The sequence below is a fragment of the Hydra vulgaris genome, chromosome 02 (assembly GCF_038396675.1).
Source record: "Hydra vulgaris chromosome 02, alternate assembly HydraT2T_AEP".
Taxonomy (NCBI): Eukaryota; Metazoa; Cnidaria; class Hydrozoa; order Anthoathecata; family Hydridae; genus Hydra; species Hydra vulgaris.
In genome coordinates, this window is record NC_088921.1 from 61,188,621 (window position 1) to 61,319,777 (window position 131,157).

General features: G+C 27.2%; 5 protein-coding genes across 5 annotated transcripts; 2 read left to right on the forward strand and 3 right to left on the reverse strand.

Annotated features, from left to right (window-relative positions):
* Window positions 1-5,358: 5,358 nt before the first annotated feature.
* LOC100204253 (serine/threonine-protein kinase 38-like) lies at window positions 5,359-67,580 on the reverse strand. Its single transcript, XM_065791604.1, has 14 exons — window positions 67,241-67,580; window positions 55,476-55,527; window positions 55,073-55,195; window positions 44,833-44,916; window positions 40,447-40,570; window positions 40,246-40,363; window positions 24,588-24,624; window positions 24,308-24,410; window positions 18,329-18,387; window positions 18,112-18,262; window positions 9,799-9,889; window positions 8,193-8,291; window positions 6,106-6,194; window positions 5,359-6,013 (listed from the first exon to the last, which is right to left on the reverse strand). Exons 1-14 carry the CDS (start codon window positions 67,354-67,356, stop codon window positions 5,901-5,903), a joined length of 1,359 nt encoding a protein of 452 aa, XP_065647676.1. The 5' UTR covers window positions 67,357-67,580; the 3' UTR covers window positions 5,359-5,900.
* On the reverse strand, window positions 20,147-24,288 carry LOC136077082 (uncharacterized). Its single transcript, XM_065791603.1, has 2 exons — window positions 22,415-24,288; window positions 20,147-22,050 (listed from the first exon to the last, which is right to left on the reverse strand). The coding sequence occupies exons 1-2, from the start codon at window positions 22,649-22,651 to the stop codon at window positions 20,737-20,739; spliced, it is 1,551 nt and encodes a 516-aa protein (XP_065647675.1). The 5' UTR covers window positions 22,652-24,288; the 3' UTR covers window positions 20,147-20,736.
* On the reverse strand, window positions 33,705-36,517 carry LOC136077081 (uncharacterized). The gene is made up of 3 exons (XM_065791602.1): window positions 36,370-36,517; window positions 35,801-36,288; window positions 33,705-35,694 (listed from the first exon to the last, which is right to left on the reverse strand). Exons 1-3 carry the CDS (start codon window positions 36,467-36,469, stop codon window positions 33,820-33,822), a joined length of 2,463 nt encoding a protein of 820 aa, XP_065647674.1. The 5' UTR covers window positions 36,470-36,517; the 3' UTR covers window positions 33,705-33,819.
* Window positions 67,581-76,163: 8,583 nt separating the features above from the next.
* LOC100207836 (uncharacterized) lies at window positions 76,164-97,883 on the forward strand. Its single transcript, XM_065791605.1, has 6 exons — window positions 76,164-76,312; window positions 87,112-87,285; window positions 89,224-89,470; window positions 89,548-89,755; window positions 92,539-92,733; window positions 95,616-97,883. The coding sequence occupies exons 1-6, from the start codon at window positions 76,252-76,254 to the stop codon at window positions 97,731-97,733; spliced, it is 3,003 nt and encodes a 1,000-aa protein (XP_065647677.1). The 5' UTR covers window positions 76,164-76,251; the 3' UTR covers window positions 97,734-97,883.
* A 3,820-nt stretch (window positions 97,884-101,703) lies between these two features.
* LOC136076211 (piggyBac transposable element-derived protein 3-like) lies at window positions 101,704-103,366 on the forward strand. Its single transcript, XM_065789685.1, has 4 exons — window positions 101,704-101,988; window positions 102,277-102,514; window positions 102,613-102,773; window positions 102,874-103,366. The coding sequence occupies exons 1-4, from the start codon at window positions 101,945-101,947 to the stop codon at window positions 103,364-103,366; spliced, it is 936 nt and encodes a 311-aa protein (XP_065645757.1). The 5' UTR covers window positions 101,704-101,944.
* The last annotated feature ends 27,791 nt before the right edge of the window (window positions 103,367-131,157 follow it).

A 131,157-nucleotide genomic window follows, 5' to 3' on the forward strand; every position in this document is an offset into this window, starting at 1 on the left:
ATTATCTCCTAATGAAGGTACAGCTCAAAAACTCAGTTTTATGGTTCAGAGGCCAGCTGATATTTAGGTCTCCCATATTGCGCATAGATGGTGTCTCTGTTTGTACTTTTGGTGTGCATTGTCAAGGCCACATTTGGAGCCCTTTTGTTACGGCTTAGGGTTTATTAATAGTAATGAGGCAATGGTTTGGGCTATTAAACAGTTTACTGAGTACTATTTATGCTTTTAGTCAAGTTCTTTAACAAATTTAAAAATGAATAAAGTACCAAAAACCTTAAAACACAAAAAGTCATCGTTATCACCAAGTTCTCTGAACCTATAACTCACTAATATTTGTAGTCTTCAAAGTAACTTTTCTTCTGTTGAGTCTTAGCTCTTGCAAAGTTCACCAGACCTACTTGCCTCTTTGTGAGACTAATTTTAGTTCAGCTGTGTTATCATGAAATCTTAGTGTTGATTGTTATACTTTAACTCGTAAAGACTCTAATAGTCACATGCTTGGCCTGGGCATTTATATTCGAAAAAATTCAACCATTTGTCGAGAAACTAGGTTTGAATCCACAGACTATTTTTTTATGTGCTTTCGTTTAGCACATCTTCACATTATTACCTTTCTCATTGTTCTATATAGCTCCTTTTCATCTCAAGACTGCACTCTTTTTGATGTTATTTCTGATCAAATTGACCAAACCCTTTCTCTTTATCTATCAGCCATTATCGTTGTTGTTGCTGACTATAATGCTCATTGCACTAAATGTCATTTAACTATTTGAAATAGGAATTGAGAAAGCCAATGACTTTTGGCTTTCTCAATTCCTAACTCAAATAGTCAACTTTCCAACTCGCTTTCCAGACAACCCGAATCATTTACCTTCTCTACTCGACTTATGTCTTGTTTCTTATCTTATTCAGTGCTCAGTTTCTCCACATTCACCATTAGGTGTTTCTGATTACAGTTTGATCTCTCTAAAACTGTTATCTTATTCTTCTTCATCATCTGAATCCCCCTATTATAACACCTCTGACAACTATCTTAAAGCTGACTGGGACTCTTTCCTTGATTTTTTTTGTGAAGGCCCTTGGGTAGAAATCTTTCGTCTTCCTGTTGACAAATGTGCTTCTTACATAACTTCGTGGATTCAGGCTGGCATCGAATCTTTTATTTTCTCTCGATAATTTCAGGTCAAGCCTCTCTCTTCTCCATGGTTTTCTCACATTGTGCTGCTTCAATTTCCATTCGAAACCGTTACTTCCATATCTATCACCAAAACAATTTTCCAGAAAAAAAATCTATTTATTATTAGAAACTACTGTAAAAAAGTTTTTTTTAAAGTGAAAGCCCGCTCTTCTTAGTTCATGAAATCTCGTATTTTATCACAAAAATTAGGCTGTCGTGACTTCTAGAGAATCTGTAATAGTATCAATAATAAGGACAAACATGTTATTCAACTTCTCTAGTATGGTTCAGACTTTGTCACCTCACCTAAAGACAAAGCTGAATGTCTGATACTATTACAGATTCTGGAGAATCTGTAATAATATCAATAATAAGGAAAAATCTGTTATTCCACCTCTCTTGTATGGTTGAGACTTTGTCACCTCACCTAAAGACAAAGCTGAATGATTGATACTATTACAGATTCTGGAGAATCTGTAATAGTATCAATAATAAGGACAAATCTGTTATTCCACCTCTCTTGCATGGTTGAGACTTTGTCATCTCTTGATTCCACTAGTTGCGTTCTACCTGAGTAAGTCGTCAAAAATGTTGATCAACAGCTTGACATTCGTGTCACTGCAGCTTCTGTATCTTAAGTAATTTCCTGCTTAGACTTTTCTACAGATTGTGGCCCGGACAACACACTTGTTATTGTCTTTCAGAAGTGTTCTTCGGAGCTGTCGTCTATACTCTCAAAACTATTCAATAAGTGCTTATCAAAATCTTGTTTTCCAGGGAATGTGGCATCTGTTTTCCCTATTTTCAAAAATTCTGGAGAGTGATCTGATTCATCTAACTAACGTCCCATTAGTCTTCTTCCTATCATAAGCAAGGTTTTTGACTCTTTAATTAAAAAATACTTAATCTCTCATCTTGAATCTAATAACTTACTTTCTGATCATCAATATGGATTTCAATCTTCTCGTTCTACAGCTGATTTGCTAACACTAATAACCGATAGGTTTATCGTGCATTAGATAAAGGTGGAGAGGTAAAGGCCATCGCTCCTAACATTTCTAAAGTCTTAGATAAAATTTGGCATGCTGGTCTTCTCCTTAAGCTTTCTTCTTACGGTGGGTCTGGTAAAATCTTTAAGGTTATTGAATCCTTCTTCTCTAATCGTAGTATAAAATTTGTTCTCGATGGACAGCACTCTTCTTCTTAACTTCAAGAGTTTCTCAAGTTTCACTCCTTGGCCCTATGCACTTTTTTATTTACATTAATGATCTTCAAGATATTCTCACATTTAAGTTGGCATTGTTCGCTGATGATGCTACCCTTTATTCTTGTCAAGATAAGAAATCAACACTCTCTGATTGCTTAGAGGGGGCATTTGAGTTTGAAAAGGATCTCACTTCTGCTACAGCATGGGGCTCACAGTGGCTGGTGAACTTTAATTCAGATAAAAATCAATTTTTTTCAGTCAATCTTTATTGTAATAATTTATATCTCTCTATATTAATGAACGGTAATGTACTCGATGAGTCATCTACCCTTCATCTACTAAGATTAACTCTTACTTCCAATCTTTCTTGGAAACCATATATCAAATCTGTTGCAAAATTAGCATGTGCTAAGGTTGCATCTCTTTATCGAACTTGACGCTCTTTTACTTTGGATTCTATTATCTATCTCTACAAATCTTAAAACCGGTCTTCTATGGATTGTATTTGCCTTATCTGGGGCATATTTTCCAGTGATGCCCTCCCTCTTTTAGACAGGAAGCAAAAACGCATTGTAAACATAGTTAGACCCGCTCTTGCAACCAACCTCCAATCATTATCACATCGTCGCAATGTTGCTTCTCTTTCTCTTTTCTACAAATTCTATAATGGACACTGCTCAAAAGAGGTCGTGTTATTCGTCATTTAATTAAGCCTCATCCTTATTCTGTGACTGTTTCTCGGTGCTCCAAAAACTCCTCAAGCATCAGTTCTTTGGAATTTGCTTCCTTAATCTTGCTTACCTGATTCATATAATTTGTTATCTTTTAAGTCGTCTGTCAATCGTTATCTTGCTCCACAATCTTCATATTTTCTCAGTAACTTCTAACTCTTATTTGTGGTTGCTTGCAACCAGTGCCGGTTTTAGCGCTACCAGCGCCCTGGGCAAGATTTCTACGGCGCCCCTAGCTCAATTTAACCCCATTCAAAAAAAAGGCAAAGGGTAAAATAACCAATTAGTTTCGCCCCTTTATATTCGGGGCCCTGGGCCATCGCCCAACCAGGCCCTACCCTAACGCCGCCACTGCTTGCAACGTTGTTGGAAGCGAAGATGTTAAAGAAAGGAAAAAAAAAGTGTCCGGGGCTACCCGACTTTTACCCGACTTTTGGTTTTAGAATAAATTGAGATTAATCCCATTATACATGCGTTTTCTTATTACTTTTATTGGTATTATTGTTTTGTTCGGGTTTTTATTATTAAGTTTTAACAATAGAAAAAAATGATCTGATGTATCAGTTTTTATGATAATTATGTATATTCAATAATAATATACAACCATTTTGTATATCATTATTGAAAATATCAGTAATTATACTATATATCTATTAATGTTGATATGTTAAATGTTACTCTAGTGGTCAATTAATTAAAGTGACTGACCGTGTTTTAAAAATTGTATCATAATAGTTCTTAATTTTACGGTCGTCATTATAGAGAAAGCAGTTTATATTTAAGTCTACGGCTATTTAGTTTTCTTTGTATCATTGGTTCTTTTTTTAATGATTTGTTGAAAAAACATGCTCAGGTTTTTGCTTACGCCATCAGGTAACCGATAACAACAGCTTAGTTAGCTTAGTTTTTAGCTTGATTGTTTGTGATAGTATTTCAATAGTATAACTTGTTTGCTTGTAATAGTATTTCAAAAGTGTAACTATCGAAATTACAAATATTTTTTAACACTTTTAGAAGTGCTCAAATTTTCTTAACCTTTTAGCTCCGCTCAATTTTGTAGGTTTGACTACTCAGCGCGCATAATTTTTATATATATAATATATATATATATATATAGCTATATTTTAATTTATAAATTTGACATATAATATGATATTTGAAAAAAAGAGTTTAAGGAAAAAGTTAAATCGCAACTTTAAATTTAAATCTTACTCTTAAAATATAAAAAAAATCATTCTTTTAACATCCCAAGACAAAAAAAATAAACTAAAATATATATACCATCAGTGGAAATCAACAAATCGTCTTCACAATCATCATTATCACTGTTATCCAGCTCATCTATAAAGTTCTGAATTTTTACCGGACTATTGTGGACCATTTGTTCATAATTTGAATTCAGAAATGCAATGCAACCTCCAGTTTTTTTTGTAAAATATCAAGGTATATCTAAAAACGCCTAAAGGCGTACTTCGGACTTAGCGAGAACGCCAAAAAGCGTACTTCGCAGCGAAAAGGTTAAAGAAATACTCAAAATTTTCGTGAACATAAATTAATACTTAAATTAACTTATGCAAATTATGTTTAGCATTAAACAAAGCTTGCTACGACGATGAGCATCAATATGCTTAGCAAATAACAGGATAAAACAGTTTTAGAAGATTTTGATTACAAACTATCATAGGTGCAACATTTTTTACCATAACAATCGCCTAAATTAGATATAAAATTTTACCCATTAGTTATAAAATAACTAATCTTTTTTCGAAAATTTTCAGCAAATTTTCCCTAGTTGAAAATTTTCGGGAAAATTTCATCCTAAGAAATTTGAATAAACCTGAAAAACCTTTTATTTGCAGTTAAAACTTTAATTTCCAAAAGTTGATTATTAAATAAATATTACAAAACAAGCAAAAATTCTCAGTTATCACATGTGCTACAATAATCACGTGCTACAAAATCGATTGGATACATACTGGAACGATTTTAACATTATAAATCTTCTGAAAAATTACCATTTGATATGCAAATTTATAAAATGAACAAAAGTCGCTATTTTATATTATTCGAAAAGTGTATGTTATCAAAATTTTCAATTAATGCTACTCTAAACTTTCTTTACTTTTTATTCAAATTTTTATTGAAATGTAAAAAATCGATGAGAAAAAGTAATATTTTAGCTTTAAACACTTTAAAGTATATGAAAGGGAAATACCAAACCAGAGCAAGAACAACAACAAAAGTTATTCAAATCTGTATCCTCATTATAAATTAACCAATCGAAAAGTGAATAAAAATGTAAAAAATCGGAAAACTTTACAAATCTCTAATACTTTAATATATACACAAAAACAAGCGTGTCATATATCGCAATGCATCCTAATTTTTCTAGAGAGTTCAAAGCTTGTATTGAACAACTAAAGCTTCGACCAGCGAAGTTTTAAATGAAATTCTAACAAATACCTATTCACATCAGAATACAAAAAAAAAAAGAAAAAAGAAATCTGAGCTTTAAGTTGAACTAAAAGTTTTGTTCAAATACAAAATACGTCGAAGGACATAGAATGCATACTTAAATATAGAACACGTCATGAGACATAAATTGTATACTTAAATATAGAACACGTCATGAGACATAAATTGTATACTTAAATAGCTTAGTAGTCAACAGTCATTATAAAAGTTTGAAACTTCTGAAAAAATGACGTAACAAAAATTAAAACATAAATATTTTACAAAAATAAACAAAAAAGAAATTTTATATATTATGTGTACTAATTCTCATTTATATGGGGAGATTTCGCAATCCTCTTTGAGTTAAACCTTCGAATCTTTTAAATGTATAGTTTAAAAATACCCAGTCTTTGTTTGATAATTCGTTGTTATCTGGAAGTGGGTCTAATAAAAAAAAAGATATGCAAAATCATTTAGTTTTTTCAATTCCTAAAAACCTAAATGATGCAATGACGCTATAGTAAAAAAAAACTTACTCCACGATAGATCAACATCAGGAAAATCGTCAAAATTTGAAGTGTCATCTATACTTTTTACTTCTACTGGAATAGCAGCAGGTCGATCTCTGTGTATTGAAAAGAAACACGCATTAAAGATTACTAATAAATACCTCTATTAGAAGAATAAATACCTCTAATAGAAGAATAAGTACCTCTAATAGAAGAATAAATACGTCTAATAAAAGAATAAATATCTCTAATAGAAGATTAAGTACTTCTAATAAAAGAATAAATACTTCTAATAGAAAAATAAATACTTCTAGTAAAAGAATAAATACCTCTGATAGAAGATTAAATACCTCTATAAACCTCTGGTGATTAAAAATTTGGCACAATCTTTGATCGATTAAAACTTTTTGAACTTGTAATTACACAGCCTCACTTTCTTTTTTATTTTGCTTATAAAGTGTTTTCTTATACTGAAAACTTTGTTTACTTAGATTAGTTAATAGAAAAAGTTATTGCAAAATGTTGCCGACTACTTTATTTGAATGGTTTGGAACCTCAACAAGAAAAATTGCGAAGAAATGCAAATGTGATCATTCTTACATTGTAAAAATATTACAAACATTTGAAAAAAAACAAAAAACATTTGTTATTTTAGGAAAAAACAAAACCCTGATTGCACTGATAAACAGTTAGAGCAGTTGCAACTGAAGCGTAAAGGAACTTGTCATAAATTCTGAAAATTCAGAGTGGTGTTTTACATTTAAACATACAAATAAAAATTCTAATGCTGGATTTTATTCAGATAATCCAAAAAATACACCAAAAAATGTAAAATATAAGTGCAAAAGGAAACTTGAAAAAAATTTCTGGTGTGGATTTCCATACCCCTCATGAATCTCTCAACCTTTTATTAATCATGTGGGACTGGCAACCGAAGAGTGCATAAAAATGATTGCATCATCGAAAGATTCCTTTTATTAACAATCACAGTGATGATAATTATGTATTTTGGATCTGCAGCATATGCACATGCACCTGATCTGCAGCATTCACATCTCTTCGTTAAGCTTAACAGAGCTTTTTTCTGAAACTTTATTGAAATAATTCTAAGTAGAGAAATGACGAAAACTTTATTTAAACTTTAATGTGGTTAAAAAGAAATTTTTGACTAACGCTCCATTAAGCTTAATGGAGAGATGAGAATACGGATCCTGGCCTCTTCGCACTATGCCAAAAGTGTATTTAATTACCTGGATGAAAAAAAAATCTTTTATATTAAAAAAGTTGATAACCCAGCCTGTGTCCTAGAATTACGACCTATTAAGAATTTCCATTCAATTCTTAAATGCTGTTTGTATAAAAACAATTGGGAAGCAGAAACTGAAGATCAACTGCAAAAAAAATCTGTTTTTGTTTAAGTAAGGTTAATAAAAATCCTGTATAACATATGTGCAAACAAGTATACAGAAAAGTTGATGCAGTAATGGCAAGAAGTTATTATTTAAATCCTGTAGAAAATTAAAAAAAGGAGAAAACGGATATATTGCTTAATATTCTGTGTTAATTTTTTGTTCATTAAATTGTTCTTTGTACTATTACTACTTGAGTTAATTATGTGCCAAATTTTTGTCACCAGGGGTTAGAACAATAAATACCTTAGATAGGATAATAGAAATAAATTTTTCTTTGTTTTTGTAAAGGTGTTGGGAACACGAATGACATGAACAAGATTTTATAAGATTATACTAATGTAGAAACATTTAAATGAGGGGGGGGGGGGGGCAGTAAATTATACATAACTATAGCTTTGAAATACTTTTTTAAAATTTTTTTAAATCTGTGTTTGAATTTCTATCAAATTTAAGTTTAACAAATTTGCTATCAAAAGACATGATAATAAATGTGCTTAGCGTTCTCAGTTTTAAATTTATTCATGGTTTTAAAAAAGACTTCAGTCAATACAATTTTTGCAAAAATGCAAAAATGATTCATACTATGATAAACTAAGAATGCAAAACATTCTAATTTTATCTTAGTATGATTTTTTTTTGGTTTTCAGCAATTCCTTCAAGTTACCTCAACCACCAAAACACTTACATACTCAACAGATATACCTTATATGTTCCCAGTCCACCCCTTTAAAGAATGGATGAGATTGAATTTCTAGTATGCCATCATTTTTCCCAAGTCGATGGTCCGCATCAGTACAAAAGCTATGAGAAAATATACATATATAAAAAATGTAACAATAAATCTCAAAAAAACAAACAACAAACAAGCATTTTTTTATTTTAATTAAAACATTCGTGTTTTGAGTAAAATACGTTAAAATAAAATAACACTTTTTTAATATTTAAGCTCGCTATTATATAAATATATATATATATATATATATATATATATATATATATATATATATATATATATATATATATATATATATATATGTATATATATATATACATATACATATAAAATTTGATTTTAAGCAAATGTATTGCATTAAAAATTACAGAAAAAAGGAGCATGCTAAATTGTTAAAATAAGAAAGTAAGAAAATAAATAATTAAAAAAATGGACAATATAATAAGTTCTAGGGTATTTAAAAAATATTACCCTTTGCTTGCCAAACATCTCATTGAGTTTATCAACTCAAGTTTAGTCAGGGAAGAATAACAAAACAATGTTTACTAATTTACTTATCATTTCTCTAAAAATAACTCTTGTAAAATGCAGGTAGAAACAAAGTAAAGGGAATTCTTCTGAAATAATACTTTTTTATGTTTTTAAGAAATCTTTGTATGATTCTCTTAAGTAATTTCTTTACATGACATTTTACTTTGTTCATAGATGTGATTCGTACTCAGTAATCAAAGAGTCTCTCCAACACATCTCTCCAACACATCTCTCTAACACATCTCTCCAATACATCTTTTCAACACATCTCACTAACGCATAAGCCATAAAAATATCTACAATTTTTATTTCAATGTTATTAACTGTTGTTTGAACATAACGACTCAGGCATCATAGAACTCATGAATACTTTAAATAGCAATTGGTTGTATATTTCCCTTGGAGCTTTTATTTAAAATAGGGCCGAACAGGAAGTCAAAAGTACAAACTCTTTTGACACCAATATCTAATCTTTTCATAATTGGGATCCGGTTATTAAACAACATCTTTTTTTTTTACTTAAAAAAACTCTTACATGTATTGGCTTCTTTTGTTTTTTTATTTCTGATTATGCTCCATTTTAGAAAATACTTAGAAGGTTGTTTCTGCTCTTGGCTTTACTACACATTTGTCTCATTTTAAATTTAAAGAACCTTTTAAAAAAGAGTTTTAAAAAATTGTTGAGCACAACTTAAGTATAAAATAAAACTGTTATCAATCTGGTTAAAAACTAATAAAGAAAAGTATTAATACATTGTCAGTCAAACAGTAAACAGTAGCATAAAACACAATGACATGTGTTTTAATGGAATAAAAACAACAAATGCAAACTCAAAATAACCTCTGTTTAACAAAACAAATACCAAATTTTATAGGTTGATATGTTTTATTCTAATTTTTTTATTATAGTTTTGTTTTAATCACAATCTAAATTTTTGAATCATTTTTATAAATATAAGACTTTTATAAATCTTATTTTTTGTTAAAAAAAAGGCTATACATAAAAAAAAATCAACATTTATATTAAATAAGCAACTAAAATACTTAAGTATAAGATTCTTTGCAGTATTTGTAATTGGCATCTCTATAGGAAATACAAGTGTTTCACGCCAGTTAAGTACTTTACGATAAGTTTCTAAAAGATATTGATTGTTTTAATAAACTTTACTGTAATAACATATTTCAAAAACTTAAATAATAATACTACAAAAATTTAAAAATGCATTTACCTCTAAAATTAGAACCGTAAAAAAGTTTACTAACAATATATATATATATATATATATATATATATATATATATATATATATATATATATATATATATATATATATATATATATATGTACATATATATTTTATTTTTTAATGTTGTTACAAAACTTTTTGAATACTAAAACTTTTAAATAAAATATGATTTAAATGAAAATAAAACATACAAATTAAACACTATGACTTTAAAATAGTTTTAATTGTTTAAAAAATATGAGTTTATCAATGAACATCATTAAATAAATGAAATGATAATTTTCTAAGGATTGGACAATAATTTCAGCAAAACTATAAACATTACAAAATTGTTGTTGTAATTTGCATAAAGTTTTGAAAACATGATGCAATTAACTGTAAATTTTTGGTATCAAGGAAGTATTCCTTGATACAAAAATTTATAGTCAACTGCAAGTATGTTTTGTTTTTAATTAAGCAATGTTTCATTTCAAAGTCTTAAGGTTAAGAGAATTTTGTAACAACAATGAAAAAAAATATATAATGGGTGTCCCCTCAAAAATGGAACGACAATAAAACATTAAAAAAAGTATAAGTATGCTTTTTTGAAAAACAAAACAAATTAAGATTATTTTGTTAGACTAATGTACATTTAATATTGTTAATCAATTTATTTCATATAATCCTGAAAAAAAATAAATAAAAAAATAAATTTATTACTATTTTAAATAAATAAAACACTATGCTTTATACTACTTTACTACTATTATTATTATAAATAAATAAAGCACTATGCGCTAAAGCAAATAAAAATCAAAATAAGTCTGTAAAATAAATCTGTAACTCTTTCTGTGAATCAAAATAAATCTGTATCTTTTTCTGTCGATATAAATGTCTAATGATTTTATCACTTATGAAAATGATTTTATTGATTTTCATAAGTGACAAAACTGATGATTTTATCACTTTTATGAAAATGAATTATTTTGAAAATGAGTTTCCAATTTATGACTGGAAATACCTGTGAGACCGTATTTTGAAGCTTGATTTCAAGATAATTTGTAAAACAATTTAAGTTATACATGGTGGCAAGCAAGCAGGGTTGATATTTGACTAGGGCCGGGTTTGATAAATTATAGATGGGCTTGTGACCTAAAGTATATAAATCCTAAAGTATATTTTTTTAACTCAAAATTCATCTTATATTTTGAATATATATGCATATATAAACATCATTATGATCAACATGATCATCATAATCACCATTACCATCATCATCATCATCATCATCATCATCATCATCATCATCATCATCATCATCATCATCATCATCATCATCATCATCATCATCATCATCATCATCATCATCATCATCATCATCATCATCATCATCATCATCATCATCATCATCATCATCATCATTATCATCATCATCATCATCGTCATCAAGTATATCCTCATCATCATAAAGTAAGTCTAACATTTAATCTCTAATTCATGAGTCTGATCTTTTTACTTCTCCCCAGAATAAGCCAGAGTTATTTGCAAAGAAATCTTACTCTAATTTGACTCTTAAATATAAAGGCCATACTCTTCTGCCAGTTAAACAGAACAACCCATTGTTAAACATCCAAACCACTCAGGTTCCAATACTAAAGACAAGAATTCCCTCATAGTCTTGAAAAGGTGTTCTCCAGAACTCTCTTCAATTTTTGCTAAATTTCAAAAAGTGCTAAATAAGTGGTTTAAAAAAACACTTTGACCACTCAAACAATCCTACGATTAGTCTTCACTCTGTTATTAAATTCTTTATAAAAAGGTTTTGAGATAATTAAATTAATTCTTTTTAACTGTAGTACTAGAGTTATTCTTGAAGGCCTACACTAGGACTTGACTATTTAAAAAAAAAAAAAAAATTTCCTGTCTCATCAATCGATGAACTTTTGTTAGGAAACATTAAAAACATGTTCAATTCCTCTAGGTTGTAAAAAAAGGTCACCCCGCAATTAAAATTATGAATCGTCATTTATCTTGTTACTGCTACTACTAATACATGTGGCTTTGCTGAAAATCATTAAAAACTTGAATAGATTAGAAGTGTTTAGAACTTTAGAACATTTTGGAAAATTCCAGAATATATTAGACAACTTTAGAACATTCTGGAACAATTTAGAAAATTCTGGAACAATTAAGAATATTCTAGAACAATTTAGACTATGTATAAATAGCTGCTTATCTAATTTCATAGTTATTACAGAAGCAACCTGGCAACATACAAGCCTAGCAATAGTAGCATTTAGAAGAACAAGGATGTCTGGACCAATAATCTGATAAAATTTGAAGACTCTCATAAAAGAAGAATGGTCCCTTTGGAAGAATATTCACTAGAGGAAAAGTGCAGAATGCCTCTCCAAAAGCAAATTATTGGGCGCTACCATTTCCTCGGACCAAAAATCAAAGGAAGAAAGGAGTGAATAGCAGAAATTTCCAAAGAAGTCACTAAACTGTGGAAGAATCAACTGAGTATTCCTCATGTACATCCTCATCTACAGACCAAGCGGGCAGTAAAGAAACAATCTATCTCTCTAAAAAGCAAAAACTTTCTAATAGGTCATCATCCAACTCATCATCTTACTATCCTGGTTTTAGTGATTCTGACTCTAAGGCTGATGACAGTGAATATAAAAACGATGAAGAGGAAGATGAGACTACTCCTACACCAAGCAGAAAACATCATAAAAGCAAAATTGCAGTCAGCTTAGTGACCTACACAAGAGTATCAACAAACAAAGCTGCTATCATATGCAAGCAATTGGCTTGTGAAGACATTGACATCCTAACTCCATGTCAATCAGCTATTTAAAAGTCAAAAACAAAAAGGCAATCAAACTAAAAAAAGAAATGATTGAAAAGTTGCATATGGAAAGTTGGTCCTTACACTGTGATGGCAAGCACATCAACGGAATCAATTATCAAGTGATCATCCTTAAAAATGAAAGAAGAGATATCAAATTGGATGTCCTGGGCTTGGTAGATGGCAGGGGAAAAACTATTGCTCAAGGAATTTCTAAAGTCCTCAATGAATTTCACCTATGGAATTCAATACAGATAATTATTGCAGATACCATCAGCTTTAAAACTGGAAAAAAGAATGGTGTTATTGTAATATTGCAATGAATGTTCACAGAGAAACGCATCATCAAACCTCAGTTTATCATTTGTCAACACCATGCATTAGATAGAATCCTCCATTTGATGATGGATGAAGAACTTGGAAGTAAAGCACAATTATTGAACATCAAGTATCCATTTGTATCTTAACTGTTGAAGGAGTACGAACAACTGAAAACACAGTTTGATAACGGAATAGAAGTAATTCTCAAAACATCAGACTGGAGAGGTGATATGAAATTTTAATTTTATCTCACTTGAGTGTTCCAATTTTTTCATGAGATTTTCCATTGATCAGGTTTCAGAAATTACCCAACATCAGCAAAGCCAGGTGGAATTCCATGCTATACTAGCGATCCTGGCCTTCATTTTAAATCCTTCAACAAGGACAGTTCTGCAAAGAGTATGTCGATTTATATCGTATGACTGGGCAGACCATTGGTTTACAGACCAACTGTACAACGAAAACAACTTAAATAACTTGGCTGAAGTACTGAATCCATACAAAAAGGCTTTAAGCTCTTTAAAAAATCACTGGAAGTAAGAGCCATCCATACTACAGATCCCAGAAATAATCAATGCGCAGAGCGTGCAATCAAAGAAATGAAGGAAATATATTCGTCATGCAAAAATAAAGACAAATTGCACCTTGTATTCCTTTTATGCAACAAGCAAGAGCAAGAGCAAGGTCAACGGTCTGAGTCATTGTTGGATTGAAAATTTAATGTATTACATGACTATGACAATGGCGGGGTGAACTTTTTTCAAAAGATATGCAAATAATAGTTCATTTCATGCTTTTTAGGTAAAATTATCTAACTACAGTACAGGAGCATGGGTTGAAAAAAAGTCATAACCCTACCCTACACTCTTCTTTATTTCAAATAACTTTAAAGTTCTATCCTTGCTTCTGTATCATTTCTTATCTACAATATCGATCTTCGAATAATAACCCTCTTACACTCAAACAAAGTCTAAAAGCACATTGCAAATGTAATTAGACCTGCTTTATCTGTTAAGCTTGAGCCACTATCCCATTGTTGTAGTTGCATTTCTTTCTTTTTTCTACAAATACATTCATTGTCAATACTCAAACGAGCTATCATCTCTATTACGATAAACCAAAACTCATTCTTGCTTGGCTTCTTATTCAAAAAGTTGCATCCTTTTACTGTCCCTTCATGTTATCAAAACTTTTATTAATCCAGTTTATTCCTTGCACATCAAAAAAACCTTATAACTCTTAGCCATCTTCATGTTTTTCTTTCCTACAACTTTTTAAGTTTTCAGTTAACGATTTCCTAGTATTTTTACATATTCTCTATTTTAAAGTAACTCATTACTTAATAGTGTTTGCTTGCAACCTTGTTGAAAGTAAGTTAAAGTTTGAAAATATATAAATATATGCCAGTATTTAAAGGGATCGCAAAGTGCCGAGACAAGCTGTGTTTACTTTAAAGAGAATGATAAAAAAAAAATGTTTGGGCAGAATTTTTATAAGTAAAACAAAATAACAAATGAATACCAACAAAAACAAACTTTGTTGTTTTACTCGAAGCTTGCTGTCTCGGCAGTAGCAATTCCTTGGAGTCTTTAAAATATATGCCGCAATCTACAGACTTTATAATTTATTAAAGCGCATTTAATTCCAAAGAGTTTTGGTAAATGACGTCATTGTAGAATTTTGTTTTTGAATCAATATTACTTGTTATTGTTTTATTTGTTTTTTAAAATAGCGTTTATTATCAATCATATGACTTTCCTATAAATTTTATAGAAAGCAAAACATTAGAGTATTTTTTTATAGAGCGCGAGAACCAAATAAAATTAGGATTTTTATATTACACTCTTAAATAAAATAAATATATAAAAAAGTCGTTGATCACACTATTATATATTCTGATTTTTTTTTTCTTTATATGTAAATAATGATAATTTTGATAAATGATATCATTTATTAGAGATAATAGCCGAATTCTTTAATTTATAGTTAGAAAATATTATTAAGTATGCCAATTTAGTGGAAATTAATAAATTTTGATGATTTGCATATAATTATTAAGGTAATTTTGTATTTTGCAATTTGATAACTAAACGATTAAAATGTCGGCAACTCCATACCGATTAGAACCTCTTAATAAAAAAACAAAACAACCTGTATGGATAAAAAAAATTAAGTAGTTGAAAATCGATCAGCTATGAAAATTTGAATTTTGATATTGCTAAAACGCCAAAGTTAAGCTGTATAAGTGTTGGCGCTGAACAATAGTGTAAATATGGATATTGTAAAACTATGCCACTTGAAAAAGAATGTCTTTGTTGCGTTGAAATAAAGGAAATAAATATTGCCTCAGGTATTACAAATTAAGTAACATTCTCTAAAATATAAACTAATGTGCGCTGTATTAATAATAGTAATAATAACAAACATAAACTTTTTTGTACATAATGGCCATGTAAAGTAAAAAAAAAGTTTTTTTTTTTAAAGATCATCAATGCATAACAGAGCATTTTATTAATTAAAGCAATGAATAATGTTTTATGGCAATAATTCAAGACAGATGGTGATTAAAATTGTTATTGTGTTGAAGCAAGCGTTAAAAAACATAAAATTTAATATTTCCTAATTTATATGCCGTAACGGGTGATGCGGAAGTTATCGGAAAAAATAAAAAAGTCAATAACTTATTTATAAATAAAAAAACAAACTACTATCACATTTTTTTTAAATAAAGCATTTATCTTTTAATAAAAATATATTATTTTTTATATGAAAAAACACCACCATCTGCAATTGATCTCAATTTTGCTCTGACGCCTTTCATATGCGACTGTAAAAAGTTTAAATCAATTTCTTGTAGTTTTAGTTTAATGCGATCAATCAAAACTTGCTCTGTTGAAGCTTGCGTTTCTCCCTTGTAAACCTTCTGTGCCAAATGTCCCCAAAAATTTTCGATTGGTCGTGCTTGAGGCACATTTGGGGGATTGGATTCTTTATCAACGTGATATACATATTGGTCCATCGAATTAAGAGAATCTTTAGAATAATGAGAACTTGCTAAATCTGGCCAAAATAAATAGTTAAAGTCTCCATGATACTTGTGAATAAATGGAAGAAGTCGTTTTTCTAAACATTCATTAACATAGATTGATGAATTGATCGCTACAGCCTTAGAAGTGCGAAACAATGGCTCGGACAACCACGGTTAGATATGGCTATCCACATTAATAATTTTTTTGGAAATTTCTCTTTTCCTATAAAACAAACACTTTCTGGGCATGTCTTTTTGTTGTTTGTGTAGTATCCAGAATTTCCAGGCATGATGTCCCCTGCAAAACAAAAGTATTTTTCGTCATCGATGACTAGAAGCGATTTTGTGTTATAGAGTTGGTTAACTAGTTTCCGGCTTCTTTTCTTTGCCTTTATTTGTTGTTCTATAGTGTATTTTGGAGTCTTTTCACATTTTCTATATTTAATATTCATTTTTTTTAACTGACGACCAATTGTCGATTGATTTACACAAAATTTAATACTTATTTTTCTCTGACTGACCCCTTTTCGATTTTTGACAAGTCTCGTTAATTCGGCTTTCTTTTCTCTAGTCCAGAAAGTCGGACGACCAGGGTGCTTTCTATCAGAAAACGATTGAACAGTTTTAAGTCTTTTTAGGTTATCATATATTGTACTTCGAGCAAATCCTTCCTTTTCAAAATGATTTACGATTTTTTTTTTTAATATTAGGTTTATTTACAAAAAACATTTTTAGCCGCTTTCGAAAAGATTCTCGTTCAGCTGCATTTAACCTCATTTTAAATAATTGTGTTTCAAATAATAAAGTTTATATTTTATAGAACGTTTATGCCTACGCATAAAACCACAAAAACTAATTATTATGCTCAAATAATGAAATTAGGATTTGTCCGATAACTTCCGCATCACCCCTTATTTGGCAAGTATTTTACAATTCTCTTATTAAAAAACTAGCATAATTGACAATGAAAGGCTTTTTGTTAAACGATTTCAATTTCAAAATTGATTCAATAATACTACACTTTTTTTGCAACCTTTAACAGTAATTATTTAACTTTAAAAATAAAATGAAATGAGCAATAAATGTTTTATAGAATAAATTTTATTAATTATATCTCGCTTGATTAAAAGGTATTTTGAGAATATATGTAACTCGATGAATAGTTAAGCAAATAAGAGGGTCGTCAATAATGAGACCCCGTCTCCCCCACCCAATCGTATGTACTTTATGAACAATCCTTGAATGCTGTTAATTAAACTTTTATATGGTTAAAAAATACAAAATAATTCTTTTAACAGCAATTTACAGCAATAAACAAGCTTAAAATATCTGAAATATTTTATTATTATTATTAATGTGAACTTCATAAAAATAACAAAAAAATAATAATTTGAAATAACTAAAAATATACTATAGTAATTTAAGATTTAAAAAAAAAAAAATTTATATAATGATAAGTAACTAAACAAATTCTTCAATAATCTATAATGGAAAAAAAAAATCTATAACTTGCTAACAAAAAATTTTTGTAGGATTTCTCATTGAAATTCTACAATAACGTCATTTACTAAAACTCTTTTGAATTAAATGCGCTTGAATAAATTATAAAGTCTGTAGATTGCTACTTTGGGATCCCTTTAATAAATAATAAATGTAAGCATAATACTACAATATATAAAGTATTATAAATTTTTTTCTAGCCCCGGCTATCAACTCCTCCTGCTAAATCTTATAGTTTTGCTGGGGTTGAGTTTGAAAAAAGTCTTATTTTGTAACTAGGGAAGGGCCCCATTCACTTACTAATACATGGTAAACTTAATAACCCTTTGAGTAAATTCCATAAACAGTAAAATAAAATTGACAAATAGTTTAAAAGATGATAATTTATCAAGGTTGTTATTAAACTTTTTTTTTTACAGAATATTTACCTTGAGGTGTTTCAGAGCAAAATGGGGGGTAACCAATAAGCATTTCAAACATAATTACGCCCAGTGACCACCAATCACAAGATTTTTCATAACCACCTTGTGTAAAAACCTCAGGAGCTATATAGTCAGGTGTACCAACAGTTGAATATGCCTATTTAAAAACAATTTATATTGAGTATATTTATCAAATCAGACAAAACTAATAAAAAAAACCTACCATTTGGCGTCGATTGCGCTTCCAAGTCATTGCTTTTTCCTTAGTTACAACGCTACTACCTAGATAAAACAAGTATGGTTTAAAATATGGTCTGGTATGTACTGGTCTTATAGCTTTATTTCAATAATATATAAAAACTGGTTTAAAACTTAATATTTGTTCAAATAGTATTCTCAGAAGTTTAAAGAATGTTGGAGTGTTAGGGTGGCATCATAATAACAAATTCCAAAAGTTTGATTTAAAACCTTTGAATATATTTTAAAAAAGTAAACAAATTTGCATTGATAACCATGTATTTTTTAATCTCCAGAACATATAAAACTCCTTTGTGTGTCAAAAAATTAAATTACATTACAACTAATCAGCATACATTATGATATAGTATATGCTGATTTTGTTCTAGTGTAATTTAATTTGAATAATATTTTATGAATTCTTGAAAGAAAATACTTTATAACCAATCGAAATTGGCAAATGTTTCACCTGCATTAGAAGCTTGAAAAGCTGTTACAACAAACTTGACACTTTAGCACTTTTTAAAAATTAACTATTAGTAATTATAAATCTGAAACCCAACAAGTTTTACATTTATTTTTGTTATTGACAATAAATTTTACAAAGTAATTTTATGTTGTTTACAATAACTTTTACAAAGTAATTTTTTGTATTTTACAATGAATTTTGAAACTTGGTTTGAAAAAAAATATTTTTTCTGTTTCATACTTTTAGTGCTTTTATAAGCATTTAGAATTTTTTTAACATTTAAACTTAAACACAGCTTTGAATTTAACAACAACAAAAGTTTGTTTATTGATATATTAAATGAAAATGTTCTTAGTGTTTACTTGGTCAATCCCTTCCACCTAACAAAAATCCTCACTAAAAAAGCCCCTAGTTACGGTAAAAGATTCAAAATTTTATAGTAGCTAAAGAAATATAACCTTATAAAACAACCCAACTCAAGCAAACTCAACACCAGAAGAAGCCTTCAATCAAATATATTATATCTAATGGTTATATTTTTTTTCACAAGATATTTAATTTCAACTAATTTTTTTCATTTTTATAGTACTACAGCTAATTTCATAAAAGACACCAAGATTTAAAAACCAATGAAACAAACAAAAAAGAGGCTGTCATGTACTTGCATGACACCATCATGTACTGGCATACTTGCATTACACAGTGGTCCAAATGGTGGTTAAAATGAAAAAATCTATATTTCTGGACTAAAATTTTTTTATGATTTTTTGAAACTACAATAAAATTTGACTTAAATGGAAAAGACTAGAGGTGATTATCATGCCTGGTTAAGAAATGACAACCTTTCAAAGTTTTAAAAAACATGTAAAAAAAACGTTCACACCGCAGAGTTAGATTTTTCACATACATTTTCTAATTTTAATTATATGCAGCAGATTTATAAACAAAAATTAAAAAAAATATTTCATTTCTCACGAAATTGAATGAACAAAATAAAAGTATTAACTCCTTTTTTTTTTTTTAACGTTATTAATAAAAAAATTTCATTTCTTTTAAAAAAATTTAATGCAAAAGTCAGTTTCTGCAAAAAAAAATCTCTTAAATTTTGTATACTTCCTCAAATATCTCAAAAACCGGAAATTTGGTAATACTAAACCATATATTATTTAGAAACTTCATACTGTTGCCATTGTTTTGGTATGCCACATATATTTACCAAACACCCGGTTTTTAAGTTATTTGTGGTTATAAAAACTATGTTTAATTGTTTCTTTAAGCATAATGCACTAGTTATTTTATCTAAACTTTTAAAAAGACTAAAAAAATAGCAAACGCTCAAGTTTAATTTTTTTATTTTACATAAACAAAGTATTAACAATGTCATTTTCATGTACTTTGAAACATGTTTTTTTACTATGCCCTATCTCACTACACAATTTGCATTGTAATCGACCTTTGTTCCTTTGCTCGGTAACTAAAGGGTCAGAGCCCACCCAGAGTCTTTTAAAACAATCTTCCAAGTTCTGCAGCTGATTTGTTTTTCTTGATAGTTTTTCTCTAAATATTCTAAGTTGTTTGTTGTTGGCCTCCATGCCTTCCTCGCTCCATGATTTAAGTCCTGTATCATTATTTAACTCAATAAGCTCCCAAGTATGTCCTAATAACTTATGAATAGTCGGTGTCAAACTAACCCAGGGCATTTCTTGTCGAAGAAGAATGTTTGTCTCCTTACATATATCTCTATATTTTCTTATGTTAATTTTCTGACTAGATGACATAGCACGAATAATATTAGACAACAAGAAACCGTACCGCTATGCTAACATTCTGGCATGTTTATTTGAAATGTAGTCAGTAATCAGTTTTCTATTTTTCTCATTATAAAGAAGATTTCTAGCAACGTTGCCAGTTGTAGTACTACCCCCTTAACCTGATGAATCTGCAAAATCCCACTTGATACCTGTTTTTTTTCCAATTAACTCCTGTATATTTTTTTTCTCTATTTCAAGGAAGTGCGTAGTACTGGCTGTCTTAGACTCTGTCCATGCGTGAACTCCTGCAGATAAATGAACCACAACTTTCATAAAGTGGTCAAATCCATGGAGTAATGCATGGAGTACTTGTACAGACCTTACGTTAGATCCAGCTATTGGACTTGCTGTTTGTCCATGGCGAACATCATAATCCTTTGACTTTTTAGTTAAAGAGCCGTCTTCTTGAACTAAATCCAAAAATATCTGCTCCATGGTTTCGATGTCTCTATTTATAACGAATCCCTGTTCAATTGTACATATATCTTCACATTGTTCCTTAGATAAATCACAAAGATCACAGTAAGCACCTCCAAGGCCCTGAAATATATTTGATGCTTTTCTGTCAAAACTGTCTGCAACAATGTTTACTTTAATATTCAAATATTGTCCGTTGAAGATAATAATAAAACCTTCCTCCTTCATTGTTTTTATATCCGCATTAAAAACGGTTAAAGATTGTGCATTCTCACGTGATTCTTTTCCCATTTGAAGCATAAGAGGCCTCTGTGAAAAATCTGAGTTTGGAGATATTTGTTCCCATATTAAGTTGTTTCCATCTGCATTAGAGTTTAAAAGTTTCAGAGGGCAAAACATTGCCATGATTATATTATTGGTATTTACATTGTGTAGCTGATTATACATTTTATGTCCTCCACTGCCATCATATCCAAATTTAATTTCAAGAACTAAATTTGTTAGTTCATTTGTTTTATGAACATTTTCAAGCATAAGAATTTGGGCTACTGTGATTTTGACAGATTCTGTAAAGTTAGAGTAAACTCCAATATATGGTTCAGGTAGGGGAACGGTTTTCAGAGGAGTAATAGAATTTTTGAAGTCTTGAACCTTTTTCCAGCTTGGGTAAACATCGATACTGTTAGCTCTTAGCATTTTCCTCAGTTTTCTGTATGCTGATCGACCCAGCAGTGAATCACAGCAGATTGCAACAGCTGTCACAGTTGTTATTTGAGAAGTTTTGACACAGCTAGAGGATGAACATCTAGATAATAGGAAATCACAAACCTCTTTCAGATCAATATTCTCGATTTCAGCAAGTTTGTTTACATTTTTCCAGAGTTCTTCTGTTCTTCGAATTTTTGACTTTCGAGAAATACTATCCCATTTTTTTCTATTTCTTTGCGTATCTTCTTCTGAATTGTAGTCATCTTCTTGGTTTATCATATCTTCATTAAATGACAGCAAAACCTATATATGAAATATATGTAATATATATATATATATATATATATATATATATATATATATATATATATATATATATATATATATATATATATATATATATATATATATATATATATATATATATATATATATATATATATATATAATTGTAATAATACTATATATGTAACACTAAAAATTCTAATTATTATTATTAGTAATATCAAACTTTATGATTTATAATCACAAAAGTAATAATAATGATTTTTGTCAAAATTAAGTTTTGTTTATAAATGCAGTAATACCTGCACTAATTAAAAAATATTCTATAATAATTATGTCATTTTTTGTTTAATTTACATATATATTTGAAGGTTTTAATTACCTCCACTTTTCCCAGCTTTACTATAGCTTCTTTGTCAATCTTGATACGTTTTGCAATAAACATTGATTTTTTTAGGTTGCTGAACTGCCTAAATGTATTTGTTAAAACTAACTCTGAATGTTCGTCAATGTCGTTAATATTCTCTAACATTTTAAACACTGTAATTAATGCTTGTGCTGAATTAACATTGTTATCTAATATTATTTTGAAAACTTCTTGCTCTGTATAGAGAACCATATTGAACGGAGAAATTACCAGAAACAAAGTAATATACTTTTACTAAATTGTTTTAATCGTGTTCAGTGTTTAATGTTTGTTCTTATTCTGAATTGAATAATTTTATTTTAAAAAGCTTTAACCCATTTGGCGACGATTATGTGGTTAAACAGTTTTTATTGTTAATTGTTATATATGGCTTTTAATGTTAATTTTTGAGGGTTTTAATTCAATATAAACTATTGCTAGAATTCGTAAATAGGAAGTTTTAATTCAGTGATGAATGTCATTACCTAATTCCTGTGTTTAATGCAAGCTATAGCTTGCATGAATAATTGTAGTTATAACTACGCAACATAAATAAAATACTATACAATATTTTTATTTTGTAAATACAAATCATTATTTATGGTTTACAAAATTACAAAATTAAAAGGTTTGATTCGGCGTAAAAATTTAGGCTGCATACACAGTAATCGCAGGGGTTGGAAAATGGTTTTCGCCGCTCCTTTATGGAAAATACAAGCAAGTAAAGGAAGGAGGTAGTGCTGTTAGGAAATTTAAAAACTAGAAAGAAGAATTTTTTTTTTTTTAACACCCATAAAAAAGTGACGCCCTGGGCGGATCAGCACCCCATTTTTTGCACGATTGCTACCCTGATGTTAACACATAGGCCGCAACTTTATAATATAAATCTGAGGCAATTTTGACCTGCCTTCAAATAGTTATATAAATTTGTCCGCAAAACAGCCCAAACGGACCACTGTGCATTACTTGCATAAATATTGTATTATGTTTTATGGTCGGTTTGCTATAAATAACTTTTGACTTTTTTTATTTTTTACATAATTATTTCCATGATGCCAAGGAACCTAGGAACATGTTGTGCATGTTGCATACAACTTGTTGTAGATGTTAGATACAAAAATAATCTTTTTTGAATTAGATGCAAAAAAAAAAAAAAAAAAAACTTTTTTATGGATGATATAACTCATTTTGAAGCATTCCCTAGTGAGAATTAAGTTTAGGTCTTTAAAGTCTCCAAATATGTTTATATAAAAGGGGGCCAGCTAAAATCAAGACTATATATTATTTAAGTGATTTGAATTTAATAAACAAAATTTGACATTATTGTATAGAATATTTTTTGGGATGTAAAGAACACTGCTGCATTTCTCTCATTGTTGTAAAGTTGCATCTCTTTCTCTTTTCTTCAAATACAATTGTGGTCAGTGCTCAAAGGAGCTATCGTCTCTAGTTCCATCAACTAAAACTAATTCTCCCTTGACTTGCCATTCAGCAAAGTCACATTCTTTTACTGTATCTGACCCTGCATACTCTAAAAACTTTTATTCGTCTAGTTTTTTTACACACATTTTTTCGGAACTCTCTTCAATCTTCATTTTTTCCTGACTCCTGACAACCAACAACTTTCTAAGTCCTCCATTAAACCGTTTCCTTGTTCTTTAATGATAATCATTTTTTTTTTAGTAACTTCCAACTTAATAGTGATTGCTTTCAGCTTTGTTGGGAGTGAATCATAACAATAAAAATCTACTTATAGTTAGGAATCAAGCATCATATAATTCTCAATTGATCAAACACCGCAATATTAATTAAAAATTTAATAACTTAATCAAATATTTTCAAAATTTCAAAATTAAACGCTTTACTTACATAAATCACCAACTGCAGCAGGTGTTATTCCTCTATAAAAATCAGTACGATGAGCTTTTTTCAACCCAGTACACAAGCCAAAATCTGAAAGTTTGATATGACCCTGCACAAAATATATTTAAAACTTAATGTAATAAAAGTAAGCAACCTATTACAATTCTTAAAAATGAAGAAACCTTACACAAAAATTGAAAAGTAGTGAAGTAAAACTTTCTAAAGTATAAATTGATAACTATTTAAACAAAATAGAAAAAACAAAGTAATAAAAACTAAGCAATACCCTTGCATCTAACAACAAGTTGTCTGGCTTTATGTCCCTAATGATAAAAATTAATTAAAATATGAAGTCCAATAAAATATTAGTTTTTAACCAATTACAAAACTACAAAACATAAATAATAAAGGTAACATTAGTTTTTAATAATTAAAAAACCAATAATACTTTAGAGATTTTATAATTTATCAATGAGGATTTTGGTTTAGACAGGTAATCATTAAAAAAAAAAATTCTTTCGTAAGTTTTTCAATCTGATTTATTATTATACTCTTACAAAAATTGGTTCTTAATTGGTTATCTAGAAAATCGATCAGTTTCACAGAAAACCCAAAGGTTTTACGGCATATCCAAAAAATGATTTGGTTTTTCGCAAGAGAAACGAAAATAAATTGATTTTTCAACAATTCAAATTTGAAAAATTATTAGTTTTTAAAAAAATTAACGCATAAATTTTTTTTGTTTTGGTTTTCTAGAATTTCATCTTTCATCTTTAATTTTAATTGGTTGTTGGTTTATAGCTTCCATATTTGTTTTAAACCGGCGCGCAACTTCATTTCTGTCATTTCTTTGTTAGTTATAGTATTGCTGAAGAGTGCTGTATTCTATATTCAATTTTACTCCAAGACAACTTGTTCAATTATTTTATTAAACTAATGGCATCAAATATCTTTTTACTAATTATTTAAATTAATTATTGTGTAGCAATCAGGGATGTGGAGTCCCAAAAAGGACTAAGGATTTGAAAGTCACAAAAAGATTACTTTATCCTAGTTTTTGGTATCCAGGAGCTCTAAAAAAATAAATAAGTTTATGGACAACTAATAGGAAAAAAATTAAGACTTTTAGGTTAGAGGAACAATCATTTTTTGAGCAGATAATAAGTCAACAAGCATGTTTAGAGCTTCTGGACATTACAGACTTGGAAAAAGTAGAGATATAAAGCCGGACTCCGCATCCCTGGTAGCAATATATCATAATATCCTTTTGACATTTCAAAAAAAAAAAAATCTGAAAGAAATTAAACTATGTTTGTAAACTGTTTGATGATATAGCCAACATATATATATATATATATATATATATATATATATATATATATATATATATATATATATATATATATATATATATATATATATATATATATATATATGTATATATATATATATATATATATATTTATATATATATACATATATATATATATATATATATACATATATATATATATATATATATATATATATATATATATATATATATATATATATATATATATATATATATTATATATATATATTATATATATATATATATATATATATATATATATATATATATATATATATATATATATATATACATATATATATATTATATATATATATATATATATGTGAATAAATATATATATATATATATATATATATATATGTATATATATTTATAACATAAATATATATATATTAGGGGGTTGATTTTTTTACAACTATACATGGGTATAGTGCCAAAATCTGACATTCTACATGAGATTACCAATTGCAAAAGTTTTACTGACTAAAGTTTCAAAAATGTCCCCCGTAAATAAAAAAATATAACGTAAAAATCGACAAATTAACAGAAAAATAGCAATTTATTTTTACAAAACTTTCTGTTCATTAATATACAAAGATCAATTGTTTGTGCAATTTAAAAGTTGTTGTGCAGAATAAATCTGAAGTTCATCTTGTCAATATCTTTTGCATAAATTTCTTGCATAGTTTTTATGGCTCTTTCCGCACAGATATTAGATCTCGAATTCCTTGTATGCGACTGGGCTCTGGGACCAAAATGTTTTCAAGGTTTTCATGGCTGTAGTTGAAGTTATTGCTTGCTCTAAATTGTTAAAACTATGTTCTGAGTATTGCATGTCAGAAAACCATATATCAGACCAGGCTGATGTAATGAAGTCACAAACCATGCGAAGTTGATTATTATTCGACTCATTTAAAATATATGCCAGAAGAGCATAGATTGCTTTTGAATTCCATCTGGCATTGTTCAATGATGGCAGACTTTTGAATTTTATGGCCGGATAGCTACCATTCACCTTCATGTATCAGTAACTTTGTACCAACTCAAACAAAAAGTCCATATCATCTCTCCATTTATTAGTCTTTACTTTACAAATTTTTTCACCTTGCCTAAAGTTTGATTTTAAATTTTCATAGTTTTTTTGCAGGTTTACAATAAATTTGTAATGTATTTCTGGTGATGAGCTTTTTCCTTCATCTAAAATTTCATTCATGGAATGCTTCAAAATTGTGTCTAACACATGATGCTGACAACCAATAAATTGAACTGGTTCAAGATTTTTTCTTTTAAATTCTCTTTGAAGTTGGCTTACAACTCCATTTTTACTTCCAGTATTAACACTTGTGGTATCAGATATTATAACTTTAATACTACTCCATAGTTGAAATTTATCTAGCACTTCAGCTATTCCACTGTAAATACCATCACCCATTTACCATCACCCAGTTTCAAAATGGCTAACTTGACCTCCTTTTCTGCATTTTTTAAAATCAAGACTTGATACTCAATCCCGGAAATTCTTTTACCATCAAAATGCAACACCCAATCATCATTTTTTAAATGATTAATCATATGCTTTTCCATTTTTTGAGCTTCTGACATTGTAGCTCTATAAACCCCAGATTTGGATGGTGCTTGCACATTAACACCACATTCAGATAAATTTTTGCAAACTTCTGCTGATCACTTAATACTTAGTTTTGACTTCTTAACTAAGTTAACAGCAACAGTGGTGTTCTCATATTTTCTCTTTATTTTTTTGCCTGGCGGATTATAATCAGAATCTTGCTCATCATCTTGTTCATTGTCTCCTTTATTGTCATCAATGACCTCTACTGTACCTGTTTCAGCTATGATAGTTCTCTTCTTGCCAACTTTAGATGGATGTACTTTAACAATTTTTGATGTGCAATAACCAGCTTGACCATCAGTTTTCACCTGTAATATATAAAATTCTTTATCTTCATTGCTAAGCCAGTTACCATTCACTTTGGTTATATCAAATAAATAATCCCACTTTTCTTCAAAACATTGTTTGGATTTTTGAACAGAATGATATTTCTTAATAAGAATTTCTACTTTTTTTGTTATAGACCTTTCATTAATTTTTGGTAAACTCAGTTTAAGCCATAAATCAGATAATTCTGCGCCAACCATTTTACATCTGGAATACACTGACTTCTCTAAATTTGATAAGTAATTATACCGACCAATAACAGAATAAGCTTTTGGCATTTTATTCATAATGCCAAGTGGCTGCAAAACTTTGTGTATGTGAGATCTTGTTGATTTTGATTTCTCAAAGTGGACTAGATTTTTTGTCCAGGCTTTGATATTTTCAGGTTTTTCAGCTATCTCGGAGCTTATTCTGGACATTCTGAAATATAAAGTAAATTGAAATAATTTTAAGTTATATGCAAAATTAAAATGAAATCTAGTAAACACAAAAAATCACCTTGATTGGAACACGTTTATCTTGACTGCTAATGACAATAATTCAATCTTGTGCTTGCAGAAATTGATAACATCGGATGCATTCAAACAATGTATACTCAAACTTATATACTTATATGATTGTTTATTTGTATCACGCTACACCAATGATATTGTAATTATTATAATTACAATATCTTTGTGCTACACATTAAAAATTGTTAAAAAACATTTACAATTTTTTATTTTCATATTACAATTTCATATTTACGGGTGACATTTTTGCAATCAAATGTCTTAAGGTATACATTTTTATAAATAAATATAAAAATGTCAGCTTTTAAAAATATACCCATTGATTTTTAAAACAAAAAGTTGAAAAATCAACCCCCTAATATATATATATATATATATATATATATATATATATATATATATATATATATATATATATATATATATATATATATATATATATATATATATATATCAGGGATGCGGAGTCCCAAAAGAACTCTGGCTTTATATCTCTACTTTTTCCGAGTCTGTAGTGTCCAGAAGCTCTAAACATGATTGTTGACTTATGATCTGCTATAGGAAAAAAGTTCATGAGATATAATGACCTGAAACTTATTGTTTTTAAGCCCGGAGTCCTGGAGTCCTTGCCGCCATTATACCTAAGGACTCCGGGTTCAAAAAACAATTGTTTCTCTAACCTAAAAGTCTTAATTTTTTTTTCTATTATAGTCCAAAAACTTATTTATATTTTTAGAGCTCCTGGATACCAAAACCTAGCATAAAGTAATCTGTTTGTGACTTTTAAATCCGGAGTCCTTTTTGGGACTCCGCATCCCTGATATATATGTATATATATATATATATTTATAACATATATATATATATATATATTTATAACATATATATATATATATATATATATATATATATATATATATATATATATATATATATATATATATATATATATATATATATATATATTTATATATATATATATATATTTATATATATATCGTTTTTAAGAAAGAATTAGAATCAAAGAACGTTATATGTGTAAGATCTTCATCACCTACATTAAACTCTTGTAATGTAAGTTTTACAATGTCACATGTTTGTGATGAGGCACCAGCCATTTATGAACATTAGTAAGTTATGTTTTGTTTATTTGTAAACATTTATAACTTTGTTTATTTTTCCTTAAATGTTATCTCATCTAAAGTGTTATATTATTAAACGAAAAAATAATTAAATTGATACAATGTATTTAGCCAAGATTTTGTGTGTGCACACATACTTTTACACTATTAGGGCTCTATAACATAAAAAGTTAGTGCATAATTGAAGACTTTAGTGCTAAAAGTACTTAAGTCACACAAAAAAAGTTAAGAGAAAACATTGTAATCTTTTTTTTGGATAGTCTTCTTGTTTTTGAAATTTAAATTTATGAATAAAAGCAATAAATAAAAATCAGTAAATATAATATTTAAACAACTAATGAATTATAATTTAATTAAATTTTTATCAATTTTCAAAAGAAAAAAGAACATATAACAATATTGATTGAAATATATTTTCTTTCAACTCTTTTTGTGTGACTTATTTTGTGTGACTTCTTTCAACTTTTTTTGTGTGACTTTTAGCACTAAGGTCTTCAATTTAATGTCCTGAACATTATTTTTAGTATTCTGTCAGATAAACTGACATTGCCCCCTCTTCTCCTTGCTGCTGTGGAAAGAAAAGAAATTAACTTTAGTCTTCCAAAAAGATAAAAACTAAAGGAGTACATTATGGATTTTCTTTTTGATATCATGAAGAAACAGTATGGGTTGTAATTATTTTAATTACTGTTTAAATTATATGTTAAAGTAGTATTATTTTCAAATTTTGAAAATAAGCATTATTTATCATCAGTATTAAAGTTGGCAAAATGTTGCTATTTTATATTTCTTAACATATAACTATCTCTTCAATAATAATAAAAATTTTATATTTCTTAACATATAACTATCTCTTCAATAATAATAAAAATTTTATATTTCTTAACATATAACTATCTCTTCAATAATAATAAAAATTTTATATTTCTTAACATATAACTATCTCTTCAATAATAATAAAAATTGAAATGAAATATTTTATTGCTTTTCACCAAAGTGAATGCTTTATAGATTTCCATGTATAAGTAACTTCTACGAAATAGCAAATAAGCTTTTCCTAAGGTATCCTTCTCTAAAACCTCATCACTGCAATGGCTCTGTGAGTATTTAACTGTATAATTAAAACTAATAATATCAATGATGTTACAAAATTATATAGCTAAAGAAGTTTTCTTTTATTCTATTGTCAGGAACTTCTTGTGCATTTGTTGAAGGCAAAATTTAAATGAGCTAGACACCCTTTTCTAAATGATGAGCAAGATGCACAGTTTAAGATAAAGTACTCTAGAATTAATTCTGATTGTAAGCGTAACGCTGATTTGCTGAATGAATCTACTAATCTGTACTCAGCAAAACGTCACTGCCATCACTCAAGTGATAAGGTAAGCATGATTTCGCTGCATATATAATACATGTTTATATGAAAAAATTACCATATTTTAATTATTATATTATAGAACGTGGATGATGGTATAACTCAAGATGTTATAAAAAGCATGGTTGATGAGTGTCAAAAACTGTGACCTGATAAAGAATTTTTGGCTCACCAGATTGTCTTGTCAATTAAGGCATTAAAATATACATGTCAATATGAAAGAACTTTGGATGTCCTAAATAAATTCCCAGCACTTTACCATGAAAAAGTTGTAAGTGGTTTATTATTTATTTTATATTTATATTGCTCTGTTAATGTTGAATTGCAACATTCATGATATGAGCAATAATTATCTTATTTAACACAAATCCTGAAATTTCATTTGTTATATTGCTTTTATAAAGAAATATTCTTTAAATAAATATAAATTATATATAAAATACATAACAAAATTAAAATTATAAACTAAATAAGACTATTAGTTGGATTTTTTTCTTCTTCGTTGGCGTGGGAAAATCAAGATTAAAATTTCTGTATTAATTCAATTTTTTATTAGTCTGTGTTTTTATTCATGCTGCTCTGGGGTATCGCTTCCCAAAGACTACTAGAATTGCCCTGCAATGTTAGGGTGGGAGTAAATTTTGCTTTCTTTATTTAGCGGCTTTGTGATATTGTTTTCTTTGTTTTATTTTTAGCTTTTTACAGCAGCAAGAGCTATTACAAATAAAGAGATTAATAATAACTGCTTGTTATTATTGGGTAGAATGAAGTAGGGAAAAAAGAAGTTGATAGATTTAAAAAAACCTCTGTTAGCTAGATGGAAAACATTGTGCAATGAGGTACTGGATGAGATTAGTGATGGTAATAATTGTTAATTTAACATTAAAATTATTTAATTCTTACTCAAATTTTGTATTTTATTTTTCTATTTTTAGCAACAATGAAAAAACTTATATTTAAACTTATATTTTTTTATTCTAATTATTTGCATATATATATATTATTATTATTATTATTATTATTATTATTAAATAAAGTTAACTAATGCAATTTTCAATATTTGTTAATATTATGCTTCTCTTTATTAGGATCCAATCTATCCTACCCCAGCTCTGAAAATTGAGGGTGATGCTATAAATCCAACACAAATAAGTCTTGTAGTTGACGGGGTGACAGTAAGCAATTCTGTTCCTGATATAACTTGTGGCTTGAGTCTTGTCATCTGTTCATATTATATTTTTGATATCGCATATCCAAAGAAACTCCAAAAAACCTTGTCTTTTCTAGAGCATTACGTTTTGGAACGAAATAGTAAACTTCCTGGCAACATTCAAAACATTGCTAGTTGTATGAACTTGTAATATAAATTATAAAACTCAATAATATACTAATGTTATTAATTTGATTCAAAACCTTTTTTTAAACCAAGTTTATTTTTTGAACTTGCTTACAAACTTTTAGTTGTTTTTATAGAGAATTTTTTTCTTTTTCAAATGATATAGTTGTATATTAATATGTTCCATAGCACATAAAATTTCTATATAGAATACGATTTATATATAACACCATTTATTTATATAATGTATATAAATATGTATGAAAAATATATATAAATATGTTAATAAATTATTAAACTTATTTTTTGTATTAAATTGAAATCTCTGGCCAAACATTCCTATTCTGCAAAACAAAACTCATGAAGTTAAGTTTTGTAAAGTAATCATAAATGCATTGAAAATTACATTTCGTGTTAAGCATTTTGACATAAAATATTACTTATATCAATATTGCCTAAAAACCAATTTTTGGTTTTACGGCTTGCCCCAATAAACAAACCAATTTTGATTATCCAGAAAACCAAATAGTGTCAGTTTTCTAGAAAACCAACTTAGTTTGATTATCTGGATATTCAAATTGGTTTTTCAGAAAACCAAAATAATTTGGTTTTCTGTAAAACCAGAATAAATTGGTTTTCTAGATATTCAAATTTGGTTTTTTGAAAAACCGATTTTTGTAAGAGTGTAGCGATTGATTTAAAAGAATTGCTTATGGTTAAATCTTTTTGAAGACCATGCAAAGGTTTAATGATATATATATATATATATATATATATATATATATATATATATATATATATATATATATATATATATATATTATCATTAATATAATACATATATATAAATATATATATATATATAAAAATATATATATATATATATATATATATATATATATATATATATATATATATATATATATATATATATATATATATATATATATACAAAGACTTGTGATCACACACCATTATATGACCATGCAAATAATATTTGTATATATATATATATATATATTTGTGTATATATATATATATATTTGTGTATATATATATATATTTGTGTATATATATATATATATATATATTTGTGTATATATATATATATATATTTGTGTATATATATATATATATATATTTGTGTATATATATATATATATTTGTGTATATATATATATATATATATATAAATATATATATATATATATATATATATATATATATATATATATATATATATATATATATATATATATATATATATATATATATATATATATATATATATATATATATATATATATATATATATATATATATATTAGGGGTAGTCATTTTGAGGGAATTTTTGAAAACGAAGTACATACCCAGCTAAAGTTGGAGCAAATATGCTAAAACTTAGTCAAAAATTTTTTTAGGTCAATCGGGTGACATTTAAGTCCCCCTCAAGACTAAAGTTGTTAAGAAATTGTTCTTCAAAAAAGGAAAAATAGGGTGTGTTTAGGGTGTTTGAGGGGGATTTAAATGAAAAAATTATTTCCATTTTTTTTTGTTTGTTTGTTATTTGTTATCTATATTTTCATTTTAAAAGGGTATGTCATCATTTTTTTTTACATATTCTTGGTTAAAACGATATTTAAGAAATCAAAAAATGAAAAGTTTAAGTTACGTAAGTGGTTATGAAATCATCAAATTATGTTATCAACCAAAAAAACAAACTATTTTGAACTAAACAAGTAATTTACCATTTAATAAAAATCTTTACAAATACTATCAAGACAAAAATTATGCATTAATTGAAATAAGTATTTTAAAATGAACAACAATTTCCTAAGTCTACAATTTCCTCTTTTTTAGTTTAGAGAGTGACATCAGGCTTTCTGATAGTTTTTTTTTTGTAATATTACTTTTTCCCACACCAAAAACTTTGAAAGTTGACCTTACTTTGTCGACGGTTAAAAGTCTGTTCTGCTTGTCATCTTCATTTTCGTATCTTTGCACAAACTGCTGCATCATTCCGATTGCTCGTTCAGAATGATCATTGACAACAATTAACATTTTGGCAAAGTTTTCAAAATTCTTAAACGAAGACTGGGTGTGCCAATATTGGGGTGGAAGTGACAACCAGTCTCTCACTCTCTGATTATCCAACCCTATCATTGAAAAAATTAAATATGAAAACTCATTAACCAAAAGAGAGAGAGTTGGTACCTTCATATTATTTATGATATTAATCTCGTCTATTCGTTCTTTGCTTCTATGTTTAAAAAAGTCTGGATCCGGCATTTGAAAGGAAAGCAAAGCATCTGCAATGGCTGTTTTTTTATCCATAGAAATATTTTTATCCAAAAGAGCCAAGGGAATTATTGTTGAATCAAGATACCATGTATGCTTATAAAGAGATGCTAACACAGCGTCTACTGCCTCCGGATTGGAGCAAACTTTCTTATACTCATTCATCTGAAAGATTGCATCAAGATCAGACGCAGGAGATTGAACCGCTTTATGTGCTTGAAGGTACCACCTTGTGTAAAAACATACTATGAACTCGCAGATGAGTTTTAAATCTTCGCGTAGATTATCATTTTCTTGCACAAATGTCAGTTGCTTGCACAAAAGCTGAAGTTTAAGATAGTATAAACTCTTGCCTAAAAACCTAGCATGATGAACAGCTCCAGTTTTCTTTAACTTGAAATGTGCAGAAGGGGATAAATACTGCATGGTTAGTTCAGCCAACTCTCTTCGGTCATTCCTCATATTGTGTTTTTTAGTAATATAGGTCTCACAGTAATCTAAAGTTTTCTTTGCAGCTTCATTCAAAACTGTTCCTTCAACGGTTTTCCAATCAAAAGAGGTCAGGTTATTTTTGTCGTATTTGAATTTAGGGTTCTCAAACATATGTTTGAACTTTACGAATAAGGGATTTTCAGGCCCTACGCTACTCTCTTTTATCACTGCTTCACAGAAATGAACCATTCTAAGCTCAATGATATGATGCCTACATGCTAGTAGAAGAAGGTATTTGTCTACCTCTTTTGCAATCCTAATAAGTGATCCTTTCTTAGAACCAGTATTACTTGAAGTTGTATCAAAGCATACTCCGCATACTTTTGAAATGAGGTCATATTCTTCTAGTATTTTCATGATTCCTATATACATATCTTCACCTGAAGAAGACGGCAAGGCAGGTACTCCAAGAAGATGCGACACCCCCTCAATATTAACGAGCACAGCTAATCTTTCATTCTTCAGTCTTTTTCCCTGATTCATTTCAAACAAAGTCTTTCCGTCAAAATGAATTATACAGGGATAACGGCTTTTTTCCACGGCCTTCTTTATATCTAATTTAGCAATTTCTGCAGTATCCTTAGCAGTTTTTTTCATCTTCCTTAATGCAGTTGAAGCACTGGCTTTGCATTTTGCGATATCAACTCCACAATCTTGAAGAATTGCTCCAGTTACTTTTTGTAAGACATTCGGGGAGATATCATTTGCTGTAGCTATGATAGATACATTTCCATCAAAAATATTCATAGGGACTTTGGCAGTAATGTTACAATCATCTGCTCTTCTATGATGCCAAACTTCGGGTTCGAATTCTGAATCAGAATCAGCGCTAGTGTCAGTGAAACTCAAGTCTAATTCTGAGGTAGCGTCAATCTTAGGAGATTCGTCTTCTAGCCTTGTCCTCTTCCTCACACCTTCAGAAACCTAAAATTTACTTTAACATGGTATATGTGTATTAACAAATAATGTATGTTAAATTAGCAAATTTTAATAAAAAGGTCAAATTAACCCACTAAAAACAACATAAAACCTTTTTGCTAAATTTTCTATCTTCTGATCCCAAACTAAAATGTCTCGGTCCTTCCTGGTCTTTTAAAAAAGTTAAATCATCGTGCTTATCTTTATCTGAGCGTTTTTTATCCTTCCTAATTTGGTTCTTTAAATCTGTAGAACCAATCCAAAACAGCTTTTTCAAAAATGAAATAAACTCCCCTTGATTAACCTTGTCTCTAGCTGATCCTCTGTATTTATTTCTACTCAAATCTGAATACTTCTTGTCCATCTTCATTAGGTTCTTGATAATATTTTTATCTGACATTACTTGAAATCCCGCTTTAAGCCATGGTCTTTTAATTAATCCTAAAATGCATTCACAATCATCTACTTCACATCTCTTGTAACCCTGAATCTTGTTAGGAGGGCATGATAAAATTGTTGACTTCTTAACATTATGAGGAAGTAGTGATCTTCTGTAGGCAATGTGTTGAAGAATATCCATTCCAGTAGGGAGTTGAAGACCTTAAGAAAAAAAAAATCAATATTCTAATTTTTAACAAAAAGTTTAAAATTCAAAACAATTTTTTTAAATTAGATATGTACATGTAATAGCTGGTTTAGCCTCATTTATGATAAAAAGTTTGCTTTTGCTTGATCTGAGAAACCTTCTCTTCCCAATATCTTTTACAATTTTTTTTTCCATTTTTGTATTCAATCTAAATAGATTTAATGATTTGTAATTAGTTAAAAACTTCAATTCAATTTTACTTTATATTGTAATTCGATTAATAACAATCAAGTAAATACGAAAGTTATTTACAAAAATAAAATAATGTAACACAATTTCACGTACAATTTGTTTATAAAAACGCTTAGTGACTTAAAACATACAGTGCAGGATCTTCAGCACATTTTCTTCTGCATTATTTTATTAGAATTTTTTTATTGTTGCCGATTTTCATAACCGTGCGTAACATAAAATTTTCATTTTTTCCTTTCGTATATATCGTTTTAACCAAGAATATGTAAAAAACATGATGACATACCCTTTTAAAATGAAAATATAGATAGCAAGTAACAAAAAAAAAAAAAAAAATGGAGATAATTTTTTCATTTAAGTCCCCCTCAAACACCCTAAACACACCCTATTTTTCCTTTTTTGAAGAACAATTTCTTAACAACTTTAGTCTTGAGGGGGACTTAAAAGTCACCCGATTGACCTAAAAAAATTTTTGACTAAGTTTTAGCATATTTGCTCCAACTTTAGCTGGGTATGTACTTCGTTTTCAAAAATTCCCTCAAAATGACTACCTCTAATATATATATATATATATATATATATATATATATATATATATATATATATATATATATATATATATATATATATATATATATATATATATATATATATATATATATATATATATATATATATATACAAAGACTTGTGATCACACACCATTATATGACCATGCAAATAATACTTTGTTTTGACAATTTGACTACAGCTTTTAACACGTTTTTAAAATTTAAAAATGTGCATAGAAACTTACCTAGACTTTACTAAAAAAAAACTTCAAATCAAACATATTGGTTCAATTAATTTAAATGATACTTGATATTCTTGAATGACTTTTAAAAAGATTAGATCTCATCATTTCAAAGATCCTCAAATAAAATGAGCATCTTAAGAAGTCAATCAACTGGTTTGAACCTTTACACGTGCATTAAATTGTTAAATGCAAATGAGTCAGCAAAAACTATTTATTTGCTTTATAACTACTTACTTTATTTGTTTGATTTATTATTGCTGTGATGCAATTTTTAAGGCTAATGTAACACCAAACACTAATTGCACACTAAAAGTATTCTTATTTTAATAACTTTAGAAATTAACTTTCCAAATTTGGTTGTTTATAAATTTTTGCATAAAAAAAAAAATTTAACTAAGAGTCATAACTTATCGTTTTAGTGAATGCTGATTTTTTTTGTTTTTTTGTTTCTTTGTTTGTTAATTCACCTCCTTAGGGATATCAACCACTTTCTTGCTTTTTAAGTCTGCTATCAACCACTTTCTTGCTTTTTAAGTCTGCTATCAACCACTTTCTTGTTTTTAAAATTTTTTTTTTTGGTTTCTATTAACTTCCAACTTAATTAGTGGTTGCTTGCAGCCTTGTTGGAGGAGAATTTGTTTAAACTATAAATAGCCGGTCTAAAATGGACCGGCAAGCTGTGCAGACCATTCGCCTCAATGGTCCTGGATATGGCTTTTTCAAGAAACAAAAATTATGATATTTGGATGGTTTTTGATATTTTTGATAAATTTTGATATTTCCAATCAACTTTTATTTTGTTCCTTCTTCATTCCAGGGATAGTAAAAAGAATCTTTTTTTTTTGGCATTCTACATTATTATAAAAGTTCATTCATTTCTCGCCTTTGTGAATAAAAATATCATCGAATATATAAAATTTGTTCAAAATTTTCTTTAATTTTATTCATCATCTTAAATTGTTTTAACCATTGGTACTATATTAATCAAATATATCTTTTTTAACTTTATTTCTGAATTTTTGGAAAAAATAAAAATAATCAGAAACATTCCGTATATATGTTTGGCTTTAGACAAAAACTACAAACTAATTTTGACTATAAGTAGTATATACCTTGATATGTTGTAGTATATGTCTTGATATATTGCAATCATTATGTTTATAATACAATTTATTGTTGATAATTTAATGTACAATAAAAACAAAGATGATAATCTATTGTGGCTAAACTGCGTATATATTTAAAAAGGCAAAAATTGTTAAAAAAAACTTAATATAGACAAAATAATATTTAAATAATTTATGTTTCGTATTTTGTTAAAGCTTCTATTCAAGCAATATCACCATTGTAAATTCATAACATTGTAAATAAATAACACAATAATTAGAACATTATGAGAAATAAACCGAGGCTGCAGTCACTAAGGAAAATTACTCAGGAAAATTACTCAGAATATGGCATTTAAATGAAAGAGTTGTTGTTAATAGCTTTGTTAATAAATGTTTAAGAAAACTTTTGAATTTTTAAAAATAATTTGTAATATGTCTAAACAATCGAAAAGAGAAGACCTTCTGTCAAGACAGGAGTATAAATGTGATTAATCAGCAATTAGAGCCACTTTAGATGTAAGACTGTGAGAAGGATCATTAATGTAGACAAGAAACAAAACAGGACCAAAGATAGAACCTTGAGGTACCCTAGAAGGTAATGGAAATAAAGAAGAGTGTCAACCTTGAATAGGATGACTTTAATAAGGGTTTGAAAGAAACAATTTGATAATTTCAAATAGTTCTTCCTAGAAACACCATCAAGCAAGGTTATGGAGACCAGCATGCTAAAATCGAAAAACCTTGCTAATAAGAGATAGAAGACTAAAGGGATAATAGTTGATAGGGTCAGAATTTTCTCTAGAGTTTTTAAAAATTGGATGCACAGATGCTATTTACCAGAAGGCAGGAAAACAAGATTCAGTCAAATACTTACTAAGTTGTTTAGAGAGAATTGAAGAGAGTTCTGGAGAACACTTTTGCAAGATTATGACAGAAATATGGTCTGGACCACAAACCATAGAAGAGCTCACATGAGATATGACTTTAGCAATGGAAGCTGGAGTGATTCGAATGTCTAACAACGGGTTAACCTGTTTAACTGGAATAGAAGGAAGAGTGTAGCCAATAGACTCAAGAGTCAAATTAGAAGAAAAGTTTTTTGCAAATAATTTAGCCTTATACTTGGGAGAGGTAATAATGATCTTATTAACTTATAAATAAAAATGAAATGTTAGACCTGCCCTTGTTAATGACGCTGTTGAAGACTTTCCAAAAGTCTCTAGACCCTAATTTCTGAGATAAGATTCAAAATTTACTAAATTGAGAATATTTAATATGGGCTTTTGCGGTTAGTGGTGTTAGAGCCACTCAGTGTAATGAGCATAAAAGTCACCATTAACAACAATATTGGCAGAGGGGAAACAAGAAAGGGCATTTAAAACAGTGCAGAATGGTAAAGAACAAAGAGAAAGGTAATAGAGTGAAGAGGTGCTAAGCTGAAGCACATAAAAGAATGGCCAGAGAATTTAAGTCTGATTTCTTGACAAATAGTTGAATTGACACGTAAGTATACCCATGAGCCAAGGGTAGATAGTACTATTCAATACTGAGATCTGAAGAAGGAACAGATGAATTTAAATTAGTCTCACAAAGAGCAAGAAAGTTGTTACTTTGAAGACAACAAATATTTATGAAAAATATATTGAAACGGTTAGGTGGTAGGGATGGTTTTTTTATGTTTTATAACATTAACTGAATATAAATCCGATGGATGGTTTTTATGTTTAATAAATTTACCTGTGTATAAACCCTAGCAAATGTATTAAAAAAAAAGATTTTACTTGTGTAAAAATATTAAAAAAAAAAGAATTTACCTGTGTATAAATCCTAGTGAATGTATAAAATTAATAGCTAATATTGATTCAGTCATATAAAACTGCGTTTGCGACTCAGTGAATGTGTCTTTGCGTATAAGTAATGTCATCAGATCACCTGTTAACATAAAAGAATATTTGAAAATAAAATTGATTCAAAATTAGTTTTATTGATAACAAAAACAAATATAAATGTTAAACCTCCAGGGAGAAACTCCATAACTAAATACAAACAGCTCACATCTTGAAATGAATAATACATTTTAACTACCCAAGAGTTATCTGATTCAGCAAGAATATCTCTTTCAGCTCTAACATGTGCAACCTATTTTAAAAGATAAACTTAAAAACTTGATTTTGATTTGGTAAAATAAGTCATAAAAATAAATACATAAAGGGAGACTTGGGTAAAAAAAAACTTTTAATAAAACTTACATTAGACATTATTCAAAAATTTTTTTAATAATAAAAATGGAACTTCATTAAAATGCTACTAAAAAAATACTTAAGTTATTAAAAAATTTAATCAAAAGATATTCTTTTTAAAGTTGTAATTTTTATAATCTTTTTCTTATTTATAATTTTTATAACCTTTTTTTTAAAAAAACTTTTTTAAATTGGCATATTTTTGTCTTATTTTTTTATAAAAAGGTTAATCTTCCAAGCAAGACATTTTTTGAAAACCCCTCATTTTTAAAATTCTATAATAGCAGGACAAAGCACTCTATTGCCACATTCTTTAAAATATGAAATATATCCCTAGTTTACAAAATAAATGATAATTTATAAAAAAAAATTCAGAAAAACTTTAAACTTCTTTCTTTCAATTCAACATAATAGTTATTGAGTTTATCAAAAATTGTACCAAAATTTTTTTTTTTTTAATTATTACTTTTCCCTGTTAGTTAGTCATACTTAAGTCATTTTTCCATTAAAAGCAACACTGACCCTCCCAGCAAGACATTAATTTTAAATTCCCATAAATTCATTACCAAAACTTATCTCCATATTTTTGAAATAAAAAAAAAAAAGTGAATCCTTTACTTTAATTATACTTTTTATTTCTTTGTAACTTTTAACTTGAAAGTTACAAAGAATTAAAAAAACAAAAAAAATATGTCAAAAAAATATAAAATTAATTGAAGATGTTTGATGAAAAAAAAAAAATAATAATAATAATACATTTTTTGAGCATTAAGAAACAGATACAGATAAAAGATGCAAGGATTCCTGAATGAAAGGAAAGGTTAGATTGTGTTTTGGTTGGTGGAACAAGAATTAATACTTTATGTTAGCAACCATGGTAGTATTTCTAGAAGTTAAAAAGAGGTGCAAACTTACGAAAATTGATTAGAGGCTCAAGCTATGCAGTTACAGCACGCCTAACTCCATTTTACATTCTATTACATCTATTTTTAGGCCTTTTTTAAATGAAAAAAAAACATTATTAAAAGATCCAGCTTAAATATACCAACATTATTCCATACAAAGGTCAATACAAAATAAAAAGGTCAATACAAAATAGAGGTATAGAATAAAATCAAAATAAGAAAATGAAATTTTTTTACTTTGACTTTATTCTACCCCTCTAAACAGCTTTTTACGAAAACTTTAGGTTATTTGCGCAAGCTATATGCTTATTCATTCAACAAATTGCTCATTAGATAAAATATTTGATTTTTTATTCGTTACAAACATAATTTTAATGTTACAAACATAATAAGCATTGTCGTGAAAACTTATAAATTTGTTATTGAAAATTCTTTAGACAAGCATTTTCTTTTGGTACTAGCTTTTATTCATTCATTAACAACTTTAAGTACTTAATAGAAAATTTGATAAATAAAGACAACAATTAACATTCTTAATGTAACAACAATTAACATTCTTAATGTAACAACAATTAACATTCTTAATGTAACAACAATTAACATTCTTAATGTAACAGCAATTAACAATTACAACAATTAAAGATTCCATAATAAAAGTGTTTATATAATTATAATGGTTTTTAGCAAAACATTAAATTGTGAATGACATTTTTTTATTTTGCTCAAATTGAGACAAACTTATAATTTATTATAAGTATTATACAAAATATATAACTCATTACATAATATAAAATTTTTATGAAATAACTTATAATTTCAGTGCATTATAATTTTTATTAATAATAAACAAGTATAAAATAAATTTGAGCAAAAAAAAAAAAAGCTCTTCATTCAAAATATTCAAAAAGAATGTTTTACTTTTTTAAATATATTTCAAAATGTTTAATATTACATACTGAGTTTTAAATAATAGCTTAAATATAAATACATAACATTGACTAAGAAAAATGTTTATGACATTATCAATTTATTTTTTTATAATGACATTTTTATAAAAAACTAATTTTTTATTTAAGAAACTAATCAGTTAGTACAATATAATTAAAAACATTTTAATTGTATCTTTTTTAATTATATAGTTTTTTTTTCCCCAAAATAACCATGGCTTTTAAGAAGCATTGCAGTACTATGCAAATGTTGATTTATTTTGAAAAAGAATTTTGCATTTTTTATCTTAGATAAAACATTTATGCATTTTATTTTAAACAACTTTGCAAACTTATGTCATTAATGTTATAATGATTTTTACACTGTATTTTACATTGAGGATTTTAAGAAAATCTCTCTACACTGGATTTATGTGTTTAAAATGAAAAAAAAAGTTCTTTTTTTTTACTCATTATATTACAACTTTATATAATAATTATGCAATATTTATATTTGCATTTGTAATAATAAAATTCTATTTACTAAAACTACTCAATAATTCTGTTTGCTAAAAATTATTTTATAGAATAAATTATATTACAAAGTCGACAAGTTGTTAGCCATTTGTATAGTTAAAATATAATCTCAAGCACTACAAAAAAATTAGTAACTGTAGAAAAAATCTGAAACTCAAACATTGTCTTTTTTATATGATGTAGTTTACATCAGAATTTTAAATTTTTCTTGTAAATATTTAAAAGTAGAAAAGAAAGTAGTTTTTTTTCATGACAAAACTATATTTTTAAGAGAGCCATAAATTGCTATTGTAAATCACTTTGGGGGAGTGTGGGCAAGAGCAAAAGCTCTCACTTCCCACCAAAATCTGAAAGTATATCCAAGAAGACCTTAAGTAAAAAATTTATCCAAAAGACCTCAAAAAGAAAACCCATCCAAAAAGACCTTAGAAAAGAATTCATCATCATTATCACTACCACCATCACCATTATCATCATCATCATCATCATCATCATCATCATCATCATCATCATCATCATCATCATCATCATCATCATCATCATCATCGTCATCATCATCATCGTCGTCGTCGTCATCATCATCATCATCATCATCATCATCATCATCATCATCATCATCATCATCATCATCATCATCATCATCATCATCATCATCATCACCACCACCATCATCATCATTATTGCAAATTTATCTTTTCCTTTTATATTTTTTTTTACAGTTAAGGATCTTTTTAAATTGTTTAAAATTGTAAAATGGTGAGGATTAAACTCAAAACTCAAAAGTGTTCTCCCATTATTGCATCATGCCTGTTTTTTTCAGAAACTAGACATCATTAAACTATATTTCTTTAGACACATTTTTTTTTTCCTTTTAAAATTTTATTATTTAGTACTTTATGAATTAATATTTATTGATGCAAACCAGTTGTTAGAAATGAAGATAGTTCTCTCAACTTGGACTTTAAAATAGCAAAACTAATGAACAAACTCTACATTTTCACCATTATTTATTTGAATCTCATTCTTGATTTTTCTGCATCCAATAAAAATACATTTTTTAAAACAGAACACCAAAAATATTCGGAGCATTGTTTACAAACTGTGCAAAAAATAGAGCTTGCTTTAACAGCACCTCTCTTGCACACAGTTCATGCTAATTCTTGACTTAAAAATAAATATCTATTGTTTCTCTTAGTCCTTTATGTTAATTTTAAGCCCTTTTTTTTTTCATTCCATTAATGTAACACTGAAACTGTAGCATTACCTTTACTTCTGTTTCTGCAATTAAACATAATCATCTGGATAGAACAACACGCATCATAAACCAAACAAAATTTAATGCAAAAAAAAGTACCCTTACTAGAAATAATAACAGCTAAAATAAAAAAACACTTCTTAGTAATCCACAAGTACAATAAAGTCGAGTGCTATGAAAATTTAATCAGTAATTTAAATTTTCATAGCACTTTACTACTGTGTCTTTTTTAATTGATCAACCTAAAAATTACTTAAAATATCAGGATTGAATTTTGAATCACTAAACTTCAATTATTAAAAGTTAAAATTTTTGTACACTGATTCATTATCAATTTATGTCGATAATTATTTTGGTGAATTATTATCCAATAAAAAAAAAAAAACTACTATTCTAATTTTTTTAATTGTTGAAAAAAAAAAAGAAAATGGAAAATTAAAGCTTTTTATTACTTAATTATAATTTAAAATTTTTATTGCTTATAATTTATTCATTAATATATAAATTATTTATAATTTAAAATAATTTAAAACCTTACTTGTTCTTTTTCTAGCATGTCTTTTTTATGCAATATTTTCATAGCATAAACATGACCAGTGTCAACTTTTTGAACTAAGCGCACCTAATAAAGAAAGATAAATCATCATAACAATGGGTGAAATAAAACAAAGCAACTAACAGCTTTTTAAACGGTTGATTGCAAGTTTTAACATAGACAGTATTTAAAAACTGTTTTATATAAAGATAGCAAAGGATTTGTAAAATAAAAAACTGATTTTTCTAATTTTTTCTTTTTCTTTTAAATTTTAAATAGTTTACACCTAGTTTAACTGATTTGATTTAAATTAACAACAAAAAGTGAAAAAATGTAAATAAAAAAAAATAAAAAGTTCTAAATTTTTCAAGTATAATTAATGTAAAAATAATTGCTAGGTAAATATATATATAAAATAAAAAAAAACATGATAGATATACAATATTATGTCCATTATTATGTCATATCTAATGACATAACAATGGATTCAAAAATGCATTTATCAAAACAATATTTTTTTTATAGATAAATTTTATGAGTACTATAATATTAATTGAAATAGTTAGATAATATCTATATGCTTTATTTATGGTAATATTTGAATAATTATTTTGCAACAGGCATCAGCAAAAAATCTTAAAATGGCATTCAATCTACCAGATCTGGATGAAGTTGATTCCCCAAGTGAAGATGAAGTGAGTCGATATCGAAAAGAACCCTGCGCCAAAATGGATTCATATCCTCTTCAGTGGTGGAAGCTACATCAAGGTTCATATCCTCGATTAGCAACAATTGCGAAGAAATATTTGGCAGTTCAAGCGACTACAGTTCCATACGAAAGACTGTTTTCAACCGCTGGATTCATTGCAGACAAGCTCAGATCATCTCTGCTGCCAGATTCATTGAACATGTTATTATGTTTAAAAGACTGGCTTTAAGAAATTCTTTATTTCAAGTTTTTCAAATATTTTATTTTTATTGGTTGTATTATTTTTATTGCTTGTAATTAATATAAACTATAACAAGAACTTTTTTATGATGTTTTATCATTTGCATGTAAATAGATCAAATGATTTAAAAAACTTTTCCAGTTTGCTTCTTTTATTTATTTAAATTATAGTGCTCGATTAATTGCGCGATTAATCGAACACTATAATTTAAATAAATAAAAGAAGCAAACAGGAAAAGTTTTTTAAATCATTTGATCTATTTACATGCAAATGATAGAAGATAGATATACCTAAGATCTGGTTTACACAGCAACATATTTCAACTTTTAAATTGAGTGAAAAACAAGATTTTAAATCTTAAACATTTTATTACAAATTAAAAAAAAATCATTACAAACAAAACATTTTAGTACAAATTTATAAAATTTCATAACTTTGTAGTAAATAATATTAAGAAACCAGAAGACATGAGAAGATGTGTAAAGATTTGATACAAACTTTTATTGTTGATGTTTTAAATAATCATCAGTAAACTCATACTTTTTGAGAATTCCCAACAGAGATAGTGTAAAAGTATTTGTGGTTTGATCTGATAATTCAATCAAATCCATAAATAATTTGATTTATTGGATTCTCATTTTAAAAATATTAACAAAGTTGATTGTTCGTTAAATGTTGTCATCAATTATTAATGATCAAGTTTTGCCTACTTTTATAACTTATTTTAAAATTATTTATGTCTATTATGTTTATAATTTTTACAAATTATATTATATTTGTTGCGCTATTTTTTGATGGCATTTTGTGTGCAATATTTGTTTCATTCAGTTTTCGAAGATGTAACAAATCAAAATGGTCAGAGTAGGCTATATTGTGTTTTACAATATAATAGACTGTAAGAAATTTTTTTGCAGTGTTATTCATTTCAGACTCTATCTATTTTGCAGTGTTATTCATTTCAGACTCTATCAATAAAATATTTTTTCATCATTTCCAGTTTCAACAATTTTATCTGCTTCAATATGGATAGTACTTTATAAATGCCGTAATATTTTTTCGGACAAAGACGTTAATTATGCAACTCTATGTTTTTTATAAAATGAAATACTTATTGAAATTTAATTCTTTGAAATATTAACATCTTGAATTTTAGACCTTAGCTTTCCAGCTGAACATGTAATCCAAGGATTTGCAATTTTTTCTGATATATATCTATATACAATATATACACACACACATATATATACATATATATATATATATATATATATATACATATATATATATATATATATATACATATATATATATATATATATATATATATATATATATATATATATATATATATATATATATATATATATATATATATATATATATATATATATATATATATACACACATATATATATACATATATATATACATATATATATACATATATATATACATATATATATATATATATGCATATATATATACATATACAGGGCTTGTGATGAAGCGAGCGCGATCGCGCTCCGCTCGTAAAACGCGCCCGTACACGGTATTTTTAAATGTTCTAGGCACGATAAACAACGCTCGTTCAGCTTATAACGAGCGTATAAAATAACGCTTGTCCAATAGCTCAAGATTATTTTTTTAATTTCATAAAATATTTAAAAAAGATTTTTTATTAAATATATTCTGTTATCAAACAACTGATATAAAATATAAAAAGCACAACGTCGTTCTCTTTTGCACTAAAGTAATGAATGAGCAGTTTAAAGTCGTTAATCGTCACTAATTTCAATAATGGAATGTGCATGTGGAAACACAATGTGAATACAAAAATGCGCAAATAAGATAAGAATAGAAAATTAGAAAACCATTATAAGAAAATTAAAACCGTGGAGTATTTTTAATCTTGTGAAAATATCAAGTAAAATTTATTTGATTTATTGTTTGTAATATTCCACACATCGTTTATAATAAAAATAAATATTAATAATAGAGTAATTTTTAAAATTAGTTTTTGTCCATAGTATAGATTTTTTATTAACTATTATTCTTTTTAACTCAAATTTAAAATGATTCTGTTGTTTAGAATGTTCGCAATTAAGAACATTCGAAAAGAAAACTAAGTAATGATGTCAATATTTATTAAATGAAAAGTTATTATTCTTATTTATTATTATTTCAAATTATTCTTGTGTTATACTTTTAAGATAAAACAACGTAATTTAAAAAAGAAACTTTAGAAAAAAATTAAATAATTAATTTGAATAAAAAATATCAAGAAATATAAAAACCATCAACCGTTAATTAAGTTTACAGAGTAACATTTTAAAATACATATATCAAAACAACGAAGCAAAACTAAGTCACTAAATTATACTTCAATACTAAATCAATAAGAAGTTGCGTTTTTGTTTGATATTTTTTTTTTATAACATAAATAGTTAAAAATAAAATCGCGATCTGACAATATACAAGAAGTTTGGAAGTATAAAAATCTCTTTCGTTGAAGTAGTTTCATAAGTGTGATACTAATTCAAACATTTTTTGACGAAAGAATTATGTAATAAATAAAAAGATATAAAAAAGAAAAAGCTTATTATGAGTATTGCCTTTAGCAATTTTCATGATCGCGCTCGCTGACATTATCTCGAGCGCACATAATCACGCCCGTTGAAAACATATTCTAATTTTATGAGCGCGATACAACAGGCTTGACGATTTTCTTCATCACAAGCCCCGCATATACACACATATTTATATACATATATATATATATATATATATATATATATATATATATATATATATATATATATATATATATATATATATTTATATATACATATATATATATATAAATAAATATATATAAATATATATATATATATATACATATATATATATATACATATATATATATATATATATATGAATATATATACATATATATATATATATGAATATATATATATATATATATATATATATATATATATATATATATATATATATATATATATATATATATATATATATATATATATATATATATATATATATATATATATATATATATATATATATATATATATATATATATATATATATATATATAGCTTTCCCGCTGAACATGTAATCCAAGTATATGCAATTTTTTCTGATATATATCTATATACAATATATACACACACACACACACACACATATATATATATATTTATATATATATATATATATATATATATATATATATATATATATATATATATTTATTATATATATATATATATATATATATATATATATATATATATATATATATATATATATATATATATATATATATATATATATATATATATATATATATATATATATATATATATATATATATATATATATATATATGCCTTGGCAGGAACGGAGAGGATGTCCACCTCTACACCAGTGTTAGTCAGTATCTTTTTAAACGCCAAAATTTGAAACTTTTTTATTAAATTTAATAATGATTTTATGTAAACAAAACATAAACAAAATACATAAACATAAACATCACACATTATATTTTAGCAAAAATTTTCCATGATGATGATAAAGATAATGATGATCATGTTGATCATGTTTATACATGCATATATATACAAAATATAACATAAAATTTTGAATTAAAAAAAATACTTTAGGATGTATAAATGTTTTTGCAGCCCAGTTACAAAGCCGGCCCCAGCCCTGGTCAAATTTCAACCCCGCACCATGCATTGCTTAGCGGAAATATGATTTTGTACATATTTTTTAGTGATTTTTTATATTTAAACTTTTAATGTTTTTTTTTTGCATTCAGTTTTTAATTCTCTATAAAAAAAAATTATTTTTAGTTTTTTGAAACTTTTGATATTTTAAGGGTTTTTTCAAGGTTTTATAAATCTCTTTTGTTAAAATCTTTTCAAAGTATATGATAAGTGTTAAATTTCTATATTATTTTTATGCAAAATTAAAATAATCATATATTTAATTGAATGTAAAACTAGAAATAGAAAAAAAAGGTTTTTGCATGGCATTTTTTTGCTGAATTTTTGATTTTTAATTATTGATTGATTTGAGCATGTGGTCACAGAGGTCGCCTCATTTTTATTAAATAAAATATAATTACTGTGAATTGACTTTACTGCCAAGCAAAAATATTCAGGCAACATCTGTGACCTCATGCTTTAAAATCATTTTTACTACTGTGAGTTTTATTCGAAAACCTCCTGTGAAGTAAATGAAAATTCTGTAATTCAATAACGTACAGTTTTACCTTACAATGGTTTTTATAAATTATCAACATGGCTACATTCACTCTTCATCAACTTTTTACACACGCATTTCCTCCAAGGCATATATTCTTAAGAAAAAATTTCAAAGCCTGTGCCAAATTTTTGCAGTCTAAGTTAATTGCACTAAATAATATTGGCTGTATGGTTAGTTTTAAAATATTTTGAAGACTGGCTTTTGAGTTTATAAAAAACTTTAACAAATGTGGAAAAAAAAAGCAGTTTGTTCTTCACTAAATACAAAGATTTTCTGGATAAAAAAATAGTATACAAATCATATGTCTCGTAAGTTTTTTAATACTTTTAAAGTAAAGTGTTATATATATATATATATATATATATATATATATATATATATATATATATATATATATATATATATATATATATATATATATAGCATAGAAACAGACCCTGAGAAACAGATGAGGAAATATGAGGAGGGACAGCTTATTTTAAAAGAGGGTGAAAAGCTGATTCAGCAGGGTAACCAGCTCATTAAGCAGGTTGAACAAAAAAGGAAGAAGGGACAATTAATACTTGAAGCTCTTGGACTGAAATTAAACAGGTACATATAATGTGTATGTATATATATATATATATATATATATATATATATATATATATATATATATATATATATATATATATATCAGGCCTTGTTAAGAAGCGTTACGCAGCTTGCATTTTGCTTGCAAAAAGGCGATTTGCCTACGCGTTCAGCAGTTTTGCGTTACGCAAAAACTTATATCTTTTAGAATATTTTTAATTATCTTATGATATCGTTTATGTGACGTTTATTCTGAAGAAATAAAGTCGTAAGTAAAAGCATTTAACCGCAATTGTAAACTAATAGATTTTTTGTTAAAGAAATAGTTTGCTTAATAATTTTTTTTATTGTTGATAAAAATTAGTTAAAAAAAATAAAGTGTTTTAAGTTTTATCTTAAGGAATTAAATATATAAATTCCTTTTAAATATAAAAATTATTTTTAGTCATCATAATTTAAAAAATGCACGATTTATTTTGATGTAAATATTTTATTAATAAGATATTTTGTTTATTGTTAATTCAATAACGTAAAGTTTTAATGACGTTCTTTTAATTTATGAAAATAAATTATGATCACGAATATGTTATCGGTAACTGATAAATAACAAAAAAAAAACTCTTTATTGCTTAAAAACATTATTAAAAAGAGTTCACAAATTAAATAAGAACAAATTTATTAACAGTTAATAAAATAACCAAAAACCAACTGTAAAATCATAAGAAAATAAACAAACATTATTTTACGTTTCATGAAAAGAATATTTTTTCAAAATAAAATTTAGTTCATATTTGAAAAAAATATTAAAATTATTTATTAAATAAGAACTTAGATTTTATTTGTAACTTTTGTTCTAGTGAGAAAAAAACTGTTTGTATGATTTTTAACGTGTTAATACAATAACTTTAATTAAAATGCGGTACTTGAAAAGACGCGAGTGACGCAATATAACTTCTAACGATGCAAAATATATTTGCTGAGTTGAGTTACTTAGAAATGCGTTACGCGTTTTCGCTACGCAGCGAAATCTCGTAACAAGGCCTGTATATATATATAGTAGTCTCTTCAATATGATCAAACATTCAGTTTCTAGAGTGTTTGAGTATCTTTTGGAGGATGAAGATAATTCTAATAAAGTTTTAGCACAGGAGGAACGTGATAACATATACATTATTTGCTAAGTGGGAGGTGATGGTCAGAGTGACCAATCTGAGTTTTAGAATGCTGCAACTATGAAGAGAGGTGTGGATGATTCCACTGTGTATAGTATAGTGTTTGTACTGTTGGAGATTCAAAGTGGAAAAAAGATAATATGGAAAAATTGTAATCCAAATAGTCCAGATGCAACCCGTCATCTTATGTTTTGTTTTGCCAAAGAGACTGCTAGTCTTATTCAAGAGAAATTTGAACATTTACAAAATGAAATTTTGTCTTTAGTGAATATTAAGTTTACACTTCATGAAAATACTTGTGTTATAAATTCAAGTTTGTCAACTATTTATACCACAATGAATGATAGTAAAACACTTAATGGTGTGGTATCAAAAATGCTTTAAAAAAATATAGCATCTCAGTGTTGTCATGTATGTCAAGCAAGTCCTATAGAGTTCAATTTGGAAACTATTTGGAATAAAGATAAAATTATAGACGAGAATATATTGAAACTTGGAATTTGCAGTCTTCATTTGAGGATATTCAGCGTGGAGTGGGTCTTCTATACTGCTTGCAAACTTCCAGCAGTGAAACCCAATACTGCCAATGTTGCACGAAAATTCTTTAATAATCCATCTGTGACTGGAAGAAATTTAAATTTGAATACCAATATGATCAAACTATTTAGGGACCTGCTCATTGATATGAACAGTACAACCACAAGATCAGATGTAAAAATTTTTAAGCAGAAATCTAAACATTTGTTTGATCTCATTTAATTAATTAATTGCTCGAAAGCAATATGTTTAAACCTTCATAAACGGTTTGGATGACAGCAAAGTTTCAATTTGGATAGATAAAACAAGCTATAATCAATTCAATGCACAATCCAAAGGTCAATCCAAGCACAATACCCGTGCAGTGACATCTTGTAATGCAACCCGAAAAGGAAAAATTATTCATGTCATTGGTGGAATGAGTGCGCATGGCTTTTTTTACAACAAACATCTACGTAGAGTATACAAGAATCAAACTGCAAATGATTGGCTTCATTAAATATTGTGCTCAGCAGCTAATTGTTTTGGAAATTTGCATCAAATAGGTGTCATTTATGGCATGTCCATTCACCATGTCATTCTCAAGTTGAGGAAGTATTTTTGGAGCCTGATTTTTAAAAGCGCAAGGTTTAATTTTCATGTGCCAAATTAAAATTAAAATTGGCTAAAATAAAAATTGACAAACTAAAATTAAAAAATACCAAACTAAAGTGAAAAGTGACAAACTTATTACATCAAAAATCATACAATGATTCATTACTTCAAAAATCATACATATTCATTAATTCAAAAATCATACAATTTAATGGTAGCACTTCTAGCAATAAAAAATTAAATACTGCTCAGTAAAAGTTAAGTAAGCACTTAAAAGTTAAGTAAACACTCGAAAACAAATTCCAAGCATTATGGCTCTATTAAAAAATAAATTGTTAATTATAATAAAAGAGCAATTTCATTACTTTTTATTTTTAATATATTTACTTATTTATTATATTCAATATTAGGGATCTACTATATTCAAATAGGCATTATATTCATTATATTTTACCAACTAATTAAGTTATTTTATATTTTATTTCATTTTATTTTGAATTACTTTACATTTTTTTCATTACTAAATTGCATTGTGTTTTATTTTAATTATTATTAAATTTCATTGTGCACTTGTCCAAATGTGCCTCAAAAAATTATTCCTCATAAAGATTATATATTGTTTTTTAATATGTGGAATATTGCATTTTACACTAATATGGCTGAAAAACTAAAAAAAAATCCAGAACTTTACTAGAAATGTAATTCAGATAAACTTTAAAATCGGGTAAATAATTCTTACAATTTACTTTGACAAAAGAATTAAAAATTACATAAAAATACAAATAAGTTTTGTTAAAAATCTAACAATTTAAGTTACTGTGAACCTTTAAAACACTAGAACTTGTTAATATAAACGATATTATTTGTTTAACTTTAATCATTACTGAACTTTTAAAGAATATTCTAATATATCTGTCTAACATTAGTCAATGTTAGGACATTCTTTTAACATTAGTCAATTTTAAAAGAATATCCTAAAATATCGACCTAGCATGAGTTAATGCACTGATAATAAATTATCAGTGCATTTTTTGGTAAAAGATTAGTACATCTGTCCAACAACATCTGTGGAATACAACAAGATTATCTGTACATTTTTGTCCAAGATCATCTGTATTTTTCTTGTAACTACATTTGGTAATTTATAATGCATAATTAGTTAATATATTTTTCCAGATGTAATTATATCTGAAAAAAATTCTGTATGTAACTACGTCTGGTTAAAGTAATGCACTATTATTTAATTCATCTTAAAAATAACTTCATAGTAAAATCTACAGACCTTGTTGCACAGGTGTTATTACACTTTGATAATTTAAAAGATGTAACTACATCTGTAGAACACACAGATGAAGTTGCACAGATGTTATTACACTTTAATAATTTAAAAGACCATAGATGTAGCGACATCAGTAAAATCCAAAGATGTAGTTGCACGGATGTTATTAGATTTTTTTAACTTAACGGATTCAATTACATCTGTAATTCAATATTTGCACAGATGTTAACAGACATCAATGAAATTTCAGATGCTGTTGGACAGATGTTATTATACCTTGTTATATTTACAGATGTTGTTGGACAGATGTTATTAGACATGGCAAAAACTGATGTTGGTGCCCTGACCCCATTTTTTTAATGACTTACTGATATTGACTTAGTAGAATCAAGTGAATTATCAGTGCTTTTATTTCCCCTTTTTGTAAAATTAAACATTAAAAAAAATATTATTTACTTTTTAAGCAGATAAAAGTAAAAAAAAGGATACTTGAACACAATCATCAAAAAAAAGGGCTGATTTTAGAAACTGCCCTGGTCAGATCCTAATAATTTCATTTAAAGTTTGAATAAATAATTTAAAAGATGTAACTACATCAGTAAAATCCAAAGATGTAGTTGCACAGATCTTATTACATTTTGTTAACTTAAAGGATGTAATTACATCTGTAATATTCATTTAATTTTTGCACAGATGTTAATAGACATCAATGAAATTACAGATGTTGTTGGACAGATGTTATTATACCTCGTTATACTTACAGATGTTGTAATAAATAAGAATTGTAAAAATTGAAACAAAACTTGAATAATTATACGGTTTTAACTTTATATTTTAAATAATACCTCTCCAAATGCACCTCTTCCAATAACTTTTAGTGATTCAAAATCCTCACGTCCAATCCTAGTTCGTTTTAATCTTAAAAACTCAGTCTCACGCAATGCATAAACTGTTCTTCGTGATTCTTTCTAAAATTAAATACAGACAACATGTTAAAATAGATTAAGTGTATATAATCCTAAAAACAAAACTTTTAAATTGTTTTCTTTTTTTTTCAAAAATTCATCTTCATTTTGTTGGTATTATTTTTTGAGCATTTTAATTTAATAAATTATAAGTTAATACTTTTCTCAGGATTACTTTTTCTGTTGCTCTTAATTGTACAACTGATAGCATCTACTGGTCTTTTTCCAGGTGAAGCAGCAAAAAAAAATTTAACAAAATAAAAAGTTTGAAACATTATCAAACCTCTTTTTCTGTAAGTCCTTCTTTATCCATACATTCCTCTAACTGTTTCACTCTAAATAAATTGAAATAATTATAGTTGGGATTCAAAGGACTTTGAAGTTAATAGTATCAACCTGTATAAAACAATCACATATATATCAATCATAATTATAAAATATAAACTCCATTAAACCTTCTACAAAGTATAAAGTTTTCATTTTTGAACAAAACTCAAAAATAAATGTAAATGAGAAATTTTTTATGTTAATGAGCATAAATTTAGCTTTTTTTTTCCATCATTATTAAAAGTAAAGAATGTTTTTGTCCAAGGTTTTTATTAAGAGTCATAAAGTATCTTAAGCTAAATTTATCTTTTGAATAGAAGATTTTCATTCAACATATAATGCTATTGAATTTTAATTACTTTGAATCTTTGCGGGGAAGTGAATAATATCCGGCTTCTATTTCTAAATGATATTTATTGTGATTACTTAATTGATAAAGTACATCTCAGTAAATTTCTGTATAAAAGTTAAGTTACTAAACTATTGAATATACTTAACATGCTCAAAGACATTTATTTGCAAAAGTTAGCCATACAACTGTTTCTTTTTATATCTTATATGTTTTACTAAATATTTTTTTTTTCAAATTTTAAATAGAATATAACAAACACAATACCATTTTTTTTTTTACATTTTTATTTTATTTGTAGCAACATCCAGTTTAAAAATTCACTATATATACCCAAATAGTTTTACTATATATACCCAAATAGTTTTACTATATATACCCAAATAGTTTTTCGGAATACATTTTAAAAAGAAATCTATTTGAGTAAGAGAATTTTAATCTTCTAAAATTCTCTTATTCGAATATTCGTTTTTGAAAATTTTATAAAAGTTTTGATATTTGCTTAAATATTTAAATAAATATAATTTATTATAAATTTAATTTAATGGAGACTGAAGAAATCTCCATAATACCCAGTGGCGTAGCGAGTATCATTCTTGAAAATCAAACATAGATCTAGCTGCAGTGACAATATTTAGCAGATAGCCCAAGTGAGGAAGAAAAATTTATTTAAAACATAAATATTTTTAATAGTCATTATAATAAAATGTCATTACTTTTTTGTTTTTGTAAAATAGTTTAAAAAGTAGAAATATATTGCAAACATTAAACGAGTGATGAACATTAAATTACGAAAAATTTAAAATTAAAAATAATAAATTTTTCTACTTTAGTTTAAAATAATTTTTTTCCTAAAAAAAATTTAAGCATATATTGAAACTTATGGATTTATAATTTGACTTATTAAACCAAAATTTTTTTGGTTATTAATTTGATTGCAAAACAATTTCTCTTATGCCATCTACTAATATTCATTCTTGTGTTACTCGTCATTCAATTAAGCCTCATCCTTTTTGTGTGATTGTTTCTAAGTGCTCCAAAAACTCTTATGCCTCTAGTTTTTTGCCTCAAACATCAGTCCTTTGGAATTTGCTTCCTCCATCTTGCTTTCCTGATTCTTATAATTTGCAATCTTTCAAGTCGTCTGTTAATCGTTATTTTGCTCTACAATTTTCATCTTTTCTGTTCCAGCAACTTCCAACTCTAATTAATGGTTGCTTGCAGCCTTGTTGGAAGCAAAGATGTTAAAAAAAAAATTTTAATGAAAAAATTGAACGAAAACATCAACTTAAAACTCTTTGAATGAAAAAATTAATTATACTTATTTTTTAATAGATTGATCAAATAACAACTTAAAAAGCAATTAAAAAAAGGTTTTTAGTATTTTTTTTAAGTTTACATGTTGGTTGATTTGATCTTACTTGTTTGGTCTATAGATAGAGTTTTAGCACAAATAATAAGTTTAAAGTTTTATGCAAATTTTTAATTAATTAATTAAAATAATTCTATTTATTTAGTTTGCTTTATTTTAATTAATTTTATAAAAACATCATTAAAAAGTTATATGTTAACAATATTATAAACTGTATAAAAAAGTAATATAACAACTGAAGGAAGTTGTTTTATATTAAAGCATGCGATCATAAATTCTGAGTGATGAAAAATTCAAAAAAAAAAATTATAAAATAACTACACTAATGCAAAAACTTCAAAGGAACTTAAAGATTATAAAAGTGCTTTCTATTTTAATATTTTTCATTATTTCAAATAAATAAGCAAACATTTATACTAATCGACAACATCAACTTCTGCACAGTGTCTTAGGCAATTTATTTTCCTACTAATGCTAACTCTCTAATCAAATCTTTATTCTTACACAAATATAATTTGTCAATTCCCCAAAATTACTCAATGGGACGGAACTGCGGCCAGTTTGGTAGATTCAAGCTTTATGATATGAATTTGACTTGTTTGTTGATGATTTTAATTAATATTATCATTACTTAATGTAACTACGCACAAAAAAAAAAAAAAAAAAAAAAAAAAATTTAAATGTGTCAGCGACTTGAAATGAAATTTGTCATTACCAATTTAACAATCCCATGTTTTAACACAAGCTCTTTATAATGACAAAACAACTTTGTAGTATTGTTTTGTTGTTTTATATAGCTTTTTACAATAACAATTTATTTGAAAACTTTGGCATATAAATTTGCTATATGGTCACACACGAGCAGTGAATGTCTGAGAAAAAAATGAAGTACATTAGAATAGAGGAGAACTATTTTTCGAACTAAGCAAACAAAATATTGACTACAAAATAAAAAGTATGTGAGGCTTTAGAATGAAAAAAAAAATTAATGCTAATGTGTAAACATAACTTGTGTAGTGGTTATTTAAATAACATCTCAGAGTCACTTCTATAATTAGTGGTATTTTGATAAGGATCACCATTAATAACTAGTTTATCCTGTCAGATAGATATCATTGCCACTTATGCCATGACTTTATGCATTGACTTTTTGTAATTGTGGATTTAAAAGCTTTCTATACATAAGAAATTAAACTTTGACATCATTTTAAAAAAATCTTTAAATGTATTATTGCTTGAAATGCTTTGAAAAACTACTCTCTCCAATTAAAGAGCAAAAAAGTTCAACAATCATGAAAAGATCTGGTGGTGATCCATTATTCCAAAAAAAATAATGTAGCGGTATAAAAAAATCATGTCATCCAAAAAAATATTGTTCCAAAGAATGCTAATCCACCAAACTGTCTTAGTAGCAAGCAATTAAATCTTACTTTAGAATGTTAAACAAAATAAGCAAGTGTTGTGAACTGAAAAAAAATATCATAAATTAAAGAAAAAAAATCCAAATAATGCTAAGTAATTGCATGATTCATGTAAGATTTTTTCTTTTTTTTTAACATCTTCGCTTCCAACAATGCTGCAAGCAACCACTATTAGAGTTGGAAGTTACTGGAAGAAAAAAAATGAAGTTTAAAGAGCAAGATAACAATTCAAAGACGACTTAAAAGATTGCAAATTATATGAATCAGGAAAGCAAGATGAAGGAACCAAATCCAAAGAACTGATGTTGGAGGAAAAAAACTAGACGAACGAAAGTTTTTGGAGCACTTAGGAATAGTCACAGAAAAAGGTTGAGACTTAATTGAATGACAAGTAACACGAGAATGAATTTTAGTATATGGCACTAGAGTGCCTGTTTCTCTTGTGCTTGTTATAGTATTTGTAAAAAAAGAGAAAAAGAAGCAATATTACAACGATGTGATAATGGTTGAAGTAGGTCCAACTATATTTACAATGCGTTTTTGCACCTTGTCTAAAAGAGAAAGGGCATCATTAGAAGATCCATCCCAGATATGGCAACAGTATTCCATACAAGGATGGATTTGAGACTTATAGAGATAAAGAATAGAATCCGGAGTAAGAAAGTGTCAAGCACGATAAAGAGATGCAACCTTAGCAGTTGTTAATTTTGCAATAGATTTGATATATGGTTTACAAAATAGATTGGAAGTAAGAGTTAATCCTAAAAGATGAAGGTTAGATGACACATCAAGTATGTTACCATTCAAAAATATAAGAAGATCTAAATTATTACGGTAACGATTGGCTAAAAAATATTGAGATTTATCTGAATTAAAGTTCACCTGTCACTGTGAGCCCCATGTTGTACCAGAAGTGAGATCCTTTTCAAGCTCAGATGCCCCCTCCAAACAATTAGAGAGTCTTGGCTACTTATCGAGTATAGGGCAAAGGATTGAACCTTGAGGAACCCCTGAAGTTAGAGGATATGAAGAACCTGATACACCGTAGAAGAAAGCTTATGGAGAAGACCAGCATGCCAAACTTTATCAAAGGCTTAAGAAATGTCGAGAGTGATAAACTTCTCAATCATCTATCTAATGCACAATAAAACCTATCAGTTATTACCGTTAATAAATCAGCATTAGAACAGATCCATATTCATGATCATAAAGTAAGTTATTAGATTCAAGATAAGAGATTAATTGTTTATTAATTAAAGACTCAAAAACCTTGCTTATGATAGTAAGAAGAGTAATGGGACGGTAGTTAGACAAGCCAGATTGCTCTCCAGATTTTTTGAAAATAGGGATAACAGATGCCGCTTTCAAGCAGGATGGAAAACTAGACTCTGATAAGCACTTGTTAAATAGTTTTGAAAGTATAGATGACAGCTCCAGAGAACAATTTATAACAGGTGTGTTGCCCAGACCACAAGCTGAAGAAGAGTCTAAGCAGGAAATTACTTTGGACACAAAATTTGGAGTCATATGAAAGTCAGGCAATGGACTAACCTGTTTGTCGGCTATATCCGATAGAACGCAAATTTATTATTAAAATATATTATTAGAGTTTTTAAACATAATTTTAGAAGATTTTATTAAGTTTATTATTTATTACGTCTTTTATTACATTGCAATCAACTCATTGCAAATTTTTCCAATTGTAAAAGAAGTTAAAAAAATAGTTGCATTGTTTCTTTTAAAAATGTACTGACCACATTTGATGCTAGTCTGAAAAAGTTTTATCAATATTGCCTCATTGTTCAAGGTAAATACAAACTACTAGAGATACTTAACATAAGGATTGGTTGTCTCAAAAACTCCTTAATTTGCCATGCTTGAAACACAATTGATGGGTTGAACTTTTTTATCAAAATAATTGACATGTCGATCTATCAAATTTTGTGAATTTTAAGAGTTATATAAACTTGCTAAATCTACCCAAAATAAATTGTAAAAGTTGATACGATACTTGTAAATTAATTTAAAAAGTTGTGTTTCTAAACATTCATCAACACAGACTGATGTATTAATTGCCAGAGCTTTGGAAGTATGAAACAATGGCTTAAACATACAACAGTTAGAAAGGGCAATCCACATTAATAGTTCAATTATGTCATACGGTCTACACATTTTTCACATAGCCTTAATTGTTTCATATTACCTTTCCATTCCTGTACTTTTTTTATCCACAATCTTTTAGTGCTTTGTTATTTTGGATACCTGTTGCTTTTTAACATTCGGCTCAGTGCGCTTAGTTATACCTGCCCTGCCCCTTTAGGTCTACTATGTTATTGGTGAAATATATGTATACAATTAATATTAATAAATCTTTGTTTCAATTTTGTGCTTTTATACTAGACAACAGTTCAACACCTTTTAATAGCTTTTAGCTAATTCTTACTGTAATAATCTTTTCTGTATAATCTATTCTCTTTCTTCCCTGAGGCTTCTACAGCTGTATATGTTCCACTAAAGTCCCTGGTTTTCAGAGTTGCGAATGCTAAATGTTAATGTAACAAGTATCGTCAGATGGTGTAATATGGCCAGTAAGATGGTGTAATATGGCCGTAAGATGGTGTAATACGGCCAAATATCATCAGATGGGGTAATATGGCCACCATTTACGCTAAAAACTGCTGAAGTTTTAAAGATGGAGTGTCCCACTCTACATACTTTTTATAGCCCAATGTTAACCTGAGATTTTAATGTCTGTAACAAAAAAATTAAAATAATAATACTCTTGCTGTTGAATGTTTTTCGTATGTCATTTTTTTATGTCTTTTCAGATTTTAAAAACGCTAACTATTGCCATGTAAATACTTAATGAGCAATTTTTACCAGACCTCTATGAGCTACTTAAGTAAGTGCTTTCTTAAGCTCAAAGCATTTACCTTAAAGTAAGTGGGGAAAATGGGCCATTTTAGAAACTGGGGTAATATGGCCACTTATTGATTTTGTTTATAAATTATTCAATTTTTTTCCTTTTTCTCAGTTACAAAATGCCACAGACATACAAACAAAAGGAAGGTTACGCACACAGTACTACCTCATAGAGCAAGTAGACGAGGCTATGAAGACCATAGCTGCTGGTACATCTGTTGAAAGGGCCTTTGAGACCTACAAAGTTCCCAGATCAACACTTAGAAATTATCTATGTGGTAAGACCAAAAATATGCGGAAACCTTGTTGAACTGCCATTTCTGTGGATGAAGAGCTTGTCATTGCTTAAAATGTAGTAACACTTGCCGATTTTAAATTTGCTTGGGATCTGGCTGAGTTAAGACATTGTATGAAGCCATGCCGCTGTAAGTGAAGAACAGCTTTTTGTTTTTTTCAAAAACCTGCACACCTTAATTAAGGACATTCCTTCTTCTAACGTAGTGAAAAATGATGAAACTACTCTCAGCAATGACCCTGGCTCCAAAAGAATGACTTAAAGAAAAGCGACAAGGCATCTAGATAACATAATAAACATGACATACACTTCAATCTCAATTATGTTTGCAGAAAGCGCAAGTGGAGTGGTCTAACCCCCCTTCCCCCTACACTGTTTATAAAGCCGAAAACATGATGAGCACCTGGATTAAGAATGGACCACCCATTGCTAATTACAATAGAACCAAACCTGGCTGGTTTGATAGGTTTTACTTTGAAGTTTTTGTAAAGTGATTTTACCTTGGTGTCACAGTTTGCCAAAAGATCAATGGAAGATGATGATTGGAGACAATTTGGCTTCTCATGCAAGTCCTTCTATTCTTAAAACATGCTGGAAAGAAAAGATTTACATGATGTTTCTGCCTCCTAACTCAACCTCTATATTGCAGCCACTGGATGTTACAGTATTGGATGTTACAGTATTGCACTGGATGTTACAGTATTACACTGGATGTTACAGTATTGCAGCCACTGGATGTTACAGTATATGGCTCTATGAAAAGTTATTGGCGTGCAATACTGACTAAACAGAAACTAAAAAAGGGGAAGTTTGTCAAGAGACTGCCTAACTGGACTTTTCCCAAGTTGTTGGCTGCACTTATGATAAAAATGGACAATTTCCCTGACCTCTTGAGAGCTGGCTTTAGAGCCTGTGGCTTCATTCCACCTAACAGTAAAAGTGTCATTACAAAAATGGGGAAATATCTTTCTCAAAGAGATACATTGCGCGAGTATATCAGCCAAGAATTAATAGAACTTTTGAGATAACAGAGGCAGAGTGGAGTAGGACTTAAAAAAGTACAGGCAATAGGATTACAGTTGCGCCAGAAGCCACTGTAAGCTTCCTGTCAGTTGAAGCTGCTGATAATGAAGAAAGGCCTGGAAGAAGATGTTGAAGTTGCTGGTTGCTTTGATGTCAATATACCAAATGAGTATGTACACAAGAGTACCAGTGTTGAAAGTATTAGAGATGAACAGTTACCTGGAGAAATTAGAAACCAAAGTAGGCCTAGTTTGGTAGACATAAAAATTGCAAACTTGGCACATATGTTCTGGGCAACTTTGAGATAAATGGTGTAGGTTCAATACAATTCATTTTGCAGGTAAAATTATTGAGAAGACCTCTGAAACCATGTTTAAGCTAGATTATTACAGAGTAAAATATACTAATAAGGCGGTAAAAGGCATGCATCACAAACCAAAAAATGATGCTTGTGACACAGATTTCAACAACATTTATTTAATTCTTCAAGCTTACCATGTGAAGGCAGGCAAAATTTGCATTAAAGCAGACTTAAATTCCTTTGCAACTTGTTAAATATATTTGCATTTTACTCTCTTTATATTTGTTTTCTGAATTTTATTTTATTAATCTTCTTTTGCAATTTGAAGCATATTTCCTTTAATTTGATAAAAATGTATTGAAATGTTTTGTTGTTTAAATTAAATTTTTTTTGTTAAGTGGCCATATTAAACTATTTTTGGATTTTCAAAAATAAATTTTATTATTAAACTTTGGTTAGAGTTTTAAAGCTACATTGCTGATTTTTACTTTTAATGTGCATCTTTTATGAGTAATTCTTGAATAAAATCTACTAATTTATAGCTCTTGTTTTTTGTTTATTTTAATAATCTAGTTTTGCAATTTGCAAATTCCTTTCATTTCATAAACATGCTTTGCCAGGCTTGAACAGGAATGGCGTGTGATCAAATGCTATTGCTGACCATGTAAATAATTATTTTTTTTTGACAACTTGACCACAACTGGTTAGATGTTTTGATGATTTAAACATTTTAAAAATGCACTGAAAAAATAATTTACTGCAAAAAAGAATTTACTGCTTTTTTCAGTGCAAGAAATGCACTAAGAAAAGAAAAATAATAAGAAACAGTTTAGCTTAACGTTTAAAATTATTCACGATTTAAAGTGTTTTGAAAAAATTAATATTATAAAAGAGCTTTAGAAAGACATGGAAAAATAGTTTTAAATGTTTAAATTTATCAAAAAAATACATGCTTACTAAAAAAAATTTACATATTTAATTTACATAAAATGTGTTTATTTTAAACGAACATTATAACTAATTTTTTATTTTATTTAAAGCCTTTGCGTAAAATAAAAAGGTTAGAAAAGATCAACAATGGGTTAATTGTTGTTCATAACGTAATGATATTTTTATTACATTTAAATTGTTAAAACAGCCATGGTCAAATTGTAAAGAAAAAACATTATTAGCGTGGTCAGTTACAGAGTGCGATCGCACGCCATTCCTGTCCAAGCCTGAGTGCAATTTTTTGTTGTTTAAATAATTTTTTTTTGTTAAAAGGCCAAATCATCACATTTTTAGACTTTTAAAAAATGATTTTCATTAATAAGTTGTGGTTATAATTTTAAAGCTTCATTGCTGATTTTCACATATAATGTAAATCTTGTATAAGTAATTCTTGAACAAAATCTATAGCTCTTGTATGTAGCAAGTTAATAAAAAATATATATATCTTACTTTATATGCATTGCAAAAAAAAAAATCTTTTGAAATACTAAATTTATTAACAACTACTCTAAATAAACAAAAATAAAATCAGTATGCAAATTATTTAAACTAACTTTTTTCTAAATGTAAATATATATATGTAAATATAAGTTTATTACTCTGGACCAATTACTTTGACGAATATCTAATGATTTTATAAAACATGTAATGCAGTGAATTAAAAAAATCAAAATGAGCTAAGTTGCCACTTCATATGATTCAGCATCAAAGTCAGAAAGTTTTTAGTTATTTAAAAATTGTATGGCAGTTAAAAATTGTTTTGGCTATGAGCAAGATGAGTTTTAAAGTTATGTTAAAGATGATTTAACAAACTTGTTAAACTTTTGGATAGTAACAAATTACAACAATGCATCACTCAAAGTGTCACACATGTATCATGGCAACTGCCTGTAAGTTATTTTTCATGCTTGTTTAATTTTATCCAACACTTCAACGTGTTGGATAAATTTATAATTATTTAGTATATAAAAATTATAAATAATTATATAATTATAGATAAAAATTAAAGTTTCAACTGATTTGCATAATTTTTTTAGAAATGCTCTAATCTCAAATATTTTACAATCAGTAATAAATTGGTGCTTGATTGATAAGCTGATTATAAAAATGATTTGTGTTTGTCTTATTTCAGTAAAAGATATTTCGAATTGTAACTCTAAGAGTTATTTCTCCATTACTATTACAGAAGAAGTGACAGCAAAAGCACAACTTCACCATATAAATAGTAAATTGATACGCTTAGCAATGCCAAAGAGAGGTCACCTAATGCAACACTTTGTCATATATCTACCAAAATAAGAATCAAGATAGAATTATTATTTACATTTATGTAAAATTTTTATAATTCATTAGTTTAAAATAGTCAAATGATTTGGATAGGTTAACCAAAAATTTTTAAATTAGATACAAATTTCAAACTATATACTGTTTTTCATTTTCAAATTTTTTTTTTTTTTTGTTTGGAGGGAAAAGTCTAACTCACATAAAAATGTAAATTGGATTTTTTTAAGTCTAGAGCTCAATGGTATAATAACGCAAACAAGATGAGCAGAATGCTTATGGGTATGCAGAAAATGGTTATAAACAGATATAAATAGTTAATAGATATAAATGTGTTTGAAAGATTTTTCCCTTGTGCGGGGCATTCCTTAAATTTGGTTGACAAAGCAGGAGTAAAATTTTGCATTGAATTGGTCAACTTTTTCGGATTTTATCAAGTAATATACACATTTTTTGTTGCTTCTACTAAATGATGGCAGGTGATTAAAGAACATTATGCCAAGACTGTGATGTCATTATCTAAAACACTGCATGATGCGCATAAAAGGTCACTTACCACAATAAAAAACCACAATCATGACATATATGATGCATGAAATTCAATATGTGAGAATCATTCAATTGAAACTGACTCTTAAGTATCTCAGTCCTTGCAGAACACAAAATTGATGCTAAAAACTTGTTCAAACTTATGTGCATCATTGAATGAGTTTATTTTAAAGTTTATAAGCGGAAGCCAAAAAATTGTTGCCAGATTGCGAATGCAAAATAAAACAACAGCGAATCCGAAAGTTACTTTTTATTAAAACAATTTGCAGCACATTATTGCCTTATATCTTTGAGAAAAATTCATGACTAATGTTGTAAGGATCATTTTGGAAAATATGAACAAAAATTTGCAAAAATAATCTGAAGCCTATGCAGATATATATATATATATATATATATATATATATATATATATATATATATATATATATATATATATATATATATATATATATATTTTGGATTTGGAACATGGAAACTTGAAAAAAAAGTTAAATATTTTGTAAAAGCTTATCTAGATGATATAGATGCAAATTTATTTGATGAATTGATTCATTTTTGATCTTATCTGAAAGTAACTATAGGCTAAAATGCAGACATACTTACTTTTGAAATTGAGACAAAAATGTATAAAATTATTATAGTTATATAGTTTTGCAAATTTTTTAATGCTTAGCTTATTGCTCTGATAAACGCTCTTTTTCTAAGTTGAAGGTAATTAAAACATATTTGGGCAATCCTATGGCCAAGTTATCTTAAATAAATTTGCAATTTATCAATGTAATTTGTGATATCTTGATTTAAAATTAATAAATTTCTCTAAAAAAATACTTTTTATAAAATAAAAAGACCGCTAAATTATATTATAGTCTACAGTACATATATATATATATATACATATATATATATATATATATATATATATATATATATATATATATATATATATATATATAAATATATATATATAAATATATATATATATATATATATATATATATATATATATATATATATATATATATATATATATAAAACCAATAAAACTGTTATCATAGTTATTGTTAGATATTAATAAAGAGAGACATATTCAAACATACATTTGTGAGTAGAAATTAACGAAAAGATCTTCAAATAAAAAAAAAATGAATTCTAATCTAAATATAAATTGATTAGCATTTTAAAAAACATTTATATGCAAGCAAATTATTTTAAAACCTCTCTTTTCGTTCTTTAGTATGAGTTATTAAAGTTGTATAGTAGAGTTCAATGGTAGCCTTTGTTTTAGCTGCTTTGTCCATCGCCTTACTACTAAAAAGATTATTAGCTGCCATTGTTCCATATAAGTTTTTACAAAATCATTAATGCAACTTTTTGTGTAACAATATTTTAGTACAACAACATTATGGTAAGTTGCTTTAAAAGTTTTTAAATGGTTCGATGTATCTTCTATACCGAAAACGGTCAAAACATAATAATAACAAAAATCTTGTTTTCATAGTTATATTGCGATAATTAAGTCGTGTAGTTGTCGTTAATGAGTTATCGATAACAGCAGTTTAAGTTAATTATTACCAATTTGTTACTAATCCGGTTTTTATCCGGAGACTACGGATTTTACGAAGGTTCCCGGTGACTAAATTTATTATTTTTTTTTTTTTTTTTTTTTTTTTTTTTTTTTTGTCAAGCAACTTTTTAAAATTAAAGATGATTTCCGACATATAAAATATTTAAAAATATGAAATACAAAATACACTTTATCATATATAGTAGTTTCAAAACTGGAGAACCTGAAGAAGATAAAATCTTATCATCAGTAACCTTTGATGATAAAAAAAGACTTTGATAGTAAAAGTTTATTGTTAGAAAAAATCAAGTAAGGAATCTTGATTGACAATTAGTTCAATTATGTTCTTTTTGAATTTTTGAGAGGTATTGGCTTCTCTTAGTTTACAACTCATGCTTGTAAAATGGTTCCATAGCATTGGGCGGCGATAGGAAATGGCAAAGCTCGTAAGTTTTGATATAGGGAAAGGTTTTTTATAATTTCTGGTTGATCGAGTGTTGTATCGGTTTGATATTTTAGGAAAAATATTTTCGAAAACCTTCACAGTTTTTTTAAACTGATGTTGGAACATAAATTGTGTGATTTTGAATACATTTATTTCATAAATACCAAATACCCTCATACTTCTTAGAAGAGGTTTAGCGTTTGTGAAGCGATTTTGAAAATAAATAATGCGTGCTGCATGATTTTGTTGTTTGAGGAGACATTTGAGTTTAGATAGATTTGTACTATCCAAACAATATTGCCATCGATAAATAACTATGTACGAAAGCAAAATATAGCTGGGTTAGGGTAGATTTGTCTAAGATTTGACGGGTTTTATATAAAATACCAATATTTCTTGAGATTTTATTGCTAATATATTTAATATGATCTCTCTAGGATAAGTTTTCATCTATTAAGACACCAAGTAACTTATTTGTGAAAGAGCGCTCAATTCCCATGTTATTTATATATAGCATTGGTAAGGATTTAGGAATATATTGAAACTTTTGTTTAGAATGGAATAAGGAAAACTTAGTTTTAACAGTGTTTAAATATAGGCTGTTCGCGTTAAGCCAGATTGATATTTGTTCTAGTTCATTGTTTGCAACTTGAAATAGAGAAATAATGTTATTGTGAGAATGAAATAAAGATGTGTCATCTGCAAACATGATGGTAGACATAGTATTTGATGCTTTATATAGATCGTTGACGTATATTAGAAATAGTAGAGGACCTAAGATGGAGCCCTGTGGAACCCCACATAATATTTTAAGTTTGTTTGTCTGAAAACCGTCATTTAGAGATATAAACTGTTTTCTACCAGTTAAGTAACTGTTAAACCATTTATGGCATGTTAGGCATATTCCATAATATTTTATTTTATCTAGTAAAACTTGATGGTTAACGGTATCGAACGCTTTTGACAAATCTAGAAATTTATAAATTATTTTGTTGGTTTTTTTTTATTTATCTTTTATTTTACGTAAAAAAAGTCTAATTGACGTATTTTTCTTTTCAAAGCATTTGCTCAATTTTTATAATTTTTATTAATTTTCAAAACAAAAATTCTAAACTTTGTAAAATTGTTTTTAAATTTAGAATATTTGTTTTATTTTTTTTTAATATTTATTTATAAAAAAATGCTCGGAAGTAATATTCGAGAAAAATGTTACACATTGATTATGAATAATAAAAGTAACATCAAACTAATAAATGCATTAGTTATATTTACTGGTCATACTTAGGGCCGGTGTCAGATCTTTTAGCAACTGTTAGACTAGCCAGTCACATTGCACCCCGCACACGTCAACTAGTTATTTAACTGATTTTTCACAAAAGAATGCAAAGGTTATGCTATGCTGTCATCTGTTATAATTTGTAATAATTTACTGTAATTGAATATAAATTATTACATCTGTAATAATTTACATTCAATAAAGTTTATACATGTTGAATAGTATGCAATCGTGTATTTGTTGAATAGTATGCAATCGTATATTTCGAAATAAAGTTTGGTACATTGTATGGCAAATGAACAAATTGTAACATGTCTCAAAATGAGTTTCAATTTACTGATTAGATCAATTGCATTATTTTTAGAGTCTCCATGTTCCTTGGTCTGATCAAATTTTAAGCAATATTCCATAATTTCCTTGCGCGTTAAAAGTAAAAGAAAACGCTGAACTATTTACTTACAGTATTACAGAGTAAAAATTACTTTAATCGATAATGTTACCTTCATAAGGAAAGTATAGTTTATTTCATAATTGTCTTTTGGATTTTAAATAGGTTTTTCATCTCCATTTTATGGTATTTGTTTAAACCTGAATCATATGAACGAATCAAATGATTAAGGTTGGTTTGGGTTTAAAAAGTGCTAATATCTCTGAGTTGACGGCAGTTTTAGCTGCATCTAAAACCAACCAGTTTTTTATTTTATCTCCATGTTATTTCTACAGTTTACAAAGACTTTTTAGTTTTGTCCAAATGATTTAAGGTGCCATGTGTTTTAATTTTACTTATAAGTTATGTTGACCTTAGACCACACGTCACACCTTACAACCAGAGAAACGGTAATTTAAAACTGAAAATGGTTTTTGTAATAACTTGTGTATATGTCCTTGTGGATCTGATGCATTACCACATGCTACTTGTATCTTCTGCAATCTCTGTCAAGACACTATAAATATCACCTTTTAAACTGAAATGAAATAATTGACAAGAAAATCTGCAGCTTGATGAATCTGAAACTCTTTAACTCTTTAAACTTTTATTGGTACTGCAAAAAAAAGCCGCTCGAGGCGGCTGCGTTATCTTTACCAGACCTTAACCAGACCTTACAATATCTCTGATACTACGCGAACTTATATTAATAAAGGTTATACAATTATTTTGAAATTAAAATCATATATATACATATATATATATATATACATATATATATATATATATATATATATATATATATATATATATATATATTTATATATATATATATATATATATATATATATATTTATATATATATATATATATATATATATATATATATAATATATATATATATATATATATATATATATATATATATATATATGTGATAAATTTATAAAGACTCTAAATTTTTTAAGGTAGTTATAGGGTCAACAAAATATTTTTTGATTGCTAATTTTGCAACATACCAAAATTAGCTTAAAAAAAAAATACCGTTTAATGAAACTAAAAATGCTGCGATAAAAATTATAAAACAAATTTTTGTCGATAGTTTAGCATTAAATGCAAAAAAATAAATAATAGTTGTTATTTATATTTATGATATTTTAAAATGTCATTTTCTCAACTTTTTTATGACATAATAAATTATCCTTATGGCATAATAACTTATAATAGGGTAGGGTGGGGTAATCTGAGCCTATTTTTACCTATTTCTGACTTTGAGTTAAAATAAAACAATGTTTAGGTATTGACTTTCTGACAAAAGATGTCTTAAAATCATGATTGGACATCCTACTAAACAAATTTAACAAAAAACTATCACTTAAAATACTATAAATAGGTCTAGGGAGCCTTTATTTGAAGATGCCTATATAGACCCACATTACCCCACGTAATGGGGTAATGTGGGTCTACATAAAATGTTGGTAGTTCTGGTTTAAAATACTACTGCTTATAAAAAATCTGACATACATTCTATATGCACGCACCTTTTTTATAGTATATATACAAGGTTTTATTTTAAAAAGTAGTCTTAAGATAACTTTATTGAAAAAGAAAGTGCATACATACACAGCACAACAATAAAAATTAAAAACTCGGACAAATAAAAGTAAAAAAATGGTGATTTAAAACAGAAATAATAATGTTTTAATAAAGTGTTTTATAAAAAAAAAATATTTTTTTGATCACTGCACTTTTAAGGTAACATTCGTGCTATTTTGGGCACTTCTTAGATCTTTTTGGGTATTTCATTGATACTTCAATAGAGGTAATAGCTTTTTTGTATATATTTTTTTAACTTAGTTTTTTTCCTCTCTTTCTTTTTGTTCCTCGAGTAACTGCCGTTTGACTTTCTCTTTTGTAAGGAGTTCTTCACATTTTGCTTATACTCTCTTCCTTTTTTGTTTTTGTTGTTCTATTATTGCTGCTGTTTCAGCAGATACATTAGGTCATATGAGTGACCTTAAAGTTTCTCGCATAGCTGATCTTGGTGTTTGTAATCTTGGAGATTTAGGACTATAACGTTCAGGTGATTGATTGAGAAAGTTAATACCTGTCATTCTTCTTTCTATCTTTTCTTTACTTAATAGTGAGATACCTTTACCACGAAATCCTGCTAATGCATTTGCTGGAGGGAGTCTCTGACACAATTGTTTCAATAACCTTGTAAAAGCTGTCTTATCAATATTTTTGAGTTGTTTCTCTTGCAAACCGATTTAAAATTTTTCTCCAATCATTCTTTAATGGTCTGAAGACAGCCACATCTAACGGTTGTAATGCATGTGAGCAACTTGGCAAACAATTAGGATATGGTTGTCCGTGTTCGCTTTTATGGTACAAGTTTTTTTTGGTACATGGCTTTTACGGTACATGGCTTTTTTGGATTTACAAATACTCTCTTCGTTAAGTGATTTGTTGAGAGCCCAGTCTCGTCAAGATTGTATATATTACTCGGTGCAATGTTATTATTATGAATTACATTAAAAAAAATAGTAAAAAATTTATCTACAACTTCACGTGTTAAACTTTTAGCTCTTGAAAATGTAAGTATTTCAGGTTTATGTAATCGAAGTTTATCAACATGACGCTTCTTAAAAGAAATTATCCAATTTTTCCCAGGAATTCCATTTTTAAAAGGAGTTTTCATCCTCATCATTGTGCAAAATTGAGCAATTGAATTACAAATATCAAGAGAATCTAATGGAAGACCATATCTTTGACAATACTGCGCTGCAGCTACAATCATAGTTTTATCATTGTCACTCAGCACACTTTTGTGACTTTCACATTTGTTTGCATTAAATTCTTATTGTTTTATTCTTTGTCTCAATGTTTCCTTAGGAACAGAACAATCTTTTGCAGCATGATAAATAGTCTTTTTTTCCTCACATAGTAACATAATTGCTCTTTCCAAACTGTCAGCATTGTACTTGGGTTTTATTTTTTTATTGTATCATCTTGGCATTTTTAAAATACTTTCTAAAGTAATATTTATGAAAAATCTGTTAATCTTTTAGTGAAATAAATTAGCATAAATCATAACATATCATCAAAAAAAAATTTTTAACACCAAATAGGTCTATTATAAGATTTTATTTGACCTAGCCTAGGTCCTAGGTGAACATATTATTTCATACAAATAAATACACATATTTCTTAATGTAAACTTCAAAGATATCAACTTCAAACATAAATGTTTAATAGTTCTAAAGAATTATTAACACGAAAATAGTTAGGTCTGATGAAACTAATAGGTTTATAATGTTACTAACAACAAATTCAATAACATAATTACTTATCATAATATTTTATATACATAGACCCACTTTACCCCACCTGATTATATTTCAAATTTTAAACAAACCGTGTGCGTTAGTGTCTTACAGGTATACTATCCTTAAAATATAGTAATTTAACGTTCAAAATAACCATTTTTCATACATTTATGTCTTATTTGAATATATTTTCTCTGAAGTTTAAAAACGGAGAAAAAAATGACTTTGTTTATGTATCTAGCATTTTAGCTAAAAAAGTGCCGTTTCTAACAGCATAGCAAGGTTATATTTTAAAATTAATTAGCCTAATATGTTATAACAACATGGTAAAAATTTCAACTTAATACCTAAAGCCATTATCAGTATAACAGATAAATATGAATTAGACCCAGATTACCCCGTAGACCCACATTACCCCACTCTACCCTACTGAGAGCTTGTTAAAAAACAAAAACCTACTTTTCTAGGATATTATTTTTAGAATTTATTAAATATTTATGAAAAAATAACTCTAAAAATTTGAACTTAATTGTATGCAGTGGCTGATCCAGACCATATAGTTACGAAGGAGGAAGGGGGGGGGGCGAATTTACGGCTATTTTGATGCAGTAAATCCAGACCATATCATAAAGGAGAAAGAGATGAGTTTTTGGTACCATGATTATTAAGCAGGCAACCCTACGAATCATAAAACCTTTGGTTAATGTTTTATAGAAAAATTAGTCATACTTTCTTAATCTATGTAACTAATAAATTACGTCTCCATTGGTATACCAATAGTCCGATTTAAAGTTTGCTCCACAAAACGTTATAAAAATATCATTCTACTTTAAACAGTCTCTTTTATTTACTTCCGTTTTTGACAAAAATGCAGGATTGTCAATATAAGTTTACAAATAGAACTCTTTTCAAAATATTTAAGGAAGGGGAAAGGGGCAATTGCCCCCAGTGGCCCCTATTGATCCGCCCTTAATTGCATTTCTGGTTAAAAAGATACAAATGATTTGCTATTCGCATAAAAAAATATAATTAAGAAATCAGTTTGCAAAGTTTAATAACAAGAATTTTTTTTTTTAAGTTATATATATAAACACAAAAAACAGTTTTATTTTACTTTTTTTTCTTTTTAAGTAGTTAGATTTCTAGTTTCAGAACTAGAACTCCCCGGTTCGAAGCCGGCTCTGGCCAAATTTGCATCATTGGTAAGGAAGGAGGTGTGAATTTTCAGTTTAAATGCCATTTCGTGGTACTCTGTGATAAGAATGTTAGGACATCTTGGAACACATAAATAACTGGAAAAAAAAATTGTCAAAAATAACTTTTGTTATGCTCATAATAATTTGTAGTGTGTCTTTTTAAACGTTTTAACACAGTGATTTGGAAACACTGTGTGCCTCTATATTTATTTTTTTCTGGATGCTATTGAACAAATATCATGACAACTATTTTTAATAGTCGATTCAACCTAAATAAATAAAATTAACATAATAAACGAAACAAGGAGCTACACTGTTTGATCAAATCGTTGTGAATAATTTAAATAATTAAGAACTAATGATTTTAAATCTATGATTTTTATTATGACCTACGAGATCTTAAATTTTGCCAAATAATCTTTTTCACACCAGAACTATCTAGCTTTCTGAATTTGTATGCTTGCATAATGAATTAAAAGCATTTAAAATACGTTTTAGAAAACCTTTTTTAACAACAATTAAAACCCTAGTAACAGTGCAGTAAGCATTCAAAACCTCGTTTATGTGTTTGTCTGGAAGCTAGCTATCTCAAACACTAAAATACATTGCATCCGTCCCAGCACACATAAATTTATGCATAACTGTATAAATTTATTTATGTATAAATAAAAAATATATAGACAAAAAAAATTTATTAAAGATTATATATATATATATATATATATATATATATATATATATATATATATATATATATATATATATATATATATATATATAACAACAACTTTTAATTAATTTCAGTATTGTGAAGATATTTAGACTAAATTTTATCCGTTAAAAAGGTTTTCGGCAAAATATATGGCACCCCTCCCCGATTAAAACCTATCCCCGCCGACCCTACTTTGATGTGTATGCTGATGTCAATATCTCCAGCAATGACGACTGAACTTTAAATGAAAGACGTATATCCATTCTTCATATAGAAATAGATGCTTTTACATCTGCTTATGAGAAGTTTCAGTAGAATAAAAAAATAAAATAATTTCTGATCAAAAGAATGTTTTTTTGAATTGAATTTGAGTTGTTGAAAGAATTGAATTTGAATTATCAATAAATTATTTTGCTTTAACCAAGCGGGCACAGACGTATATACATCGCCACATATACGTCACAAGTCCGTATGATGTTCTTAAAACTTCCAACGAGTTCTGTACCCGCTGGAAATGAAATCTTGCAAAATAAATATTTTTAACTAGCAGGAAAGTAAATTTCTTTCTTTATGCTTTCCCTCACTAATATGTATAGTGTAAATGTATTTTTAAATAAGCAAACCATTGCAATAATATTAAATCTTTCTTTTTTTTTAACGATTATTTTTAACCAAAATAAACTCACCAAACTCAAACTTTAATTAGTTTAGTATCTTAGACGTACTAAATAGTTATGATAAAAGCCTCAGTAAAATATATTTATCAAAAGTGCAGTTGTCGGCAAAAATATTTCAAGGGATTAATGTGCCACCCCCAGCCCTTTGTCGTACCTTTAGGCCTAAAATAGTTTTAGAAAAAAAAGCAGAGATTTCAAAAAGAGCTTATAATTATTTTTTTTATTTTATGTTATTTATCTACCTACGGCCGAGGGGGTTTTTTTACTAAATTTTTAGGCTTCTATAAAATCTTTTTACTTATATAAATATTTTATTAAAATTTAATTTATTTTATTAGGCATTTTCTTGATAAACAGTAAACTTTCAGAAAATGATTGAGCATAGTATAACAAATAATAATAATAAACTTTTAAAGTTTCAAAATTATCTTTTTGAACAAATAATAAAAATAAGCTTTTAAAGTTTCAAAATTATCTTTTTGAATGCTGCAAACTCCTAACTGTGGCTATTCATGCAGCGAAAGTTAGCAATAACGAAAGAGTTTGTAAGTAATTAAGTTTCTACAGAAGATTATTGTTAACATTTCTAAAACATTAAAGATGGAAAAAGAAAGATGCATATTTTATTATATCTTGCTGTCTTTATATTTCAACAAAGAAGGTAAGTACATTTAATTAATTAAGTTTGTGCAGTAAATATCGATTTCAAAATTAAAAGAAGATGATCCAAAAATAGAGAAAATTAGGAACTTTTCTCGGGATTAGATATGGTATTAGATTAAGGTGAAATTTCTTTCTTCCTCTAAATTTTTTTTGTTTCATGTTATTATCAATATTAGAAACTCAAGAGTCTTGAGGCACCCCTTAAAATGTTTTTTATTCAAAATGTTTTTAACTACAGTACTATTTTATCATATAGAACAATAGAACAAATAAAATTTTTTTTTTTGACCAAGTCTAATATATATATATATATATATATATATATATATATATATATATATATATATATATATATATATATATATATATATTTATATATATATATATATATATATATATATATATATATATATATATATATATATATATATATATATATATATATATATATATATATATATATATATATATATATATATATATATATTTATAGTATAGATATAAATATACTGTAAAATGTTAATTTGTAAAAGGCACTATCAATATTGTCAATTAACTCTGTCCGAGGGTTAAAAAACCCCTTTTTTTATTTTGTTAACTTGTAGCTATCAAAATGTAACAACAATCCTTATGGTAAAATGTTTCATTCTTATGAGCTGTCGTTAACTTGTTGCAAACAAAAGGTAGCTAGTAATTTGTTAAATTGTTTTGACAAATGAAATAGCGTAGGTGTTGTCAATAACATACATATTTAGTAGAATTTTAGAAAACTGTCCATAAAGAGAATAAACTTTTTAAATTTAGTTTTAAAAACAGGAAAAGTAATAAAAGGATCAAAATTTGGTAATACTGTTATGTTTCAAAGATGGGGTGCACGATATGTAATACAAAATTGATTGAATTTTGTTCTATAAAAAGGTTCCATTAAAAAACTATTGTTTTTTAATGCGTATTTATTTATTGGTTTTAAAGTAAAAGGTCGTTTTTGTATATAAAAGTAAAACATAAAACATTAAATATGTTAAGTTTATAAACGTCTTGTACTTTCATAAAATCAAAAAAATATTTTTAGTGTAAAAGATATCCGCATAATTAGCTACGCGGATTGCATGTTTCTGACTGCGATAAAGATGTTGTAATTTACTTTTCTATGTACTTCCCCAGACAATGCTTGCATAATTTATATAATTGAGGATAGATAATAGAGCTGGATTAAATTTTTCTTGTTTAGATAATTTCGGGTTTTGTATAAAATGCGAATAATTTAAGAAACCTTGGTGCCTGTATGTTAAAATATATTCTCTCCAAGTAATTTTCATCAGGATAAAACACCTAAGAATAACGGTATCTATTATAATTTCATCAGTATAAATTTGAGGCATATTGTTTGGTAGAAAAGTTTTTTTGCGCATGAGTAAAAAAAAGAATCCATTTTCTTTTGTTAATATTTAAAATTAATATTTAAAATTATTTGCTTTGAACCAATTAGAAGTCAAAATGAAATTTGAAAATTGAGTTTGTAGTTGAAAAGAGTTCATAAATATCAGTATAGGATAAGAAACGATTAGTATCATTAGCTATCATTTTAGTTTACTAGTTAAAATTTTAAAGCACTTTAGAGACCTATCTTTTGCAATTTTTCTATTTTTTTTTTTTTTAGAGTTATATTTGGATGTTAGAGGATTTTAAAAATATCTAGTATTTTTTTCAAAACTTTTGACATGGATTGTTTTAGATAAATTAGTGTTTAAGTGTCTCATTTTGCCCCTCATTAGCCTAGTTGCGAGCTTATTTTACCGAGTTATTCGTAGAACATCGGGAGTATGCATCACCGCAGTTTAAATCTGGCATCTATATCACGGCTTAAGCAAAATTATTACCCAAATAAAAACAGTTGTTTGAATGGCAAATTACTTTGTAAATTTTTTATACATTGTATGAAAGTTAAATAAACTTTCATATATTTAACATAAGTAATATTCACTTGCGTAGTTTTCATTTATTAAAGCTTTTTTTTTAATTTCCAATTATTGCTTCTAGGAAGATATTTTTTTAATTTTAAAAAGTAAATATTGTTTTAGTAAAATATTCTCAAAATAAATTTACTCGTCTGAGTTTATCGTAACAATATTTATAAGTAATTTTATTAGTTTATCACAATGATATTTATAAGTAACATTACAAATAAAATTTACTTTTTCGAAGTTTAATATCCATGTAAAGAGAACTTGCATAATTCAAGATTATTTACTTATGAAAAGAAAGTTTATACCTTTTGCGTAATATAAGAAACGTAACGTAAATGTACGTACGTGGTATAAGATATAAGTAAATAAGCGCTTTACATCGTAGCAGTGTAAAATAAACTTGAAATATTTTACTGTGCATTTAATTCAAAATCCTTGAAGATATAAAAACATCTTGATGTGAACAATAAATCTAAATTTTTTCCTGTAATATTAACAACTTGATCTTTCGATTACAAACGTTTTTACTGCAAAAATTCTTATAAATAACAGTTATTAATTTAAAATTTTCATTAAGAATCGTTGAAAACTAGCTTAAAGTTATCATCAAGTCATCGTCAATCAAAATATAAAAAATGAAAATATGTATATTAAATATAAAATAATCAACTTTTAACTATTAAATAGTTCTACATGTCAGGAATCGGTGCAAAATGTTCCTGTTACAACTCTAGGTTATGTAATTATACACGGCGCCCTGCTTGGATTTTTGTGACGTGTCAAGGAAACTCCATTTATTTTAATCAAATTTTCTCCTGAAAAACAAACAAACAGCGATGACAACAATGTTAACATTGTGTAAAAAGACTAAATTAGATCTTTTTCGCCTTTTTCTCTGTTTTAAAGACATGATATCTAGTGAAGCAGAACTGTAAATCACTTCAAATTGTTATACTTTTTTTTAGGGAAAAACTATTTTAAAATTTTTAAATTCTGCTCCATTCTTTTTTTTTTAATCATTAAGCCTGAAAAAGGTTTTTGTATTATTATATATAAAGAGTTGCTATTATTTTCGAAATACTTTGATAACCTGAAAATCCAAAACCTTTCCTTACATGTCTAGAACATATGTAAACAATTTAATAGATTTTGTATAAATATATAACGTGTTATCGTATTTTAAATTGACTTATTAAAGTTAATGTTTCCCAATAAAATCGAGGCAAAGTTATCGAGGTAAAATAAAATAAAATAGAAAGTAGCATTTTAAATTTATGTAGTTTTTATTGATATAAATTTTTATTTTTTTAACTTTTAACAATCTTGAATATTTGGTAGAGTATCACCTTAAGATGTGTGAAAATTAATCTTCCGTTAAGTACAATTGTACTCAAGTTTCTTATATAAGTTTTATTTATGAATTTTTCTAAAGAATTTTTTCTTAAATTTTTTTAAATTCGAGCCTAGTGCCTCCGAAATAGCTGAAAATTCATTTGGCTTTTTGTTTTCGGTATTTAATTCAGAGCCTGATTCAAAGAATAAATATGCAATTGATTTGAGCAACAGAAAAGAGAGACAGATCATTACTATAGCAAAAGAAGGTGTTAAAAAAAACTCTAAGAACACCTGTAGGGATGAACATATCAATCAATAAAGCAATGGCAACCTTGATTAAACAAATTACAAAGACAAAAGGTAATACCTGTTAAGTTGCTGCTTTTAAACACCACGACTTTCCAAATGAAAAGAAATATAATTAACAAAGATGCAAGTATTGAGATTCTTATTCAAAATGAGATTAGCCAAAGTGTGCCTGAACTGCATTGTTTTGAGAGCAGCGGAATCCGATCATATACTCAGTGCTCTATAAGTTACACATGGAACAAATGCTAATCAGTTTATTACCATCAAAGCCATTCTGAAATAAATTGATATTGGTGATAATGTACGACTCGTTTGATACTACCACAATCAATACTGGAATGGCTCGTGTTTCAATATACAGGTATTTGTGATAAAAATACTTAAAAATGTAAAAAAGCAACTCATTTAAAGTTGCAATTTAAATCTTTATTTCAGTTACATTCAATATCGAAATGTTAAATATTTATTTTTATGACTAATTTAAGCTAAGAAGGGATATTGGGAAACTTAAGCTGATACTTGCATGCAGGCAATAGATGTTAAAAGTAGTTTTTATCATTTTAGATGGCTCTAACTATTGAAAAAAACCAGTGGTCCGGAAAATATTTTGCTCAAGGGTCTAAAAGAGGAGTGGTATGATATTAATAATAAAAAATGTGTCTCAACCTACCTCAAATAGCCATCTAACCTTGGATCCTGTTTAAAAAAACAGACAAATTATGCAATCAACCAGCTTAAGATTGTAGTCAAAACTGCAGTTTTTAAAAAAAAATTTTAAATGTCAAATAAATTAAAAAAACTAAAATGTATAATATAAAATAAATGATAAACAAAATCTGAACTTATAGCATCAAAGGAAAAGAGCTGACTATCCTGAACTAACTGAGTTGATCCTCGTATTTTTGAATCCATAAATTAAACTTATTTTACTGAAAACCCAGATACTTCAGCAAACTGGGTTATTTCAGAAATTAAAAAATACTTTTTATTTATTGCTTATTATTTTGTCAATAATCTAGGCTTTTGAACACTTTTGAAATTTTTCAGGACCAGCACTTCTGCAAATGGCAAATAGCCCAACTGGAGAAAATTGAACCAGCAGAAGAAATAAATATTTACAGATGGGGAAAACACAGTTGATATTTAGATGTTACTCTTATCTAGCAACAAAAAAAAACTATTATGTTAAAGTAAAACGACAATTAATTATGTCAAGCTCCCTTTATTCAAAAAATGAAAATAAGATTGTTTATTGCTACCACTCACACTTTAATTCAAAATATTGTACATAATACATGGCTTTTGATTTGTAAAACACATTTATAAAAAAAAGTCAGTAGTTGCCAGTTTTACCCGTCCCACTTTAGTTTAGGTATCAAAATGTAAAGTTTTTTGACATTTATATGGCTTAATAATGCAAAAATAATTATTAATTCATTATAATATAAGCTAAAAGCATTACTTAGATACCAAATGATGCAGAATTAAATTTAGAATATTGTTTATTAAAATAACAATTTTTCCTAAAAAGTATACTTATGTTGTTTTTTAGTTGAAGTGGCATATGTTGTAAAAAGAATGACAACCAGGCCCGCCGAAAAGGGGTAGCCTAGGATAGCAACTGCTATTCCTGCCCTTTTGGCTGGGTTGATAAGGGTAGCATGAATGTGCCCTTTCTAAGAAATAGGTATGGTAAATTTTTGTGCTTTAAAAGCATTTTATTATGCAACATTTCATTATCAATATTTTATTATCAATACCATCCAACTGGAACTGGTATTAGGCAGTAATAGATTAATTTTTTTTCAAAAAAAGAGAAAACAGTTTAAAATTGATTTAAACGAAACTTTAAAAAATATTTTATTGAAAAGAAAAAAAAGGCCCAGAGTCAGTAAGCAGCAGTCGCGCAACTCAGAAACAACTCAGATAAATAAACCTACGTTAAAGAATTTTTTGTAAATCGCAATCACGTTTAGAACTAATATTTCCAAAAATCATTTCGAAATTAAATAAATTACGTTATATTAAATTTTATTCTTCTTGTTATCGACATACGTTACTACTTTTTGTTACTATTTTTAACTCTTTATATATATTCCAAATGTTTTTTAGTAGATGTTTTGCAAAAAAGCAATAGCTTTTTGAGTTTGTATTTTTATTTTCGAGAAAAAGAGAAAAAAAAAGGAACACTTTGTAAAGACTTAATTTAAATGTAACGGTTTTAACCACTGAACAGTCAGGCTGAAGGCCGAAAGTTTTCAAAAGAAAAAAACTAAGGAATTATCAAAAGCAGCAGCATTACCTTATCAGATCATAATTACTACTTTGCTGAAAAAAATAATTACTGGACCGGTGGAGCCAGAGAATCCTCACGATGAACTACAGAATCAAGATAAAGTTGACATAGGCAGTCAAAAAATACACAATACACAAAAACAGAAGTCCGATGCAAATGATGGTGAAATTCTAACAAAAAATCTTGTTAGAAAAGCGGAGGATTTCAGTGAAATTAATAAAAAAAAAAATAGTGACAGAAATAGAAGAATTTGTATTAAGGCTTGGTTTAATGAGTTTAGTTGTTGGTTTAATGAATTTATTAATGATCGATCACTGGAAGTTGTCTTTTGTGAAACCTGTACAAAAATGATTCATGTTCTGGTGGAGTGTTCAAGAAAACCATTGAAAACCATTATGTTTTATATCATGACATCTTGCAAGAGCAAGAACAACTTCTTACCTTAGAAGCTCGAATGCAGTTTGTTGAACTGATCAAAAATAAACATTTCTATTTGATACTTGCAGATGAATCCTCAGATATTACTAAAAAGGAACAAATGTTGTCTCATATAAGAACTTGCCGTGGCAACTATGAAGTGAATGAAGATTTTATCGGAGTATATGAATGCGCCAACGGTTTTTCTTCAGATGCCTTGGTGACATATTATGAAGATATCCATTCGAGGAGCAACTTGTTATATACAAAAGTTGCCGGAATTGACTTTGATGGAGCATCAGTTATAAAATCCTTGGAAGCAAAACTAAAAAATATTTTTATTTAACCAGCACAATATTTTCATTGCATTGAGTCTGAATCAGATGAATACAGAATATTGCAACTGAAGTCTGTGTCAATGACTCGATAGACATCACGAACAAAAACAGTACAAATGATGCTGGAGAAGATTGCAGAGCTCAGTACAATATTGAACAGACTTCAGAGTGACAAGACTGTTGCTGCAGAAACAAGAGCACAAATTAAAGGTTTATTATCTCAGCTTTCATCAGTAAAAACACTTTTGAACTGAAAAGCACTTTTGAATTTTTCGTTATCCCAGAGAATCTATCGAAGCAGTTACAAGAAATTAATCTGACAGGTGATATCGCAATATTCTGCATTCGAAATGTGTTTCAGAGATTTGCAAAACTTTGATCAGATAAGTAATTTAATAGAATTTTAAAGGCGAGAATAAAAAATACCTGGAATCAAGCAAGACAATGAGTCTGGAACCGAAATTACGCAGAGACAAAGAGTAATACCTAAAACATTACGCTATTCAGTAATTAGATGAGAAGCTTAGATTGGGCGGCGCAATGACTGGTCCTATCAAATCAGAGCAAAAATAAAGGAAATCTTATTTTGAAGTAATTGATGCTATTCAGAGCAGTTTGAGTTAGAGATTTGAACAGGATGGATTAACAGCTGTAAAAAATATAGAAGAAGTTTTAATTTCAACGGTGAATAAACAAGATTCCCCACTGTTTTTATTTGGAATGCCATTTTTTATTGATTTTGACATCTTAAAACTAACAATTGAGCTAAAGGGGCTGCAAACAATAATTAACCTGTACAATGCTATTGCATCAATCAAAATACAGAGTGTTTCCAGAGTGACAACAATTACAGATATTTTCAATGCTATGCCAGCAACAAAAGTTGCCAATAAATAAACACAAATTAATGAAGCTTTGCTACACCATTCCTCTACCAACATCATCATGTGAGAGTAGCTTTAGTGCAATGACACTGGAGGCAATGACCTGAATAACATTACGTTTGCTCAGATGCACGAAAAAATAAATCGACAAAATTAACATTAAAAAAATTGCCAAACAGGTCGTTGAAATGAATAATAGTAGAATGAATTATTTTCGGCAAATAATTCATTCTACTGTCATTCATTTAAATCGTTCTAACACCTTGTAAAGCTAAGAATGGCATAGAATGAAATGTACTATTGACATCTTGAAAGTAGCTAAGAAACAATTGATTTATTTAGTAGACTGATTAATAGCATGTTATAACGTTTACTGTTAATTGCACTGTACACCCGATTCGTAATAGTAAAATTAGTAGACAAAGTGACATTTTTTGGAGAACGGTAAGATTAATTAAAAGGTTTATTTATATTAGATATTATATATAGTAAAATATTGTGTTGATATTTTAACAAGTGGCCTTGTGTTTTGGTTTGCCACCCCTGCCTTTAGGCCCATTTGGTGTACCTGAATATGTTACTCTTTTAAAAATAATTATAAGTAATTGGAACCACGATAATAGGATAACGTGGAACCGCATTAGATAATTTTTTAGATATGACAGGAAAAGCCCTTTTTATTTTGTATACTACCTTGTAACGAACTTAGTTTTAAAACGCAGAGTAAAAAAATTTACTAAAAATTATAGATCTATCGCCCAAAATGGAAATGATGAAGATAAATTGATCAATTGGCTCAGCATGATCAAAATCAAAACACAAAATCACAAAACAAACAGTATATTAAAAAACGTAGGAATCCAGAGAGAATTAAAAGACGATCTAAATACTTGAATAATTGATGGCTCAGAAAACAACGATTACATTCAATATATTGACTACCAACTTGCAAAAGTACCCACTTTTTATAGTAATGTCATCCAAAGTTAACAAGTCTGATAATCGATAAATGCGATTAAAATACAAATAATAAATAACAAATAAAAAATAAATATAGAAAATCACTACAAATCATGAAATAATAATGTAGAAAATCATGAATAAATAATATAGTTCATCACTACAAATCATGACAACTTTACATATACTTACCTTTTCAAATGATAAAAATCTAAATGGAGGTAAATCAATTCAGTATTCAGTAAATAGGGACCCTGCCCAGGAAAAAAAGTTTTATAGAATTTCTATAAACTTTTGGAACATATGGTCAATTGAAATTCTATAGAATTCTATAGAATATTTATAGAATTTCTGTTTATTTCTATAAAAATTCCAGTAGAACTTTTTTTTCTACTTTTTATTTTATAGAAAAAAAAGTTTTATAGCAATTTCTATAGAAATTAATAGACAGTCTATAGAAATTTTATAGTATTTCTATATAATTTATATAGGCCATATGTTTCAAAATTTTATAGAAATTCTATAGAACTTTTTTCCTGGGTGATCATCCAATATTTAAGCTCGATATTTAGCAAAAGGTATACTATGAATCTATCTGTGCATGAAAATATAATTGTTCACCAAAGCAGATGAAAAAAGTACATACCTACATTTTCCAATAGAATGCAAAATTTATGTTTCACAACCACCTAGAAATGAACAACCCAACAGTAATTTATTTTGGAAGTTGAATAATTTGCTTTAGTCTTAAACTAGATGTTAAAAGACCTTCTTCTTGAGATAATGTTTAACTCAATCTGAATCTGACCCATGCGTTTATGCAAACTATGAAAATGATTCAAAGGTTATTATTTTAATTTGGGTTAATGATATTATAATTGTCTCAAGTTCTATGAAATCCATAAACTTTAATTTTAAAGAGAAAACGAACTCAAAATTTAAAAGAAAAATATTTAAAGGTATTTTATTCGGAACATGGTTTATCTTATATTTTTACACCATGTTGGGGTGTAAACATGATGTCATTAATATGACTGTTTTAGTGCCTCCATTTTTGTTTTTTATTAAGCTATCAGAAATATCATTACTTTTAACTTTTTTTTAACACAATTGAATTTAACTGAGTTACAAACTTTTTTGACCTTCATAAAAAAATCGTTTTTTGAATCTGAATCTGAAATTTTTCGATATTTGAATCTGAGCAGATTCAAATATCGAAAAATCGATATTTGAATCTGCTCGGATAAATGTTTCAGTCATGAATATTATGTCTTTTCATGTGACTTCTGCATGCTAGGAGGAGATTTCAAACTAAGAAAGTACTTCAAGCTCTGTGGCTAACCTAATGTACACTATTTTTTTTTTACAACTATTTCCTAATGTTATAAGAAAAATGTACCCATCATGCAATTCATCAGAAGTGTATTTTTCTCCTTGTGTCCAGTACAAGAGTTAAAATGAGAACTCCCAATAAAATTAGTCTGTTCAAATATCCTGATGAAAATAGCAATTCTGTTTAGTTACAACGTTTTCGGTTACTCTTAACGAAGTTAGTATAAAATCAGAAACACCGCCTCCTAAAACAACAATAACACTTGCCACTATTGCAATGTGTATTCTAATTAAAGCTACCTGCTATGACAAAATTTATTTATATAAAATATTTTTAAGTAACAAAACAAGAGAAATAGATTCCTTATCGTATCTGATGGGTTACTCTTCGTATCTGATGGGTTACTTTTCCTATCTGATGGGTTACTCTACTTCAACTTGTTCTAGTTTTATTATTCTTCTTCTTTTAAAATGTTGGAAGGTTTGAAGTTAAAATTAAAATTAAAATTAAAAAACTTGAACATAGTTAATATTTTATGTAAAATAATTTTAAATTTATCTGATATTTTTTAAGATTATAATTGGGAATCTTACAAAAATCAAGGTTTTATCAATTTAGACATTACACAGCAGTCAGGTTTTGTAAAACATACAATTTTTTTTCTCCGATATAAGTAGTTTTGAAAAACCTCTGTACCAGTAGAAAGTTTAAAACACTCGAGATCTACTCTAACCTTTTCAACAAAAAACATTTTGTCTTACTCGAGTAAACTTCATCATAAAGTATGATATATGGGCCAAAGATAAATTCTACGGCATTTACATTATTGAAAATAGATAGATTATTTCTGCTGACACAGACTGGTAGTTTATAGACGTTGAACCATTTGTAAAAAATATTTTACTCATTTACTGAACCTGTTTTTTACGATATTACAACTTAAATTTTGTTTTTATAGTTATTTCAGAGTTTGTAAAAGATAAAAAATTTGTCACCTTTTGGGGTCAAAATAAAGCAAACGCTGCATTAGATACGGTAGAGTTACATTTGACAAGCTTATGCTCAAAAGATTCACCGTATTCGACCATTGTCGTGGGATATGTTAACAGATATGTTGATACCACTAATAAAGGTTTGTTGATAAATTATTTATTAAAACTATGTATATATATATATATATATATATATATATATATATATATATATATATATATATATATATATATATTTGTATATATATATATATATGTATATATATACATATATATATATATATATATATATATATATATATATATATATATATATATATATATATATATATATATATATATATATATATATATATATATATATATATATATGTATATATATATATATATATATATATATATATCAGTGGCGGAATTTTTTTGATGTTTTAGAAATGACACTTTGATTGGGCATTGTAAAAACTCAAAGTTTATGTATGTTTATGCTAATGTTATATTTATATTTTATGTCAAACTTTTGCGAAAAATTTTTTTGGTTAAAGCCTAGAAATAAAAATAGTCTAAAAGGCTTGCAGTCCCAATGAAACTTAAAACTAGGTAAAGAAAAGATATTTAGTAACTTATTATCCTAAAGTTTAGGGTTCGACCTTTTTTAGGTATTTTTGTTATATATATATATATATATATATATATATATATATATATATATATATATATATATATATATATATATATTTATATATATATAGTCAAATAAATGATTAAGAAATAAAATTACAGAGATTGTATGAACTTTAAACTGAAAATAAAGTCAGTATTTTAACTTCTTTAATATGCAGAAAAATGTTCAAGGCAAACTCAACAAGGGATTACTTTATATACTGAAGCAACTTTAAATTATCACCGTGTAAATAGAAATAAATGAGAATTTTTAATGCAATTCCAGTCATTCCAAAGAACAGAAAAAATTATTAAACCATCTCAAAATATGTGAAAACAAAAAAAAAACTTATATAAAAGCTAAGTTTTTTGAGTTAAAATATACATCTTAATAATAGTAATAATGATGATAATAACACTAATAACAATATAAATGATAAAATTATTACATTGTACGGAAAATAATATGTAAGTGTGCGTCATGTGTGTAAGCTTTTGTTAAATAAGATATCTTATATTTTAATAAAATAAAATTGAATTCTAAACAATGTTTTTAAGAATCTTCATAAGCAGCAAATTATAAACTTTTAACTAGTAAAATGTGGTAAATATCAAAATAGGTTAAAGCTCATTCAATTAAACATATATTAAAGTACTTTTTGTTTTAACTTAATTTAAGAAGTGCTTTAAAATTCTCTCAGACGTTTTAAGTTTTGTCTTACCTAAAGGATAAATAATATCCGATGTGCTAGAAACTTGATATATAACAACTTTATAAGAGTCATAAAGGATAGCTCTACTAAATAATTCTGTCAGAAGACAGTTAATTGCTTTGCCACATATGAAGTCGTTGTTACAAAAGTATTTCGTAAAAAAGGATATACTCCAAGCGTAGAAAAACCTGCAAGAATATTTCTGGCAATATATATTGTGGTATACGCTGGTGTCAATTTGGCCACTAAGTCGTGTACTGTCATAGTTTTTCCTGGATCGGATAAAAATTAATCAATTTAACATTTAGAAGTTTTTTCTTGAAACGACCATTAACTGACATGTTCAACGGTTAAATGCAGTGTGGAGGAATTGTTAAAACTATTATTTCATTTTTACATCATTGATAGCATTTAGTTTAATGGTATCAATTATTGTTGTAAACAAAACCGCACATAGTAACTAGCTGCCTACGTTAAGCCGACACACGCTGTTCTACTAGTTTTTTGACAGTTGCGAGGGGGCAAATCACTATAACAAAAAATTTAAATTTACTAATATTCTTTTTTCTTTCGTTTTTAACCAACAAGTTGAAATTATTGAAATAGTAGAAATACGAATATAATATCTTTTTGTTGTTCTTTTTCTGTGTAAATAACTTTTGTTACAAACACATAGATTGACTTAGAAAAAATTATTTTGCTTAGATTTATTACCTGGAATGGATTTTTCAATACATTGTGCAAAACAAAAGTCTTCTTTTTTATTCTGCCCACATATTGGGAGAGATATACGTTTCTGTCAAGAACGTGCTAAAAAAATTTTAATTGGAATTGGTGGTCCAGGTTCTACTGCTAAGTTTGAGAGTGCTCAAGGAGCTGAAGAATTTGCTAAACTTATTTGGAATCTATTTCTTGGAGGCGAAGAGGCAAATGATTTGCGTCCATTTGGAAAGTAATAAACAAAAATTTGTGTTTAAATTAAAAGTTCCATTTTATTTCTAAAAAATATAATTAATTTTTTATTTTTAGCGTCATCATGAATGGTATTAATTTTTTTATGCAGAACAACAACCCACTACACAGCAATGTTTTTATTCAAACGCTTGATCATTTGAGAAGTAGGGATCTATCAAGACAGTATTTGATAACTATTTCACCTTCATGTTTGTTTCCTGACCCGTTTTTTGGACCAGAAGGGAATAAGATACTTGACATTTCAAAAAAGATCATTGATGAAGTAAGAAATAAAATTTTTTTGAAGAGTATTAACATTATGCGTTAATTCAGAGCTTTTTAGAATAAGGAAGTTTTAGTTTTGTCATATATTTAATGGCTCCCAAAACCAGCAAAATTAATCTCCTAAACTAAACTCACTTTAATGTGTTTTTGTATTTGATTTGTACGCATTACATATTATTACAGATTTAAAGATGTTGACCGATGTTTAAAGATGTTGTAATTTTTTTAGATAAAATTTACCCAAATATATTTTTGTAAGGAAACGTTATAAGGTTCACAAAAAGATCGCTTGACAGCTCCTATTTAATAACTCTGAATATTTATTTACGATTCAACAATATTAAATAACTTTTTTCTAGTACAAATTTTCTTTGGAGTGACACATACAGACCAAGTTCACCTTTGTTTATAGAAATATGCATTGTTATTTAAAAAAAATAAAAGTATATTGATACTCAAACAAATAGGAATTTGTATTGGTATTGAAGGAAAGTTTCGGGATAACTAATTGTACACAGAACCCGATCCATGTATTTATTAGAACAATGTATTTAGCAAAAAACAACAAGTTAACAATCAATAGGTCATTCATACAGATATGAAGACAAACAACTTTATAGTTATGTAATGTATAGTATGCTGATGTATGCTGTCTCCTGCTAATGACTTTTAAAAAGCTTTGCAAGTTAAGACTTAAATTTGCTAATGCTTGAAAAGTAGAAGTTCTTCTTCCCTTATTTTAAGGTGGGCCAGTTTTTAATCTTTTAATCGCTTTCCTGTAGATAAACAAAAAAGAGTATATTATACCAAAAAGTATATATATCATGTATAATATTTATAAGTAATAACAAAAGTGGTATTTTTAAACATTTTATTTGGGATTTCTAAAAAATATATATATTTTTTAATATTTTATTTTAACTTTATTGGTCATTAACCATGCAAAAAATAAAAAAGATAAAAAAATAAAAAAAGATAAAGTTAAAAAAGTCATCAGCTTAAAACTAAATTAGGATAAATATAGGGAAAACATTTCTATTTTTTTCTGGATTCTTTTTGCAAAATAATTTTAAAAATATGACATGAATAATCAACGGGAGAGTCTCTCATTAGAAATCCTTTCAAATTTTTACTACATACACGATTAACAGCTTGTAGGTGTTTATTGTTTATCAAACATCCAATTAATGATAAACCTGTGAATTTATTCCTCTAATTTTTTTCCTATTTTTCAATTGTTTGATATTTTGCAATTCTTTTCAACACGCAGAACTTCCAGTTAAGAAAAATACTAATAAAGTCACAAGGTTGTTTTACTAGTTACCCAAGATAACATATGTAGCAACAATAAAAATAAAAAAACTTGGTTTATTATGTAGTAATGGCTCTTACATACTCTTGAGTAATCTTATGATAAAGGAAAATAACAAAATATTTTATATAAATATAAAATATTTTACAAAATAAGGACGTTTTTTGTAAAATATTTTATTTTCTAGACTTTGAAACATTCACATTAGAAGTATCAGTCGATATTGATGACGATCCAATTTAAGATTGGATTTTTATCAATATCCACTGATTCATGGATTATGTTCTTAAATTTAACTGGAGACATTAAATAAATTTTGTTTAACAAATCATAGAGTGGGAAAGCAGCGTTTATCAATTTTTGTGGCCATTGCATGCTAAGGGATTATGTGGCCAGAGCAATGCTCCTCAAAGTTCTACTAATTTTACTTAATTAAGTGGTACTTATCAGAGGCAAATCAATTTGGTTGGACACTCACACACACACAAAAAATGCACGCAACAATTTTTATATTTTATTTGCCTAAAATCATCAGTTTTTTCATCATTCTGAAAACGGACATAAAATTTTCGGCTTTAAACTAATTTAATTGAGAGCCTAAAGATCTAAGTAATTGACAACAGCATTTTTTTTTTCTGCACAGTCTGTAGATGTTTGACTATTTGATAGCTTCATTAAAACATCTAGCGTTCAAATAAACATATAAGCCCACTACTAATTCATAGCAAATACCAAGAACTATATAATTATCTAATATGATACAAAGATTAAAATTAGAAGCAGGGGCGGATCTAGTATATTTTGGTGTTTGAGATTTGGTGCTAAAGACATGCAGAAAACTCCAAATATTTATATGTTTATACTTATGTCAAATAAGGATGCTTTACAAAAAACTGCAATCATTGGAGCTTGGGAACCAAAACCCACATAATTTGGGACGCCTCTACATGAAACGCAGTAGCAACAAATTGATAAAAAAAAGTTTATTTTTTAAATATTTCAACTAATTTAATATTCATCGATAGTTTTAAATTTCATGAAATAATCTTTTATCGTTTAAATTATGACCGCAAAAAGTGTGTAACCATCTTCAAATTGAGGGGGGTTTAAACTTTACATGTTCATAACTTTTGTTTCATGAAATTTAAAATTTATCGATAAATATTAAGTTAATTTAGAACAGTAAAAAAATATTTTATTAACTTGTTGCTCTCACAATTAAAGTAGGGCGTCGCAAATTTTTGGGGCTTTTTTGTTCTTAGCTTCCAATCATTGAAATTTTTATTGCAAAGCATCTTTATTTAACATAAGTATAAACATATAAGTGTTTGGAGTTTTTTTTTCTAGATTTATTTCCATTTTTTTAACTTAAAAATATTACCATATACTATTGATTATTGTATATAAAAGACAGTAACTTAAGAAATAACAAAATGTGATAGACATATATATTCTGTTTGTCTTTTTAGGTATATGTCAGATTTACTGAAAACCAATGTTGCATGAAAAAATCTCCTGGCTTTCGTGAATCCTTGATTAGGTGGACAAATTTTATTATCAGAGCTAATCATCCAAAACTATATATAGGTGTACCTGCGGCAATACAGGCTACACAATTTCCTGGCTGTTATCGCAAACCTCTTGAACTAACCAACGTTTATAAGGTTGTAATTTTTATACTGTTTTTTATCTTGAGTATTTGCTCGACATTTTTTTATAGTTTAAAGTTTTACAAGGACAATATTCATTATTTTAATAGTTTTTATTAAATTTATTACAAACTTCAAATAATTTCTGAATTATTTTTTTCTATTCCTGATTAACAAGATACTCAAAAAGACCTAACAGTCTTGTCATAGAGCACAACCAAAAAGCCTTTAATAAGGAAGTTCAAGCCACAACTTTTATCTATATTGAATATATGACCAGAGCAGATGTTAAACCTCGGAAACACTTGATTCTGAAGTAGTTGATCTAAACACTGAGTCATGGATATTCAAACTTAACTTTTGAGTAAAAAAAAATTGCTAGCAATTTTAACATCTTTTATTTAAGATGTGATTATTCAAAATCACATTATTAAATTAGGGATTTCATTTTGGATTAAGCTTTCTAATGAGTATAAGCGGGCATAGTTTTTAATTTTTAACTTTAAATATTTGTGATTAAAATATTATAAATTGATTGTGCTTAGCAAAAACCATTTAGGTTTAACACAGTTGAGCAAACTGTGCTACTTGAAATATCAGTACAAACTTTTAAATTAGTTGTAAAAGTTGGGTCTATGTTTTGTGCAGCCGTTTTTTAGAAATAGGTTGTAAGTTGAGATTATATTTTGTGCAGCCGGGGTGTAAAAATTTTGGATGAAAGTAGAAGAGTGAATTATTTTTAGAGATATTATTATTTTTCAAAATGGTGACTACATTTTGAGACTATTAGCTTTCTGGTTTTAGAAAAACAAAATTTTTATACATGTTTATTCTGATTTAATGTTTATTTGGATCTTTTTTTCGAATTAGTGAGACTATGAAATGTTGAATCTAGCTAATGTGAGATTCTTAACCATTGTAAACTAACAAAATGTTTATTTTTCTCATTTAATACCCATAAAGTATTAACCCAAGCATTCTTTAATCAAAGTAATTTTTTTTTGCAACAAATATCTTTTTTTATATAATTTGAATCACGCTATTATTACTATGTAGTGAATTAATAGAATTAAATTAAAACTGAAGCTGGTGTAGAAGACTCACCAAATTAATAAATATAGTAACCTAATTATACAGTCAAAATATTTTACATTAAAGAAACACAATAGTTATCGAATAACAGTAGTAAGCAATAGGAATCATATAAAGTTCATTTTGATTTATCTGTCTGATTCACAACCACTCCAGCCAGCAGATAATAAACTAATTGCCTCAGCAAACAAATGCTATTTTTTATTATATACCAGTTACAAATTTATTGGTATTAATATTTTATAAATGAATCAAGTTTGTCATCAGAAATCAGGTTTTTAAGATATTACACTATTGCAGGGCTACAGCAGAAAAGCAGTATCTTTATTTGGTGGACTTCGTTTTAGAAGCACATTATTAAAATGGCCTTCCAACAAAAATCGCAAGTAAACTAACTCTTTTGAAGAGAGACATAAAACATTTTTAAAGATAAGTCTGAAAAAAAATCCTTTTGTTTGTCTAATGTTAGACTTTCGTATAAAATTGTTTACTTTACTTTTCGTATAAAATGTTTACTTTGTTCAAGTAAAGCCTATTTTTTCAAGTTCAATAATTCAATAAAGTTTTGTGCTGCCTTAATTGAAAGTAAAAAGTTTAAAATTCTATTTTATAAATATTTCGTTGATAATATTTCGAAAGTAGACTTATTACTAGGTGGTGTGGAGTCATAATGCGTTTTTTAAGTATAGTTTTCAAGATCCAAATTGTATTAGTACTGATAGTCAAATGATTGTCGTTTTTAACATAAAGCTACATAGAATACTTTTCTCTTTTCTTTTTTAGATCGAACTAGATTTTGGAGTTACGAAATTAGATAGATTTGGCTATTCCATTAGTTTTAATGCAGTTTCTACGTCTTTTACTTTTAAAAATTGATTTTCGAAAAGAAACTCTATAAACTTTAAATTCACATTAGTTTTCACATCTTTTTAAGTAACTAGCGACACAAAAACTTGTTAAATTATTTTAATTCTTGTTAAAAAATAAAACAGTGAATAAAGTTCCTAACAGAACATACAAATATCTCAATGTTTCATAAGGAAAATTTCTGAACATTTGTTTTTTCTGCCTACAAGTACGTGCGCATATCTTTTTTGAAAACGAGAATGTAAACATTCGCAAGTCATCTATTAAATGATCATCTATTAGATGATACCATCATTAAAACAGTCTCTAGCATCTATTATATCATCTATTAGATGATACCATCATTAAAGCAGTCATTAACAGACCGTAATCAAGTCTCCGGACCGTAATCAAGCATCTTTACTGAGAATACGGTCTCTGGACCATAATCAAGTCTCTTTACTGAGAATACGGTTTCTGGACCGTAATCAAGTCTCTTTACTGCGAACACAGAATTATTTTGATAAGAAGAATATTTTATTATCAATACATTTTGTACAACAATTGAAAAAAGTTTTTGAAATATAAATTAACATTTACTAGCTTAACCAAACTATGACAGAAAAAATGGTTTCTAAACAAAACTATTTCTTTGCTTCAGTTGACATTTTTGTATCATATAAAATGGAACCTTTCTTCTAATGTTAACAGTAACATTTAGTTAAAATAATTGATCACTTTTGTATTCCCCTGATTAGTCATTGAACTTACTAAATCTTTGTAAAGAAATTTACTAATTTTACATTAGTTTTATGCACTAACTATACTATTAAATGGGATTATGGGTGAGTAAAGACAAAACAACATAGATATAAAAGATATGATTAGTTTTTAATAATATTTATTTAATTACAAATTTATTTACTGTAAAATTAAAATAACTTGTTTTTTTTTTTCAGTCACTAAAAGCTATTACAAAATTTGAAGGATTTTTAATCATTGATAATTCTTTTGATCTCCAAAACTTAAATGAGGGTTTCTTATTCAGTAAACCGTTACAAACATTAATTGGAGACACGCAACTTCAAATTCAAAACATTGAAACTAAATATCAAAAACCACTAAGATATCCTGAAAACAACTACGAATCTCCAACTAACGTTACAGCTCTAACTGACAATGTAGCTCAAATCAATAATAATAAAGATACCACTCAAGATCAATTTCAAATGGAACCTAAAAATCCAAATAGTGTACAAGAATCTGTCACAGTATCTGAACCAGCTTTAGTCCCAAAACCTGTCATAGTACCGGGAAACGTTACATTACCACAACCTGTAACAGAACCAAAACCAGTTACAGCATTGAATCAAGTTTCAGAATTAAAAACGGATTTGTTACCTGGTGAAGCCGCAGAACCAGAAACAACTTCAAACTTAAATACAAGTTTAGGTTCAGAACAAGTTTTCCTATCAGAAACAAAGTTACCAATCGAACCATCTCTTGAAACTGTTGCGCAAACTACTTTAAAAACACCAGTTAATATTATCGCTAACCCTCTTCAAACAATTTCAAATACAAAACCTTTTAGGTTAATTTTTGAATCAATAACTCCTACGAGTTCTGTTTCGACATCAACCTTTCAGTATCCAACAGAACCTATTATTCCTAGTACTGAGAATCCGATTGAAAATTTAAATGAAATTGATTATATTAACCTAGATGATGATATGTATGAAAATGACGAAGAAGAAGAAGAAGATAATAGTCAGGTATTTTCAACACAAAATTGTATAAAGAAATATCCTGACTCTAAAGTCAATGAAGAACCTGTTGAAGATAATTATGACAAAAAAAAGCTTAATGACGAAGAAAAACAGTCAACAAAATTTGATCAAAATTTGCTTAAAGAGCCTACAAAATGCCTTTTATGTATGTTAAACTGTAAACCCATAAAAAAACATAATGCCACACAAGGACTTTTTTTCTCTAATCTGTCATCCTACAAGCACTTTTTAGCAAAGTCAAATTACAGCTTAAATAAAGGAAAATCACTGAAAAAAGTAGAAGAAAGTGACATCGTTAATAATCAGTTCAATGTTTCTATTTCTCATAAAAACCTTAATCAAAAGAATAAAAAAAAACTACCCTTTTCAAAAACAAAAAAAACACGAAACATGAAAACATTTGGAACACGTGTCTTTAGCTTTGCACCAGCGCAACATTCTAATACTAAACAAAAAGTGAAGAAATTAGATCATAATACAAAATCAAGACGAAAACATGACTTTCAAACGACCGTAACTATTTCCAAAAAGAGGAAAAACAAAAACACATCACTCCCTCACCTCATTTCAAAAAATAGTCCGGTTGTTGATCCGAAAAAGTCGATCAAAATAAAATACTCAAAAAAGAAACACATTTTATCTATCTGGAACAATTTTAACAATACAACTTTTGATTCACCGATTAAAAAAGGAGTCTTGCTGGGTAACTTAATTTCCGAGCCAAACATTAATGTTATTATCAATATCTCGGGGATAAAAGATAAATTTGCGCAGAATGTAAATAGTTATGGAATATCAATTAAAACTACTTGTCCAAATAGAAACTGTAATGAGCATCCTAATCCAAATTATTTCTATGAAATAAAAGACTTAGGTAAGTTTGAACCATTAAAATTGTCTAAAAAGAAGATTTTATATCCTAATAACGAGTTGGAGGAAAAACATTTTAAAAACCGGCTTTTTAAATACGCAAAAAATTCAAGTGTCAGAGATAAGGTTGAACATTTTGTACCATACAAAATTAGTCTGAAGAGTTCAAACGATAGCCAAAAGTTAAGCTCAAATATTCAGATGCATAAAAAAGCTTTGGTAGTAGATAAAACTGATATTGAAAAAAAATTTAAAAAAATAAATACTGTTGATATGAAATTAAGGTTAACGCATGTGAAAAATGTTTATACAGATGAAAATAATTTTAAAAATCTTATAAACAAAATACAAAAAGACATTGTTAACGCAAATAATGTGATTCTGAAAAGTAAAAAACCAAAATTGAAAGAAGAACATTAAAACTAAAATCAAAACCTAATGTTAAATAATTTCGAAAAATAGATGAAAAAATGGAAAGCATAAAATATTTACATATGGAATTATTTTTTAGAACTATTTTTATAATAAGTGATATTCAAAATAATAAATGTAGAAACTAAAATAAAAAAACTAAACATCTTATCTTAGTCTTATAGTAAAATGAAAATAACTTGTTTATAAAAAAATAATAGTAATATATTTATAATAAAATAATAATATATTTAAAATAAAATAATAGTATATTTAAAATAAAATAATAATATATATAAAAAAAAATAATAATATACTCACAACAAAATAATAAAAATATATTTATGATAAAGTAATAATATATTTATAATAAAATAACAATAGTATATTTATAACAAAATAATAAAAAAGTATATCTATTATTATTTAAACAAAAATTAAACATAAATGTTCACATAATTTTTATATGAGGTTTGTCATTTTATTATAAAAGTATATTTTAACCTCAGTCACCTTATCAGAGGTAATGAGTTTCTTTAAACTAAACCTTTTTTAAGTTATTGAGTTTATTGGTTCACTCAAATCAATGATCATAAACAGAACGTTTTCTTTGAAAAAATAGATGTTGGTTATATAATGGCCGTCAAATTCTTAAGTACTTTCAATATTGTGCAGAGATGAAGAACTTGGTTTCCAACTTGAGCATAGCAATATTGACAAATGAGTTTGTTTGTTTTTTGAGTATTAATTAAAGTTATTTTAAAGAGAAAAGTTAGGGAATAATAAACCTAGTATTATCATAATTTCTAAAAAAGTAAAACTTTGAGTCACTTGAAATTTTTCGAGAAAAATTTGAATGAAATGAATTTTTGTAAAATTTTTCGTCATAGTTGTAAACCTTTTTTAATATATATGTTTTAGTTTGTTTAAAGTTATAAAACCAGAAAAGCAAAATAGTGACGCAATTATTTGTAAAAAAACAAGTTATTGATGAATAAAAAACAAGTTAGTATTAGTAGCTTCTTGTAATCCCGAAGAATTACTATGAAAGAATACAAAAAAGCAGAAATATTAATAAAATAACAATTCGACAGAGAGACTAAAATTCATACATTTTAAGGACTGTTGTAGCTTCTCCGGAAAAATAAATCCACTCAATCAAAACGCCGCATTGCTTACTGAAGATTGGTTTAAATATATAAGTTGCAATCAGTGGAATGCGAGAGGCAGCGGGATGTTTTGGGGTTAATACATGTGCATATTGTGTGTAAAAAACTTATAAACGTTTTGTAAATTCTTAAAATATTAGTTTCACAATTACGGTATATATTTTTGTTATCGGTTTAACGTGCTATTGTGTGCGCTAGGGCGGTTGTACGGTTTTTGATTTATAACAAAATCATTATTTAATACTTTTTTAAAAAAAAATTCACAACTTACGTTCTTTTAGACGTTTTAGTGATCAGGAAACTGACTTTCACAAAGTCTGAAAACATCGCCAAGAGGTTTACTCTTCTTGATTAATGAGACGATCTAACTGTTACCTTAAAAATAACGGTTTATTCATTTTATTTTGAATCAGGTTTTAATCTCTCTCATAGAGGTAAAAAGTTGGAGTTCTACAATAAGTCTATGTAAAATTTCAACTGTTGACTAATGATTAATATATTAAATTTCACATCATATAGTATACTAAATTAAAACCATGTTTCAACAATAGGCAAGCTAAAAGCAGCGATGATGACAAAGCCAGCTACAAAAAAATAAAATATTGTTTTAATGTATAAAAAAACATAACATTAGTGAAATTTAAGATTGTTATAAATAACTTTTAAGAAAAATTAATAAAACTTGATTTGTGAAAATGATGTAGTTACTAATACTAAAACTAATAATTCTTTACCAAATAAGTTCTTATAATAATCTTAAATATTAGTCGTAGAAACTCACAACAAATACATTTATAAAATGATCTTAAATTTATCAGTCGTGATATCGTAGAATATCTGAAAGGAGTCGTCCAAAAGTTACGTCACGCTCTAGGATAAGGGGGATGGGGGTGTAAGTGGTTTTGTGACTACTCGCTCAAGACTTGATAAAGGAGTTACAATGTTGTGACGATGTAGAGGAGGGGGTGGGGATGGGTCAAAAACGGACGAAAATTGCGTGACGTAATTTATGGACGAACCCAAAGTTATTTCAAAAACAAAAGAGTATAATTTAATCATACTCTTTTTGTTTCTAAAATTATTTAAGAATTTATGATTAAAAATAAAATTATTATTAAAATTATTAAAGAATTTATTATTAAAAATAAAACTATGATTAAAATTATTTAAGGATTTATTATTAAAAATAAACTTATTATTAAAATTATTTAAGGATTTATTATCAGAATTTATTTTTTAAAGAATTATAATAGTTTTAGTATAACTAACTACATCATTTTCACAAATCAAATTTTATTAATTTTTAGTAATAGCTATTTATAAAAATATTAAATTTAACAAATATCAACTTAGTTACTTTTTAAAAAGTAGAAAGAGTAGAGTGTAAAGTAGGCGTAAAGTTGCTAAACGCTAAATCTATTTAAATAACATAAGTAGGAGATCTTAAGTTCTTCTACGCGTTTTTGATTCTTTTAAAAAAGATCAAAAACTAAAACCAAGTATAAACTAGTAACCAGACTAGTCTATGGATAGACTTACAACACAGACATAGACAATTCTGTATGTTGTAATGGACACAACAAATGTTTAATTTTTTGTCCTTGTTGTGTCTATCAAATTTTTGATGGTGTCCTAAGATTGCTCAGTTAAAAAATAATTTTCACTTCATAAGTCTACAAAGCATAATTTTTTGTCTATTTGGTGTCTATGATTTTGTCTAAATTTACTTGATTTCATAAAACCAGAAATCTTTCATTACCGTATTATTTGAAGATTGTTATGTAGTAAATTTATAATATTAAAAAAATATTGAAATGACATCAAAACTCCAAATGACGATCATTGCCCATGATTAATTATTGTTTAAAACTTGCGTACATATTCATCAATAAAATGAAAGTAAAAAACATTTTTCTTTTTCACTATTGTTTTATTCACAAACCAAAATAAATTTTAACACCTATTGGAATCTTCTACTTACTAATCCACATTTTATAAAGGACAACTCCTTGATCACATATTTTTAAAATAATTTTATTGAAGGTGATAAAGATTTTAGTGACTAAGGAAAATTTTTTAAATGATAAACTTACCTTCAACTTTTTTGAAGTAATCCCAAACTGGAGAGGGCATTTAAAAAATAAATTTTCACGCACATTCACTGAGAATTGAAAAACAACTGAACTGAGTAATTAATGAACTTCAATTGAGCACAAAATAGTCCATTTTGAGGTTTTTAAATAGACATTAACTTTTTAATCAACAGCACACGCTGGACAAAAAATTAAAAAATGAACTTTTGTTAGAAAAATTGTATTTTTAATTTTGTGCTCGTTTTCAGTTTTTGAAACGATGCTGCAGTGAAAATTTAATTACTCGTTATAAGTCCAAATTATATATTAAATAGATCTTTTATACCTCATTAAAAATCGAGATTGTTCATTTAGTGTCCGTTTTTAAAATGATTGTCTAGAAAGACAAACATTTTTTATAGACAATTCATTTTTGATAGTTGTAATTAAAATTGTTGCAATTAGTGCTTTGTCGAAGTCTATTTTTGTCCTTTTATAATAAGTCCATTAGAGATTGTCTGGTTGCTAGTATAAACCTTGCTATTATTAGTATCTCAATATTAATATTAGAATATTAATAATATCTCAAAATAATATTAGAATATTATTATAATCTCAATATTATTATTAGAATTGGTTTCTTATACGCAACGCTAAATTTCTCTGATTTGTTTATCAGTAAAACAAAAAACTTTTTTGTTTTCTAAAAAAGCAAACTTTTTGACTGAGGTTTTCATTAAGGGATCGTACATCAAATAAGAAACGCTCGGTGAAGTTAACCCGTAAGTGCCAGACGTCCTTAAAGGGACGTAAAACTATGTCCACATTAAACTAGGGTATTTCAAATATTTTTCAAAGGATAAGTACATAACTTTGCATAATGGTTTGACACACATGCATCTTGCTTCTCACTTAACGGCAACCGATTACCTTTGATAGTTTTTCAGAAGCAACTGCTCAAAGTTAACGCAAAAAAAACATGTGGAGTGGCAAGAAGCTCATCAATGAAAGCCATTCTAAAAGGTAACTTGTTGTTTTTAATATTGTTTTATAGAAATAAAACCCAAAACTATATTCGTAAATAATAATTTGATTTATATTTTTTGATTTTCTACTGAATATAACTGCATAAACATTACACGTTCTTTTAAGGACGTGTCGGCAGTATCTGGATTCCATCTTAATAAATAAACAATTTGCACAAAAAGTTTCAAATTTATGTTTTTTAATAAATAACAATAATTTTATTAATTTTCTAGAGAAAATAAAGTTAAAAAATAAGTAAAAATTAAGAATTTTATTTTTTTATAGACAAGTTGGTCTGGCTCTAAATGAGATAGCAGCCTTGTTAGAAAATCAGGATGCAAATAATGTTATTGAAATTATCATGATTCCATCTGTTGATGAAACCCTTACTGACGAAGACAGTGATGAGGAAGAGGATGAAGAACATGGTAAAGACATTAATCATCTTGGAGCTGGTATTCTCAACCAACAAGCAGAGATTGTCATAAATGACAAAGATGACAAATTGCCTGATATTCAAATGGTGAGGATGCAATAAAAAATATATATAACTTTTACATATTAGTTTTATGATTGAAAAATGAGATTAAAAATAAATTCTGACTGATTTGTTTTATATAGATAAACACTGATGGTGATGTAATTAACAGTGTAGACAGTGACACTAGCAATACTAACAATACAAGTGATATTTTCAAAGACAAGGTCATGTCATGTCATAGTAATAAAAAGAAAAATCGTTATTCTGTCGAACGTAGTGAAGCTGTTGGTACACTTCTAAGGTAAGATAACTAACCATTAATGTAAATTTGTTTTAGTTTGTAATGGTGAATATTATTTAATCAAAAATGTATTTTACTTAAAGTTAAAACAAATTTTTAGGAATAAAAACAAAGACCGTACTTGGCGTAACACTTGTGGTCCTTGTTTTGGAGCTAAAGTACCAGAGTTCCAAGAAATTACTATGAAATCACTTGTTGACGATGATTGTATTCTACCTAACAACTTTTTACATTTATTTCTAGATGATAAGTTCATACAAAATGTTTCCAATATGTCCTCAAAGTGTGGTTGCAGGAAAGGATACCCAGAGAAGGCATTCCTTATGAACAAGGATAATTTATTAACCTCTATTGCAGTTATGTATGTAACTGGTTATATAACACCTGCTAATAGAAGGTTGTATTGGGAAGAAAAAGAAGACGCTCGAAATATGTTCATCAAAAGAGCTATTTCTAGGGACATTTTTAATGATGTGCTCAAGTTTACCTACTTTGTTGATGAGCATGCACAGTGGTCCGTTTGGGCTGCTTTGCGGACAAATTTATATAACTATTTGAAGGCAGGTCAAAATTGCCTCAGATTTATATTATAAAGTTGCGGCCTATGTGTTAACATCAGAGTAGCAATCGTGCAAAAAATGGGGTGCTGATCCGCCCAGGGCGTCACTTTTTTATAAATGCTAAAAAAAAAAAAAAATTCTTCTTTCTAGTTTTTAAATTTCCTAACAGCACTACCTCCTTCCTTTACTTGCTTGTATTTTCCATAAAGGAGCGGCGAAAACCATTTTCCAACCCCTGCGATTACTGTGTATGCAGCCTAAATTTTTACGCCGAATCAAACCTTTTAATTATGTAATTTTGTAAACCATAAATAATGATTTGTATTTACAAAATAAAAATATTGTATAGTATTTTATTTATGTTGCGTAGTTATAACTACAATTATTCATGCAAGCTATAGCTTGCATTAAACACAGAAATTAGGTAATGACATTCATCACTGAATTAAAACTTCCTATTTACGAATTCTAGCAATAGTTTATATTGAATTAAAACCCTCAAAAATTAACATTAAAAGCCATATATAACAATTAACAATAAAAACTGTTTAACCACATAATCGTCGCCAAATGGGTTAAAGCTTTTTAAAATAAAATTATTCAATTCAGAATAAGAACAAACATTAAACACTGAACACGATTAAAACAATTTAGTAAAAGTATATTACTTTGTTTCTGGTAATTTCTCCGTTCAATATGGTTCTCTATACAGAACAAGAAGTTTTCAAAATAATATTAGATAACAATGTTAATTCAGCACAAGCATTAATTACAGTGTTTAAAATGTTAGAGAATATTAACGACATTGACGAACATTCAGAGTTAGTTTTAACAAATACATTTAGGCAGTTCAGCAACCTAAAAAAATCAATGTTTATTGCAAAACGTATCAAGATTGACAAAGAAGCTATAGTAAAGCTGGGAAAAGTGGAGGTAATTAAAACCTTCAGATATATATGTAAATTAAACAAAAAATGACATAATTATTATAGAATATTTTTTAATTAGTACAGGTATTACTGCATTTATAAACAAAACTTAATTTTGACAAAAATCATTATTATTACTTTTGTGATTGTAAATCAAAAAGTTTGATATTTCTAATAAAAATAATCAAAATTTTTGGTGTTACATATATAGTATTATTACAATTATATATATATATATATATATATATATATATATATATATATATATATATATATATATATATATATATATATATATATATTACATATATTTCATATATAGGTTTTGCTGTCATTTAATGAAGATATGATAAACCAAGAAGATGACTACAATTCAGAAGAAGATACGCAAAGAAATAGAAAAAAATGGGATAGTATTTCTCGAAAGTCAAAAATTCGAAGAACAGAAGAACTCTGGAAAAATGTAAACAAACTTGCTGAAATTGAGAATATTGATCTGAAAGAGGTTTGTGATTTCCTATTATCTAGATGTTCATCCTCTAGCTGTGTCAAAACTTCTCAAATAACAACTGTGACAGCTGTTGCAATCTGCTGTGATTCACTGCTGGGTCGATCAGCATACAGAAAACTGAGGAAAATGCTAAGAGCTAACAGTATCGATGTTTACCCAAGCTGGAAAAAGGTTCAAGACTTCAAAAATTCTATTACTCCTCTGAAAACCGTTCCCCTACCTGAACCATATATTGGAGTTTACTCTAACTTTACAGAATCTGTCAAAATTACAGTAGCCCAAATTCTTAAGCTTGAAAATGTCCATAAAACAAATGAACTAACAAATTTAGTTCTTGAAATTAAATTTGGATATGATGGCAGTGGAGGACATAAAATGTATAATCAGCTACACAATGTAAATACCAATAATATAATCATGGCAATGTTTTGCCCTCTGAAACTTTTAAACTCTAATGCAGATGGAAACAACTTAATATGGGAACAAATATCTCCAAACTCAGATTTTTCACAGAGGCCTCTTATGCTTCAAATGGGAAAAGAATCACGTGAGAATGCACAATCTTTAAACGTTTTTAATGCGGATATAAAAACAATGAAGGAGGAAGGTTTCATTATTATCTTCAACGGACAATATTTGAATATTAAAGTAAACATTGTTGCAGACAGTTTTGACAGAAAAGCATCAAATATATTTCAGGGCCTTGGAGGTGCTTACTGTGATCTTTGTGATTTATCTAAGGAACAATGTGAAGATATATGTACAATTGAACAGGGATTCGTTATAAATAGAGACATCGAAACCATGGAGCAGATATTTTTGGATTTAGTTCAAGAAGACGGCTCTTTAACTAAAAAGTCAAAGGATTATGATGTTCGCCATGGACAAACAGCAAGTCCAATAGCTGGATCTAACGTAAGGTCTGTACAAGTACTCCATGCATTACTCCATGGATTTGACCACTTTATGAAAGTTGTGGTTCATTTATCTGCAGGAGTTCACGCATGGACAGAGTCTAAGACAGCCAGTACTACGCACTTCCTTGAAATAGAGAAAAAAAATATACAGGAGTTAATTGGAAAAAAAACAGGTATCAAGTGGGATTTTGCAGATTCATCAGGTTAAGGGGGTAGTACTACAACTGGCAACGTTGCTAGAAATCTTCTTTATAATGAGAAAAATAGAAAACTGATTACTGACTACATTTCAAATAAACATGCCAGAATGTTAGCATAGCGGTACGGTTTCTTGTTGTCTAATATTATTCGTGCTATGTCATCTAGTCAGAAAATTAACATAAAAAAATATAGAGATATATGTAAGGAGACAAACATTCTTCTTCGACAAGAAATGCCCTGGGTTAGTTTGACACCGACTATTCATAAGTTATTAGGACATACTTGGGAGCTTATTGAGTTAAATAATGATACAGGACTTAAATCATGGAGCGATGAAGGCATGGAGGCCAACAACAAACAACTTAGAATATTTAGAGAAAAACTATCAAGAAAAACAAATCAGCTGCAGAACTTGGAAGATTGTTTTAAAAGACTCTGGGTGGGCTCTGACCCTTTAGTTACCGAGCAAAGGAACAAAGGTCGATTACAATGCAAATTGTGTAGTGAGATAGGGCATAGTAAAAAAACATGTTTCAAAGTACATGAAAATGACATTGTTAATACTTTGTTTATGTAAAATAAAAAAATTAAACTTGAGCGTTTGCTATTTTTTTAGTCTTTTTAAAAGTTTAGATAAAATAACTAGTGCATTATGCTTAAAGAAACAATTAAACATAGTTTTTATAACCACAAATAACTTAAAAACCGGGTGTTTGGTAAATATATGTGGCATACCAAAACAATGGCAACAGTATGAAGTTTCTAAATAATATATGGTTTAGTATTACCAAATTTCCGGTTTTTGAGATATTTGAGGAAGTATACAAAATTTAAGAGATTTTTTTTTGCAGAAACTGACTTTTGCATTAAATTTTTTTAAAAGAAATGAAATTTTTTTATTAATAACGTTAAAAAAAAAAAAAGGAGTTAATACTTTTATTTTGTTCATTCAATTTCGTGAGAAATGAAATATTTTTTTTAATTTTTGTTTATAAATCTGCTGCATATAATTAAAATTAGAAAATGTATGTGAAAAATCTAACTCTGCGGTGTGAACGTTTTTTTTACATGTTTTTTAAAACTTTGAAAGGTTGTCATTTCTTAACCAGGCATGATAATCACCTCTAGTCTTTTCTATTTAAGTCAAATTTTATTGTAGTTTCAAAAAATTATAAAAAAATTTTAGTCCAGAAATATAGATTTTTTCATTTTGTCCACCATTTGGACCACTGTGCCCTGGTTGCTTTGTAAACTACCACAAACCTGAAAATAAGTTATAAAAAATATTTTTATATAATTTAATAAAATATTATTTTAAAGAATAGCGTTTTTAATCTTATTTTTATTATTTTCCCTATTATGTAGTCAAGTTAGAATTTTTTTATATATTTCTATAACCCTAATTTTCCGTGATAATCAAGAGGTTCAAAATATGTACATTATTTTAAATATTTACTTTTTTTTACGTTAAGTGCCGACGCGTCCTTAAAAGAACGTGGGTGTTTTGGGGTGTTAAACAGAAAATATTAGATTCAATTAAAAAATCTCTTCATGTATAATCATTTTTACCCCTAAGCAACATGTAAAATAAGTTTCAAAAAAAATTTCGCAAAAAAATTACTCCGGCACTAATGGGTTAAGGCCGTTTTAAAATATTACAGGGTCTGTATGATATTTTGCTGACCATAACATATTTTCTTTAAATAATACGGTCTCTGAATTATGACAAAACCAAATGAGTTTTTATATTTTGCCGTATACGGCAAAATATAGTTTAAAATTTACAACATATTTATACAACATAATTTATAACATATAATTCACAACTATAGTTGTTTAAAATTTAAATTAGTTAGCTTTTTTTGTATTCTTAGTTGTATATATAGTTTACACTTGAGTAGAGTATATGCCCTATATAGCAGAATTATTTATTTATGTCTATTTTTATATTTATCAACAATTTTAATTAAATATGTATAATATTATTAATATTGTCATATTGTATAATATTGTCATAATGTGTCATAATATTATTATGACACAAATTTTTTTTCTAATAAAAATTATTTTAGGCCAATTAATGGAGTATTTATGTGCTAAGTATATTCCACAAGTAACTTATTTTACATTAATACATTTTTTGTAAACTTAATAAGTTAAGCCCCTGTTATATTTTCATATTGTTTTTTAGAGAAAATATAACAGTAACTAGTAAATCAAAAAAAAATTCTTTTTTCAAATCCATGTTTTATGCAAGCAGAATTCTATTGGGCCTAGAAATTCTTTTTTTGTTATCTTTTGTAGAAGGAAAAATTACTGTTACGTTTTTAAATTTTTTAAATTTTTTAAATTATAGCTTACTGAAACATAACAAATTTTGCTATTATGTCAAAGATCAGCAATCATAAGAGAAATTCTAAATCAGAATAAATGATAAAGAAAACCCATGCTTCACCCTTAAACCAAAAATACAGAGCAAGTTAATTTTTTTTCTAACATCATTTTTTGTTGTTACATATACAACTACGTGACAAAAAAAGGTTACTAATTTGCCTAAATTTCTTGTTCAGAATTTTTTATTGTATCCAAGAATTTTATAACAGAACCATCTACACTGTAAATTTTAATTAGAAAAGCTGGTATTAACAAGGTTGCATTGAGTAAGCATACGTCCCAGCATTTTTTAACACGATCAATTTCTTTCATTATGGTTGTTGAGCGAAAATGGCAACATTGCTTTTTACTTGTTATCACTTTTTGTTTATCAAAAAACATGATACCTTTCGTTGTTTCTTCCCAAAATACCTTCTCTTCAACAAGGTAATCTGCTATTTTTTTCAACAGTGACTCGTAATCATCTGGATGAGACATGATCATTGAAAATGGTAAGATAGTATTGCCACTGTTTTGAATAAAACTGTTTTTGTAATGTTTGGAAATCGATGATTCAATTTGACTTTTTGGGCTTTTGTTTTTTAATTCCATAGATACTTGAATTCTTATGATTGCATTAGAAATTATGTTGTCAGAGTGTCGGTTTGATGTGGAATTAGATATATTTTAAATAAAATTGAATTGTCTTCTTTCTCAGTATTGGCCGCGCGCCCTGAAATAACTCTCAACTGGTCTGGAGTGTGTATAAATAGGCAGTGAAAATATTTTCCATAGAATTTTCTTTTAGTCAAAATATTAAGATTTGAACCAATGTTTTCTTTCAATAAGATTATATGTTCAAATGTCTTTAAATAAAAACTAAGAATTAGTTCATTTATTTCATTTGTTCGTTCAGATTCAGGTTTATAAATGTACTTCTGGATTTGACACATAGAAATTAGAAATATTTGAGTCAAAGTATTATTTGGATGGTGTTGTTGGCAATATACTGTTGTCTTTATAATTGCAGCTCGATAATCTGCAGCCCATCTAGATTCTTTTCCGTCAAATGCTGCTTTAATTACTTTTTTTAGTTGTTTACACTCTGGCTTTAAAAAATGAGAAGGTAGCTCAATAAATAAGTTTTTAATATGATTAAATATGTTGTGGAGAGGTTCCATTAGTAACTCATAATTTTGTAAACCATGATCTTTGAATAATGATTCAGGTTCATAGAAAATTAGGCTTGGTACTCTTTGTATACCATGCATTTCATTAACAAGTTTTTGATTTAAGACAAATTTTTTCATATCCATTTTAAAATTTATATATTTTTAGACTAGTTCATTAATAACTTCATTATTTTCTAAGTTTGCATATAGTTTGGTTATATATTTTTGGCTTTTATCTCTTGACTGCTGTGAATATAGGACTTTCTGTTGTTTCTGATATAGATTTTCATATTGACAATTGCTTGCAAATGAAAAATTTGAGTTGTGTTCTGCATTTATGCCACACACCCAACACAAATAGTGCCCTCCTTTCTGCTGTCCAGCCTCAAACTGAGTAGCTGGCCTATCTCCCTTAAAAAATCGCATTTCATCTGTAAATTCTATATTATTTATAAGTGTAGGAGTTTTTAGAGAAATAACGTCATTCATTCTGGTCGTTTAATACATCAGTAAATCATCTGTTGAAGGTGATCTGGCCAACAAATACCATATAGGAGATTCAACAATTGCCTGGATATTAATTTTTTGCCCACTTATTAAATTATATTCTTCATCTGTGTAGTATCATATAAAGCTGAAACTGTCATAAGAATATACCCATGGTTACAGACAGTTGAAGCATCATGCCAGAACATTAAATGACGTTTTCTTTCAAAAAATTGAAGTCTTGATCTGAGTTCTTCTGTAGTTAATTGTTGAGTTTCATTGTACTCATGAATTCTTTTTAAAAAGTCTATAATATTGGTTTCTGACGTATCAATATATTCTTGTCACTTTTGATTCTCATGAACTCTTTGTGCTTTTCATTAATATATTTTCTTATGGTATCAAAAGATTGTTTTCGTCCTTCTACTGTAAAAACTTCTTTTTCTAAATTTTTTTCTTTTATCACTGACTTTTCAAATGACTGCGGTACAACTAACTCACCTAATGAATACTTCTTTTCATGAATTTGTCTCTTCATTCTTTCTGTAACCATGAAGTTGCTTTCTTCTTGTGGAAGAGATGCACTTTTATCTATATCCAATCTATAAAAAATGTGAAGGATGTTATATTGTCTAATATTTATGGTTATTACCATACTGCTTAGGAATATCATGCATATTGACTTATATTCCTATTATGGATTATATTTCCTATAGTATGGATTGAATTTAGTTTTACATTTTTTATAATTAGAAATTATGGTTACAAAATTTTTGATTTTACCTTATTTTTTTACGACGAACTCTTGTATTAGATTCTCCTGCTATTTGAAAAAATTCTGCTTATTTCACTTTGATTCTGAGTTTTTTTATGATTTGCATTGCGAGGTGTTTTTCCATTATTATCTTTTAAATCATATTTTATGGCCATAGCTGTGAAGTTTATTTTTTTACCTCCTTTGTAATTTAAAAATTCATTGAGACACTCCTCTTTTTTCCATGTATATCGTTTAGTTGAGCCAACATGACTTTTTTTCGCTTAACACCCTAAATTAATAAATTTTCAAGATGGATATAAATGTATATATATAAAAAATACAAAATTATATTAATATATATATATATATATATATATATATATATATATATATATATATATATATATATATATACATATATATATATATATATATATATATATATATATATATATATATATATATATATATATATATATATATATATATATATATATATATATATATATATGTATATATATTAATATCCATAATCATCTTTTTTTATCTTAAATGAAACATACGATTAATTAAACAAAACAAATGTATGTTTCATACATTTTTAAATTTTGATAATTTATGAATATCTATGTGATATTTATATTTTACTTATTTTAAACCTTAGAGTTTATGGTACAAATCTTTCACTCCGAACAAGAAACAAGTTAAGGCTTTCATCAAGTATGGAGTCCTACCATGAAGCTAAACACAGAAAGATAGAAACTGAGAACCAAATTAAAAAGGTATAGTTCATATACAAATAATACTTTAAAATAATAGTTTTATTAAAGTTTTATAAATATCAATAAAATTTATAGAAATAAAAGTCAAATAGTTATACTATTTAGATATATATACTGCTAATTATTTTACTGTCAATTGTTTTACTGAAAAAATGATTAAAATTAAAATTTTAATAATTTATTTTTTGCCATAAATATTTTAATGAGATTTTTCTTTGTACAGTTGATTACACACACACTTACACACACGCACACAAATATATATATATATATATATATATATATATATATATATATATATATATATATATATATATTTGGTTTATTTACCTTTCAACGCTAGTAGCTTTCCATTGTTTTTCAATTTCAGATATTGTACTTTTTATTATTAGTTTCTGTTTTCGTTTGATTTCTGATGGATTTTCATATCCAATTTCCAGGAGATCAGCATGTGTTTTAGAAAATGATGTTTTAAATGTTTTATTAAATTGTACATCCAACTTTTTGACAATTATTTTGTTATATGTAATAATGCCTCTTCTTTTTTTTTTCAGGAGACCCACTGATTTTGCAATTAGTTTGTAGTCACTGGTGAAATTTGGAAACTGAGAAAGATTTAACTTTAATTCAATATCCCCTCAACATGCCGGACAATTGTCAAAACAATGCTCTGATTTACTTTTACTGGAAAGCTTGTCCCATCTTTCTTTAGAGAATACACTAAGAACTTGTGCTTTGATAAGCTTACTGTTTTTTCCAATATACCGAACATTTTTTATTATTTGTTTTGAATTTATCAAAAAGAATTTATACTGTATAATAAAGTCAGTATTTGTATCAGTAAACTGCTGTGTATATACGTCATATCGGTGCATACTATTTCGCATAATAAAACTCCGTTGATTCTCATTGAGGGCTACATCAAAATTTGCCAGGGTAGATGCACTTGCTATTTTTGCATAACCACATGTTGTTGGATGAATAAATGAGGACATGGTATCTTTAAATGTCTTCTTTGAACACTAAGTTATAAAAGAAAACTATATGATTTTTATTATAGAAATTAATTGATATATAAATATATATATATATATATATATAAATATATATATATATATATATATATATATATATATATATATAAATATATATATATAAATATATATATATATAAATATATAAATATATATATATAAATATATATATATATATATATAAATAAATATATATATATATATATATATAAATATATATATATATATATATATATATATATATATATATATATATATATATATGTATATATGTATATATAATTAGTAAATTTAGTTTTTATAAATAGTATAAATAATTATAAATATATAATTAGATTTTGTTTAATTATCATATCTCGATTTTTGGATTTGCGCGAAGTATATGACGTAACATAAAATAAAAATGTTTGCGTCGAAAAAACCCTGACCGAAGATTTTTATTATTATTTTTTATCTCTTAAGAATCGCAATCGCTGGTCCAGATTTGAATAAGATTTTAAATGAATACATTCTTTAGGTGAAATGAACATCATAGTTTAATAATATGATATGTTCTGACCGTTTATTGGCAGTTTTTCTTAATTATAAGCTCTTTCTTGGTCGGAATTCCTAAAATAGTCGTGAAATTTTATAGAAATGTTGTATTTTAACAACTATATTAAGGCACTTTTTCAAAAGATTTTAACTAAATTCATGTTAACACCGATGAGCGAAGTTGATCTAAAGAATCCAAAATGGCGTTCTTCAGATTTACTATTAAGGGTAGTAAAAAGGTTTTGAAAATTATACATATAAAAAAAAAAGTTTCTTTAAACATTATAAAAATCTGAAGCAAAAAAATTTATAACATCTAAAGCTCTAGTTTGGACACAATACGCTGACAAAATCATGCTAATTCCAAATAAAAGAATTCGAATAATTTGTAAATTGCCTCAACTACACCGAGCGCTAAATTGTTTTTGCTTTCTGGTTATATAATAAATTTTAACAAAGTGCTTCACACATTAATATTGAAAAATAAAAGCCTAAGCTTCTTGTTTTAAATAACATATAACATACATAAAGGGACTCTAAGAAGGCATGGATGATAAGACTATAGCCTAATCATCCAATTACCCAAACTTTTTGCAAGTCATCCTCATTTGATACCAGTATTAGCATACTAAAAAATTTGAGTATGCCACATAGCTCTTAGTTACCTATCTTGAACATTAAAAATAAAATAAATCATAAAACAACATAAAAAAACATACTAACAAATAAAAACAAAAAACAAAAAAAACACTTTTAAAATGTGTTTCCGTAATGGACTAAAGCATTAAATTAAGAAATTATATCTGTAAAATAAAAAAACAAAATAAATAAATAAAGAGAAAAAGAGAATAAAAATAAGACCGGGAAAGATTGCTAAATGATGTATGTCAGGAATTGAGAAGATTCAATTTTGTTTGCCGTTTAAACAAGGACTTGTTATTTAAGTCTATAAATTCTCTATAAATGGCACAACAACGAAATTTTGAACTTGAACTTAAAATGGCTTCAGCCTTATTTTCAGATTCGCAAACAATGTGTAACGTATGACTTAACTAGTAACTGTTAGAAATTTTATTCTTTTTGCGGAAATTCTCATTGTTGGTAACAATTTAAAGTTCGTTTTTTCTACTGTTAACACAGAACTAGTAAATCTCAACGACTGGTTTAAAGCTTATAAACTTTTCTTAAATAATGATAAAACAAAATACATTTTGTTCACAAAATCCTCAAAAACTGATATCTTACCCCTTAAATCTCCAGATTTATTTATAAACAACATTAAAATAAAAAAATTCATTCAATGCATATTTTTTAAAAATACAAGTCTTTTATACTACTGTTTTTCATTTGATCACATAATAGAAAGTCATTATAGAAAAATTTGACTTTTTCAAATGTGAATAATAGTCTTGGCTAGTATTGTACCGAAGACAGTACTTTCGAAATAAATTTTGGTAACAAGTTATTTAAAAAAACGCTTGGTACTCGTTGTAGTTAAGGCGATTTACAAACTAATCGAATTCTTTTATTTTAAATGAGCATGATTTTGTAAGCGTATTATGTACAAACAAAAGCTTTAGATGTTATAATTTTTTTCGCTTCAAGTTTTTTTAATATTTGAAGAAACTTTTCTCTTTTTTATATAATTTCCTAAACCTTTTTACTACCCCTAATAGTGAATTTAAAGAACACCATTTTGGAGTCTTTAGATCACTTTCGCTCATCGGCGTTAACATGAATTTGGTTAAAATCTTTTAAAAAAGTGCGTTAATTTACTATAGATCCTAGTTCTAATCGGTTTTGACGTATATTAGCTTTATATAGTTGTCAAAATACTATATTTCAATCAATTTTTACAAAAAATACTAGAATTCCGACCAAAAAAGAGCTAATGATTAAGAAAAAGCGCCAATAAACGATCAGAACAGATCATATTTTTAAACTATGATGTTTATTTTACCTAAAAAACGTATTTATTTCAAATCTTATTTGAATTTGGACAAGCAATTGGGATTTAAGAAGATTTAAAAAAAAAAAAAAATCTACGGTCTGGGTTTTTTCGCTACAAACATTTATATTTTATGATACCGCAAAATTTATTATTTTAATTTTTTTCGTCTTTTTATAATTCACAGACCTGATCATTAAACGGAAATATGTCGTAATCAACAAAATATCATACAGACGCTATAGTATTTTAAAGTTGCCTTAACTACACCGAGTAGTAAGTTTTTTTTGTACTTATGCATAAATATTAAAATCTGTAAGAAGTTTAATTTAACTAATCCATCATTATTTTTATTACAGGGGGAGACATTATCTAATTTATTTAAATAATTTATTGCTTTACATGTGTGGTTTTGTAAGCTTTGTCATTTTTTTAACTTTGTTTTGTGAGTGCTTGCCTATACAACATTGGCGTATAAAAGATGACTATAAACAAGACTAAAGTAATGCATTTTTTGTGATTTAACATCGAGAAAAGATCTTGATTTACATAGCACAGTTTTTGTAGAGGATATTTTTGTTTCTATTAGACCTCTTTGGCTTTTTCCATAATAAATCTTCATCAAGTGAAAATCCTAAAAACTTTGTACAACTTTTCGTTAGTATTTCCTTTTTATTAATAAATAATTTTAGCAACCTTAATGAAAGGTTAACAGCTTGTTTTGTTTTATGAAACAGAGTAAGGTTGGTTTTTTCACAACTTAAAGACAGTTTATTGGCCCTAAACCAGAGGTTAAAACTTTCTAATGCAATGTTTTTGATTTTAAACAGTACCTTTGTATCAGAGTGATACAAAGGTACTGTTCATAACAAATCATACATTATAGACGATATTTTAGATGAAGCTTTATGCATAGGATTGATGTATATTAACAATAACAATGGTCGGAGAGTTGATTCCTGTCGGTCACCATATACTATATCAAAAGTTCCTTACTTTTGCTCCAAAATTTATTTTTGTTGTTACAAAGATAGTTTTCAATCCACCTATAAGTAAGACAAAAAATCCCCGTAAAAGTTAAGTTTTGCGAGCAAAATAGTGTGATCCACAGTATCAAATGCTATGGAGAGATCGATGAATACTTCTAGTACTAATTCAACTTTATCAAATGAAGCAATTTATTTACAAGTTCAAAAGTAGCGTATTCAGTAGAAAAATATTTTTTAAACCCAAATTGATTTTTAAATAAGATTGTATTTATTGTCAGATAGTTAAAATCTTTGTTAAAAATAACCCATTCAAACCAACTTCCTGTATTTTCAAAAACTTTTGAAAATACAGAAAGAAGAGAAATTGGACCATAGTTAGAGACAGTGAAAGTATAACCTTTTTTTAAGATCGGTTAAATCTTAGCTTATTTTAATTTATCAGAAAAAACACTATTATTAAAAAAAGTTGCTATTAAGTAGAATAAATGTTCTCTAATACTATCAATAGCATAGATAACTACATTACTAGTAATATCAACATACGCTCATGACTTGTTACGTTTAAGCTCGGCTTGTGCTTCGTTAAACTCAGTCTTGGCTACTTTTTCATTAGATGTATTAGAGCTGGGTTTCTCTCCAAAAAATGAATTATAAGTTTTAATTGGATGCTCAACCATCCTTACCCCTTGGCGCATTACAATAAAATCATCAACTTTGTTTTTGTTTTTTCTCTTAACCATTTATTCAAACGTTAGTTGAAAAACTACAAGGTTTTATAATTTTACAAAATTAGGCTAGGTGTCACTCAAATAGTTGAAAACTAGTCGACACCTAAATAAAATAAACAAAAAATAATAATAACAATAAATAAAAGCATGTGGAAATTAAATTAATTTAAAAATAATAATAATAACAATAAAGCTATAATAAATTAAATAATAAGACAAAAAATATGAAAACACTCAATTATTAAAAACAGCAAACAAAATAAAAACAATTAGCAAAACAGCTCAAAAAAAAAACTTTACGCATATAAAAGGCAAAATACAAAAACTACAAAATGAAAACACAAAAACTTCTACATTAAATTAAAAAATTAAATTAAAAACAATAACAATCTTTATTTATTTTTGGCGATGTAGAAAAATTTGTAAAACAGCAAAACAGCGAACAACAATAAAAATAATAAGCGACAAAAGCACAAATTACAAACTTTACGCAAACGAAAAGGCAAAACACAAAAACTACAAAATGAAAGCAAAAACTACAAAACGTAAATGCAAACACTAAAACTTCTACAATATAAAAAAATAATAATATTTTGTTATTTTCAGCGAAAAAAAAGGTGTAGAAAAGTTGGTAGCAATTTAGAACAAATCGATGTTTGAATTTTCTTTTGTTAGTTTTTTTGTTAGTGTTAATTTTGAGTATTTACTTTTTAAGTGTTTCTTTGTTTATAATCCCAGTAAACATTGAACAGTTGGTAAGTAGTTGGCCTTATCCTAATAACCAACTATTAGCTACAGTTGGGCTATTAGTTGGTACTGTGAAAAAAACGTAACGCTTTTACCAACACTTAGTCAACTGTTTTATATACTGTTGGTACCACTAAAGGCCCAACAGTAATAAAACAGTTGGCTAACAGTTGGTACCATTACCGCCCCAACTATATGATTTTTTTTGCGATTTTTTATATTCGCTTTTGCACTTTAATTGAAAGTGCAAATGTTATAAATGTTTACAACTATCTTTACAACTTGACGTGATGGTGAAAAATGAGTTGCATATTTGAAATCAAAAATTAGAAATGCTATACAAAAAACAAATTGTCTGCTCGGCACCAGAAAAAAAAATTTTTCATTGACCTGTGTAATAATACAGTATTTACAGTAATAATCATTGTAATAATAACAGTAGTAATAACAGAAACAACTACAATAATAACAGAAATTTACAACAATAACAGTAATAAAAAACTAGCAGTAAGCAACCCATAATTATGAGTAATTAAATCATTTATAAAAAAAAACACATTAATAACTTGATACATTACCTAAAAAATTAAATACAAATTTATTTATAATATTTTAACTTTGCCTCCCTATCAGCAATGCCATTGCTTATAGTTAACGACATAAAGACCGCATTAAAATCAGTTGAGTTCTTTTTAAAATCTGTCACAACACAGGTACCAGAAAAGTAAAGTCAAGTAAAGCCTACAAATACCTAAAAAAAGAAATGAAAAAAAAATTTCAGTTTTTAATTAAAAAAAGTATTACTTGCATTTTTTTAGTGGAATTAGGATAGTAATATGACAGAAAATATCAAGAATAAAAAAATAGCTATAACAGCCTAGGTCTATCAACACAAAACGCGGTAATAATAGCGCATAGCATAAAGTATTTGTATTCACACATTACTGTGTCTCCAGAGTAACTAAAAAAAAAAGATTATAAAAATGCTAGACAACACAATGTAGTAACGCTGGCAAATAACACCACAACTTAATAAGATATTTTATTAACTAAAATACTTGGACTAAAAAAGATTTTATTTGTTACAATATATGAACAATCGATGTATAAATAGTCATTATTAATTGTGGTATTAAGAAATACGTAAGAGCTGAGTAATTACATAAGTTTTATAATTCTCCCTCTCTTCTAAGATAGAAAGTGAGAGAAAGTGTTTCCAAAGCAGCATGTTAAAAAAAGTAAAAAAACACGCTATAAATAGTAGTAACTGACATTAACACTGCTTGACACTGAATTCTAGCAAGTTTTCTGCTCGCTGAGCAGCATTTCTTACATTTCAACAACGATTAATTTCATCTTGCCTAAATCTATCTCTTTCACTTGACAACAACTATTTTCAAGTTGCCTATTAGCATTTACATTAATAACTTCTTTGAGCCTAATATTATACACTTCAATTTCACTATTATCATTAAACATATTACTGGTAATATTGCTATTGTTACAACTGAATAATAAAAAAATGAAAAAGAATCTTACAAATAGTAATCTTTTCTAATCATAGACTATATTTAAACTTAAGATTTATTGAAATCAATATCATTTTAGTTTACATACAAAGCCGGCTCTTGAAACATATTATATTTGTTCGAGAATAAATTAGGCGCCTTTTAAATTTAAATTCCACGCGAACTCGCAAACGTCAGCTTGCTCTCGAAAAATATTTTTTTTTTTTAAATCATAAAACAATGCATACTATAAATAAAATAACTTTCTTAACAATTTTATTGATGTTGAACATATTTTTAGTTAGAAAACGGAACACGTCTAACTTTAGATTTTGCAAAATTTAATCTTAAAATATCAATATCCAGAGATTCAGCAATTTTGTTTTCAATAGAAATTATTGATTAACCATTTAAACGTTCCTGGCCCATTGTTGATCGTAAATAGTTTTTTATTAAATTTAATTCGGACAAACTACGTTCCTTTGTACTCACTGTTACCGGTAGTGTTAATGATATTCGTAGTGAAATACAAACATTTGGAAACAGTTCTTCAGGCTGACTTTCATAGATCCATTTAAGCGCAGATTCCGGTGATTTTTTCCCCTCTTTTTCCGTAATAACAAATTATCAATTTCCGTGATTACAAATTAAGTTCCAGAAACAAATCCTCTGAACACACATCTTTTGATTCACCATGAGTCAATACTTTTCCCAGTAATCTGCATTTATTAATTATGTCTTCTCCTATTTTATCAACATCTTTGATATCATACAAAAACTCGAACGGTTCTATTCTTATATAAAAACTTGGAAAGCATTCAAATTGGTAATTTATCGATTCTTTAGCTATTTAGAAGATCAATCAATCAATCAATCAATCAATCAATCATATATATTCTGAAAATAAATTTTCACGGCTATTTACAAATAGTATTGAAATACTAATCTCAAGTAAATACCTTAAAAAATAGTTTATTTATATACAATTAATCTTAGTAATAATAATAATAATAACAACAATAACAATAATAATAATAGTAATATATTTAATAATAATAACAATAATAACAAAAATAATAATAATAATAATGATGACAATATTAATATTAGTAGTAATAGTTAAAAGTAGTTAATAATAGTAATGTAAATATTTATAGAAATAACAATAAGCAATAGTAATGACAACAAAATATATAATAAAAATTAAAAAAAAAAAAAAAAAAAAGAAAAAAAAAAAATACTAAAGACAACAAAAATTGATAATAGAAATTATAAACACTAACTATATTTTTTTAATAAAAAGTAGAATAATCTAGTTTTAAAGGTTGAGAATGAATTGAGAGCTTTTAGTTCATAAGGAAGGTTGTTCCAAGTTTTAATGCTTTGATACTTTATAGATTTATGTCCGTATTTATGAGAGCAATGTTTAGAGACAGACAGGTTTAAATTACTATTGGAACGAAGGTGATAACGAGAGTTGGCACTTTTGGAAAAGAAATTGATGAAAGTTAAAGGTAGGTTATTGTGTTGGTGGTTCCAGACAAATTGGCAGTTTGAAAATTGAATATAGTCACATAGTTTTAATACTTTAGAAGTTAGATAGAGCACATTAGAATTAAATTTAATATTCTGAAAATAAATAATTTTTAAAGCCTTGTTTTGGAGGTGGGATAACCTAATAAGAGCTTGTTGATGGGACTGCCCCCAAATTTGGCATGCATATATAAGATGTGAGCCGAAAATAGCATGGTATATGTTCAAAAGTGTTTCAAGATTAACATAATGGCGAACTTTGGCCAACATACCATTAGATCTACTTAGTTTCATTGCTAAGTCTTCACAGTGGGATAAAAAGGAAAGATTTGAATTAATTTTTATACCAAGATATTTAATTGAGTTAACAGGTTCAATTTTTTTGCCACTTAATCTAAAGTTCATATGTTTATAGATTTTTGTTTTATTTGATTTAAAGATAATAAGTTCAGTTTTGTTAGAGTTTAGAAAAAGTTTGTTGGAGCGAAGCCACTGAACTAGATTGGCAAGATCATGGTTAATGTGTTTGTAAATTTTTTTTAAGGATTTATTAATTAGCATTAGGTTAGTGTCATCAGCAAAGTGGTAAACAGTAGCAAACTTAATGGACGTATGAAGATCATTAATATAAAGAAGGAAAAGCAGTGGTCCCAATACTGAACCCTGTGGAACACCATTAGAACATTTTACAAGGGTAGATTTTGAGTCATTAATAGCAACAAATTGTGTTCTATTGTTTAAGTACGAAATAAACCATTTAAGGGGTACGCCTCTGATCCCATAATATTCTAATTTTTTTAACAAAATTGAATGATCTACTGTATCGAACGCTTTCTGTAAATCGACAAATACACCGCATGCAAAATATTTGTCATCGATTGCTTTTCTAATCAGTTCAGTCATTTCAATGAGAGCATGAGTTGTGGAGTGATTGGCACGAAATCCATACTGATGGGTGTAAAAACATTTAAATTTTTCAAGAAAAGCATAAAGCCTAATATGCATTGCCTTCTCAAATAGTTTACCTATATTAGAAAGCAAGGAGATGGGTCGATAATTTGTGAAATCTAGTAAAGAGCCTTTTTTAAATATTGGAATAACTTTGGCAACTTTAAAAATATCTGGGAAAATACCACTTTTAAATGAGTTATTTATAACAGTACAGAGAGGCTTTGAAATAATGTGTGGGACTAGTTTAAGGAGGAATGTAGGTACGCTATTAGGACCAAGACTTTTTTCAGTTTTGAGCTTGTTTGTAATGAGACCAGATATTTCATTTTCAGTAACAGGATTAATAAAAAACGATTTAGCATTTGGAATGTTAAGAAAGTCACTAAATACGCGTTTTGGGGGTATGGCTTTGCTAAGTAGTTTGTTATGTATAGTGCTAAAAAAATTGTTAAATATATTAGATACGGCAGTGTGATCAGTGATAAGATTTTCGTTCAATTTAAGTTTAAAAGATGTATTGTGTGTAGAAGGTCTAATATTAATGATTTCTTTTATTCCCTTCCAGGTGTTTTTAACACTATTCAGATTATTATTAAAATACGTAATATAGTATGTTTTTTTGCTAAATTTTAATAAATTGGAAATTTTGTTTCTATAAAATTTAAATTTTGTAAATAATTCATTTTTCTTATAAATATTTTTTGATTTTATAAACTTTTTATAAAGTTTGTTTTTAACTGAGATAGATTTAAGTATTCCATACGTTATCCAAGGTTTTGATTTTAGTTTAATTTGTTGGTTGGTTAGTATTTTGTAAGGAGCATGTCGGTCTAAGATTTCATCAAATGTTTTTAAAATAAAAACCATAGACTTATTAACATCATCATCTTTTTTAATAGAGAGTTCCCAATTGATATTAGAAATTTCTTCAATAAATAAACTTTTATTAAATTTTTTGAAGCATCGTCTGTAAGTTTTTACTTTTTTGGGGTGTTTGGGTATGCCAGGAATGCAAATAAATTGTGCCATGTGGTCTGAAATTGAAATCGTAAGGTTACCTGAGTATTGATCAGTTGAATGAAAGTTTGTGAATATGTTGTCAATCAGCGTTTTAGATGTAGCCGTTATGCGTGATGGTAAAATTATAGAAGGGCTTAGTGAGTAAGAAGTTAAAGAATCAAGATATCTAGAAACAGGGTTAGATTCATTGTGACTTAATAGATCCATATTAAAATCACCCATTAAAAAGATCTTTTTTTTTTCGTTACTTAGCTTTTCAAGTAGAGGAGTTAAGTGGGAAGAAGTAAACTCATGTTGATTCATTGAGGGATGACGATAAATGCAGCCAATTATTATGTTTGATTCACAAGGTTTTTCGATTTCAACAAAAATAGACTCTAAATATTTAGATGAGTAAATCATAAGATCATTGCGAACTACGTAGTTTAAATTTGAGCGTAAGTATAAAAGTGCTCCTCCTTTTTTAGCCTCAGTAGGACAATGCTCAATATTAAACCCGTTTATGTATATATCAGTTATATTTGTATCGTTTATATATAAATTAGATTCTGTAATACCTATTGCTAAGGGAAAATTATTAAGAGAGCTGATAAGACTACAGAGTTCGTCAATGTGGAATGGTAGAGAAGCGATGTTAAGATGAATATATAGTTCCGAATTGGGGAGCATAGTTTTATTGAGATCAATAACGTCATAGTATTTGCAATTAACAGAACTGGGAAATTTATTTAGATCTTTAAAGATCTTTTTATGATTACTTGGAGTCTCAAAAGAGTTTAATGAACTAGTAGGTATATTCTTACATAATAATGTTGATTTAAGCTCCAAGTTGGAAATCGAGCTGAACGCCATACTCTTAGATAAACAACTATGACAATAAAAATCTGACGAGTCATTTGAAAGAAGATTATAAGAGTACGCATTAATATGAGTACACTTTGCATGGACCCATGAGTTACACAGATCACATTGGATGGCTCTTTGATTATCAGTTATATTTTTATGACAAGTATTGCAGAGAGATTTGAATGCCATAATCTTTAGAAAAAATATTTTTATGTATATGCAGTATTAACTAATTAAAGTGACTAAAGTGTAAAATAGAGGTTTAAAAATAAATGCAAAGTAAAAGACTAAATTTAATAATTTAAAACTTGGGTAACCGTTAGCGTGAGTAATCGAAAATAATTTTTAAAACAATACAAAAAAATAAGAACAATGATAGAAAAAAAGATTCACATTAAAGGTAATTAAAAGCTAACTTTTATAAAATTAAACAATCAAAATAAATTAAAATTAGACAAACCACAAACTAATGTTAAAAGTAACTATGACAACAATAAATATCGAATATAAAAAAACTAATACTATAATAATATCTAGTATATTAATAATATAAACTAATAATAATATAACTACTGTTAACTGTTACTAATAATAATATTATCAACAAAGATACTAGAACAATAACAAATAAAAATAAGTCAATAATAAATAAGTTTATAAAAATATAATATTAAAAATAAATGTAATATATTAAATAACTAGGTATCAAACGAGGACTAATAATAAATACAATTAACTATGAATAAATAAAATAATGTGAGAAAATAAATAATAACATAATGACTGAAAAATAATAACTAATGAATTATAATCATGATTACAAGTTATATCGTAAAGAAAAAAGAAAATTATCTAAAACAAAAAATAAAGAAATAATAAAAAATAAAAAATCTTCTAACACTACTTTTTCTTCTTTCTTTTTTAATTGATTATTAAATTCTTCTTATCTTTTTCTTCTTTTTATTTGTTTACTTTACTTTTCGTTCTTTTGTTTACCTTTTTTTCCTTCTTTTTTTTTTTTTTTTCTTTTCTTATTTAAGTTTATAAAGTGTTAAAAAATTCGAAGTTCTTTTTTATTTTTTTATATATATTTTTTCTTTTCCTTTTTGAATGCTTTTTGGTGTGTGTTTGCTTCAAGTTAATTTATATGATCGTTGATAAGTTATTTGTGCTTATAAAATAGAAATTAATATTTTTATATATAGATTTTTTTTTTTTTCAATATTCTTTATATTTATCTTTAATTTTCTCTTTTGCCGTTATAAAAACGCATCCGCCATTTGCGAAGACCTTGCAAGAAATCGAAGAGAATATCAAAAAACTGCTCTTTGAATTTTTGGTTTGATTGTATATCACCATCTTCAAGTTCATCAAAAAATCTCTTTCTTTTTCTTTTTCTTGCTCTTTTACAAGAAATAGAACTGAATTCGTCAGTCAAATTTGCATTATTAGCTAGAATTTCGGCTTTTGAAATACATATTTTTGTAAGTATTTTCAGTGTGTTTAGTAACAAAAAAATCAATAGTTTTCTTTAATGCATTTGTACAGGTCTTCACGTCAAGATGGTACAGTTTGAGATGGTAATAGTTTGCTAGTACAATTAATTTCAGTTAATACATCGTGCCAAACCACAACACCACATATGAATTCAAAACTGTCTGATTTTGACGCAAGTTATTCAGCAGTTAATCTAGTAAAAGAATCTTTTTCAATGTTAACAAATTCTTTCAATGCACAATAAATTTCTTTTAATCCCAATTTTGGAACACGAACAGCACTAACATGACTTTCCCATCTGGTAGTACTTAATGACTTTACTGTTAATTTGCAACATTTTGATTCAAAAATTTGCCAACGCTTTGTAGTTGCAGAGAAAAAATTATACATAACTTGAATTTGTGAAAATTTCATAATTTTTAAACATCCTTGGACTGCATGCGCAACAACCAAATTCAAGGAGTGACAGACACAAGGAATATAAAAGGCTCATGAATTTATATCAGTTATATGCTTCTGTACATCAATTTTTTTACCTTTCATATTGTATATAAACCGTAAGAAGTTTATTTTATAAAGCTAAGTATAATCTTAAGTATAATACTTGGGTATTTTTTCAAAAAATCTACCAAATACCAATTTATAAAATGAGTTCACTACTTGACCTCATTTCTGATTGGATTGAATGATAACATACTTATTTTGTTTACACTAGATTCATTCTGGAATGAGTTTCAGACGTGGCATGAAACTCACGTAGGCCCGAAGACTTAGTGAGCCTACAATTTTTGGCATTAATCTGCCTGGATTTTTCAGGAAAAGTTAGCATTTTTAGATGGAAATATAATGTATATTAATAAGTATTATTAATGTAAACTTTCGTCTGATTGGTTAGCAGAAAACATTGGAAAAAAACTAATTGGGATTGGACAAGGAACATAACTCAGTTTTTACAAAAATGGACTTAACACTTTTGCATTTTTAGTTATAGATCTAGAAAGGCCTATATATTTTGTTTCTTAGCAGAATTTTAATTTTGCGCCTTTTTAATGTTGCGCCTGTGTGTTTCGCATACTTCGCACACGCTACAAGCTGGCACTGTTTATATACATAAGTTGTTTATCAAAAATATTAAACAATATTTGTTTACATCAATTATTTTTAATTTAACAAAGAATCTAGACTACAATGCACAAAATTATTTAAGTAAGTGATCAACAAATTGCAGTCAGTTTTCTATGTTAAATACATAAAATATATATTTAATTAATAAACGACCGGGGCTGGTATTTGACTGTGGCCAAGGCTGGTTATACGGACGGGACTGCATAAACATTGATTCATATTGACTTGTTTTTATATATCATATCAATATGCACCGATATTTATATAGCCCCAGCCATAAAACCCGATTTTGGCTCAGGTCAAATACCACCCCCGGTTGTTTACAATATCTTATATAAAATAAATCTAATATAACATAAAATAAAAATAGTAAACTTACTCAAATCAGTACCAGTTATACTGTGTGAAGTGACTAAAAAACACTTCAGTTCTTTCCAATTACACTAAAAAATATCTTTCCGCTCTTTCCAATTGACCAAAAAAATAAAACAGAATTTGCTTAGCTAAGTTGCCTAGTTCTTAAAAATCTGAAAACAATTAAGTAAAAAAAAAAGAGAACAAACAAACATTTATTTATTAAAACTACTATATCTAAACAAATTAAACTAAACAAAGAACAACATCAATTCTCCTTAAAGGCTAAGAAAAGTTTTCAGCTTAGATTTGCTTGCAGATTTTGCTTGTAAAACCATGTTAATAAGAAACACATTTAGAGCAGTGCCCATTGTAGTATTTATAGAAAAGAGAAAGAGAAGCAACATTACGACAATGTGATAATGGTTGGAGGTTGGCTGCAAGAGCAGGTCCAACTATGCTTATAATGCGTTTTTGCACCTTGTCTAAAAGAGAAAGGACATCATTAGAAGATCTGCCCCAGATATGGCAACAGTATTCCAAACAAAGACGGATTTGGGATTTATAGAGATAGAGAATAGAATCCGAAGTAAGAAAGTGACGAGCTCAATAAAGAGATGCAACCTTAGCAGATGCTAAATTCGCAACTGATTTGATGAATGGTTTCCAAGAAAGATTGGAAATAAGAGTTAATCCTAGAAGATGAAGAGTAGATGACTCATCAAGTACATCACCGTTCATAAATATAGGAAGATCTAAATTATTGCGATAACGATTGGCTGAAAAAAGTTGAGTTTTATCTGTATTGAAGTTCACCAGCCACTGTGAGCCCCATGCTGTAGCAAAAGTGAGATCCTTTTCAAGCTCAAATGCCCCTTCCAAGCAATCAGAGAGTGTTGGCTTCTTATCACGATAAGAATTGGTAGTATCATCAGCAAACAACGCCACCTTAGATATGAGAATTTCTGGAAGATATATATATATATATCTATATATATATATATATATATATATATATATATATATATATATATATATATATATATATATATATATATATACATTTACATACAGAAATACACACGTAAACATACTACTATATGCGCACATACATTTTAACTGTATTTTAACTCTTATTAATAGTTAAAATAGACCTAAAATGACTAATACAAAAACATCAATGGTGTCATCATAAAATTAAATTAAAAACTCTAACAAATATCAAAGTTTATATCTGAATATGTAACTAATGGATAAAGTCAAATATTTGTACTTACCAGCGTAACGGTTATATTAAAAGGTGAAGGAGAGTTTAAGTTTAAAAGTTTAAGTAGAAGGTAAAAAAACGTTTGAAAGAAAAAAAATGATAAGTTGCTTCCAACTAAACTAACTCTATTCACTTTGACCACGCGACTAAACATTTGCATAAAGTATAACTATAAATACATTTATAAAACTATACTTGCCAGTCAGTTGGACCAACTAAAGCGTGTTTACTGGAGTATGACTTGTTTTTTTTTTTACTCTTCATTTGAACATTTTTGAATTCTTTATTTTAACAATTGACGATTAAATCAGTTTTTGATTTTATTTATTTATTTCAACTGCCATTGATAACATTCTAACAAATAGTTCTTTAAATAATAATTTTGAATCCGGTATTTTATTGCAGGTTTCTCTGATCATCTTCCATATTGCTCACAAAATCTTATCGAATAATGACAATAAAAGTTTTTTTGTAACTAGCAGAAATCTTTGTAAAAAAAAATCTAGATAAGCTAAATAATAAACTCATCAAAAGTGGGTAAACGTTTATAATTATTTAGATCCAAATAATCGTTTAATAACTTTTTAAATATTTTCTAAAATATTTTTGATGATATCTGCCAAAAAATAGCTTCTTTAAAAAAAACAAAGACATTTAAAATCCATTGATGTTTGGTAAAATTTGATAAAACCATCTAAAAGCTAACAAAAACTCTATGTAAAGTTTCTTAAAACTAAAAATGAAAGAGATATAAAAGCGTACAAAAGTTACAAACAATTATTCTAAAGTATAGAAAAAGCTAAGTCTAGTTACTTTTTCTAATCAACTCGATAAACATGAGTTTAATATCAAGAAAACGTGGTCCATAATCAATAAAGTTACCCGGAGAAAAAAAAGGCATGTCAAAAAAACATAGCACACAAAAAAATTGATAACAAAATTATAAATAATCATATGTCACAAATTTAACAAGTACTTTGTTAATGTAGGGCCGCCTCTATTTTAAAATTTAAAAAGCACTTGTTTATTATATAAGCTATATTTGTTATTATTATACACTCAGGAGGAAGCATAAAATAGCCTGTAAACATGTTTCAAAGGTAATAAAAATAGCTATTCAAAGATACGAACATCAATTAGCGAGTGTTTTCAAGAATGACCCATAGAAACTTTATGATCTTATCAAACAAAAAGAAGAAACTAAGACTCATTTTAAGCTCTCGAAAATGACAATAAAAACATTGTAAGCTATTGTGCTGTAATTTCAGATATTCTAAACCCTTACTTTCATTTTGTATTCATTACTGAAAAACCAGATTTGCTTTATGTATGCAAGCCAAAAAGATGTTCATTTTTTATTAATATGTAAGCAATATATATGCAATATGTATGCTAGCTAAAAAGATGTGTAATCATGAGTAATTTCAAGAAATAATTTCGAATTTTCTAAAAAAATTATATTTTCACCTTGCTACACCCAACCAAAATTTTTACAAGATTTAAATTTTCTGGAGATCTAAGATACATGAAGGCAAGTATACGACTTATTTATTCCTTATGTCTAGGTCATACTTGAAAAAAAGGGGAAGGAGGGCAAAATTTTTTTTTTGTTTTTCAAAAATTTAGGAAATTTTTTTTCAAAGTTTTTAAGATAAAGTATAAAATATAATATAAAACTTAAAAATGTATTTAAATTTTCTTTTAGTCTTGCGCTTCTCCTCCTCTCATACAACTGACACTTTTTTAAAACTGATTTTTTTGAAACCGCAGCTTTATAAATCAATGTAAAACCTCTTTATGAATGGCATTTTAGAATTTTTAAAAGCAAAGTAAGAAACATAGTTTAAGGTTTTTTCATTGTTGAATGCCTTGTTTTTAAACTTTAGATGCTCAACCGCATCCCTTTATTCAATTCAATAGTGCAAGACAGTTATAACTTGTCCTTAATTTCCTTAAAGTTACTACATTCGTGACCAAGACTAACCTTTTCAGTAGGTTATAGTTGCTCAGCTGTCTATTTGTATGTTTCTTTGGTGCTGGTTTTTCAACTTTGCTCTTAAGGTTTGGCATTATTTGCAGCTTTTTGTCATATGTCTGCAACACCACTATCTAGACAGCCTTGTAGCTCATTTTCTTTCTTTTCACTGTGCTTTAGAAAAGTAAACCAAGAAAGGCAAATCATAAAACATGACTTTATGATTTATCTTTTTTTTGCATTGTTGGATGCCTCGCAAGTCAATAATACCATACAGTGATAACGTGTCCTTATTCTCCTTAAAGCTTCTACATTTGTAAACTAAGCTCAGCTTCTTACCAGGTGACTAGAAAACCTTTTTTCAGGGTTTTTCTTTGTCAGGAGTGATGCCAACTGGAGTACTTAGAAAGCAATTTTAAAATCCTAGATTTCCCCTTATTTAATTTTCCGGGATATGAATCCGGTAGTCAAGCCCTTATAAATCCATTCATAAAAGCTTAACGTTTTAAACAAATTTTGGCATAAATTATCATGGTTTTAACGATAAGTTATAACAATTTTACTTTTATAAAATTATTAAAAACTCAATGATAAATTTAATTTACGAGGAATAAAAAGCAATAACAAAATTGCCCACATTCCGAATCATCAAAAATATTGACGTATTTGCAAAGTATACTTCGGTTGTAGAGGCAACACTATTAATTTAATATCAAGTTTGATGAAATCAATGAAGTGTACAGAAGTTAATCGGCATTGTCCTATATAATGTTCGATAACTTTTTAGAAAGTTGGAAAATATTTTGCAACTAAAAGAATTTTTATACTCCTAAAGTTCATTGAGTAAAAATTGAAGAACTTTGTAAAAAAATAGCAATTTTACATTAATTTGAAAAGTTTTTCATTTTTTTGTTCTCATGCTTTATGATTGTAAACTTTATAGGCTATCTTGTTTACCAACTTCATAAAAAAAACCGAGGAAGCAAAGAAGGTGGCAAATGAAACGGTGAATCAACTAAATTTAACAGTTATTAAACAAATATGGCCAGTGATAACGAACCTATCTTAATAAGCTGCAAATACTGACCGCATAATAATGACGTTGAAGTTCTAGAACAAGTCATCGAATTGATTGATTTAGCAAAGCAGAGCTTGTCAACACTAGACTGCTCATTTGTTCTAATATACGGCGATTTCAACACACAACATTCGAGATACTTGAGACTAATAGAAGCAACAGTTGCACACAAGGATGCGTAGTCCGAAGTCAAAAAATATAAAAATAATAAAATATATACTCCATTTGTTTCGAAATACTGTTCCGATTTGCATTCAACGTAAAGAGTTATTTAAAATAAACGTTGTTAATTTTTAAATGTTGTTAATTTTTTTTTTTTTTTCTCTATGTAAGTATTTATAAAATAAAATAATAAAATATATGAAAAGTATATATCAAAAATACTTTATAGTAAAAAATAAAAAAAATCAACAACATAATTATACTTTAATAATTCTTTACGATGAATGCGGAACGTGCAAAATTCAAATCGGAACAGTATTTTGGAACGGAGGGAGTGTAACTTTTCTTTACATTTAACATTGATGTACAAAGTTAATAATAAACTCGTTTGATAACTGCT

Coding starts and splice junctions, on each gene's coding strand:
- LOC136077082 (XM_065791603.1), bottom strand. CDS start 22,651: ATGGTTCTCTATACAGAGCAAGAAGTTTTCAAAATAATATTAGATAAC. Junction 22,051..22,414: donor TAAAGCTGGGAAAAGTGGAG/GTAATTAAAACC, acceptor TTTCATATATAG/GTTTTGCTGTCATTTAATGA.
- LOC136077081 (XM_065791602.1), bottom strand. CDS start 36,469: ATGGAAAAAAAAATTGTAAAAGATATTGGGAAGAGAAGGTTTCTCAGA. Junction 36,289..36,369: donor GGCTAAACCAGCTATTACAT/GTACATATCTAA, acceptor TTTTTTCTTAAG/GTCTTCAACTCCCTACTGGA. Junction 35,695..35,800: donor ATAGAAAATTTAGCAAAAAG/GTTTTATGTTGT, acceptor AGTAAATTTTAG/GTTTCTGAAGGTGTGAGGAA.
- LOC100204253 (XM_065791604.1), bottom strand. CDS start 67,356: ATGGCAGCTAATAATCTTTTTAGTAGTAAGGCGATGGACAAAGCAGCT. Junction 40,571..44,832: donor ACATGCTAGAAAAAGAACAA/GTAAGGTTTTAA, acceptor CTTTTAAAATAG/GTTGCACATGTTAGAGCTGA. Junction 6,195..8,192: donor GTGGACTGGGAACATATAAG/GTATATCTGTTG, acceptor TTCAATACACAG/AGATCGACCTGCTGCTATTC.
- LOC100207836 (XM_065791605.1), top strand. CDS start 76,252: ATGGAAAAAGAAAGATGCATATTTTATTATATCTTGCTGTCTTTATAT. Junction 76,313..87,111: donor TTTATATTTCAACAAAGAAG/GTAAGTACATTT, acceptor TTGTTTTTATAG/TTATTTCAGAGTTTGTAAAA. Junction 92,734..95,615: donor AACTAACCAACGTTTATAAG/GTTGTAATTTTT, acceptor TTTTTTTTTCAG/TCACTAAAAGCTATTACAAA.
- LOC136076211 (XM_065789685.1), top strand. CDS start 101,945: ATGTGGAGTGGCAAGAAGCTCATCAATGAAAGCCATTCTAAAAG. Junction 101,989..102,276: donor AATGAAAGCCATTCTAAAAG/GTAACTTGTTGT, acceptor ATTTTTTTATAG/ACAAGTTGGTCTGGCTCTAA. Junction 102,774..102,873: donor GCTGTTGGTACACTTCTAAG/GTAAGATAACTA, acceptor ACAAATTTTTAG/GAATAAAAACAAAGACCGTA.